Source organism: Opisthocomus hoazin, chromosome 10 (genome assembly GCF_030867145.1).
Source record: "Opisthocomus hoazin isolate bOpiHoa1 chromosome 10, bOpiHoa1.hap1, whole genome shotgun sequence".
NCBI classification, from domain to species: Eukaryota; Metazoa; Chordata; class Aves; order Opisthocomiformes; family Opisthocomidae; genus Opisthocomus; species Opisthocomus hoazin.
The window spans coordinates 16,869,546-16,998,366 of NC_134423.1; the positions used below are offsets into that span (position 1 = coordinate 16,869,546).

Genomic DNA, 128,821 nt, shown 5'->3' on the forward strand with positions numbered 1-128,821 from the left:
TGAGTTTCAGTTTAGGATGGAATTTACCATAGCAGCAATTGACAGTTCTACTGGGCATAAAATGGCCAATACAACAGATAAGAAAACTGAGCTGTTTGACTCATTTTTAGTAAAAATCATGTTAAACTAAGTTTACTTCATTAGCCATTCCTGGATATTCAGTAATAAAAATGGTTGTTCTTGATATCAGCATTTATTTAATATTTTATTTTAAAGATAATGTAGAAATCAGGAAGATAAAAGCAGATTTTCTTCTGTTTCTTTAGAACTTGAAATACATACAGATTAATTCTTAAACAATTGTTAATAAGATTTATAATATTAAGACAGTGAATTCACTGAGATATTTGAAAAACTTCAGAAATAGTATTTTGCAGGATCATAACAGTATTGTGGGTGTTGCTTTATAGATAATATTGCTTGTATGTATAACAGTATTTTTAACTTCTATGTATAAAATATCTTTGTCTGGAGTAAGGACTGATACCACCCTGCACACAATCAAGGGCCATAATTCTTAAGACATTTCAGACACTGAGCCTCTTTCAAATGATCAGTCTTAGAGACATTTGGAGAATTGATTCAATTAACCTAGAGGAAAAAAGTGCTATAATGTGTGATTTATGTTTGCAGATAAATTAAAATACAAGTATCTCCTGAAGAGCATTTGCTGCCGTCACGGTCCATAATGAAAATAGCAGGCAATTAAAATAGGACATCTGAGGCTGAAGCTTTTACTGTATTTATCCGAAATTGAAGTTCAGATTTCATGGAAATCTGAGCTGAAAAATAACTTGGTGGAAGTTTCTTTTTGGTCCCTATTTCTCTTCCAAAATTAATTTCTAAAGCACACAAGAAATAGGAAGAGACGTGTACTGAGGCAGCAGGCAAAGGGTACAGAGGAGTAGGCTCTCCCAATCAATACTGAATTTGTATCAGGAACCAGGGAAATCCTTGCTAAATGGATGGTAGTGGGACAGCTGAGAGAAATATATATAAAAAAGAATTTATGGGTCAGATTTAAATCATTTGGGGGCAGGTTTTGAAGTGGATCTTGAAATGAATCACTGGAAGTGTCTGACAGAATGACGTGGTTCAGTTCCTTTGTGTGTGACAAGGTGCTTAGAGTCTGGAGCTCACTGAGGAGCATAAGAAATATTCACAGATTTGAAGTAGCAAGAACAAAGAGCTCTGTGTTGTTGGAGTTGCTGTAGCCACTCTCCATTTCAGTGGTGTATCAGTGTATGATACAGCTGCTCTGCTCAAAAGAGGTATTTGAGACACAAACAGTTTCACCCAATCCTCTAGTTTTATGCCTTCCTTTGAGCAATGGGGACACAGCGGTATAGAGCAGAAAAATACCAGTACTCTGATGGAGCAACCCAGGAATGCCTTAATTGCATCTGTATTGTCTTCAACATCCCAGCTCTGTCTTTGGCACCCTCTCTAGCTACCAAAGGTCCTGTTTCCATCAGATGGCGTTTGCTTAAGCAATGGCTATGTCCTTGTCTATAAGTAATACTAGTTCCTGGGGTGGGTGGAGAAATTGAGACTTGTAAATGAAACAAAGGTATTTCTTCAAATTATAAATTCAGATGGATCTAAATATAAAAATAAAACTCTTCAGGAATGATTTTGATCTTGGCTATGTAGTAGCCTAAAATCTAACACTGAAGTAAGAAACAGAGTCACTTGGTTGTGCTTAGTTTTTTTTGACAGCCATTTCTTCATGAAGTGTGAAGACAGTAATATCTTTGTCATTGCAGTCTGAAACAGAACATATTTGTTTCCTGATTTGCTGTCTAAGTAGGAGTTTAATTAAAAACCTTTCGCGTGAGAGAAAATAAGCCAGTCTGACTTAATTGCCAGTTGATTTAGTATTGCCAATTCACAAAAAAAAACCCTCAGAAACTACAGGACTGCAAGAAGAACCAGTGGTTTCTCTGCCACATGTAGGTGTTTTGGGACTGCAGAACTCAGTCTGAACCTGGTGTATTGTTTCTGTTCTTCCTCTTCTTGGCAATTGTTGGACTCACTTTTTTTCTCTCACAAATTAATTAGTTCACTTCTATATTCATTGTTATTACTAAGTTATTGTCCTAATGTCCAAGGCAATAAGGTTAGTTAGTAATCCCTTCTACAAAGAAATTGTGCTAAATATTAACTATTCACTTGCATGACTTGAAGTCATGACTCAATTTTCTATCATAAAGTGGCCAGGGTAGTGCTGATTCGTGGAAGCAGCTCACTAAGCTGGATTCATCAGTGTGTCCAGCACAGCGTTACAGACCTTGCTCCTAATTCTGTTCAGCAAAGCTACTGTTGAACTTGACAAGAACCCACTCGTGGTCTTGGCTCTAAGGCCTACAGCACTGTCTTTCCAGATGGCAGAAGAGCAACTGCGGTTGGTCACTCGCTGTCGGGAAGAGCAACAGCCCACGGCCACCGCGTCCTTCTGGGGAGCCCTCTGAGGCTGGCTGTAGACCAGGAGCCTGCAGTGTGGTGAGTGCAGTGCCATCCTCCACTCGGGGAATGCCAGCGAGGTGTAGGTAGCAACTGGTCTAAAGGTGGTCGGCTTCATGCGCTTTTGCAAACTGTATTGCGTTTAGACGAACAAGGAATGTGGTTTGTACAAGTAGTTGATGGAGGTTACTTAAGCAGCTCCAGATTATGTGGGTTTGAACAGCATCTCCACATGTACTGGAATCCCTTCTCACCAAGATCTCCTGAACTTTATTGACCTGATTTAATAATGAAACTGTTCTACAGTTTCCTCATTCCTGAAACCTGTTCAAATGCAGTCCCCTTCCAAAGGAGCACATCCCCTCTCTGATTTATTTTAAAATAGCTTTTAGAAGGTGTCATCCTTGTGATGAAGTGTTAGGTCTGTGTTGCCAGTGTGTCATTAAAAATTGGATTTCTGACATTTAAAAGTCTCACTCATCCCAAGTGTCACAATTTGACAGCTCTGCATGTCACATTACAGCACAGTGTTATGGATCCATTTCCTCTGTTGGGGATAAAAAATGAGAAAGCAAAATCTGCAGTCCCCTTCTTCATTATTGAGCTGGAAATTTACAGAAATATGCATGTTAACCCTGAAATTACTTAAATGGCACTCCGTATCTTGTGCTGCCTGCCTGTGCAGAACCAACCTTTGTCCTGTGCTCCTGTACAAACACTACGGGAATGCTGGGAGTCTTTTCAATTGTGTGCGAACTTGTAAAACACAGAGCAAGGAGTATCTATGGAATCAACAAGCGGATAATGTAACAAAATCAAAACATGGCCAGATCCCCCTGTTTATTCTTGAATAGGTCAATAAAAAAGGTCACGTGCTATACTTCTTGCTGCTTTGTTTTGCCAGCTTCAGACAGCTGTACACTTTGGTATCCTTTCTCTGTTTATCTATCTGCAACGTGATAACTTCAAAGCATGACATCTGAGCGGTTTGAAAATGTTGGGAGCGTTTGCATCAGTAAGCAGAACTTTATTGATTTTGCCTGAAGTAACAAAAACATTCTGGGCTTCATATATTTTCTGCTTAGAAGTTTTGACTGGAGAGGGCGTAAGGCTTTGACCATAAATTTCTGATGTCCACCAGCCCAGCCAGGGCACAGGCTCAAGCCATCTGCTGTTCCACCCAGCCGGCTAGGACAGATGTCCACCGCACACGTGCTGCTTGCGGCACATGTGCTGAGCTGCAGACAGCGAGCAGTGGCACCTGGCTCTGCTTCGCTGCTGCCTCCCCAGCAACCCACTGCACGGCCTGCCCAAACTCTCGCACGACGTGGCCTCCCAGTGAGCGGGCTCCCCAGGAAATGCTAACTGGGAACAGGTGGCTGTTGCCTGAGTGGGCTTGGACGGAACGAGCGAGCCACGGCCGGGCTGCAGGCCTTGCCCTGGCAGCGAGCACCTGCTCCCCGCCGTCGCAGTCCTGCCCCAGAGGGGTCTGGGAGCAGAGGCGCAGCGGGTGCCTTCGCTGTCCGCAGGCCGCAGGGGGGGGGGCTGCAGGGGCAGTGCCCCAGCACTGCAAGATGGGCGACAGCCGGGCAGGGAGGAGGAACCCGCAGCCAGAGGGAGAAGGCAGTAAGACCGGGACCTAGCAAGGGGAAGCGAGGAGCGGCGTGCGGCGCGGCTCGGCGGAGGGAGGAGGAGAAGCCCTGGACAAGCAGGAACCGCACTTTGCGGCCATGGGCGCTCCCGGCCCCGCGGCGGAGCCGCCGGAGGGGAGCAGTGCGAGGGGCGCGCTCAGCACTGCCGGCCGGCAGGAGGGCGGCGACGCTGGCGCCCGGCGGGGACGGTGCTGAGGAGCGCTGCCACGGGGGGAGCGGGGGCGGCAGCCGCCCAGCCCGGAGCTCTCCGCCGGGACGCCGGGGGACGCCGCGGCCGTGTCGCCGGGGGGAGCGGGGGGGGAGTGGCCGTGAGGTGAGGGGCGCGGGGCGGGCGCGCGGCGAGGGGAGCGCGGCGGCCCTGCAAGGCGCGGGGCGGGCGCGAGGCGGCGGTGGCGGGGGGCCCCGTGCAGCGGCGGCGCGGCCGGCAGGGGGCAGCAGGCGGACGGGGACGGCGCGGGCGGTGCGGCAGGTAGGGCCGGTGCGGGGGGGAGGTTCGCCCCGTCCGTCACTGTCGCCGGGGGCGCGCAGCCCCTGCGGTGTCAGCTGCCGCGAAAGGAAAAGGAAAAGCGAGGCGGTGCGGGGAGCGGCGGGCACGCTGCGGGCAAAGCCGGCGGGGACGGGCCCGCCGCACAGCGCCCGGCGGCTGAGGGAGCGCGCGGCGGGAGCGGGATAGGGCGGCAGCGCGGCCGCCAGGTGCTGCGGGCAGCCGCCGGCCGGGAGAGCGGGCGGCAGCAGTGGCCGCGCGGCGGGGTCAGGCGCGCTGCCCCGAGGGCGGAGGCTGCGCCCCGCCAGCCCCGTGCCCTCACCGCGCCTCGGCCTGGGACCCGTGCGGGACCGCCTGCCCTGCCCTGCCCGGCCGCCCCCGCTCCGCCCGCTGCGCGCCGGCCCCGCGTCCGAGGGGGAGCGGGCCGCGCCGTGAGGCGGCGCCGGACCCCGGCCCCGACCCCCCGCCCCGCCAGGGCTTCCGTAGGGGGGCCCAGGCTCCCCCCGGCGCTGCTCCCCGCCGCGGCCGGGGCTCCCCACGGGATGCCCCGGGCGGTGCGGTGCGGGGCCGGGGCTGGCCTCTCCCGAGCGCGGCGCCGGCACGGGGGAGCCGAGGGGGAACACGACAGTTCCAGCGAACCCCGCTCCGCCGCCGGCGCTGACCGGGTTCCCCCGTCCCGCTCCTCGGGCGGGAGGCAGGCGGCGACCCGCTCCCGGCAGCTCCGTGCTCCCGCGGGGTGCCCGGGGAATCCCCGGGACGGGGCGCGGGGGGCTGCGGGGCGCCGCGGCCGCGCTGCTGGAGTGAGCGGGGCTGAGCCGCTATCGGCCTAGGTAGGACGGACCTGCCCCCCTGCCTCTGCCCCCATGTCCAATGAGAAGAGACCCGGCTTGACACCTGCCTATATACAGAGGGCGAGAGCAGCGGCGCCCGCGCTGCTCTGCGGAGGGGGGGGACCCCGGCCCCGAACACTGCGCACCACCAGGTCAGAGCGGGGGGCTCAGCGGTGCCGTAACCCCCCCCCCCCCCCCCCCCCCCCCGAGACTATGACTTCCAGTAAAATTGAGATGCCCGGGGAAGTGAAGGCAGATCCTGCAGCTCTGATGGCATCTCTGCATCTGCTGCCTTCTCCCACTCTCAACCTTGAAATCAAATACACCAAGGTAAGTTGTGTTCGTTTGTTCTGGCAGGGAAATTCGTGACTTTCATTCCGAAGGAGTGATTTTGCTTAAAATCGGTTTCATTCTGCCCTACCCAACTGGAGCGTAGAGATGAAAAACTACTGAAGGACTGCCTTGAATCTGTAATAAAGGAAACAGATTTTTAGCCCTGTAATCATCTGAAAAACCTCAGGGTAATAGAAAAGCAAATTAGATCTGCTGGGACTGGCTTTGCCACTTTACTTCTCTTTAAGCGTATTTTCTACAGGGCTGTTGGGGTTTATTTTCAGTGCAAAATCAGGAGTTCTCAAATATGTTTCAGTTGCTTTTGATGTACTTCAGAGGAAGTTACTATGTATACCTGTACATCTCAATCAAAAAATAAAAATGTTTTCTTTCTTGAATTACCATGTATGCCCAAGGGACTCTTTTACAATTCCTGGAGGACTCTTAATACTACCAGGTCGTTACAGCACTGGAACAGGTCTCTTTGCTAACTGCCACAATACTTGAATACACCCTTGAACAATATTGCAAGCGGGCGTATTTTTTCCCACTAACATTTAAGACTATTTTTCATGAAGAGAGGATTAAGAACAAACCCACTGGGTCAATGTGGAAAAATCTGCTAGTTTTTGTGGTATATTATGGGACTAAATTGTTTTTTGTCGATTAAAATGGGATAATCATTTGTTTGTAGATGCAATTTAAATTTTTAACTTAATTTATATATTTTGAATCTTTGCATCTTTAGTTAAAGCGTGTTTTCATTTCTGTTGGAGAAGTTTCAAATGTATTGTATAAACAGATTACAATGTGTCAGACTTTGTTTCTAATTACCAAGTAACTTAATAGGAAAATAAGCACATCAGCACTAGAAAAAAGGTGGTAACATTTTTATCTGCTGGAAATACAACTTCAGGACTTTTAAAGCTGATAGGAAGCTCATTTTGGCCGATGTAGTGTAATTTTTTCCTCCATATCATCACTTTAAAAGCTTTTCATCTTTTCTCTTTTTTAAGCGGGTGCCAGAACTAATTTGTCCTCTAATTTGTTACAGCTATTTCATGTTCTAGAAGAACATTTCAGAGGAAAGTCAGCTATTCTAGATTTCATTAAATTTTAATGCATACTGCAATATGCAAATTAAAAGATGCATATGGTTTCTTGCATATAACTTCTTTGAAAATAGTTTAAATAAATAAGGAATGTAGTTATTTGATGTTGTGTGGTGTTACACTTTGGGAGCAATCATACTGTGCAAATAGTATTTGGCATGAAATTTGTTTATTGCTGGTTTCAGTGTAAAATATGCTTCAGGAGTGTTCGGTGGATAATACTTCAGAGTAGTACAATGGTCAGTTTGCATAATAAGTGTACTTGTGTTTCTCTGTATTAAAACTAGAGAATTGGTTCTAAAAATCTTTGAAAAAGATGACAGTCATCAGCAATCATATCTTCCTATCTGTGAGAACATAAGCTGGACAGTAGCCTTTAATAATTCAGAATACATAGTGCCATCATTTCAGAAATAATGTAAGATGTTACACATTTTATACTAACGGAACAAGTAAAATAAAGCTATTTTTAATCAATATTAAGCCAAAACCAATGGCAACATGTTTCTTCTAAGCTTGTTTTTGAGATATTAGGTAACTCCTGGTTGCTTCTGAGAGAAATTTGGTTTAGGACAGGTATCAAGTATTCCACTTGGCATGTCCTCTGTCTCTGTTTTTCTGTCTGTCTCACTCTTCCCTCCTTTTTCTCCTTCTCTGCAGCAAATACAATTGATTTATAGATAATTGGAGTCTTCAGCTTCAAGTCTTATCTTGGGCAGGACTTTTATCCAGGATCCACTTTCCCACCTATTACAAAGAAAAACAATCAAAAATGAAATAACGGATCGTAACTTGAGTCTTTCTTTTGGGGGAGTGGCCACTTCATGTCTTAAATGACAAACAACTTCCATAAACAGTAAATAACATTAGACTAAAGCACTTTGGCAAAAAAACCAAAAAAACAAAAAAGCACAACAAAATCAACAACCCCAAACCTTGTAAAATCAGACATCTGTAAGCATTCCTAGCAGCCTCTCTCCTGCTTGTTAGCTGAGAATTTTAAACACATAGCCAGGAAACGGAATTCTTGAAGTCTTTATTACAGCTGTCTCTGAATGTAAAGTCTTAACCATTTGGGAGTTAATTCTTTATGAAAAATAGAAGTACCTATGAACATTTAAACTAAGTGAAGTAATTTTAAAATATGTTTTGCCAATTAAATTCAATTTCTGGAATTTTAAAATTGGAAAATAGAGAGTTTTGTTAGGAGACAACATGTTAAAATTCCAGGAATCCCTAAAGGAGATTTGTTAAATATTTGTAATACGTACCAGAAAAAAGTAAATTTATTATCGTTAATCTTTAAAACACTACATTATGCTTGGAATTACTATGAAAGCTCCTTCCAAGAACATAGATAAAACAAATACTACCCATGTAATTTTCATGTATTCAATTATGTAGGAGAATTACTGAAACTTGCAAAATATTCCTCTGGTAGGTTGACTGAAGTGAGCAGAAAACTGTGTGTTATGTCCTTCCGATCTGTACATCTGATGTAGCACACAGAGGCAATACAGTTTTTCATTGGTCAGAAAAAATATGTTTAGAGATGAAGATTACATGATGCCATGTTTTTAGGTAAGATGTGCAGCATCTTTGTGATTGTGACTTCAGTACTGGGAATCAGCCTATGCTTCTTTAAAAAAACAGCCACTAGAAATGTGTTTCACAGATTTGTAATACCTTGGCACGGTCTTTGTGAAAAATAAAGTGTTTTAGATGGGCTTAATAAGAATTGGTGAACAGGATGTGAACCAGACATGAAGATGAGTGTTCAAGCACACAGGGTTAAGTTTTTCTGTGTAACTGGAAAGTAATAAAACTGCTACATGCAAGATTCTCTCTCTTTTCATTGTGAGAACTCTTTAACTCTCTACTTCTTAACATTAACATTTGAGGAGAGACTGCATCTACAGAACAGGGGCTCTTCCAGTATTGCGTGGAATTAGGTTATTCTACAGCCCAGTGGCACAGCAAGCTCTCCTCAGACTTGTCAGGAGCGTGTTGGCAGTGCCATGCTTCATACCTAAGACAGCACGTAAGCAGGAAGGGGATCCAGCTCTCTCCCTGGCAACAAGTCCTACCTCTACAAATGTCAACTTAATGCCAGAAACCCTCCCAGAATGGGCTGCTCCAGAAATGTCAGATGTGTGAGATAAGCCCTAGCATGACATCCAGTAAAGAGACGTTATTAGCATGTTTGGTACAGGAAGCACACGCTTGAGTTGATGGCTCTGAGAACCTGATAGCTTCTGAGGGTGATCAGAAGGTTCTCAGCTTAGTACTACATTGATGCCTCCCTCTATCCTGCTCTTAGCAAACTCCATTCTCCCTCCTGAGACTTGAGCGTCTCCCAAGTATCTGACAGTAGACGTGGGATCAGTCCAATGGATTGAGCCCGTTGCAGCATTTTCCTTCTGCTATCTCCATTTGCGCGGCTAAAGGTGTTCCTGCATGATGTGGCTATCCTTCCTTTGTTGTAGCATAATCAAATCTGCTTTACAAAGTATTTTCATAGTGGTTTTAGTAAGTCACGTTGACTTTAAAAGACAGCTTGGTATAAAATGAGGACCCTAGGGTTCTGTCCTGTCCTAGCTCTGTCACCGTATCATGTAACTGAGTGAACAAACATTCTCAGTCTGCATCATGTTGGGGATGCTAATCCATCTGGATGTTTTAAGTTTTGTTTCTCATTTGCCAACTGATTTAAGTATGAGAAAGAGTTGAAGAACTTTAGCATGAGGAAAAGTTGAAGAATTGTTGTTTTGGGAGCTTTTTAAAAAGAGGTGCTCTAAAGGGGTGAAGTTACAGCACTGTGGCAGTGGAGAGGTACAGAAATGTTTCTGAGCACTAGCCTGTGAATTGGCTGACAACCATGTATTTTTGTCCTGTGTAAAAGGGTTTGCCTCTATTCTTAGTCCAGAGGCTAAAATCAGGTCAGTTTCTAAACACAGACCAGGTAAACTACCCAGCACTGCAACAGAAAACTGTATACAGCAGTTTGTATTAAGTGTAGTCAAACTGCTTCTGGCTAGACAAGAACTAACAAACACATTTCAAATTCTCATATGATAAGCATTTGGGTTTGAAGTGTTTTGTTGCTGTTTTGTTCCCATTGTGTTTTCTTGGCATTGCCCAGAACTGAATGCTGCAGAATACTATTATAAATTCTTTGCACTGAAATTTCCGGCATGTTTTCCAGATACAATTCTAGACTGACATTAAGATAGGAGGTGGGAAATGTATTTTGTTTAGAATAATACGCAGAATCTTTGTCATTTTTTGCACTGAAGACGAGCTTTGGCAAAACTCAGGTAAGTGATGAATACATGCTATTTCGCACCTGTCTTTCCCTGAATGAGCTCACTACTTGAATGCGTTTTGAAGTCAGATTCAATGTCTGATACTTGAAGAAATCAGCTAGTCTTTTGGGTCAGCTCAGCGAGCACTGTCCAGTTACAGGAGATGGGGCACAGAAAATTAGAGATGTTTGCATGAAGAGCAGACAAATAGAACAGCTACTTTTCCCCTTTGTGGAACACTTCAGTGTCTGATGCTGACACTAGATATGTCCTGCTGTATCATCATACATAACGTTTTAGGGTATATACTGTATTTAGATTTACTGTTATTTAAATGTACAGTTTGAATTCTCTTCTATTGTGTTCATACTTTCTGGTTAGTATTACAATCCATCAATCCATATAGCAATTGCAAACTATTTATGCACTTCTATCCAATTAACAGCCCGAATATAGGATTCTTTTTTTCCTCCCAAACCTTTAAGATCTTCTGCACAAAACCAGTTTACCCAGGTTTTACATGAGGGATCAAGAAACAATTGTAGTCTTATGCATATCCAGTCCTCTGCCTTTGCTTACTCCAATACAGCTGCTATAACCATGTAATTCAAAAGCATTAAAAATACAGAAACTACCAGGCTGAAACTGGCAACAACTAGATAACTGCTGCAAATAACTACTATATTACTGAATAGCTAAGTGGTCTTACTTGTAAGATTGTAGCAGTGAGCTCTTACTGTGCTGAATCTTTAGGGAAAATGCAGACTGGTTTAATGCACCAAGATGTACAATACTACATTGCTGGCTAAGGGGAAATTTTCTTCTCTTTGTCCAGTCTGTAGGGTCAGATGATAAACTGAAAGACAAGAGCTATGCAATTAGTGTTTTTCTTTTCTTTGCCAAAATGTGCTGGAATACTTGAAATCATAAACAAAAGATGCATATATTTATTTGCACACCAAACCCAGAAGGACAGTAATAATCAGAGCACTTGCCCAAGTTGAGACCCCTGCTCTGAAGCAAACAAAGCAGAAACTTGAATATGGATCCCTACTTTCTGATGGTGGATAGGTCCCAATTTTGGACGCTATCCACCTTTGGCTGTCCTTGGAAAGAGTCTCACATTCTCTCCTGTTGGATAATTCACTTGTAAGTATTTATGAGTCTTGAGAGAGATCACCTTGATAACCCAGTGGGCAGGACACTCATGGACGAAAAGTAGGAGTCAGGTCTTTGCTCCAGGAACACTCATGATGCCCATGATCCAAGATCTATGGCTGTCTAGGCGTTGACCCTAACTATTGGAATATTGAGTTGGGATAATGTATCTTGAACACACATTTTCATTCTGACAAAAAAAAAAATTCCTCTCTCATTCTCATTGCATTCTGTCCTTTGGAAACATTTCCTACAGAAGTTCACCAATCCTGGTACACTTCCATATTAAATTTCTGTCTTGATGTATCTGCATTTTCTGATAAATCCCAACAGTCCAAAAATTCTTTATGATCTCTTCTCAGCTTGTCCATCTCCCTGCCCATGCAAAATTGTTCCCTACAGACCTTAATGGGCTCTGCCAGTTTGAAGTTATTCACTGCCATAAATTGCTTTGTTCCTGGGAGCACCATACAATGGAACCACTGTATCTGTTTGTCTTTCCTTCTTTACGATGCACATTAACAGCTGCCTTCAATAAGCTGTCCATAGACATTGCAAGTCATTTGGAACATAGCAGCATCCAAAAGCAATTTGAACCCTTCCTTCCAGCAGGCTTTGCTTTGCATTTACTACCTTTGGCAAATTTCATCTACACTTGAGTTGCCCAAATGCCTTTTAACTTCAGCCCTAGTGATATTTTTTCTTCACTAGTCTGAATATTTTTATCTGCAAACTATGTACGTTACTATTAATGATCTGCAAAAACAGGTTAACCAAGATATCGATTGCTAATGAAGGGGCACCTTGCTATTAACCTCTTTCCAGGGAGAATTATCCATTTATTTCCAGTCTTTTTATCTTATCTCTTAACCACTTTTTAATCCATGGCAGGACTTTATCTTTCACCATATGGTTACTAACTTTCCTTAATAGCCTCTTGCTGAGGACTTTATCATCAAAAGCCTTTTTAAAGTCTAAATAAATTATATCCATTGATTCATCTTGGCTCCTCATTTGACTAACTATCTTCCATGAAATCTCACAGGTTTACAGAGATAAATGACAAAAGATGAGTTCAGTGGTCCATATCATAAATTCTTAGTCAGATCCTGCATAAAGTCGCATTTCTTCTTTTACAGTTTTGCAGCTATCTTTCCTAAGACTGAACTGTGAAATTTTGCTGTTTATTTTTTGCAAATTGTTTACTTCTCTCCACTTCTAAAAAATCACAACTTTTTATCTGTTTTTTTAAAGAGTAGAACTCACTCTCTGAAACGAGTAACCAAAACATCAACTTTAGTTCAGCTGAAAGAAATGAGAGACAAAAAATACATTTTACAGAGACAGCATTATAAGGAAGCTATGTAAATATAATATAAGCACAGATGTGTAAAGGTTTAAAAAAATCTTCAGAAAATTGCGGTTCTATGCCGTCGTCCAGTGACGAAGCCTCAGACAAGTGCTGGCATCCCTACTCAAGCACAAATAAGTGCATAAATAGCTTTGTGAAGCGTTACAACTAAGTATTATATGGAGAAAGATGAAGTCTAAAAAATGATTGCCATCTAAGGGCCAAATCACTCATTACTTTTGTGCTTACTCAAATGAGTAGAGGAATTCCTGTTCAGACTGCATATACCTAATTGTTTTTTCTCCAAAACAAAAGTTCCATATTTCAGAATTTGTCTATAAACGTGTTTCTGCCGACCAGAATTTCTGTCACTTTTACTAGCCATGTACCTTTCTGACATGAATGCAACACATCAATTTTAAGTTACGCAGTGTAACTAAGCTTTAGGAGTACTTCATTACTAAAAGTATGATACGTGAAGCCACATCAAAGCGTTGCTGCGATAGCATTGCTGAAATAGTCTCCAACTGACAAAAGAAAAAAGGACTTCATTCTTGTTCACTTAAAGTCAGTTCCTTTCCCAGAGAGCCTAGTGAACTAGATTTTTACCTTATGACTTGAAACATAATACATTCCAGCTTTGTTGGACTGAAGTGGAAAATACTTGAGAGCAGAGAACCATCCACATCAAATTCTGTGACCCAAATGAAAATGTTTAAGGTCAGCTCAATCTCAGTTGGCCTCAGGTGGAGGTTAAAACACACGGACCGCACTGACCACTAGAGTATATGGACCTTAATCTGCGAGGGATTCATAAGTAATGAAGACTTTGAACTGAACTCGGAATCTAAAGGGATGCCAGTGGGACAGCTGTGGAGAGGCCTACAGCAGGTGTTGTGGTTACAGAAAGGATATACTTTGCTAATTTCCATGTGGATTTCCAGTATGCCCCAATTTAAAATAAGCGAGTTAGAAAAATCTATTTGGAAAGTCAGAAAGACGTAGGAAGTGTTGCACAGAAGAACAGGCTGCAGCCTCTTTGCTGAACTCGGATGGGAAGAGGGTGCCAGGGAGACACTGTCCTTTTACTGTGCTCTGGTCAACTCGAAATTATTACACAAAATCCCTCAGTTTTGACTCAGTTTCTGAGTGCATTTCCCTACAGAAATTCCAAATACACTTATTTACACAAGGCTTCAAATCTAACGTGAAACTGATTGATTTCTAAAGCAGAGCTATTTACTATTTCAGGTAAATACAGATATTATTTAACTGTCATGTAAAAGCTCATCTTATCCTCTTGTGAATAGGTCATCATGCCTTAAATTTGGCCTCAAGTGACTAGAGCTGGTCAGAACCTCAGGTCTACATTTCATCTGAAATGTGATCTCTCCAGTTGGAAGCTCCTTCCAGGTCTGTGCTGTGGCATTGTTCTCTTATGCTTCACTGGGAAAAACACCGCTTAATACATCATCATCATCATCCCCACCACCACCCTCGTATATCCTCAGTGGCTTTTGTGCATTTCCTGATCCCTCAGCTTTTGAAAACTGGAAGAATTGAGATGCATTAGCATTTGGGAATTCTTTCAGGAACTTTATTTCCACTCTTTGCAGCACATTTGGGACTGAAGCATCCTTGTGTTGGACACGGCCTTTAACTGATCTTTGGTGCATTGCTGGTGTTAGATTTTTAGTAAAGATGAGTCCCCAGAACAAGTATTTTACCTGCCATCTGGTTGTATTTGATGATCTTAGAGGTCTTTTCCAACCTATGATTCTATGATTCTCTGCTTTTCTTCCCTTGGCCCTATGACACATAGTAAATTTTGGCCAGACATATCATCTACCTCAGTATAGCAAAATTAAGATCCCAGCCAGATCTTCTGTAAATACCTTCAGCCCCCTTCTATACCTTTCATAGCCAGGCTGGTTTTGGAATCCACGGACTCTCCCACAGCCTATATTTGCTTGTTTATTAAACTTAGGGTTCTCTTGGCTGTTTTATTTGTGTTACCCTTTTGGTATCTTTCTTCAGAGTATTTAGTAGAAATTTTAAATTTATTTTTCTGTTTTGCAGCCTTTTAAAGTTAGGACTTTGTTTCTTTTTTTTGGCCTACCTTTCCTTTTGTATCTTCCTGCTTAGCCACCCCATTTATTTTCTTGCTTGTGCTTCCCATTTTTAGCCTTAGGAATGCAAATCTTCTTTGACTCTTTCACATTCTTAAGCCTCCATGCTGATTCTATGGATTTTAATTTCCTAGCTTCAAGCAGGGATTTTCTAAGTTACTTCCTCTTTAAAAAAAAACCAGCTTCTTGAAGTTTAGTATCCCAGAGAGTAGGGCTTCTTCATGTGTTTCTCTCCTGCAATGAAGGTGAAATTATTTATGTGGTAACCATTTCTCAGGGGTTCAGACACAATTTTTAGTCCTTGACAGGGCTATGTCAAATGTTGTTTAGATTAGGATACATAAAACTGTGTGTTGTCTAGATACTATCTCAATGCAGCTTTCACTGAACTAACGCACAGTTACTTTTGCAGCAGTCTTACTGCCTTCATATTCTTTTTCCACTTCAGTGTCACTTCAGTTGCTCTTATCAAGAAGTCAGTACTTCACTTCTGCTGTTATCCTTCATGATCTACACTGCCTCTATATCCATGGGTCTAGATTATGTGTTATGTTTTTCTTCTAAAAAATATCCACGCAATTCCTTGCACAAAGAGCTACTCCCCCCTCTCTGCAGCCTGACTTGTCCTCCCTATGTAACTTATACTTCGAAATCATGGTATGCCGCTGATAATTCTCATCCCCTTATGCTCAAACAATGCTAGTTTTTTTTTCTCTCTGTCATACAGTCCAGATCACCCATTTTCACACTTAGATTTCTTATTCTGGTTTATAGGCACTTGCACTTTTGTTTCCTAGCTCTAACATGACCTAGATGAAAACTGTGATCTAGTTAGTTGACAAACCCTGTAAAGTCTTTTCAGCTCAACCACTAAAGCACTTCCCATGACACTGCACCTCATTCTCATTTAGCACTCTGCTAGTGCAAGAAGTCCTTAAAATAGAAATTAGATTTCAACTGGCTTTAATACTTTTTTACGCTGCCAACTTGATTCGAGAAGGCATTTATGTAACTGCGAGTTAGATATTTAAATTTTTTTTTTTTAAGGAACCACTTCATTTTGTTGTTTGAAACATAGTTGGAATTTATTTTAAATGTTCTTTGCATCCAGGCATATAAGAGCTGTCCTGATTCCACTAGGTATTTTCAGAACTTACCAGTATACCATAACATACACATTTTACATTTGCTTATGTGGTTTTTTCAGCTGTAACAGAAATAGTTTTAAGTTTATTCTTGAATAGTTAGAAACTACCCAGAAATTACCACCTGCCTTTCCAAATCAAGGGGTTTATTTTATTGTCTCCAATTTCTTCAGTTGTGACATATTGTTGCACCAGTCCTGTATCAGAATGGCCTGCATTGACCTTGAGAAACATGCATGCTTGTTTTCAGGACATCTGGCTAAGCCTTCACCTCCCTTTCCATCAGTGCTTGATGTTTGTTGGTCTTCCTCTTTTTGTCCTTATCACACTTTCTTTACCACAGCTACTTAACAGCCTCTTCTGTGGGATGCTGTTTTCCTGAGAGGTGAGAATCAGTCTGCTTTTTCACTTGTCCATCTGAAATTGTGGTATGAGATGAACACTAAATGGGCTAGCTGTGCTGATGATGACCTAGTCTTGGTGGTCCAGTCCTTTCACAGTGATTTTAAAATCCATTTGTTGCATTACTAAAGACATTTTTAGCTAGCATCACTCAACTGCGAATGTTAATATTCTGCTCCTTCCATCAAAGCTTTTAGAAAGCATTAATTGATTCAGTCTCACTGCAAAACTGGTGACAGGGCTCCTTCACAGATGGAGGAGTTTAGATTTGTGGGAGTGTAACCATGACTAACTCAGACAGTAGGTCAGTGTCAGAGGTAGGATCTTTTGCTAAACCAACCAGACTGCTAGAAGATAAAACCTATTTTTTCTGTACACACTATTCTGGGAAATGGAAATACAGGTTAAGTTAGGGCCAGTGTTTACATATGGATGCACATCTACAATTCTATATGGTATGAATTGCACCCTTTTCTGTGCTCTCACCTATACGTGCCCACATAGTATAGATAAAAAGACCCCTTTCTTTGTGCTCTTTGCTCTCTTTCTGTGACACTTTATCAGGAGTTGTCTCTGTTCGTATTCCCGTGAGTGTTGGCTGGGAGGCAGTGCTCTCCTCGGTGGAAGATCTGCGTACTGAACTTAAAATCAACCTGGAGCTTGTGGTGTTGCTCACCTCTGTGCTTTTCTGCTGGGAGGAGGAGTATTTCCATTGGTGGAATGCAGTGACAGTACTGGAAGTCCAAGGTGTTGTTTCTGGTATTGTTTCTTTTCACTTTTCAAAGGTTTTGTTTTAGTAAGGCACCCCAGCACAGAGGGAGAAGGAAGGCCCTGCTATTTAGATGACAACCGCGAGCCCAGCGCAGAACATGCCCAGCAACAGGTGCAGCACAGCTTTTCTGCCCATCAGCCAAGACAGTTGCTTTTAATGTTTGGATTCTAGCTGAAACACGAATGTGTTTATGCTCTTGCTCTCTGTCTCAGTTAATTTCTCTCCTTGAGGGAGCAACAGGACAAATCCTTGGTAACTAACTTCCTGATTCAGAGCCTTTACCTGCTTTCCTAGAGCAGTTCCCAGTGACTGGGAACCTTTGTGGTCAGGTCTTCCAGCTGTTTGCCTAAATGGTCTTCAGGGAGACTAAAAGCAGTGAACCTGGAATAACAACATTTGACTTCAGCTGGGTCCCATGTGAATTTAGTTATTACTTAATGGATTGAATTGGCGACGTACCTTATACCAGATAACTGCCAAAGGTTGCATGAAATTTATCTTCACAAATGGCGAGTTATTGGTATGCTCCTTGCACAAGGCTGGGCATTGGGTGACATATGTTCGCTGTAATTAATATTGGTTTTCATACCTTTATGTGCCAATAGTATTTGCAATGTCTGGGTGAAAAACTTCTCAGATTAAAGTCTTGATGGTGATTTTAGCCATTTAGTGATCATGTGTCACTGTGTTCACTACACCGAGCATAAATCCTGTCTTGTAAACAGCAGGGAGACTAATGAGGCTTGCCCACACTCTGGTATCATTACAAGGGGTTCCAGCAGAGAAAAAGGGATTTTGGTTAGAAAGGGGAAAAGAAACATGAATTTTAAAGGAAGTGGGGAAAAAAACATCTCAGGACTGCATATATGAACATTTGTTTTTAAGGAAGGCATTTTATTGACAGGACTTATAACCTACTTTGCTCATTTAAGGAAATCTCTGTATAGCTAGGTTTTGGTTTTGCCTTAGTCCATGTTTTTAATGCTGTATGTTTGGCAAAAGCTGAGGGTTGTGTTTTTAATTCACACACTCAAAGTTATTAGTCTGCTTCTATTTAAAGGTAAATAGAGGAGCTCATTTTTCATGCAGGCTTACATCTCTATACAGAATAGCTTGCCAGTCATATATAAAGATGTTAAACTCTATTAAATATTGGCATTATTGTGCTATACTCTGAAGTGTTTTATTTGCTTGGGACTGTAATCAGCTCTTGTTAGAATGCTTCACATCCAATTTCAGTCTTAGCACCACAGTGTACTTTGGGGTGTAAATTTGTCAGGTATCCAAGCACAGCAGGATACTTTAACAGCTTAAGCCTGGTTCTCCCCAATCAGCCTTATGAATAATAAAAAGTAGAATGACCTGTTCCAGTTTCGTATATGTAAAGTCAAAGGCTTATCAACAGAAAGAACTGGAGAAGAAACAAGAACTGAACTCTGAGGAAAAGGAATCTAGCTAAAGGTTTCTTCTCCTCAGAAGAATATTCTAAAGTAAATAAACCAGTATTTCCCAAGACTTTTTCTTGAAAAGAATTTTGAGCCTGAGAGATTTCATTACAGCATTGAATGAGGAAAAGTGTTGGATTCCTCTGCATCTTCTTGAAGAGCAGACAGGGTTTATAAATCTGACTTCTGGGAATTGTTATCTCACAGCATCTTCTAACAAACAAGAATTTGTTTTAAAGGCTTTCACCAAAGATGTCATAAGTGGTAATCCCTATGTTGTAAGTGGGTACTTAATGTGATTTAACTTAATGCTGATGATGCAAAGCTATTCTCCCCCAAAGCCCATTAAGAACATCCAATTTTCTGGTAGACTAACACTCTTGCTTACTACCGTACAGAGAGGTGACTGTTTAACCAGGACAAAAAGGAATAGTTTCAAACCAAGGCTGCAAAACTGAGTGGCCGCAAAACTGGTCTTTGTGAAAGTTCAGACTTTGAATGCCAATGTCACAAGCTGGATTTTTTTTTTTTTTTTTTAAGGAGTAGTTTGCATTTCTGTATGTACAGATATGTACATACAGGCACTTTCAATCACCTTAATGAGTATACTGGTGGATATCATTATTTATGATATCAGTAAGTATGGTCTAGGTAAAAAAGGGCCAGTGCAAGTCATTTATGGAAGTGAAATATAGAAAGTGATAAATACTGAGTTTTATTTCATGTCACCCTAAAATGCAGGTAATTCTAACAGTTTAGCCGAGATAATCCTTCTCATACTGCATGCTTATTTGTTTGTTTGACTTTCTGTGAATTCTGTATGTGCAGAATGACATGAAAGGAAATGTCACCGGCACCATTTAGCAAAGAATGCTAACAGTAATATTTGAAAATATTCAGGATGCAAAGTAGAAGTGAAGGCAAACTTTCCAGCAGCTTATGGCTGCTCACTTGGGTCTAATATAGAGTTAGCACTTTGCAGGTCAGTGGCTCTGCTATTTGTCTCTGACCTAACAGATCTGGAGTTCTTCACATCAAAACCAAGTCTTGCTGAGCTGAGATCAAACGTGTTAAGGTAAGGATCTTGCCAGTGATTTATCGTGCCAGGGAGGGTGATCAGGCCATAAGGGGCCACTGCAAATGAAGTTGACATTCCAGCAATTTCTCATGTGTAGTTATAAGGCAATTTTCTCAGACAGAGCTTTTAAGTCAAAATAAATTTGCCCATTGTATTTTTCTGTGTTGCCTATAGTGTCTAAAATCCTAGCAGAAGTATTTCTTTATGCAGCATAGCTAATTTCTAAGTAAGAACTTGTTCTTTGGTGATGAACATTTAAAATGGCAGTTACCTACAAGTGATGATCTGCTAGATTCTTTTCAATGGCAGAAACACGTTTCCCGTGTACAAATAAATAGATCACGCTGTTCTATGTCACACATAATGAGCACACAAGACTTGCAATGCACAAATGATGGAAAACACAGGAAAACTATACAGACTAGTACTAGTCTTGTTTGTACAAACCCCTCCTCATTCCCACCATTTCAAACGAGTGTGGAAGGGTTTCCAGGATCAAGTTCTTAATAGCCACAACTTCATTAAAGCCCAGTGACAGCCCAATAATTGAGTCTGTAAACAAATACTCCCTCCTCTCCACTCCTGATTTAATGGATTTTTACAAATCTTTCATTATTTAATTTTTTAAGTTGCAGTAAGTGACATCAAGGATCCTACTCCATAAAAAACACTGCCATCCTTACTCAAATCATTCAGTGATGTCTTTTCTTTGTTATTAGTGGAAATGTAGAGCATACTTAATTTTTTAGAGATCCTGGTTTCAGGAACAATGTTTTCTGATGCAGTTAAGCAAGACAGTAAATGTTCTGCTCCAGTAATTAAAGAGAGCCCCACAAGTGAAAGGAAAAGTAAAGCTTAGGAGCTTAGTTTCTCAGGAATACGTGAAATATTACCTGAGCCATGGGAAAGTGTTATTGCTCCTGTATTGTGCTACTAACAGTAGATAAATTCTTCATTAACTGAAAAAAAATTAGAAATTACTTTGGGGAAAGCCTTTATGTGCTGTAAGTAAAGTTTCTTCCCACAGGTTTAATAAGGCAGCCAAAAGGAGTAAAATGTTTGTGGTGGGTATAGTTCAACAGACAATACAATCTGAAGTTTCTTCTCTTTAGATTAATTTTCTTGAACAGCCAGGCACAAAATAATCCATTTAATGAGACTGAATTGAAATAACGGATGCTATATCAGCATGTGGCACAGTGAGAAACTAAAATAGAAAAGGGTATCATCACAGTTTGGCAGCCTAGGTTTTGTGCAGGAAATACTTGGGGGGGAGGAGGAAAGTAAGCATGCTACTGCATGTTGTTAAGACTTATTTAATCTTCTTAACTAATTACTCAAACTTCCTAATTCAAAATCATACAAACAAAAACGTTTAGATAAGCCGGGAGTTTTTTCAAATGGGTGCCCCCTACAGCTTAGAAAATAAACACTACAGGTTTCCCCTGTCTGATGTGCTGCCATTTGCAAAAGAACAGACCCAGCTCCCAGAAAGAGGGAAGACTAATTAAGACAGGAAGACAGGCAGGTCAAACATTTGGTGTGAGGGATTGGGACACAGGGGAGAAAAAAAAAAAAATCACGTTACATTCCACTTTCACAGCAGACTGATGGGAGGCTTCAAGCCCTTTCTCTGACTCCATTTGCTGCACAGAGACCCTGGACTCCCCCAGTTTCTCCTCCCAGTCACACCCATTTCCTAGCGTACAGTACTAGCTGGGGGGCTGGCTCCGCGGGGGACTCGCTGTATCTGCCTTTAAGCACCTAAACAAGGTGCCCAGGCGAGTGGGCCAGCACAGCAGCTGCTGGAGAGACAGGCCCTTATGGGGTGGGGGGGACACAACTGATTGTGCCGGAGGTAGCAGGTACAGCCCTGAGGGACAGCTTTGCCCTCTGCTCCCACCCCACAGGGACTGCTGCGTGAGATGACACCATTAGGTGCCAGGTCATATGAATCCCCCTCCAGCTTATGTCTAACATGCTGAAGTCTGACTTCACTTACACACACTGAAATGCCACTGAGCCCTTGATGTATTCACCTAGTTTCGATCAGAAGCCAAGTATTTAGAGCCCACGGATGTCAAGGACAGTTTTTAATTTTGGGAGGCTTGGAAGTTACATCCAGAGAAGCTGAAGACTCTAGTCTTCTCATCCAGACACAGATCCTTGGCGCAGGACTCCAGTCGCGTAAACATAATCCTGCTAGATTTCGACATACTGCTGCACTGACAGTGAAACCAGAGCAGCCACATCCACTTCTTGTGCATTTTATTTCCAGTGCCACTTTTTTGATCATCCTGCTGTAGTATGTTTGTAAATGTTTAAAATTCTCCCACCCTCTCAGTACACACTGAAGTTTGGACTCTAGATTTCTTGAGTGAAATTTCAAGCTTAGGTTTATGAAGGAAACCTCCATTTATAGTAGACCATGACATAATATTTCTGGCTCTGAGGTCCAAATGAGTTTTTAAAAAAACAAACCCAAACACCCACAGCTTTGGCATAGAGCTCTTCTTCCTTTTCAGATCTTTTTTTTTTTTTTTTTTGGGGGGGGGGGTTGGTGGTGTGAGGGAAGGAGAGGGAAGGAGCCAGGACAACCCAGCAGCCAAAGATGAAAAATAAAAATCAAGATGTTCGGGCTTTGTTTGGCCCTTGCAGACCTCACAGTCTCTAGAGCAGGTGTCAAGTTTCCAGTGAAACAGCTCTGTCTCCTAGTACAAACATCCCTCTGGAGGTAGTTGCCATTGCTTCCTTTTGATCAGCTGGGGCCTCATCCAGCTCCCACTGAAACCAGTTGGATTTTTCCTTTTCTTTTACTGTGGGTGGGATTGGACCTCTAGTGGCTGAAAACCAGCTATGTCCACAGAAGCTTGCTTACCAGAATGAAATTCAGTGCAAAATTCAGTTGTTACTCATGTACAATTCACTATTACTCTTAAAATAATGGCAGTTCCTCCACAGTTGAAAGGCATCTCATTACAAGGACCAAAATCTGGTTAACTTCTGCAGGACTAATATTGCTCTGTGGTAACTGTAATGAATGATACGATAACCATTTCTGTTTGTATCCTCAAGCTAGCCAGCCTGCCCTGATTTATGTAGGTGTATCATTTGAAAGCGATGCAGTTATTGGCACTGCCCAGCGAAAGCCTCATTTGCGGATTGCCTTGAGAAGCGGGATTCTGCCCTGAGAACGGGGAGGTTGGCCTCAAAGTCTGTGGCGCATTACTCGTGATGTGTGAACTGCCAGCACAGAGCAGCGACTTGCTGTTCACCTGAAAAACACCCTTCTTAAAAATAAAGTAGAACGGCACTGCTGATCAATCTCTGGGCAGTCAGCAGTCAGTCTGCTGGGGCTGGCCTTTGCTTTCCTAGTGCCTACTTACAGACCAGGTTTTCACTGGTTCCGTAGCCAGCTGTTGGTTCCCAGTCACTCCCAGGGGTGCCCCATAACACGCTCTGGCTAGAATGTGAGATTTGTTGTATCAAGACAGCCATAAAAGTGAAGGAAAACAAAGTTTAAGAAAATAAACAAGCTGCACCGCTGATTGGCAATCCTTTCTACTTCATTCCCTTAGAATTGTACTAATCGTTAGGACTCCTGAAATGTTTCCAAAGGAGAGGAAATGAAGTTGCTGAGATGGGAAAGGATATGAAATTTCCTGACCAGACTGAGGCACAGGTGCCCGGTATCTGTGATGTTATGCAGTATTTACCAAGGGAAATGCTGCTGCTGGATTTTTTGCATGCCTCTAAAATTGTTGTAAGTTCCCCCACCACCAAAAAAAAGTGCCATTATGTATTTCTTAATGCCTCCAGCTATGAGAAGATGCTGAGGGCCAAACAGCTGTGATTCTTTTAAAAGTACTTTGGCATCTGATGCCTCCTCCCCCATCCTTGCAGATTTAATGTCAAAGGCTCTCTAAGGAGAAAGTCACATATGAAAAAAAGATCTTTGATGGAATGAAACTATAACCAGCTACTAAATCAACTGAGTTAGGAAATTCCCATTCCTTCCTCCATTCATCCAGAACCATATCTCCTGTGGGAAACCATTATTATTTGGATGTTAAAATCCTCTTCCTGTACCAAAAAACATTTCTGGAGCAGCAACAGCACAAAAACATTGTTTATTAAATCCATGGGAAAATAATTCCCCCTCCAAAGAGCTGAATGCTAGGCCACTGTCTGTCCACTGGCTGAAGTTCTTACTTATACAGCTGGGGAGCCTGAAGAAAATGTCTGATGACATCATCACTAAGCAATATCGAATTAAGAATGTAGATCATCATTTCACTCACACATCATTTGAGAACATTTTCAAGAAAGGAAATGAAAAGTTACATTGTTGCCACCTGTGTTGATTACTCTTATGAATTAAAGGAGCCCAAATGACTTTTGTTTCTGTATGTTTTCAGAGAAGACAATACAAAAAAGAGGCAGTGAGCACGCTGGAATCCCCAGTGAATATAAAGATCAGTTTCATTTTCCAAATCCAGGTCTAGCCCCTGGGTGAACATCAAAAGGAATCTGTAGTGCCACAAAACCAAAGCTCATTCAACCAAGAGCTGCAAAGGAGGTATTAGTTCTGTGCTGCATTTTAATCAATTATATTTATACACACACACCCCCCCCCCCCCCCCCCAAGATAGTTGTTTTGTACTTCCTCGGTGGTAAACAGTGATGAAAACACAAAATCGTACCCATTTTCTTCCTGCTCTAAATGTTGCCCCTACTGCATTGCAGATTAGATTGTTCAGCCTGGTTTTGTACACGTCCCTTTCTCTTTGAATACTGATCACTCCAATTACCTGCATGGTTTGAAATTAAGTTGCTAATTATTAGTAAGCCAACTGGGACAGATGGCTACTTAAACAAGATAGTTGTTTATGTGCAAAGCTTAATTTGCTTTGCTTTATGCTAAAAACATTTACTCTTGGCTTGATTTCAACGCTGATGAGCATCCAAAAATGCTATTGAACTCAATGCATAATGCTTTTGAAATGCAGGTCTTACGCAAAATGCAATAAATAATTTCCTTCCAGCTACATGTCAGCAGAGTCTCAAAGTAACTGGAATTTTTACATGATAACTTTGAATTTTACTTCTTCTTTGTATACTTTTTTGTATGATATGGTATCTTAAAGGCTCTGAACAGTCATGTGCCCAGTAGGATGGGTCAGATTCCTTCCTTGATTAGTCCTATGGAATTCCGTCACAGTGGCTGTATGGAATTAACCAAGGGCAGAAACTGAACATAGCAAATACGTGGTGGGACCTTTATCATGCAAAGTTCTATCAAAAGGTCTATGAGAACAGAAGCGTGTGAGGACGAGGTGATTGTCAGTACCAGGAGGGACGTGCCTGTTCTTTTAGGAAAATGCCATGCCCGCTCCATCTTTCATTTGGAAAGGAACAGAAATTATCACGAGACCTTCAGGATGAGATCTCATGAGAATGATGACGCTCCAAGGGCATGTTCACAGGGGCAACCGGGAGCTTCCAACTGCACCTACTGCACTGCAAGGCCTCTTGGAAACTTCCCCATCCCACATACTTGGACACCTCACCCACCCGCTACCGCAGCTGCTGCCCTGCTCTGCATGTTGCCCTGGGCGGCATTGCTGGGGAGCAAGCAGTACTTAGTTTGCTCCTTAGATGACTGTACACCAACTACAGCCAGACTCCTTGCTTACAAGAGGCACTGTCTGTTTTGCCAGTTGGGTTTGTTCTTGGCCAAATCATTGTACTGACAGGGACACCTCAGACAAATGGGAAGGTTTGCCTTTTCTCTTCCTGCTCTGACATTACTGCATTTTTTTGCTCTACTAGGAGTAGGTGGCAAACTAAATGTTCATGTATTCCAAAATTTTTCAAGTGTTTCCTTCTTCCCTTTCGATTTTGGCACAGTTTTGTTGATAGCACCCAACAGGCCAGATTATTTTAAACTACTCACAATACCGCATAGCCAATACATGACATAGTATATACTTTTCCTTACTGCAAATCACAAAAGGTAACACTAGGACTCAAACAAAAACAAATTACCTCAGTAACTCCTGCAAAACTCAAGTGGTTAATCAGTTACCTTTTATTTACATATATATACTTAATGCTGAATTAAGTTGTAAAAACCAAAGGCTGATTTATAGCCCCAGTCAGCCTTAATTAACATTGATTCCAGGGGAATAGTAAATGAGAATAGGCTTCACAATTGAGGTTGAACAATGAACTCACTGGGTGTTGTCCAATTTGTAGCATGATTTACATGGAAGAAAGCCCTTCTTTTTTCTAGGGTTACCCCTTTTTCATCTGGTGTTTAGGATGGGTTATATATAATCCATAGATAGGAACATTTGCTGTCAAATATTCTCCCTGATTTACAGTTAGCCTTCACCATGGTCACTATAAATAAGGCAGAAAAAAACCCAGTTTGAGGCTTTGCAGGGATTCCTTGTTCTTGCAATGTGTCATCGCTTGTCCATTTCATGGCATTTTTACGAAGTGGCCATAATGAAAGTCAGATTAAATGTACAGGATATATACGTTTAATCAACAGCCATTGGAGTCAGTAGTGCTGGAAGAGTTATAAAAGTCCCTGTGAATGCAAATTTATTGCAAAAGAATCTGTGTCTTGGTGGTAGGAATATCTGCTGAATGGTACTACCTGACACAGAACACCTAAAACTTTCAAAAGTGAATTATTTAAGTGTAAGGTTTTGCTTGTAAAGCCGCCAGCTGCTGCATTTCAAGACTTGAAACTCTTCCAAAACATGGGACTAGGTACTTTATTTGTGCACTAGAGTAAATACTCTGATTTTACTGCCAATTTAAATGTGCTCAGTTTACAGTAATGAGCTTGTATAGGCAATACCTTGTTTATAGAAAGTGGAACAGGAAGAAACTAACATTAACCATTAACAGTAGCAATTTCTCTTGCCTTCAACTCTAACTTTTTGCCAAATAGATCCGTCCCATGTCCTATCTGAAATATTTGCTATTACTGTTCTTCTTCTAAATCTGTGGGATAAAGGGAGCATTCGATAAAATAATATACCTTATAGTTCTAGTCAACTTGAACTGCAACACTCTTGCAATTCCAAGGCACTATTTCTTATTCCTATGGTAAAATGTATTTTCAGAACAAATACGTGTCCTGTGTAGTAGCAAACCTGATGATAGGTGTTCAGACCAGCAGAATGTAGTTAACATTTTTTAAATCTTTTTAAAAAAGCACAGACCACTTCTATAAGGGAAGAGTACTGAACTGCAGTTGCCTCCACTTCTCAGGTTCTTGTACTCAACCTGTTTTATTCTTTCAAGACAGATCACACAAGGAATCTACGTGTTTATGTACATACTGTAACCTTAAACAAACATCCTTACATCTCCTTTGGCCATCTGTTCCTGAGGCTGCAAGCTTTTCTCCCTTCCCCTCCCTCCTCAGCACACCCCCACACGCTCTGGGCATGGAGTTAACTCCACCAAACTCAGTGGACAGGATGACAGTAAAATCCTTCTTCCTCGCTGGTCACAGATCTCAGAGCTTCTTTGTTTTGCTTACAGTCTAAAAAGTGACAATGATACACTGGAGGCTTTCAGCTTATGGTGTTAGTCACTAGAGAACATACTGGTGATTCTTTCATTATCTTATTTTGGCTGGGTTAGCTCCAAAATGTCCTAATGGGGCCAATACTTCTGTTTGCAAAGCAGTGTAATCACTGATCAGGAAGACACCACCCACGGTCTGAGGAACTTCTGGTCCAAGAATGTGAACAGGTTCGAGATAAAAGCAGTGTGAAAAGAAAGCGATAGATGGGTCCTGGGTTCAGCTACCTCTGAAACCAAAAAGGGGAAAGTAAAGAAAGGACAGACTCTGAAATGGATGGAAGGGCATGCAGCAAAGTGGCTGAGGCTAGAGGCACAGGGAAGATGAGGAAACACATCCATAAAAGCAAAAGCGCATGTAATTGTGGATTTCTGTGCACACTTGTTACACTGCCCGGGTCTTTTCCAGGCAGACACGGGTTCTTTCTGCCCATGACCCGAGTCAGCCGGACATGAGTCAGCTCTGAACCAGAAGCTATGTCACTGCAGTTAGTGTGGCACTGAGCCTGAGCTAATAAGCCCCGCTGAGAAGAACACAGCAACATGGCTTCCATTTGGCTTGGAGAATAGGTTGAGCAAGCTCATGTCTGGTAACAGAAAACTCTACAGACGCATCTTTGCCTTCATGTGCAAATATGAGTGTCCAATTTCTTTACTTCCTTTAAAATGCACAGGCACAGTGGTGTCTTCACAATGTTCTTTTCTTTTACAGACACTTCATACCCTTTGGTGTTGCAACTGTACATCTTGAGCTTTCTGACTGTATTTTCTCTTGGCTGCTTTTTTTGCTAGAATAGTGGTGTTGTTTTCCCAGCTCAGTTTCTTCTCATCAATCTATGACTAGCTCTCTACTTGACTCCTGCCTTACAAATACGTTAAAGCTTTGGTGATCCTCTTTCCTTAAACACCTAGCATTTTGATGCTGATGCTTTCTTTGCCATCAGACAAGTTGTAAACACTTACGTTAGAGTAAGTTTTAAACTATTTAGTTGGCAGCCTGGTGCAGCTATCATCATTGTACTATTCCAAGCCTAAAAAATCAGCGGCTGATCTATAACCATATCATACTAGTCTTTGACTAGAAAGGACCAGTATTACATTTCATTCATTTCCACATGAAAAACATGTAATATTTTTGTCCTGGTTTTGCCACATCAAATTTTGCTATAAAGAAAGCAATCAAAAAAGGAACCAACCACCTGACACCATTTAAGCAAAGTCCTTACACATGAACTGTCTTCCATCATCTTCCTGAGCTCGTCTGGCTGATCTGAGGCACATACCAGTACAAAGGTAACAGCTTCTCTACTGCGTGGTAGTAAGACAGCACAAAGTGCAAGATTAAAGAGGTGGCGGAGTGCTACTCTGGACAAGTCGTTTGTGATGTTTAGTCTGCCTAACCAGTGGGACAGGTTTTTGTCACAGCGTCTGTGCTGGTTCTGAGAGGAAACTGGACTGATACTTAATGTACCATTCGCTCTTGCTCTGTAGCCATGATCTAAAAAGACAGGCCAGTTTCTACCACCTGGGTATCTCTTACTGGAGTTGAGACTCCTGAATCTTTCAAAAGGGTCCCTTGGCTTTCTACTCATTCATAGTCGTAGGATCTGTATGGGATATGAGGCTTTGCTTTGCTTTGACCAGGGATAGGTCTCTGTCTCTATAAACACAACTTAACCCCTCATGCAAAAAAGGGTGGTGAACATTCTTTCCATCTAGCGGTGAACTCCTGCCGCCAGTGAGGTCAGTGGCAAAATTCCCATTGATTTCAAAGAGGCCAGAACGTTCCCTTACACATTTCAAGTTGTATTTCATGAAATACAATGAAAGCACATTCATACCTGAACTCCAGGGAACCCATATGTTCCCTGGACTCTTTGAACACTTTTGTTGTTATAAAGATTTCAAGGACCGGAAGAGTCTGAACACCTGGAAAACCTTTCACTCAGTCATTTTCCTAGAGTGACTTATTTCATATTTGTTAATAAATAGTTGTGTCCTGTTCTCCAAAGTCATTCAGTAGAAAATAACTGGCATGTACACAGCTACCAGTAAAAATCTACTTTAAATAAACTCATTTGTCATTACCTCTCTCAAGACAGCTATTGTCAGCAACATTAAAATTCAAATTTGGTTTTCCCATGACAATCAAAATGATGTCAACACTGAGACAGTTTAACAATTTCCATTGTTCCAAGCAGATAAGCAAGTTAATTCTGTGCTGCAAGCCATCACTGTAGACATAATCAACTGACTGTGTATTGAAGAACTGTGATGTTCGAGATTATTCAGCCTTGACTGGGTTGTATCAGTGACCACATGTTTACTTACTGACTTGAATGATTACTCCAAATCCTTGTCTTGTCTCCAGCAGTTTCAAGGCTTTTTCTCCAATACAGGTGTTTCTTTTTTTAGTTTAATTGTTAGAGTTTTTGAATCAAATTTAAATGTCAACCACGTTATTTAGAGTTTGATGTTGCTTCTATAGTAGCACTGCCACAGAATACAGAAAGACATCAGGGGCTGACCCTTAGCCCGAACTCTTGAAAAAACTGTGATTTTCACAGGCATAAATAAGTTTCAGTTCTTTTGTATTGAAATCTGCAGCCTCTTCCAGGAGTTTGTTGTTATATACATTACCATTTGTTCATGCAGGAGGACTGATGACTTTTCTTCCTCTTCTAGATTTTCATCAATAATGAGTGGCAAAATTCTGAAAGTGGGAGAATATTCCCAGTATATAATCCAGCAACAGGAGAGCAGATCTGTGATATCCAGGAAGCTGACAAGGTAATGCATCCCGTGAATGGGTAGAAATATATAAATAGATCAAAGAAAGAGGTCCAGAAGAGCACTGTTGGGACAGTTCTTTTATTTATCACAGTTCCAAAATCCATCATGTGATTAAGGTTGTACAACAGCAAATTTCATAAGCCTGGTAATGTCACTTACCTCAGTGCCTTTGATTTTTTTCTTCCTTCTTGGCAGGTTGATACAGACAAAGCAGTGAGGGCAGCTCGCCTTGCTTTTTCTCTGGGTTCAGTGTGGAGGAGAATGGATGCATCGGAAAGAGGCCATCTTTTGGATAAGCTAGCAGACCTGGTCGAAAGAGACAGGGCAGTTCTTGCTGTAAGTGGCATGTGAAAATCAGCAGTCAAATCACCTGTCAGTTTTACATTCTGAGAGCAAGTTAGCTCATAAATCATAAATGTGTTAATATGAATTATGTTTGAAAACTGCAGTCAGCTAGATGGCTAAGATGGCTGACTATCTGCTTAAGACCTGATCCAAAGCTTATAAAAGTCAACAAGAGTCTTCCAGTTGACTCATGAGCTTTAAATTGGACATCAGACAAATGAATGGGTGTGCACACACATGTATGCCTGTTACGCACGCTTGTAACTTTTCTAAAATAAAACATGGAAGACTGAGTGAAGTGATTTGTGTAGATATTAATGAAATGGCAGGTGAAAAGCTTACTAACACTCAAATGGTAACATGAATTCTGGGTATGGCACTATTTTGCTCATGTATGAAGCCGTCTAAACGGTGGCATTGTTAATGTTGTTTTCCGCATGTCAAGTGCTTTGAATTAAGCTGGTGAACATCTTAATTCCAGCTTTGTCAACACTTAAATCATCTTATCACCAGTGTATACTGTATAATCGCCACAGGGAGAAGGAAGTGCACAGCAAATCAAGTTTACTCTGCCTGTCATTTGATTTGTATTTCTAGAGCCAAGTTCTTTACTGAATTGCACTGCAGGCAATGCCATTAATTGCTCTTGGGGATATAAGTCAGTGCAGAATTAGGCCTCCGTTCTTCTCTATAGAAACTCATTTGATAGTTGGTGTGTTATGCATGGGCGTACTTTGCCCATTGTTAACGATTTCTGTTAGACAGCTATTGAGAATGAGTTAAGCTGCTCAACATCTTAAGATATTTTATTGGATTCTTTTTGCTAAATGATCTTAGGAACCCCTAAGAGGATAGCTTATAAGATATTTAAAAATTGGAATATTAACTTAAAAATAAGGACATTAGCTTGTTAATTTATGAGCTTCCCTAGAGGAGCATTTGTTTATTTGATGGCAATAAATACACTGGCTGTACAGTATAGATATCTCAGACCTCAGCAGGAGTCTTGGCAGCCATATAGAGAAATTTTTATATTCACATCAATTATATAAAGAGGAATATGTCCATTCTTCTCTTTATGGATTCAGATCATTAACGTGGGGTTACAAGGAGCCCCCTCTCAGCTGTTATCATTAACATAACAGAACCTAGTTTGACAGGCACTTTTATCTTGGCTCCTGATTAAAGCAATTTAGCATTTATATATCTGGACCAAACACAGTGGCTATCAGGTCCAAAATACACACAGGCACATGTACATGCATGTGGATACACACACAAACCCACAAGACAGACAGACACATAAACACACATGCACGCACATGTTCTTAAAATCATAGTCATTCCAGAATACTCCAGAAGGAACCAGATTTTTTTAAGGAAAATGCTTTTTGTTCGCATTTGCAAAAAAAAATAACAAAGGGGATCAGATAGTTGTTCTAAACCTTCTGGGTTAAGACTACGCCAAGGCATAACTGGTTGGTCTTCGTTAAAATCTGTCATGGCTGAAGAGCCGCTAAGACAGTGAATACTTACGTACAATAGTCTAAAAATGCTCCTGTGTTTATATGTCTTAACTTTTTCTTGTCCTCTAGACTATGGAAACACTGAACAGTGGCAAACCTTTCTTGCAAGCTTTCTATGTAGATCTTCAGGGAGTCATAAAAACCCTGAGGTATTATGCCGGTTGGGCAGACAAAATCCATGGAATGACCATTCCTGTAGGTAAGGGGGATTAAAGCACAGGTACGCACCTAAACCTTTTCATGGCCAAATGGCTTAATAGATCACAGCTTTGTGAGAGGGAGAAGAGAACCTCCTTTTGGTCTTACAGTGTGTAGTATGTTGCTGAACCAGATGTTTAAAAGTCAGCAAGGGCTGGACTAGATGACCTGCTCTTGTTCTGCCCTACATGCACATCACAAAGTGTGTTTTGTTTCCTTTGTGTGTGTCCATCTGAGGAGATAGCTCAATAAATATTTGAACATTTAACTATTGTTACACATCTAAAAATAAATGTGTTATAAGCCTGAGAAATACCTTGGAACACATGAAAATAGTGCTAGCTGCCTGTTTAAGAAACGGTGTGCTTATGTACGTGTCTTGTTCATATATGTCTTGTTACTGCCTATGCAAATCATTTTACTTGGGCTTAACACTGGATCCAAATTCATTTATACTTTTAGAGAGTTTGTAATGTTACTATAGAGAACTGTACATACGTGTCAGATACATTTTGTTACATATACTTTTTCAGATTATTCAGTAGGATGAGTTTTATATTGTATGTATGAGATAAATTTTTATAAGTACTAGGAAATTGGTTATTCTGCTCTTATTTTTTGCTAAAGAGATAGGAAAAGAAAAAATCCTTACCATTATTTTTATTTAACAACTCTCTTCCTCCTGCCCCTCCCTCCTAGCTGTTTAACGAACACAGGTTGCATTTTCTGTTGCGAACATATTCATTTGCAGTCTGGACTAGATGTACCAACTGCTATAATTATGCAAAAGGACACATGATAGCAAAGAATGATTTTATGCAGGTGTGGTCATTAAGATAAATGCACTCATCTTTTACCTGCATAAAATAAATCTTTGGAAAAACAGTAAGGAAAACCAACATTTATTCTATGGATTCTTTTTGGCTTCATGGTGCACACTATTGATTGCACATGCATGTTTACTACACTTTACTGAAGGAGACGAGGAAGTCACACTCACAAGTAAATGAATTTTGCTGTTGCCCATCTACTTCCATAAAATTACATTATGTAACACTGTATCTGCAGTGCACTAGCCTGCCTCTGTAAAACAAAGCACAAAACTATCAAAGGTAGGTAAGCAGATAAATAGAAATGTGGCCCCAAAATTTTCAGGAAGAAAACAGATCATGTAACTCTTTATTGCAGCGTTACTTACCATGGTGTTTCAGCTTATTAAAACTGCAGTGTGGACTGACTGATGTTTTATCATCACCAGTATATTTCACCAAAGAAATTACAATATTTCAGGTGTAGACCCTCCTTTAAGGACTCTTGAAGATTTCCACAGTCATTTAGGCTGAGATTCATAAATCCTGGGTTTGCTGCTTGCAGTTCACATTTAAACATGCAAAAGTGCAGAGCACACCATAAATTCATATATTCAGCAAATTTCCTGTTCCCTAATCCCTTTCCCCCTGGTCAGTGAATGCCTCCTTCTCTCGTTAGCCCCACACGTACACAGAATTTACATCAGTCATCAAAAGGCATTGACAGGTTAAGGAGAACAAATATTCTCTGCTTATTCTTGTCCTCAAGTAGTGTATCTGATGAAAACTCTGTTTTTTTTCAGTCAGGTGGGCTATGCTGGGGGAGAGGAAGGCACATTTTCAGCAGGCCTTCCTAAATGCAAACTTCAGCTAACAAACACAGTTATCAGTAGTTTAGAATCATAAATTCATTCACAGATTTTCAGGGTATCAATTAGTTCTTCCTTTTGGCTTAAACACTCTTGTATGTTCCTCTAGTTTCACACCATAAATTTGTCATTCTCATAAAGCTATTATAGAGCAAGGCCAGTGTGAAACAATGGTGCTCTTTACATTCACTTACCTTCAGCTCATCAAAGGAAACCAAACACGATAACAAAACAAAAATAAAAACCCTATTAAATCTCATTCACTTTCTGTTCAGTGTGCTAATAAATCTGAAACCTCCCAATCTTTCATCTATTTCTGTTGTTCCTCTAAAATAAAAATAGGCAAGAGATAGACAAATAGAAGAACAGTGCGTTTTACAGTCACATTCCTTTTGGTCCCAGAGCTGCTAATACCTTCAGACTGCCTGTTGTTTGCTTCCATGCGTAAAACCTTGATGATTTAAATTAAAACAGAGTAAGTGTAGACTAGAAACTGCTAAACTAATAAACTGAATGCAAGTAAAAATGTTTCTTTAAATCAATGTATGATATGATAAAGCCTAAAGAACTAACTTGGTTCTCCTCACCTACTTGTTTGCTGTGTCCTGCTATGTACGGCGTGTGACTGTATTATGATTGTTATGCAAATAAAATATCCAGGATGGAGACTCCTGATGGAAATCTGAGGAAAGACATCTGTGGAAGGTATTGCTGTCCCAAAGTGAGATCCCTGGATAAATGGGGCTTTCTTTCTGATTAAAAAATAATCTTTGGGCCCGGTGTTAAGCAGTTGCAAATTGATCTGCCTCTATTACTATCAGTAAGGACTGAAGAATGCCAATTTACATCAGCTGAGAATATTAAAAGAAAAAACTTTTAAGACAAATTTTTAGGTTGGATGTGGCATCAGACTGTCAGATCGCTCTCCAGCAATGTTCTTCTGGCTGCCAGCTAGTAGAAGGATATGAGTAACTATCATGAGCAACAGCCTCTTAGAATAAGTGTCATTAGCATGACACTTATACATTAGTATAAACTAATTTTTAAAATCTGAAATGTTTTAAAAATCTGCTATTTAATTTCTGAGCACAGGGGAGCTTTCTACGCTTGCTGTTCAGAAAAAGTGATTCACTTCATCAATCTTGAGTTATTTTGCCATGGTAACAGCTTATTTTACATTATGGACAAGGTGGCTCTTAGATACATCTTTGCCCTGTCCAGAGGCATCTGAAGTTTGAGTAACTTAAAGCCACAAAGATACTGTTAGAAAGCAACCTCAAAAATCCCATCTTAACAGTAAGTCTGCGGATGATGAACATTGGAAGTAGGTGTCAAAAATGGCAGCTGTCTAGAGTCTAGTGGAAGAAAGCAGGGCAAGCAATTTTGCATGGGAGGTATTGCTCTGTGGAAAAAATGTTCTGCCTACATTTGGTAGAACTAACCACCATTCGTCTGACTTGGCAAGCAGGTTCAGGTTATCTATAACTTTATGTTATGAAGCACGGAGACATGTGGCAATGATTATGCAGTGACAATCTAAAGTCAGACAGTGCTAACGTAACTGTGTTAGTGTTATGTTGTCACCATCCTTCTGGCTGAGAATCCACCTCTCACAGTACTACCAAGTACAAGCTGGTATTTTTAGCTGACTCCTCTGTGTGCCCCTTGAGCACTTAGACAGTTTTGCCTGTACATACTTCTCTGTGATTTGACTTCTACTTTACTTCTGTCTTGTCTGATGATTCTTCCTATGGTCTGTAAGCCACTGCTAGCATCTCTGAAAGATAACCTAGAAAATCAAACCGATCATCTCAATTTATGAAACAAATACTCTCATCTCCAGTAGGAAGCTGTTCAGCATCTAGAGATCAAAACGGTGCAATGACTGATCAGCTATTTTCTTCCTCCTTCTCCTGATGTGAATCTCTTTTCTCTCTCTCCCTCCCTCTTCCTTCTGTCCCTTGCCTCCGTTGCAGACTACTGTTACCTCTCTCATAATTATTCTGTATCTGGCCCCCAAATGATGTATTAGGTACTCTAGCTCAGGTTTCTACTGAGCAAATCCTGTAAAGTGGATGTATAGAAATAAGCAGACCTGAAAATAAGTTATTTCTAATCAAACTCAAGTTGAAGCATTTACTTAAACCCAAGCAGCTTTATGGATTAACCCATTTATTGTTACCAGATGTATAGCACAGGACATTGCAGCAGGTTCCCCAAATGTCCTCTCCGCTGTGAGGTTAGGCCTCTCTCCAATACTGAACAAGGCTGGCTGCAGCTCAAGGCCGAACGGGGTAGAGGCCGCAGCTGCCCCCATGCACTCGCACCATGGGAAGGAAAGCACATACCTCTGTGGTGGACAGTGACAACGGGAGCAAAAGCACTGTAATATCCCCTCCTCTTGCTCCCTTCCTCCGTCTGACCACTTCCTGTCCCTGTAAATCATCTCCAGTCATTGAGCCGAGGTAACCTTCACATCATTATCACACACTTAGTTGAAATTATTTTTCTAAGTAAAGAGACTCAAGTTTTTCTAGATGACCAAGCACTACAGGCCAAGGGGCACATTCAGCTCATGCCTTTAGCATAGCTCTTCCCTCAGCTGTAGCCTCACTGAAAAACGTTAGACATAAACTCAGAGGTGGTTTGAGCCTGGGCTAGTTTATACAGCTACAAGACTCAATTTAGGTACAAAGTGCTGTAAAACTGCTTTGCACAGATGCAGGCCAAGCACATTAACAAAGCTGATGGTTAGACAATACCTTAACTGGTCCCCCCACAGAGCAGGTCATTTTCCCGCTCTTTATCAATTGGGAAGAAACTGGCATCGTATCACAGCAGGTACGCCCAGACCACAGGCAAGTGCTGAAGCAACAACAACCGTGCAGCGTCGTGCAAGAGCAGGAATTCCATTAGCCCCCAGCAGTCCCTTATGCCAGCTGTGCACAACGAGCCAGCACAGAGCCCTGCCGCTCTGAGCAGGCCGGGCCACGGGAAAGGGTCCTGCAGACCACAGGCCTGACTCCAAGTCACAGAGCTGTTTGTTGCAAGACCTCACTCAGGCTGCCCTGAGCTCAACAGTGCTTTAGTTAAGAACTGCAGGTCTAGTGTAGCACTCACTTTAATGCTGCCTCTCACCCCTGGAGTTTTTTGCCATTTTTGTTCATCAGGACATTAAAAATAATTACCAGATCAGAGAGTTAATGAAGTAATTCCCTTTAGCTTCATACAATCCACACCTGCTGTTTGTGAACATGCAGTCTGCTTTTCCTGCATCTTTATTGTTAGGATCTTTCTTAGTCCATATTATTATTTCTGTCAAAAGTCCCATGAGAAAAGCCTGTAATTTCCAAGTTTCCAGTGACTTGGTCCCTTTGTTTATTTATTCACCTCCACCTTGCACAAAAGGTTTGTGAAAACTTTTGTTATTCTCTGTTGTTCGGTTTTCTAGCCGCATCCAACTTTTCCCTGTCAACGTAAACTGACTGACTATTTAGCTTGAGGCCATTTCTGATACAGGCCTTGTTCTACAAGTCAGCTATCACAGCATGGCTATATGATGACCACTGTGTCCTCCTTAGCATTTTCTTCTGCAGTAAATTATGCTCAATTACATATCAGTCACAGGATTCCCCTCTTTGTTTCACATCTACAGAGTGTGGTATACCATTCCATTATTTCAAACTGCCTGTGTCTTCAGTGGAAGATGAGATGTATGTTACTCTATTATCCCACGTCTGCTTGTACATGTACCTTTGTACTGCTGTGTTCCAGTCATGCCTTACAGGAAATTGCCTTTGTGACTCTTCCTTCACTTCTCTCACCCTGAAATCAGTATAGGCCAGTAAGAGGCTTCCTTGCTACTGCCCTTTTTTGTGCAGTGCAGCTTGCCCTCTTTCCCAAGGAACAAAGCAGGTTACTTTCTGATAGGATGCCTGCTTCCTTTGTTCTACAGAAAGAACAATTAGGTTGCTCCTAAACCTAGGTTTCCCATGCTGGCTCATGAAAAAACATTGCCATGACTTCTTTATTTCTTTTACTGCCATCAAAGGCTGATCCTTAGAGCTTTTTCCCCCCCCTCTATTTTTTTTTTTTGTTCTGCCAAGTCAAACTGTACTTGAGAGTAACCATGCTCATCTGTTTCAGATGGAGATTATTTTACGTTTACAAGACACGAACCCATCGGAGTGTGTGGACAGATCATCCCTGTGAGTATCTCTACTAGCGCTTTCTATTTATTTTCATTTGAACCAGCTCTCTTTAAAGACACATAAAACATGGTCCTCAGCTATGTGTGTTTTCCATTACGAAAAAAGCTGAGCTCATATTGTTGACATATCTTTAACAGCCTCCCTGCAAATGCTTATTTGAACATGCTAATAGGGTTTAGGCTCTGTTATTAGGAGTTAAGTTCTCAAGTCATAGAATTCTCATGTTTAAACCAAGCAAAGCAAAACACAGTGTTAATATGCTGTCAGTGGTTATGGATGTTCACACAACTTATGGAAAATTGATGCTTTGCTATGGTAGTCTTTTTATTTATTTAGTTTTTACTGTGATTTAACAGGCTCCTCAGTTCCTGGGAGAATGTGATGCATTTTAATTCCATTCTTTCCTGCTATTTCTTTTACAAGGCTGGAAGAGTAAAGGAAACTCCAGGAGACATATCTTTACAATTAGCATCGTGTAGCTAATAAAAGACATGAAATGTTTGTTTAATTTGTTATGACAGAGAAACACAGCATTTCATCAAATCTAGTACTCCCCCTACACCCCAATATACATCCTTAATATACTCTTGCTGAACACTGCATGGGAATTACACTGAGAAGCTAGCTTTTTCAGAACCAGTTAACCAGCTTTGGCAGAAGTGTCAACGGAGGCTCACATATAGCTATTAAAATACTGTGTGGAAGCTTTTTTCTTTGACAAAGCACCGGGGAACTAATCAGGACATTCCCTGAAATTTTTGTTGCTGTTTGTTTTTTATTTTGTTCATTTTAACCACAAAGCCACTAAAGAGCAATATGCAGCAATTCTATGAAAAGACGAGCAGCCGGGCAAGATTACTTCAACAATGTTAAGACCTTTGTCCCTATTTATATTTGTTGTTATTTCATGTCTTTGTTGAGGGGTGGCTATTCTGTTTGGCACTCCGCAGAAACTCAGAGAAACACGCAAATGACTCAGAGAGTTCGTGGTTACACCTGTCCTGCAAACACCTATGTACTCTTCTAACTTGACTCGCGAGCGGTTCTTATGAATGAATGATTCCATGGCTCTGTCCCCATTCTTCAGCCAAGCACACAGATAAGCATTTGCAAAATGACAACCCCAACACCTAATCCCAAAGTTGCTAGACATCTCGTAGGCTTGTCTCATCAAGCTTAACTGACAGATCTGTTGAAGAAGCTTGGCCACAGGCTGAAGATCATGCCAAAAGCAAGATTGATTTAGTTTAGATTTGTAAAACACTTTGTTCAGGGTGCCCAGCCACCTACCGTACTTGTTCATTCTTCCCCCAAGTTTGTCCTCCAAAACTTCAACATGGCTGTTCTACGCAGCTAGTCTAACACTGCTGCTGATCTGTTACATGTTTCTTCCACAGCTACCAGTCACAGAGTACAGCCCCTGGGCCACTGCATGCACTTAGCCATTGTACTAGCAAATATGTTATTACAAAAATAAAATTAAACAGCAAGCCTTACACTAAACTCCTCATCCTCTTTCACATCCTAGCTTCCATCAAAACATATGCTCTTTGGCAGCTCTGTAGCATAAACAGGGATATATACTACCCTATAAAACTCCTCAGAGCTCTCCTTGCAATACCATTAGAAGTGCAGGCTGTCAGCACACTGTTGGCCCTATAACTCCCCGCCCAGGTTTATATACTGGAGATGGAATTAAAACATCACTTTGTCTCCGGAGTTTATAAACAACTGAGGGAGTAAAAAATTGGGTGTTCGGTGAAGGAAAGACAGTTGTGTATTTTTTCAAGCTAGCCAGGGGCTAGAGAGATGTCTGTGAGAGTGGCAGCTGATACACATCAGGCAGTAGCATGTTCTGGCCAGTGGCTGACTCTTTGTGACTGATATTTTCTATATTCTTTCCAAAGGAGATTATTATATGCATTTATAAGAGTGACCGTGCAAACGCAGTTATTTTCTTACTCTGGCATTTCCACCAAAATCAGCGGCACTATCCCCTTAGCCTGTTAGGATCAGGCCTTGATGTGGAAAGGCTTGTTACTCTTATCTTTATCCACAACTTGTTTATGCATCAAACTAATGTAACTCACTACATCTTCTGCTGTAGTTAAATGAAGTTGAAATTAATGATACAAAATTTTGTATCAGTAAAGAGTGTTTCTCAACTTGTTTTCTACTGTTCTTTTAATGTCTTCCATACAAATTGCTCAGAAAGAATTTTTCAAGAAAATAAAATGTTTGACCGAGCATTGACATTTATGGGGTTTTTATTCTAATCTTGTCAATTAAGGATTATATAATTTTAAGTGTAAATTTTATGTCTTAAAATATATTCAGGGATAGGAAATTTACATCCAAAAATGCTTCAGTGTGAACAAACAGTTCTTTCCAAATGTATCACAAGCAAGAATTTGTCATTGGGGAATTAAAAGTACCAATTGCAAAACAGTAAATGAAATGAAAAGTTGTGACTAAAAAAATTAACAGGTAACAGAGATTCTTTTATGAAGACTGTGGGTGGGGGCTGTATTTCTTTGAAGAGGAGACAAAGAACTAAAAGGTCACTGTTGTCTCTTTCTTAATGGCAGTAATTAAAAAAAAAATCCTTGCTTTGTGCTGGGAAAGATTTATGTTGAGGATCAGCCTGAGAAATAAGTGAGGTAGCAGCTTGACATCGTGAAAACAAAACACCACTGCAATATTTTTCCATCTATCAACTTCTATATTTTCCTACAGTGGAACTTCCCCCTGCTGATGTTTGCATGGAAGATTGCTCCAGCTCTCTGCTGTGGCAATACAGTAGTTATTAAACCTGCAGAACAAACACCACTCAGCGCTCTCTATATGGGAGCCCTCATCAAGGAGGTAAGAGTAATTGACAGGAATAATGTCTCTGTCTCTCTTTGTGGGGAAGGAACTACCAGCACATGCCTGGTTTAACATGCTGTCAGTTTTCATAAGTCATGCTTCCCTTCATTCATTGCTGTTTTGACAGGCTGGCTTTCCACCAGGAGTTGTCAATATTTTGCCAGGTTTTGGTCCAATTGTTGGTGCAGCCATAGCATCTCATGTTGGCATTGATAAAATTGCTTTCACTGGATCCACTGAGGTAAGAGGATTCATGGATACATTTCTGTACCATGTGAGTAAATACTTATGGAGACAGTATTAAATCCTTGTGCTACATTTCTCACTGGCACTGAGTAAAAGAGCTACATCTAAGCAACAGTGGTCTGTCCTTCCCAGCTAAACTTACGTACTGCAGTACTTCCAAAGCAGGAATGGCTTCTTTCCTCTGGCCCCTGCTGTGCTCGGCACCTCAGCACAGGAGATATGCCTGGAAAAATATTGCTGGGATTTCCTGTGGGCTTATGAGGATGTGAATCACATGCAAGTAGGCAGAACATCCCATCTATATCACAGCACGCACAAATGCTGCTTTAGCATCCATAATTTGTGTATCTTGGCGTACTTGGGGAAAAGGGGGGAGAAGAGGGGGGCAAACTGGGGCAAATGTAATTCAGCTTTGATGCTGCATTCAAGTATACTGAGCATGAAGCGGAGGTCTCAACAGGAAGGAGCGCACAGAGAAAATGAGATTGTCCAAGGGGTCTGTTCCCAAAATGATGGAAAGAAGCTAGCCAGAAGATAAAGGGAGTCAGTCATCTTCTGGATGCCAAAATGTCCTGCTATGATTCTATAATGTAGATGTTACAGGGAAGGTTCAGTCTGAAGACAAAGGCTGTAAGAAAGAGTAACAAATCCCTCAAAACTCACATCGTGTCTCGCTCCCAAATATGTGCAAAGCCAGCTGTTATCAGGGTTGGGGTGGGGGTGATAGAGGTACTCCAGACTGAAGTCACAGGAGAAGGGGCCTTATCTCATTGTCTGAAGGCAGACAGAAAGGAATCTCAGTGGGAGCTTCAGGGCTGGTTATATTTAGAGAGTGCTAAACCCAGCCCTTTTCAATTCAAAATCTGACAAACTATTGTATGGAGGGAGCTAAACCCCAGGGATCCTGCCTCTCTTTGATAAGTTCGACTCCCACTCGTGGCAGTTGAGTCTTTATGCATCCCAGGGATACTCACTCTTCACAGCAAGTCAATTTGGTTTTGATTTGAGTCGATAAATTCACTGACCAAGCAGCCCTACTAGATATGTGTGGGTATCTCGCTGGTGGGCCCAGGGACTGCAGAGCCCAGCTCAATAATTTAAAATAAATTATTCTGGTGGAATTATCCTGTAATCGAGTTTGGAAGTCACCATACACAAGCCTAAATTACCAGTAAAATGTAGCTGCAGCTGTATGCCTAATTTGCACACATACATTTGTTCTGCAATCACTATATGCCTGTACATGAATTTTTTATGGCAATTATGGATTATAATATACACAGGTTACATTCTAAGTGAATGGCAACATCAGATTTCAGATTATTCTGTGGAATTAGTCTAGTCATTACATCTCCTGTAACCAATTTATATTAGCATCCTGGAATATCGAAAACTTTAATATGAGCTGATTACCCGCCATAAATTAAGTTGAAACAATTGTTTTCATAAAGATATGTGGTCTCCATTTAAGATAAATATTCTATTGTACAGGATGTTGCACTGTTTGGAGGAGGAAAAATACAGATGGGTTAGGTTTCAAAGTTGTCTTTTGTAGCCAAAATAAATTTTTATTGTAGTTCCAGACAGCTTTAGTTTTAATAGGCGTTTAAACTCAAAAGCTGTGGGTTTTATACTAACTCAGTGCCTACCTTTAAAAGCCTTACTAATAGGAAGTGAAAAGCATTACAGAGATGAAAAAGCAATTCTCTAAGAACCTAAAGCAAGAACAGATGGAACGTTTTAATGCAGAGTTAGTGTAAACTATTCCATATTGTTTCTGATTTCCTGTAACACTGAATTTTTGTAACAGCAAGTCAACATTGTAACATTTTAAACACAATGCTGCGATATGAGCTGTACTATAAAGTCTTTGACTTCTCCAAAACAGATTTAAATTTCTAATGAGAAAATAATGGAAGTATTTTGTGTCTCTGGTCTTGTCTGAGGCGTGTCAACTGTACACTCTAGCGATGTGGATTTCCGATAGGCATCAGATATATAAATTCCACGATATTAACTTCCATTCCCCCGTTTCATCCAGGTGTTAGTTAAGGCAGTTAATACTTTAAACGTGAGCAAGTTAATGATAAAACATATCAGTATAAAAACACAGATCTTCAAGTTTAGATGTCTGAAGTACAGGTTTTTCTCAAGTTTCCACCATGAAGTTCTTTTGGAAAAAAATATAAATCCTCTACCTTTGAAGAACATGCTTATGGCTAATGAAAACTCCCCATTTGCCTATAAAAATCACAAAACCCAGGCTATTATTATCTACTTCCTGCAAAGTTTTTTTAAAAGCAGAAAACAGGCTGCTCTTCCTACAAGAAATATTAATGCTAATGTTTTCCAAAATTTCTAGAACCCAATCCATAGAAATACGAGCCAAAAGGCCAAGTTCATGACCTTAACTCAATAAAGCCTGACATAGCCACACCGAAGAGCCATCAAGCCTAGCACCTTATCTTGCAGCACAACCAGTAACAGATGCTTATAGATGAAGAGAGCATGTGTAGAGTGATCCCTTCCTTGCTGTAGCCTCATAGCTTCTGGTAATCTACAGTTTAAAGACTTCCTGAGCCCGAAGGTGCATGTGGACAATTGTATTTAATAGCAACCAATGGTCTTGTCATCTATGCATTAGTCCAGTACTTCTTGAAACTCCTGACTCTTGCGAGGCCTCAAGCCCATGCCTATGCAACGACAACCCATAAGTCTAATTTATGACACTGATTTCTAATTTATGATGCTGGTCCAGTTTGCACTCTCTGTTTCTCTTCTGTGTCTTCAGTTCTCTAGTGCTTTGAAAATTAAGTACTACTGTTTACTTCTCACACACTCCCCCCCAGATAATATGTGAAAAATCATAGAGAGCTCTCTTTCTCTGTGGTACCATCACTATTTGATTCCCCTTCTCACCCCTTTTCCTTCTGACCCCTCCTTTTATGGGTTAGCTCACACACATTAAAATAGTCTGCCAGCTCTTTAACCCCATAGCCTGCCTGCTTCTTACGAAACACCCTCCCATGGATCACCTCCTCTCCCACTCCCCTGGTGCATGGCTCTCAACACTTGTTCCTCTACAGCTCCCTAGGAATGGTTCTGCAGACACCCGGCAGGCTATGAATTTCACTTTGACAACCGTCACACTGAAAGAAAGAAAATCATACTGAGTATGAAAGCAAGCCTAAAAATATGGTGCCTTCTTAGATTCCAGCAGCTTTCTTGGCTTCTCTGCTTGCTTTGGTTCGTACTCTTCAGCAGCTTGTTTGGCATGAGCATTTTAACAAAAGTGTTTATTTTTACTGTGTTGGTTTTAGTGAACCAGGGCTAATCCATGGTCCTCCTTAATTATGGCAATCTTCTCTCAGGCTTCATTGACACGTTTTTTCCTCATCTTCTACAATTAGATGAAACTTCAACTGCCAAAACCAATCTTTCCTCCAGCCAATCTGACCATGTCAACACTTGCTCCTATCCCTTTCCTACCTTCCCTTGAAAGCCCATAATCAATTTAAATATCTCATTACATCTTACTGTATTTCTCCTCCATCCTTCTGGTCCCTAGCTGTAGGGTGAAACTCTCACTCACCAGGACCTTGGGAGTGGTTCTGTAAAGCTCGGCTATCGCCCATACTATCCCAGTTGTTCACTATACATGCCTTTCCCTTTTACTTTGCCCCTCTCTGCCTCAGCTTCTTCACTGTTCCATGTATTCCTGTCTATCTGAGTTCGCTTCAAAAAATTACTAGCAACAACTAATTAAAATAAAACTCAGTCATTAATATTTTCTGAGCTTAAGAACAGATCCAAACTCAGGATGTCTGGCTTACCCACATGTCTGCTGTTGGGCTGCAGAGCTCAGAAGTACAGGGGAGGTTATACAAGTCTCTTCCCCAGTTACATGAACAGTTGACCTTATTTATTTCCAAGACAAGTGGTGATGAGGGACAATTTTTACACACATCAGAAATGCAGAGAGGTTCTTCATATGACCTTCTTGTTTTCTGAAAGAAATTTTGCTAAGTAGCAAAGGTGAGAGACCTTCAAATAGCAGAGAAAAGCAGCCATCAGAAGCTGCTTTACTCTTCATTTGCCTTTATTTCCACTCAGATCTGTGAATTCAGTTACAGGCTTTGCAAATACAGCCATTTTGACTGCTGTGAGCTTCCTGGCCATGTCTGTACGTGTGTGCTCCACTTGAACAGGAACTGCATACCTGTAAGTTCCTGGTGCACTTGGAGTTGTTGGGTGCAGTATGTTCTGGGCTTAAGGTCAGCGGTGATTATGGAGAGCAAGAAGTTACATATATAAAAATATGTGCATTTAAAGGACTGACTGGATTAAAATTTGTATTTTGCTTGTTGCAAAAGTTTAATGAGTTCTAATAACTTCTGTTCAAAACCAAATGTGTTACCTCCAAATCAGAGTGGCTTACAACTCTCTCTAGTTGTTAAACTCTCTCCAGATGAGAATTATAGATAGCACGCAAAACATTTGAAGCCCTGTCCAACCAGAAATATATCCTAAGTGGCTGGTTTCCACTTTGTTCAAAACATGATCCATTAAAATGCAGACAGATTAAAGATAGGATTCAGGTCTGTGTTCATGCAGTTCTGTAGAGTAACCCACATAAATATCCAACAAATTGGTTTGGATGCCTGTGTAAACAAAAGGTCTATAAACAACTGCAATAAACCCCAGCTAAAGAGTCTGCATTCTGCTTGGCAGAATGTTTTCTTTATGCACTTAGATTAACAAACCATGATCTCATCATTAGTCAACAAGATACTAGAGAGACCATCAAAGCAAACTACAGGAGAGTTGAGACTGATTCATGCCAAACAAATGTTTGCAGCTAACAGCTGTATTACCACTGATTCTAATTTACTCAGCAGGATTCTCCTTTCATTTCCGAAGTGAGATGAATGTCACAGTGTATGATGTAGACAGAATGTCTACCTGCTGCAATGAGTTGTGTCAGCTCTCCTTGGTCACACAATCTCTTGCTGGTTTTGGATGTCATGAAGAATTACATCCCGGCATTTTCTACTTTAGCAAGAAGAATCCTAAAGGCGATTTGACCTGTTCGGAGAAGGCTGTTAGATTACCATGCTACACACATGCCCTGTTCAACATAAGGAGGATTTAGGAAGGCTAGCTTATCATTCATTCCTGCTTCTGCTGAATCTTTGTGATCACATCTTGGACAGCTTGTGCCTCCCGAACGAAAAGTAGTTGTTTCCCTTTTCCTTCCTTGGTGTTTTTAGTAGAATTTAGAGAGCTGTTCTTGGACAACTGTTGTGCCTCTTTGCCTGTAAAAGATACATGTCAAAAGGATTTGCCTTCTTAAACGGAAACAAATAGGGTGGTGTATCAGCCCTGTCAAAGTTAACAAGAGTTTAGGCATGGACTTCCACGGGACCAGGATTCAACCCATGGAACAAACGAGCCATTTACAGCTTAGCATTCTATCCAGGAATTTCTGTTTGAGATTGCCTTTTTACTTGTGCAGCACTATTCACTATGCTCTTTTCAGGGCTACTCCTCACACAGGGCACTGCACAGTCAAATAAAGCTGCTCTTCTTCATGTCAGTATTTCAAAATTCACTTGTCTTTGCTGGAGACACACCCTGAATTTGCCATGCAGTCCTAAAATGTTTCTCAGAAAGACTTTGCATAAAATCTGGAATTTTAAAAAAATCAATGTAAGGAGCAGCATGGGTTTGGAGGTTTTGCCAAAACACTGATATCCAGTGCATCAATAGCTGGGGAGAGAAAACTACAATTCCAGAAAACATAGAAAATTTCTGTCTGATGACACAATCTCACCAAAACTTAAGCAATCTCTTGTAACTTAAAACTCTATTCTTCAGATATGCTCTCAATAATTCAAGAAAGGTATAATAGCAAAGATGGGCAGCCCGGCTACTTAAAATGTCCAAGTAACTGAAGATGTATGTCTCCTCTGTCAATTTTTGCACTGTTCATGGAATCTTTTAATCTACATAGCTTCCTGTGCAGTCTTACCTTCACAGTCTTGCTGTGGCAGTGTGCAAGAAAATTACCTGCTGTTCAGGTAGATTGCTGTTCCCTACATTCAGGTGTTCCCAAATGACTGACTTAACGTATATCTGTGATCAAAGGAAGGGTCAGAGCAGAGGAGAAGACAGACATTCTGACAGAGCTGTAGAGGAAGTATCACAAACTATGGAGGTTTGTTTTTGACTGTTGAGACTTCCAGTGCTTTAACAGTAATGGGCAAACACACCTGTACCATTTAGAAACATTGATTTCTGTCTGAAAACAGAAAATTAAGAGAACGTGAAAGGCAACAGACTTTTGAATTTCTGCACAAAGTATTTAAAATGTGACTGCATAAGCTTCCTCTTGAAGGAGACATTAAACTTCCAAACACAGAAGGCAAAAATAAGCAACAATCAAATGTTTTATATCATGATATGCTCTCAATGCCTAATGTCATACAGTTCACAGTCCAGAAACAGATCCTTCCAGGATTATTCTTCAAATAGCTTTTTTGCACAGGGGTGCTGCAAAACGCTTCTTTAACCTTTTTTATTGTTGTTCTTCTGAATAACAGATTGTTTTCTTTGAGATGGGCCAAATTGCATCTGCCTCAGCGTCCATGCAGCTTACAAGGTTATGGTACTTCACAAGCTATCCAGGGATACTCCCGATATCAATCTTGAAGCCTATTCAAAATAAGGATGGGGAGTCAGGGCTTTCTCTGCCAACATTCCTGCTGAATAATCGCACAGCTCCATTATCTGTGGGGGAGTCCTCTCTTCCAGTGTTCCCTCGCAAGGCTGTACTGCCTGTTGGGAGCGCACAGATATAGCTGAGAGACACCACAGGAAGCATGTCCTAAAAGACCATACAGATTGCAATGCTATCACTTATCCCTTTCATGCTGTCTTTCTCCATAAAGAGAGGGTCAGTCACAAAAGGCTGCCTTTGTCACTAAATAATCACAGTGCTGATGCCTTCCCTAAGACTTTTCTCAACCTGTAAGTGAATAAGGCACAATAGGAGCACAGTGAACAAAAATGCTGAGCAGCATGAGCCCTACTATCCTGATGTTTACGCTGATTTCTAACGAGGAGACCACAGTGAAGCTGTCTGTTAAGCTTATACTTGGAAACTTGAAAACAACCTCCCTCTATTAACAATACTTTGGACCATACTTTTCCAAATTAACACTGTTGTCTCCTAGCCCTCTGGATTTTAATTTTTGCCATATACATAATATTTGGACCTCCGTATTTGCCAATCACTTCTTTGCGTAGAAACCTTTCAAAATCTTTTCTTAGATGGATAAAAGAGTTTTGACATTAAAGTGGTAGAATGGAAGGCAAAGAGATGGTGGGCTGGACACATTACTCTGCCTTCCTTCCTCTGTTCAGCTCTGTGAATTTTTGAGGGGAAGTAGGTGGTCATTCTTTGAGAGACGGAGGTTCAAGGTAGTGAGGGTGTGAATGGCCTTGGCTGGCACTGGCTATAAACACAGCACTCTCACTGGTTTCCAGTGTACATTTTCTGCAGTTTAAGAGACTGGAATTTCCAGATGACATGCTCGATGTATGTGGTGGGGGTGGAGGGCAGAAAAGGTCCTTCTTTTTTATGTTCACTTCTGGCTGTCAGTCAAACATAGCAATAAAATCAGCTCCAATTAAGGGGATATGCAAGGAATTTCATGATAATGTCAACACTCCATTCCATCACTATAGGGGTAACGAAAAGAAGATAATTTTAATTTTTTTTTTTTTAAGAAATAACCTCACTCACACTTGATTGTGGTATCACCAGATAAACAGTTAAATCACAAAGCTACATGAAGTGGTTGACAATTGCTTCATTATCCTGTGGGGATTTTGCTTTGTTTTTTCTGTGGGGGCCCTGGTTTCTGTTTCATTTGCTTTCTGATTACTCCAGTGCTGACTTCACTTTCTCCAGCAGACTGCCTTCAGTTCTCTAAAAGTTTCAGCTTCTCGTCCATTAACCCCTTACTGCAGGGAGTCTCACTCACCTGAACTCAGAAATAGAAAACAGCTAGAGAGACCAGAGACTACACGGAGAAAAAAATTCAGCTCTGGACTCACTCCCATCTCACTTCACATCTAACTTTCTGTGCGACCTTAAAACATGCCCCAGTTAAAAAAAAGTGCTTAGCAAGGTTCTTAAACTTCTCAATATTGAATAGATACTTTTAAACATGTGTTTTACCATTTCATACACCTAAATCTACATGTGATTACTTCCTTAGCTGCAAATGGGTGCAGCTACATTGCAACAGTATAAAATCTTATCTATTTTGGATTCATTGATCCAAGGGAGAGGAGAATTTCCAGGGAGCAGAGTGGCCTCTCCAACTGTACTGATGTCGAAATACGTCAAATATGTAGCTGTCAAACTGCTACTCCATTTAATCTACCCTCATGCTTCTTGGCGAGATCTTCAGTTTAAGGCTACTCCAGCCACAGGGCTGCATTCTGCTCCAGCTGACCGCACAATCTACAAAGACATTTTGGAGGTGCACCAAGAGGAGGATCTCCTCAACCCATATTAAGATTATCTGTGGTGCAGCTGAGAGTCAGGTCTGGGATGGTGCTTTTGTAACTTCTTGTCGTACTTGGTATTCTGCTGTGTGCTATTAATCCTGCAGAAAAGGCCAATGATTTCGTCATAATTTGACATATTCTGGATCATGACTTCACAGTCAAATTACTTAAACCTTTGGGCGCTGAAAACTGTATTTTGAGAAGAACAAATGCCCTCCTATAAACATGTTGGCTAGCAGTTTAGTAACTACAAGTAGTAAGAGTGAAATAAATTCTAAAAGCAGTGGTCACCTGGGGTAACTAACACTTGGACTATATAAAGAAGTATGATAGCACTTATTACTAATGAATAGTAATAAGCTTAATACATGCTTCCTACATACTTAGATATCAGATCTAACTTTTTCCACTAAAAATGATGTAACTAAACCCCTTAATAATAGTATCTGAAACCTTGTGAACATGCCACTAGTTTGGATGGAAGTAATTCTAGTTACATCAATTTCAGATTTTTAATTCAGCCCTTCTAAAGCACCCTAAAAGAAAACTCTAAGCCGTTTTAGCATAGATGCAAATGGGTGAAGGGTACGAACACTTTCGTGCTGTGCCTTATCCCCTCGCAATTTCTAGAAAAAAACCTGGAAAGCTGTCCGCTGCTGCTGAGAATCTGTTGGGATTGAAGAACCTGCTGGATTATTTAGAGCTTTGTTCCAGTGATAGCCAACATTGGCTGTTGAAGTGAACTGTATGACTACATTCCCTGTAAAATGTGTCTCCATTTCCTTTCAGGTTGGGAAGCTGATCCAAGAAGCAGCTGGAAGGAGTAATTTGAAGAGAGTTACACTGGAGCTGGGTGGGAAAAGCCCAAACATTATTTTTGCAGATGCTGATTGTAAGGCAGCAGTTCCATATTTTTCTTAAAAACATATTTGTGAGGGGTCTTTTTCTTTTTTTAGAGCATATCTTTAAGAAAAAGTGAAATGGACCAATACAGCTGTATCTAACTGCACCTTTTAATCTTAGAGAAGCAGCCTAAGGTGTGATATTTTTTATAAAAAGACACAATATTTGAACCCACAGATTCATGACAACAAGCATATAGAAGCGGTGTCAGTCACACTCATAGTCCCATACACATTTGTCATCCTAAACTCTGCAGCAAGGTGGTTTAGTGCTTTAAGTCTGGAAATTCTGTGATTCTTTGGCTTCATAGCAATTACAATAAGGGAGGGCAATTTACACTTGAGGGGCTAATCTATACTCCGTGCAGTGTTCCTTTGTTAAGCTGTTTGATAGTAGCTATGAATGGAGATTATTCCATTTTTTAAATTTTCACAACTGAAGAATTGTGTATTGAAATATCCTCATTGCCACTGTCAGCAGGGAGCTAAAGATTTTGTCAGCTGGATGATGTGCAGCTGAGATTTTTGGCACCTGAGAAGGCACAGGACAGTGGTTTAGGATAGGATAAAAACAGAAACTGGAAGTTTCTTCTTAAATGATCAGAAATAGTTAAAAATGTTGATATCTAAATTGTCAGCATGAGGTTTTGAAGTTAACACCCCATTAAGATGAACGGGACAGTTCACACCTTGGTTTGAGCTATTGTTTCAAGCTGTGTGCAGGCACACTGTACTCAATGCATTTTCTGACAACTTTGAAACCCAAATAAATAGACATACAAGGATCTGGTCTTTTAGTTTAAAAGAGGAAAGTGAATAGAAGAATGATTCTGAAGAGCACTAATTACAAGAGTTGGTTACCATCCTATATTTGTTTCAAAACTTACCAATGTTAGAAAGACGAGGGAAAGCTTGAGAACTTTCAGCAGCTTTCCTTCATAGAAATGTTTCGCCAAGTCAGGGGTCTAAATTACAGCCACAGTCATCCTGGTAAGCTAAATAGGCTCCTGTCAGCTGGAGCCAGGTGCAGATGTTACAGCCCTCTACCCCAGTTACTCATCTCCATCTGCCACCAGAACTCACCATATCTCAAATGCCCCTAACCCACTAACTCAGACTAAATCACCAGAACACTTCTAGTAGAGCAATACAGGCTGGGGACAGGTCTGTGTTACGGCCTTCCACAGAGGAAGGACAAATGCTCTAGCTGCCACACAGAGCTGTAGTTCATCTGTGACTTGATGTATCTGCCAAGTTAAGGTTGAGGAACTGGGGAGAAGTTGCAGGCAACAGGGGAGAGCAAAGGTTTCTTCAGGACTGTCTGTTCCACAATATATCATACTAAAGCTCTCCAGTCTTCCCATATTACAGCCACCAGCACTTGACCTGAGATTCAGACTTCAAATCCCTGACTACTTAAGAACAGCAGACAATTTGCTCACCATTCCAAAGGAGCTGTTTGTTCTATTTGAGGAACACTGCGTGCCAGAAGTTAGCAGAAAGCATGACAAAGCTGTTTAAAGTTCAGTGCACCAAAAAGCAGAGCCCCTCATGGTGAAAAACTGTTAGCAACAGAGGAAGAAATCTCAGTTAATCAGTTCTATCCACTAGTGTGTTCAATCTCCATGGAGCTGCCTGGGAAAACTTGAATGTGGTCCAGGGAACACCCTGTACCTTTTTTTTTCAAAACCACACTGAGGGCAGAAAAAGACATTTCTGTTAGATGGAGTTATTCAGGATGTGCTGAAAGTAAAGCACTGTTGGTTTGTTTATTCCATAAATGATTATACTTTAAGCAATGTTCCAAAGTGCTACAGCTGATAACAGAGCTATTACAGAGCGGTAGGGCATCACTGTTTAAGGATGAATTCAATATTCTTGTCTAGTCAGCTGTTACACCCAACAGGAGAATTTAGTGCTCAGTGTCTCAGTATGCCTGGATCCTCTCTCCTGCTTGGATAGTGGATGGGTTAGTTGTACCTCCAGGGAAGTTAGAGTAGAAATCACAGGTTGATTGTTCTATAATTGTCCTATAGTTTTAAAGCCTTTATGGATCACCTGTATAGGCCAAGAAGATATTTCTGTCTTGCAGAAAAATAATCTGTTTTTTTGGAAAGGATAGGTCTTGCCATTATCAAAATTAAATTTTCTCAAGTACATGGCTGGCTGCAATTCTCACATATGCAGTATTAAACCAAGTGCAAACTTGGGATCACAGACAAATTTTTCCCTCCTCTACTGACCCCAGTCAGATAGACTTCTGTAACATGAGGCACAATCCACTTCCCAGGGTCTCTTAGAGTTTTAGTTGATAAATTACATGTTACTGGCATACAAGACGTTGGTGAAGTTGTTCTTGCATACCCTACTCCTATAGACTGCTAAAGCACTGTCTTGATTTAATTTTTGCAGTGGGATATTAAGCACTATTGTGTGGCTTGCGTCATGAGATGGCATGTGGAATGTATTATCTATGGACCCTTCTTTAACTGGATGATGCATGAAGTCCCAAGTGGTCCCTTGCGATCTAGTGTTTCTGAAACAGTTGTAATGGTCCTACTATCCCTCCAGCATAGCTGTGTCCAGGATGGAATAAATGGGGAAAAAATAAACTTTAGACGTGTTAAAAAACTGTATTTTCACAGGGATTATGACACAAAATTAAATGAATCATCTTCATTTATGACCAGACACAACAACAGCATGTTTTGATTTGGTCACTGTTTTGGGTTTTTTTAAACAAATCCTACTTGTGCTTTGAAGTTTTGAGAACATGGCACTATGTAATACGCATGACACTGGTGCAATAGCAGATGCCTAGGATGTTTCAGAGCAACATATGCTGTCTCGGTTTTTTAGTGGACTATGCTGTGGAACAAGCTCACCAAGGGGTCTTCTTCAATCAAGGTCAATGCTGCACTGCAGGCTCACGGATTTATGTGGAAGAATCAATCTATGAAGAGTTTGTTAGAAGAAGCGTAGAACGTGCAAAGAGGAGAGTAGTGGGGAGTCCTTTTGACCCGACTACGGAACAAGGTCCACAGGTAAAGGCCAAAGGGCTTTACAGCCCAGAAGGTGCCTGGAAGCATTTAAACTCTACTAGGACAGAGGTCAGTCAATGCATACTCACTCACAGTCCGGGGTAGCTGATGTGATAAACAATTTAAAGATTAAAATTCTAAATCTGTAGATAATCTGTGCAGCTCAGACGTGTTTCTTGTTGAGTAAAAACTCTCATCTTAAATATCAGTAAGTTTGCCTCTCAGCTTTAACAGCAAGATTCTGATCTTCAGCCCCCAAGATACAGCTGTAAACGGTGAGAAGCTCTCAAAAGTCTCTGTGGGCACTTACTTTGAAGAATTGTCTACAACCATAATTGTGCTTGTAGACCACTAGAGAGACAGAAGTTCTAAGCAAAAGATGGGCAGAATTAGAAACAGGTCTTTAGAAAATGTTCCTGCCACTGATAACCAGCTGGGCTTATACCATTTTCAGGAAGCTAACCAGGACCAAAAAATAATGATCTGCTTTGTTTGTGCTTATAAGCCAGATTGCTTAGCAAGATGTGGGTTAAGCCACATGCATAAGGGGACGTCTTCCTTAAGAAGACTGAGCCCTAGGTTACAGTCAGCAGCTATTTGTAGATCTTTGGCATCTCCAGCTCAATAAGTAGTGAATATAAGCATGAGTCTACTTACTGGGACACGACTTGCCTAAAAAAATAATTTTGACTTGATTGTCAAGTGCACAATCTGCAAGCCAAACAGCTTCTTCTCTCTTTCAGATTGATAAAAAACAGTACAACAAGATCTTGGAACTGATTCAAAGCGGCATTACTGAAGGAGCAAAACTTGAATGTGGGGGTAAAGGGCTAGGAAGAAAGGGCTTCTTCATTGAACCTACGGTGTTTTCCAATGTAACAGATGACATGCGGATTGCCAAGGAGGAGGTATTCACACACATGAGCAAGATCATTTTAGAATGTCTTGAACATGATTTTTTTTGCTTTGTTTATTCCTTGAGACAAAAGCTTTAGAGTGAAAATTACCACTATATTTAAAAAAAAAAAGCAAATTTTTTTCAGAAGTCCTTATGCACATAGCAACTGATGACTTCAGCTGGGTAAAGAAGCTCAATTTTCGTTACTGGTTGTAAAGTCTCAGACCTCAAAGAAAAAATAAGGGAAAAATGGATGAGTTCCACTAAGGCAACTGCTTTGCGAAATTCATGCAGTTTTACAAACATCTATTATCACTATTAAATGCTGCTGTGGGAATTTGTAAAGATTACAACAGGACAGAGAAGACAATTAAAAAAGCAGATTAAAACAGGAATAAAATGCCTCTGAGTGGGTTGGTTTATTAATTAATGATTAAACTTTGTTGCAGATTTTTGGGCCTGTTCAAGAAATACTGAGATTTAAAACCATGGATGAAGTTATAGAGAGAGCCAACAATTCTGATTTTGGGCTGGTAGCTGCTGTCTTCACAAATGATATAAACAAGGCCCTGACAGTCTCTTCAGCAATGCAGGCTGGGACAGTCTGGTAAGGCAGAAGTTATCACACTCCTGCTCTTGGAGATAAAGCATTTGACTCACTATCATTATGGCACCTCAGTTTTGTGCCCTTTGTCTGAAAAATGTTTATCTAGACCATCCTAGCGGTGAATCACTAAGCAAGACATGGAACAGCTGCAGGGAGATGTTGTGACTCTGCTCACTGTGGGTGAATGCTATTGGAAAGTGGAAAGCGCTTTGCTTCCCATCAGCACGGCAGCCACACTGCTGAATGGCATTACTGAAAACAAACACAGCAGAGTATAAACGATCCTTTCTGTGGGGCAGAGAAATCCCGTGAGGTTTCTGCTAAAGGCACAAAGAATCATGTACTTTTTTACAACATTAAGCAACTGAGGGGACACCTCTCTAGTACTTAGGAAAAGGTAATGCCACTTCTAGAGTTCAATAGCTTGCAGTTTGGTGTGTCAAGCCTGGGTAAACTAAAGATCCATGAGAAATCAGGGAGAAAAAGGACAAATTCGAATCTAATAGCTGTGTGTTATAAACCTGCACTGAGGTTTGTCAGCAGATGAGCGGTTCATTACTGAAGCTGCCTCCAAGTGTTCGGTGCCCTCCTTCAGTCCTCACACACCAAATCCCACTCTCCTTACAAGTAAGGAGCAGAACGTTGTTTTTGTGGCATAAATCCCTCATTTCTTTTCAACATGAGACAAGTTTGTTATTCCTAAGAGGTATACAGTGGCCTTAGCTCCACAAGTTTCAGCCTCTCCCTGAGTTAGTTGTCCACAGGTCTCTCTGACAGTGCAGCTCGACTTACTGCCTCTTCATGTTCTAGGATAAATTGCTACAATGCCTTAAATGCCCAAAGTCCTTTTGGAGGATTCAAAATGTCTGGCAATGGGAGAGAGATGTAAGTATTACATTGCTGTCTTCTAAACTGTTTTCAGCTCTACATCTTAATAAACATTAATAAATCTATCCATGCAAATTAAGATCAGGAAATATACCCATCTGAGGGTCAGGGCATAATACAAGATGATTGATAACCACTGTCAGTTCTAAATGCAATTGATTTACATGGTAAGACCATTTTATTTTCTTTTCCTTTTTTTTTTTTTTTTTTTTTTTTGACGTAGCAGAACAAGTCACTGGAACTCCCTTCTTATTCTGAAAGGAACTGAAAAATTTCTGAGTATTTTTTCTGAGCTTTTAACTTCTGTTTTCTCTGAGTTTTTCTTAGCCATGTTAACCAGCACTTTTACAGAAAAAGATTCTGTTTCTGGTATTGCTATGGGCTTGTTGACTGGGTTGGTGCACTTGTTTCAGAGTTGTTTTGCCATATATTTTGCCTCTCTTGTTATATTTTCCTTTCTTTACTTCTTCCTACATCTGTTAATATAGGTGCATCTGAACTTTATTAAAATGTTATCTTTCTCTTCCAGATTTATAAACAATGTTAAATGAAATCAGGCCTAGAGAAGGACAGACAAATGTGTTTACATCCCTTTCAAAAAATCACCTTCCATTACAAAGCTCCCTGTCTTCTCTGATTCCATTTAGAACTAAGTGTCAAATATTTTGAAATGGAGCTCCATGCTCAAACACTGTCCCCTGTACCTAATTTAAAGTCTTACTAGTTTTTAATTCTCATTACAGTCACAAGGACGTTTAGCAATTGCATCAGCCCCAGATTGGTTACACATACAAAGGAGTCAATTAATGTCTGTGCAGGAGGCATGTATACCAGATATGTCTCTCCTAAGCTTTCAAAATAGCTTATGGCTAATGGCAAACTCAGCAGTAAAACTAAAGTAAGGTCAAACTCTTTAAAACTTTAAATATGTGGAAGTATACAACTTGATCTATAAAATAAGCTCTATGTAGTCTGAAATATTTTCCCTCATTAGGGAGTACTTTGAATAACACATTCATACTGTTCTCCACATTCATGAGTTATGAGGTGATCTCACACTGGCATAAATATGTCAGCTCATCTAACTCTTATCATTGTCAAAATATTCTAAGACTACTAAGCTCAACAGAGCGCATGAGTAACCTGACACTCAAGAGTGACCCCCTCCACTTCAGGGAGGTTAAGTGTGCAAGCAAAATATTCACATATTGATATTGTAGAATTTTTGAAAGAGGGGGAAACCAGGCAGCACCCCAGATCCCATGGTAGTTGTACACTTCATTCCCATCTACAGCTTTGAAAATATTCATCATAAACAATAAATGTTTGGAATGGAAATCATCACTATCTCATAAAGATGCCTGAAAACCTACTTATGAGTAATTGTTCTACTCCTTACAGAACCTCTTTGATCAGATATCACGTTCTAATTCACCTCCTCCCTCCCGCATTAATATGTGCATACTTTTTATTAAAATGCCATGGTTTCTTAGATCCCCGTTTTTGAGGGATACATTTTACAGCATAAATAATGTTGAATCAGCAATTAATGAATAAAAAAAAAGAAGAGAAAGTGTCCATACATATGTGTGTCATTGCTAAGCTAATGCTATGTTACAGACAAATCATAATTGTGCCACTGTGCTGTCTGTGCTAGCAGTGTATTATCTCGGACTTGTTTTGTTCCTGCATTTAAATTCACAGATTTTTATTCACAGATTTTTATCACACATGGGGAATAATATGAACACAGAAAGTTGAGATCTGCTATACTCATTTTATACTCCCACAAAATGTAGCAGGGTATGTGTCTACCAGTAGAGAACGAGAACTCACGTACACAATACAACTGATTTCTGCTCTGTAAGACTACTTAAAATATTCTTGTATTCTTAAAGGAGTCTAAAAGAGGGATATTTTTATACATGTACACTTCTTAAAACTCCTTATCACTACCTGATTAGTGTAGAATTTCACTCCTGTAACTAAAAATCAGGTGACATCCCAGATAGCCACATGTGGCTGTTTTATACTAGATAGAGTCTCCCAAAATTCTGGTCTGTCCGAATGCCTTCAAGGGAAGAAGGTGTCATTCTACCTAGAGCTATCCTTTAAAGTCAGAGGAATGATTATTGTCTGGATAGCTCTGAGATACAGCAGTGTATAATTGCATTCCCACAGAGAAGTGCAAGCAGAAGAACAGTTTGGAGTTGTAATTCTTTTCCTTATCTTTTTTCTCTTGAACTGAGAGAAGACAGTATGTAATATTTCTTTTTGAAGAGCAGTTTGTTCCCTTTCCCTCACACCAACACAACCAAGGGATAGTATCATGCAAATTTGACTTGTGGGCTCCTTCCTTTTCATAGACACATCCCTTGTTCTCACCCTGATACCGAACTGCTATCCAAGAAGAAAGTGGCCATACAACAGCATGTTATTACTCCGTACTTCCCTGTATTAGGCTGTGCAGACAAGCAAGCCATTTAATTGAGCACACACTGACTCTTCTGATCTGAATGTCTGGAATAACACATCTTCCTATTCAGCAAGAGCAACTTTCTAACTTTTGAAAAATACTTGCCTTAGAATTCCTCACAGTTGTCCACTTCCAAACTTTCAGCCAGAAAACAAATGCGTAAGGCCCTGAAGCCCTCAGCTGAAGAAACAGATAATATATATATCTAATTTTGTTTGCCAGACCTAGATAAGAAACCAACTGGAATCTGGAACACACATAAAGGCACTGGATACTCTGTTGGCTAGGTTATCTGTTGACTTGCAAAAATGTGTTGAACAGGTGTCTGGGGCCAAGCCGCAGCCCTGATGAATCAAGCAGAAACTTCCACACAGAGACTTACTAGCATTAGTTATTGGGCTCCACGCAGCTCCTGGTGACAGCTTCCACTGAGCTGTAAGAGAATGGTTCTGTGGCTCAGCTGAGTCTGATAAATAGCTCAAGCTTTTTGTCATTCTTTGGAGACAAATCTACCACTTTCTACTGAAAGCTGGGGCTGGGACGGTCCACATCAATGGGAACCTTTCACATGTGAAAATATCTTTACTAATATATTCGCTTGCATGTACTTAGACTCTGGTAAGTCTTAAAATGCTTACTGATTCATCAGTCTGAGTTAAATATCAACCACTACATCACATGTAAGGCTTACCAAGCCAACAGGCATATCAGAAAGTTTTCAAAACTGCAGGTGGAGCGAAATGGGCTGGTAAATACTGGTATTTCTGCCAAAATGAATTAACTTTCCAAGGAAGGTTACAGGAATTCCTCCCCTGATGTTGTATTTTGTGTGAAATTTACAGTGTAGAGGTAGATATGAGGTAGTCTATGGAACACGAGGGGCATACAGAGGTGTTTAATTGCTTTGACCAGTGGCTCCTCACTCCATTCTGAAAGCAACACTTAGTACAAAGCGGTTCTGAGGAACTCCCCTGAAATATTCTTGATGGTGCTGTTGGCATTAAATTCTGTACAGGGGGATCCAGAGGGAAGGCAGTGTCAAATAGTAAACATGCTAACATGATATGCATGTCAGCACTTTTTAGACTTTAATGTAAGTAAGGGAGCAGTATTGTGTGTGTTTTAGGGGTGGGGATAAGAATTTAACCAAGAAACAAATGTCTAAGAGCTGGTGCAAAAGAATCCTCGTATGAGTTCATATAAAAGAGATACTCTGCTTCCAGACTTGGACTGTACCTGTTTTGAGGTGGGGACATGTTTGCTTTACACACACAGCATCTGGCAGACATATTAAATCTTAATGACTAGAACACACTTCTCCATTACAAAAAATATGCACAGCAAAACACAAATACCTATACTTCAGAGAAGATAGGCATGCAACATCCACTCTAAACCTCAGCAGTTGCCTAAAAGAGGAGCCAGGCCAGAGCTGACTACAACAAAATCTGCACAGCCTTCAGAAACACCCATTTCTTAAGCATAATTTACCCAAAGCAGAACACGTACCCCTCAGAGCTACGTGTCCGACGACTGGGACATAGTAAGTGGTGTCTACTTCTACTAGTAAGGTCTTCTACGTAAATCTAGTGGAAATCTGAGCAGGATGAATGCTCTTTTTCACAGGACATGCAAATGCTGATTTCTGCTGCTGGGTATTTTGTCAGGGAAAAAAGATCAGTGGGTTTGGAGTCAAGTTCATCTTTATCCAGGGTTGCGAGTAGTTAATTTTCCATAGTACTCAGATTGGACCTTCTCTTTCTTGAATGCAAATATAAGCAGCAATTTCACTCGCCAGCGGTGTAGGTTTTGGTGTTTGGACATTTTCGAGGTCTGGAAAGAACAGAGGATATCAATTCACTCCCAACAGTTCCATCAACAGACAGTGAGTGTTTCTGGGTTTAATGTCATTCTGTTATCAGAACACTGCAGCTATCCATTGTGCTTTTGACCTGAACTGAAACTTCATCTTCAGGTTTTCTGAAAGATGGCATGAAAGGAAAACCTGTACAAAATCATAGTACAACAGAAACCCCTGCCAAGAATATTAAATTGCATCTTAACTGTATCAAGGAATCACTTTGCACGGTTTTGCTTGATAAAGAATTAATGTCTGGTGCAAGCTGATGCTGAAATTTGTTTTTTAGGGGTGAATGTGGATTGAGAGAATATTCTGAAGTCAAAACTGTGACAATAAAGATCCCTCAGAAGAACTCCTAAAATGACAAAGGACCACAGTGTGCTGAAGAGCACATGATGCCACCCTCTCTATTCCTTAAGGAGACCAGCACTCAGGAACAAAAAGTGTTACACAATATATATTTAAGAAATTAAGTTGCAACATATATACTGAGCACATAACTGCGTATGTAATGCAAACCAAGTCTGCATGTCTTCATAAAACTCTGCTGAGAATTGTTACATCTTTATAAAACAAATCATAACAAGAGATAAAATTGCTATTGGGCATCATTTAATAATGGTTCTAGCTATAAAGCTGTTAAATGAAAATGCATGCACACACACATTTATCTCTTTAAATAAACAAAATAAGTCTTACTGCTTTCAAGTTGCCTTCTCAAACAGACTTGCCTTGTACTGACATTCTACTTTCAGTCAGGGCTTTACAAGCCAGATTTTACCCAAAAATGCTAGCAATGAACAACATAAACAAGGATCACTGATGTTCTTAAAAAATAAAATACTCTGAACAGTAGCGAGCCAAAAACTGGCATATTGTCGACTTTCCAATTAGCATGCTCACATTAAGAGGTCAGACTGAGGAGGGAATTAAACCATTATATGGACAATGAAATCCAAATACTTAATAGTGAGATTTGGCTTTCATGACCCACAGCGATTTGGTTTTCAAAGTTTGTTTTCATAATTACTTTATGTCTTGCTATAAGCAAAATTCCTCCCTCACTTACAGGAACTTGAACGGTTTTACCTGCCTTCCAAAAGAGCATGGCCAGACAGGGTGGGAGGGTGTTAAGGAGGACAGGAACACATCCCAAGGCTTCACAGAATGTTTCAGCTTTCACTGCTTGTCTAGTTCTGCTGTTGTTACTGTTGTTGTTTTCACCTTTTTTGTTTTTTTAAACAAGTATACGCACACACAGACTGCATTGATTTGGCTCCTATTAAACTGCCTGTGATTACACTGGGAGCTGTTAAGTATTCATTACAACAGGAGGAACCCAGCAAAAGCCCACCTGACAAGAAGTATGCTTGACTTTATTTTCTTACTAAATGATGGCTTGCCATCCTCACCATGCTTGTGAGCCTCAGGTGAGCTTACTGGCTAGTACTGACTTTTCAGTTATGCCTGTTCTTTTTTTGGCCCAGGACAAAAATATGAGCAAGTTCTTTTAGAAGTGAGGTGTTTAAAACCTGTCACATTATTACCTGCTGCCTACAGAATCTCTTCCAGCTTGCAACTAACAAATTAAACACTATCTCTTTCTCCCTTCCAGCTGCAGAGCTCACTGATTCCCCAGACTTAAAAAGAGGTTTCATTTTATGTGTTAACCTAGAATTAAGAAGATTTATTTTTAAACTACAGTAAGTCATCTACACTGTGTAGCTACATTATCTGGGGTGTAAGGACAGAATTATGGCCTCAGATGTAACAGTTTTCCTAGCTGCAGAGTCTATACTACGAACTGTTGAAAACTCCAGACCTGATCAGCAAATCATTTCTGCATGTTCTTAACTTCCTTTACTCTCTGAGGAATTCCTCTTAGATTTGAAGTTGTGTGTGTCCTTAAACATACTGCTGGACCAGGACAAGAGTATCCAGCACTTTGTAGTGCGGTGGCCCTTAATATTTTGCATTTCTAACTCATGTCAAACTGCGTATGTGTTTTTAAAGCAATATGTATACATGACATTGTTCAGAAATGACAGTACATTCACAGACATGGAGGTGAATCAAAATATTCCTGAGTTGTTAAATGAAAATGCCATATACTTTACTGTAGTGTATGTCAGAGTGAAGAAAAACAACATACAGCAAACAAGAGATTAGTTATCTTTTAAACTGCAATATAAAATGTGAAAAAGGAGATTTTATTTCTTTCCTCCGATTTACTTAAGAAAGAAACTTCCTGTGCTAACAGCATTTACACTGTGTACTCTTTTGTATTCTTTTTGTGTATTTTGTATGTCTGTGCTTTATTCCCGGTACATTCAGGTAAACAATATAGAGTTGCCATTTTTTTCAACCCTGTCACTGCAGCTCCATTTGATGCACATGGATTTGTGAAATCCTTTAAATGTACCATCTGCATGGATCCAACAAAACATTTTTCCAGTCCCTACAGCTTTTTGTTACAGTTTTTAATCATGTATATAGTTATATGTTATTAAAAAAGTAAAAGGATATTTTCTATGAAGTTTTTTCCATTAAAAAGGTTTAGAGAAAGACTTCGGACTGTGAGACTCCTTCATTGTTGACAGAGCTATAAAAATATTAAAAAAAAATATTTTCTTAGCAAAAGATCTGCTCTCACAGTAGCTTTATTTTCATTTGCAAAAGTGAATGAAGTAAAAGGCCAATTACATTTTCTGGAATATTATTGCAGCTGTATGAAAAACATTTGTGAATTGCAGATCTAGGTCATAGACAAAGTTCATCCTCACCCTCACGGTCATAAAGTTTAGCTATTGGGGAAAGTCTGAAATCATCAGAACCAGTGGGGCACCCTTGCAAACTGCTGCATCACAGCTTGAGTTTCAGATAATGCTTAAAAAAAATCATGATGCCTTTTCTTTCTCTAATAGTCACAGAGATGGTTAAATTAACACTTGGATCTTTTATGGAGCAATATTCTACTTGTCTTTAATTTCAAAATGCTAAAACACGGGAATATGACAGACTGATGGTTATTCGACAGCCAGTAAAATTCGCATGGCCAGGTACTATACAACTCTCCCTCAAGCAATCCCTTTATTCCAGGGTTACTTTCATTGCCAGGAACAGTATTCCCCTTTTGAAATGGTGCCTATTTAGATAACGTGACTACTCAGTTAATAACAGAAAGCTACTTCATTGTATGGCACATCATGGTTATACCTGAGTGTCACAGAATAATACTGTTGGCTTAATCTAACACTCTACAGGCAATCACAATAGATAAAGTAACTTGACCGAAACAGATGGTATGAAAGAGAATAAAATTTAATAATAGGAGTGAAGTTCTCAAAAAGGAGTACTGATCCTGAAAGTCTGGGATATCAGGAATATACTAAGCAGAGTTTCACTTCTACTGATTAGTGGCATGGGCAACACTCTGTCGTGGGACTGTGAGTAGACAATTAACACTGTCCATATTTCCCATCTCTCTGACCTGTCTGCAACCTGTCTCACCACTCCAGCTAGTCACAAAGGCCCACGCAATGGAGTGCTTTTCTGAAAGCAAAATGAAGGAAGGAAGGTTGTTCTGGAACCCATTGAAAACATAGAGTGTTCTCACCTAACGAAACGAGCCAAGTTCAGTCCATAGTAAATAAGCACTCTGTGGAGTCCCAGACAGTGAAAGTAAATGTATGCATAAATAAATACACAGGTGTAGTAAAGGGAGAGTTTGGAAACAATTATGCATTTCCTCTGGGAAAAGGATGTGAAGAAAGGCAAAAAGAATTTCAGTTCTGTGGCCTTCAGATGAAGCGATGGATATTGATGCTACTTGAACAGCATCCACACACTTATTGGTGCTCTGTTACAAAGAATGCTCTTTCTCTTCCTCCCCACAGAGGCCAGGATGAAAAAGCTTACCTTGCATATGCAGAGGCACTGCGTTACAGTGTCCTCTTATTTCTCAGTTCTGACCTGGAAAAAAGAGAACCCATAATAACACTGAATTCATGGCACCAGTTTAGGTAGAGAGGAAGTCAAAGACAAGCAATACGCTGTACTGTTCACTTATGGCTCTCTGCATGGTCACACCTAGAGCTCCAGAGATCTACATTTACAGCCATCTTAGTTTTGCATCTATACACCTCCATTTACTGCATGCTAACTCCATCAACACAGGAAGTTATTTTTCTCGTAACAACTTCATATCACAATGACTGATATTCACAGTGCTGTATCTATCAGGAAGCAGGAAAAGCCTCTGTGGCTATTAGATGCCATCAGCATTCCCAACCCATTCAAATGGACTTCTCTTAGCACATTAAACTACAGCTACATAAAACTCATCTTTCTTCCTCATCCTTGTTAAACACATAGTTGATTAATTCCTTCTGTATCTTCACTGTATCTTCTGTGTCCACTGACAGTGCACCGGTATCAGAGAACTATGTGTGGCTGTGCCAGAAATTTCAGGAACTTCTGAAGCAAAATGGAGGACTTTGGCACGAAGCTGGGCTGTTTACAATGATAGATTAGGCTGATGTGAGAGTCGTGGTATAATTTCACGTAACTAAAGTGTGGCCAGAATATGCTGCTACTAGGGCTTGGGGTCCCACTTTCCTCTTCCACACAGCACAATGTAGAGTGCTGGGATGCTGGTTTCAATAAGCACTTGCCTAATTTTTCTCAGAGGATTGGAACTGACACACTGGAATTCAAGGTTAACACAAGCAACAGATTATTACAGCTGGCTGCAGTGCAAGTTCAGTCATTTTTGTGGTGAAGAGCAGGTTGAGCTGTCTGTGTAGCCACAGCTGCTAGGCTGGGGTAGAGCTCAGCGACAAGTGCTTCACTATCTAATATTGAGGCCTAGAGGCTGCGCACACATGTATGACTGAAAATCCATCCCAAGACAGTGAGCAGAGGCACAAGGGTGACTTGCCTCTTGGCACAACTGGGATAAGTCACCAGAGCTGTTGTATAATGTCCCTAATCCCCTTAACTTACTGTTAGAGGGGGTGAAAAACAACTTCTACATGCCCCTGGTTTGTAAGAATGGTTAATTCTGAAACACTTTAGCCAGATGAGTTTAAATCCTGAACCCTCACTAAAAGTCAGCCTCACACCCCTAGCACAAGTAGTCTAGAGCCCAGTTGCACCATAAAGACCAGAACTATTTTTTCACGATATCAACAAATTTAAATCCACTTAAGCCACTACTGAAAAGAGGGACTGCACCCACGATCCACTGCTTCTCTGTGGTGAGCATTTGCACTGTTACTTTTCCTGGGTTTATAGGATGAATTTCACCAGACAGCAGAGGCTGTCCTGTACTGGGCACAGCACGCACATTTTCGGCTGTGCCTGCAGTGCTAGGAAGCAATCCAGGGAACGCTATTTCACACGATTTCAGGTAACATTTATAAACACATTATGCAGGGCCCTTGCCATCAGCTGTACCGCCCCTAAGTCTCCAGTGCCCAGGAAGGCTGGGACATCTGCTGGAAAAATTTGCCTCAAGGATCAATGAAGTCTGCATTACTGACATGTTCCCCAGTGCATTACTGTAACCATTCCTTGTGTTGTCACTTAATCCTAGCATCTAATGTCAAATCCTGCAATTTCAGCTGGTTTTGAGGTGTTTTATCTGCCTGGAGTCTCTGGACGAGACCTGCTAAATAAACCTGGATTGTGCAACCACGGCAGCAATAGACTGTAAGAAAATCTCCAGCTGCAGAGGTTGCCAAGGAGGCTTTGCACACAGCAGGCTGAAGTAACCCAAAAGGGTGCTTGTGAAATGTTTGTGCTGCTGGCAGGCAGCACATTGCCAGGACAGATCACACATCATGCATTTGCACATCAAATGAAGCTGCACTGGTCTGAGAGCATGGGAAAGGCCTGTCTTGAACGGCATGTGTCCTACTTCCTAAGCATGTATATTTTACACTTTACACTTGGTTGTTGGCCAGATTGAAAGTACCGCAAGTTCCCCAAAGCTTGTCGTTTTGCCTTTGAAGTAGAACTGTTTGGATAATGTTTCCTTTGGCAATTTATCTATGTAGCAAAGCAGAAACCGCACTGGCCTCTCAACAATCCACCACTAGCTTTTGTCGAAGCGTTCAGGCATTTGTGTATATGCATTCACACACAATTTGATCATTTTTCATGACCTTGCTTAGCTCCTTCTCCCTCGTGGTTCCTCATGATGAAATTGGTGTAACTTGTGCTAATATTAACTCGCTTCATTTGGGGGTTTTTCCCTGCTCTTTGTATGCCTGGCTGAGATCCTATTTCCTACAGCAGCTTAATTAGCAAGACGTTTGTGTGCAGCTCGCTCCTACTGCAGAACAAAAAGAAAATGCGTTTGCACTGCTTCCCCTGACAGAAGGGCTCCAGCTCATGGTCTGCTGGTTTTCTCAGACTCTCCTGGGACCACAAGATGGGACGTAGAGCAGGATCTCTTGTAAAGTGTCTGTTGTTTCCTGATTTCTATTGGTCCAAAACCTCTCCCACAGTCTTCTGGCACTTGGCATTCAATCTCAAAGCACAGTCAGTGCCTGGCAAGAGAAGCCTCCTTTTTGTCTTTAATTTTGAACTTCATAAATACTCAGGTTTCTGGGAAGGATGCTGAATGGAAAGGTACTCTTTGCTCCCACCAAGAAACTCCAGATTAGGAATGACAGCTAAAGCATTCCCCTTGCATCTGGTGGTCCTGCCACTAGTCAGAACTCCCAGCTCGTTCATTTAGCATGAGAGTGTGGCTCTGTCTCAGAGCTGGCTAGTGAGATGTCCTATCCCCAGGCTGTACAGCTATGGGGACTAAGCAGACAGCCTTTATTCAAGTCAAGTATTCCAAAAAAACCAGAAAAGTCACCCAATACTCTTCAGCCTTATTCTTCCAGCATCATGTGCACATTCGCTTTTAAATACAACCTGGCTGTGAAACTAAGGATAAAACGACATTGTCTCCAAAGAAACTGGCATTTGTAGAGCTACCAGTCTATGGTTCCTGAATAGCCTGGAGCTCCTGAGCAGTAGAAGGAAAGCTCCTACGCTATGATGTTGCATTGCACAAGGATTGCCTTATCACAGTGGCTGCCACATCCGAGGAGAGGTGAGGAGGCAATCTAGTGAGGCTGCTGAGAGCACTACACCCCTTATGTCCTGGCATGAAACTAAACTGTAGCAACAGACTCTTCCCTGAGAATCTGTCCCCTGCTTCTCCACAGCACATACTGCATGCCTCAAGCCACAGGAAGCTATTGCCAGAGAGCTCCTGGGGACTGACATGTTGGCCGGGCTTCTGATCACATCAACATATACCGAATCACCTGCTCCCATAGCTGAAACTGCAGCAAAACCCAGAGCAGCTCCTGCTGTCTTCGCTGCAGCCCTGCCTCTCCAGCAGTCTTCTTGCAGCATTTGCCTCCCAAGGACAAACACAATTTGCCAGACATGTATGGGAAAAAATGCCCAGGAAATACCACTGGTACAACAGACTTTTACAGGAGTCTCCTTAGTGAATGCAGTGCAGAAAATTTGACCCCTCTAGATTCCTCTTTGGAAACCTCTCTGATGCCACCATTTCAGATTGCTGTAGTGGGAAAACGACTGTAGACTCAAGCTACCCAAACCTTTTCAAAAAGACCCAGAAAGATGCTCTCATCTCCTGCATCTGTAGCAACTTTATAGCCAAAGCTCTGGGACAAATGTTTTAACTTCATATTCCATTATAAAAGATATAAAAAAAATATGATGACAAAATCACTGCAGATACTGTTTCTCAGTGTTTCACATCACCTTGCAGCTCTTTCCTATGAAAATGCCAAACCTGTTTTCTTCCCTGTAGTGCACTGTGCATGTATTATAGCAGAGAGCTGGTGCAAAGCTCTGCTAAAAGACAGGTATGCTGGTTCATTTCTATTTTAAAAACACATAGAACATCCTGAGTTCTTTCTCCGGGTTTTGGCAAAGAGGCTCTTTTAAGTAACTGTGTTCTTAGGTAGAACAGCAACAAATCGCTCAATGATTTGTTTTTATAATGTCCTCTCCGGGAAGACTAATTACCAGCCTTCTAGCATGCAGTTTCAAACATTTGGGGCCCCATTCTTTTTCAGGCAAAATTCATACTACGGACTGCAGAATATGTCTGGGTGGGGGCATTTTGCTGAAAGTGTCTAAAAGCTTTAGGATTATACGCTGGCCAAGAGATTTCATGATGCTTCTAGAATTTTGAAAAATTAAGGCTGAAAAAAACATGCTTTCCTCTGTATTACTATTTGTCTCTTTGGGGTAGTAAGACAGTCACCAAACCAACGTCACTGCAAATGCTCTTCTCCACTATTTTGTACACAAAGCTCAGAACAACAAAGGCAGATTTCATGCATTAGCAGTGAAAGCTGTGTTCAGCAGCAAGAACCACATTGCACAGAGCAGTGCAGTGTGTTGAGCCACCAGCAGATTCTGCCTGGCACAGAAAAACAAACTGATGGGCTTCTTCCAATTTGTCTTCCTTTTAGACAAAGTTTTAGGACAATCAACTTTTCTTCTTTGTTATTCTCCCTAATGGACTTCTTTCCCCCTTCTAATTCCTACTCCTCTTGGAGTAAATGGTGCCTCTCTGTAGGTTCTGGCTGAGGCAAGGCACTGAATGTTTAACTTTACTGTGCATATAGTCTCTGCCAGTATTTTGTAGCTTTGCCATTAAACCCTGGGCAGGCCGGGCAGTAGTTCCTCATCTATACTCCTGGGTGATTTAGACAGCAGAACCAAGGCAACAAATCTAACTGATTTTCCACACTCAGTCACGGCAGCCAGTGTTCAGTAAGTCATTATTAGTTTCATCTGCACCAGCCTATCTTAATCTGTCCATCATGCCTTTTTTCAATTATAGATACCAACCTTCACAGCAAATAATTTTGTAATCTATTTCTATTGGGAAATTAAGCAGTAGCAAAAGCACAATATATTCAGAACTCATTGTTCAAACATGTTTTATAACCCTTAAAATAAAAAATAAACAATCACAAAGACTTGCTGAATTTCTATCCACAGTCGAGTCTTTCCCTGCTTGGAATGTTATTAAAGCTCTGGAAGACATGCTTCCTTACTTTAGCTTGAGTCACAAACCATCTCCTGTTGCAATCACAGGCAAATTATTACCTGAGCAACTGTAGATGCTGCTGAGCAGAAAGAAAAATTGATAAATGAGAAGGAAATTTACAGAAGGGAAGGGGCAGTGGGTGTGGGTGGCTTAAATAGGCTTTCACTTCCCTCACAGTGCTTAGCACACCTCATACAGTTTCGTGCCTTACTCCCAGTCATAGACTTTATCACATCTCCTGCACAGCTCTTCTTCTACAACCTTCCGCAATTGTCCTTTCAGTGGCATTATTTTAGAAATCTAAATGGAAAGGTTCCTCTGCATATAAGAAAGCAAGCTCCGTAAACCTCACACAGTATTCAGAATTTCCAGCCTCCATACAGAATCCAAAGTCATGAATTTGCTTCACCTGCTTATGTATGTCAGGGACTTTTAAGAAGTTCAGACCTGGAAAGACACTTGTCCTCTCTTCGTGAGACTGCAGATACAGGCACTTCCTATGGAATATATTTACAACACAAATAGGCTTTGGATGGTCAACAAACCGAAGTTACAAGAACTGAGGGAGTTACAAGGTAAGCATCGATTTTGAAACTGTTCTAATAAAATCAAGTTATTTCAGCTGTATTGGCCTGCAGGGACAACAATATTTGCTTTCTTTTGCATCATCTTTGTCACTCCTCCTTCATAGCACAAAAAAAAAAGTGTTAATTGGTCACCTGATTATTTGTATACAGTCGATCAAAATCACAGCCCCACTGTCTTCTACAAACATCATAGACTTGGTCTAGGCCTCAAAGGTTTTAGAAGTAAAATGAAAAGCCAGGAAAAAATAAAACAATTATTACCATTTTACAGAGAAGTTGTCTGAGTAGCCAGGGAGCAAGTTAGGAAAGCTAAAGCCCTGACAGAATTAAATCTGGCCAGGGATGTCAACGGGAACAAGAAAGCCTTCTATAGGTATGTCAGCGACAGAAGGAAGACTAGGGAAAATGTGGGCCCTCTGCAGAAGGAGGGTGGATGGATACCCAGGATATGGAGCAGGCTGAGGTCCTCAACAATGTTTTTGCCTCAGTCTTCAACAGCAAGTACCCTAGCCACACTGCCCAAGTTGCAGAAGGCAAAGGCGGGGACTGGGAGAATGAAGCACCACCCACTGTAGGAGAAGACCAGGTTCAAGACCGCCTAAGGAACCTGAAAGTGCACAAGTCCATAGGGCCTGATGAGATGCATCCACGGGTCCTGAGGGAACTGATGGACGAAGTTGCCAAACCACTCTCCATCATATTTGAGATGTCGTGGTGGTCTGGGGAGGTCCCCACTGACTGGAGAAGGGGCAACATCACCCCCATTTTTAAAAAGGAAAAAAGGAAGACCTGGGGAACTATAGGCCAGTCAGCCTCACCTCTGTGCCTGGTAAGATGATGAAGCAGATCCTCCTCGAAATTATGCTAAGGCACATGGATAACAAGGAGGTGACTGGGGACAGCCAACATGGCTGCACCAAGGGCAAATCGTGCCTGACCAACTTGGTATCCTTCTATGACGGGGTTACAGCATTGGTGGACAAAGGGCGGGCAACTGACATCATCTACCTGGACCTGTGCAAGGCATTCGACACTGTCCCGCATGATGTCCTTGTCTCTAAATTGGAAGGACATGGATTTGACAGATGGACCACTCGTTGGGTAAGGAACTGGATCGATGGACGCACTCAAAGAGTTGCAGTCAATGGCTCGATGTCCAGGTGGAGACCAGTGATGAGTGGCGTGCCTCAGGGGTCAGTACTGGGACCGATACTGCTTAATCTCTTTGTCGGCGACATGGACAGTGGGACTGAGTGCACCCTCTGCAAGTTTGCCAAAGACACCAGACTGTGTGGTGCGGTTGACACGCTGGAGGGAAGGGATGCCATTCAGAGGGACCTGGACAGGCTGGAGAGGTGGGCCTGTGTGAACCGCATGAAGTTCAACAAGACCAAGTGCAAGGTCCTGAACGTGGGTCAGGGCAATCCCAAACACAAGTACAGACTGGTCAGAGAGTGGCTCGAGAGCAGCCCTGCTGAGAGGGACTTGGGGGTACTGGTGGATGAGAAGCTCAACATGAGCCAGCAAGTGCGCTTGCAGCCCAGAAAGCCAACCGTATCCTGGGCTGCATCAAGAGAATCGTGGCCAGCAGGTCAAGGGAGGGGATTCTGCCCCTTTACTCCACTCTTGTGAGACCCCACCTGGAGTACTGCATCCCGCTCTGGAGCCCCCAACATAAGAAGGACATGGATGTGTTGGAGCGGGTCCAGAGGAGGGCCACAAAGATCATCAGGGGGCTGGAGCACCTCTCCTACGAGGACAGGCTAAGAAAGTTGGGGCTGTTCAGCCTGGAGAAGACAAGGCTCTGGAGTGACCTTATAGCAGCCTGCCAGTACCTCAAGGAGGCCTACAGGAAGGATGGAGAGGGGCCTTTCCACAAGGGTGTGTAGTGATAGGACAAGGGGGAATGGCTGTAAACTAAAAGAGGGCAGATTTAGATTAGATATAAGGAAGAAATTCTTCACCATGAGGGTGGTGAGGCACTGGAACAGCTTGCCCAGAGAAGCTGTGGCTGCCCCCTCCCTGGCAGTGTTCAAGGGCAGGTTAGATGGAGCTCTGAGCAACCTGGTCTGGTGGAAGATGTCCCTGCTCATGGCAGGGGGGTTGGAACTAGAGGGTCTTTAAGGTTCCTTCCAACCCTTACCATTCTATAATTCTATGATTACAGAGGAAAATCTCCTACAAAGGCTAGGACCGAGCATAGATCTCCTGACTCCCAGCACAGTGCCCTGCTTGGTACTGGCTTTTTACTGAGCCGTGTTTCTTGCATATAAACACTGTAATTATAGCATTGTAAAGGAAAAATTAATACATGCCAACACATACACAGAGAACTGATGAGACTCCTACAGAGGAATTTTGTTTGTCTGAAGATCTGTAGGAGTAGAACTTAATACTTTTCACTTCTGACAAACTGAGCTGGGGAAAGCCCTTGAAATTCTTTGGAACTAAGGATCTTTTAAGACCTTTGGTAGTGGGGTCTGATTTTTCTTGTTACAAATGGCCACATCAGCCATTCATTTCAACATATTTAGACTCAGTGCAGGATCTCTCAGCTAATAAATAATACCATCAACTTTCACCAGGGCTTGACCATAGAAAAAATGAGCTTTTCAGCACTTGTATCAGCTTACTGCGGTTTTGGTGTGTTGTTTCCTGCTTCTCCACAGCCAAGCAGCAAGCTCCATACTTAGATATGCCTGTATGATATTTATTTATTTATTTTTACACATGCACGTGCACACACACACACATGTTCAGGCTGCAGGGTTTTTATTTGGATGCATACCGTTCAACCCCTTGCATTCCTTTTCTCTCCCCATTCCTGCATTTGCTCCCCACAACAGGAGGTGAACTTGCAGAGGACCTAAGGACTGTTCATCCCTTTTGAGTTCACTGGGAACCTCTGAAAACCTAGGATATATGGGTATTTAGGTATCTATGAGGCTTTAACTCGAGGAAGCAGTTAGGCATCGGTTTGTGGCTGGCTGTGCTTAACAGCAATTTGTAGTTGCTTGACTAAAAACCTTTGAAAAGTTCAGCCTAGAAATGGACCACTGTTCTAACAGAGTCTGGCCAGCACAAGCCATGGTATACAGGTTAGAGCCCCAGGCTGAGACAAACTGTTCTCTAGACTCTGTTGACCCTGTTGACTAGATCTTCTAAGGCAGCAACGGGAGATTAGACCCACACAGCAGGTGTCAGCACTTCCAGCATAGACCTATCAACTTAATGTGAGATTCATCTTGCCCAGGCTCCTAATTTTGGAATCTTATTTGAAAACTACATCTTTACCCAGATTAATTCAAATTATATTCAATGCTTCATTTTTTAAACTCATAACTATTGATGATTTGATGGCAAAGTTATATCACTATGTATGCAACATGCTGGATTACCCTCAGGGAACCCCGGTTAAAGCCTCTTACTAATTCTGTTGTTAAATCCTAAGGATTCAAAACATCAAGGTGTCAATATACATCTGCACTGTAGCACAGGCACAACAATGCCTTGACAATGTCAAAACTAAAAAAAACCCAGCAAAATAAAAAATGAATGCTTTTAAGTAAAAAGAAAGCTATAATTTTAGAAAAACATATATATAGAGAAAACACTTAAGCAGAAACAGCAGAAGTTAATTTCAAGTTCCTGATAATCACCATCCCAAACACCAATGATTTTGTAAACTGATCAGATAATTAATGATGATACATTTTTTCCTAAACCATTGCTGCTTATTCTTTTGGTTCCTTATTCACCTAAGCACTTACATAGTGTGATTTATGCAGCCTATATGTTATTTTTCTCTGCTCTTTTACTACTAGCCTTAGTACTTTTTTTTGCTGTCTAATACTGAACAAACTGCATATACTCACACTAGCTGCTTGCTCTTAGCTGCTGGTGTTTTCTTTTTACAATGCAGTTACAGTGCAATAACCTTCTAGAAGGTACCAGGTACTACAGACAATTCAGCTCCCTTCACAACTACAATAATATTCTCGAGCCAGTGCAAACAAGTGATGCAATGCAAGCTGTGTTCTTCCCAAGGGTGGAGAGCATCCCCCAGCCAGACTCTCAACTTGTTTCTTCCCAAGGAGAACAACTTGCAAGGTCACTTTTGAACCCTTATTTCCCATGGGGTGGCCACAGTCCACCCAGCAGAGCAAAGGGAAAAGAAAATTAACCTCTGAACTATCTTTGCTCATATACAGAGTACATGAACTAGCAAACAGCAATACATAACACTAACTAATTGCAGCTTCACTTGCAAGGATTGAAAGATTCTCTGACATGATCTGAAAAGGTACATGACTACTACTGAATTCCTATGATTTTATTTGGAAGCTTAGATTAGATGGTAGCATATCAATGTGTAAGTTGTGTATAATTTCCAAATGCACAAGCCTCAATTATTTTTATAATGTTTCTGTAAGAGTTGCTAGTGATTCCCATCCAGATCTATCAGTCAGAAATTGATTTAACTAGAAGAAAAACAGCACCAGCTGAATAGATTATAACTTCTATACTTTTTCCTTTTTAAAGCACTGCAGAAACAAGATAACCCTAGAATATATTACTTCATGTAACAAAGAATTTGACAGGATTAGTACTGTAACTATTCTCCAGTTAACCGGGTTTCTTTATGTGACCATCACTGTTTGATCATGTAATAGCTACATTTGTTATTCTGATGTATACAAATAGCATTTTTTTAATGATGATTCTGTTCTCTAAGCAGCCAAAATATCTATGGGTTGGCCCCTATAATGTGATTTGGACTTATAGCAGTTTTTTGAATAGCGAGGACTCTAATAATAGATCACACTAACAAAAATCAATCCATATTTCAAATAACTAACTAGACATAAGCAGAAAAGCATTTAAAAGAAGGCATGCAAGTCAGATGCATTAAGAAATAGTTTGAACTGTCGCAAAAGGTTGAACATCTCCGAACTCTTGTCAAGGCTTAATATCCAAATACACCTCTCTTCCTGTTCATTCACCTGCTTCATTCCTGTTCTGAATCTGTTTCACAGTTCAGCACACCAGATAATTTTTCTTGTCATGACTGTCTCAGCCCAGCTGACTCTGGTTAGAAGTCTCTTCTTGCAGCAGCCCAACCCATGATCAACACCAAAGAATGGAGATAAGCAACCAGACTTCTTAAAGGCCAGACCAATGTTCTTGCTGCTCTTTTCAGACATTACTTGCTTGTAACAGAATAAAACACTTTAATACCAGCCTTTTACAATTACATCAAGATTCTTACCTAACAGCCTAAAGAACCTCAATAACCTTCTCATTTTTTGCCTGAAGTGTGTATGCACAAATGTAAAAAAAAAAAAATCCAAACCAGAATACATCACTACACATAGAAATAGTCACGAGAATGCACACGCAACAGATGCTAGTTATTGTTTACTACTGGGAGGTTCTCAACATGGTCTGGAATAGTCTGCAGGGAGACTTTTATACCACCTACCAAACATTGCTGCTGCGAAATTTTCTAGCATCTTTCAAGCAGATATACAGCTTCTACAGTGTTATAAAGGGCCATGCTTGGGGCAACTTGGACTGGATTAGACTGACATTGTGCAATTACTATACACAATAAAAATAACAACAAGTTTTCCTGCACAGTGTAATACAACCTACTTTAAATTTTGTCTTAATGCCCATGGCATTCCATAGCATCTACAGGAATCATGAACCAAAGATCCAACTTTCCAGTAGGTGACACCTGTTGTCCCAGTGATGTGTTCCACAACAAATAAGGGCATAACAGTAAAGAAAACGTGTCATTGATAAAGAAAAACAAACAAACAAACAAAAAACACAGGAGGGAGAAAAGACAAGAAAAGACATTAAATTTTTTTGAGCAGGGCAGAACAAATGTTTGACTGCAAAGCTTCAGGTCCAGCTGGGAGAAGGCCAAGACTAATTTAACCTTTGGTCAAATGGTTGGGAGTTAGCTAGTTTCCTTTTTCCTCTTACATCACTCTCAGAGATTTCGACAAAAATAATATGGCCCCGATTACATGACATTACAGGCTCTCATAATGCACTGGGGAGGACAGTGTTGAAACCCCTTGGAGACAAATTAATCCCGGCAAAGCAACAGCTGTAAGATTGCTATAAACAGGGAAAACAATGACAATGTTTGCATCATGTACTTGTATGATTTTAATATAGCTTATTAAGAGGATTAGATTATCAGATTTTTTTAAGAGGTCTGGCAGCCTTGTATCATCATGAAAATATCAGTTGCCGGGTTGCATGTGCAGTTGCTATTAAGACATTTAACCACTCACTACATTCTTTTAAAAAGCTAAAGCAGACCCAGGTATAAGATGATTTATCTCACTTTCAGAAAACGTATGCAGTCAGATTACACATGATCTACCAGAGTTTTTTTAATGTGCTGGAACGGATCACCACTTCTGTCACCCCCTGTCTCACACAGCCCTGAGACCAATGGGGTGTCGAGTAGGTGCTTGGCCCGCCTGCCTCTGCTGCCCGCGCCCTGGCACACTGCTCAGGAGCGCTGCAAGGACCTCTCCGCGGGCCTGGCGCAGAGAGCTGCTTCAGCCTTTGCTCTTCAGAAAAAAAATCATTCCCTAGTCCAGCAAAACACAACCCTCCCATCCCCTGCCTTCCAGTTATTCTATACACACACCCCTTTTCTAGTACATTTACCAATGCTGACGTGGTATCAAACACGTGCCGTTCTCCTCTGCTGTAGAACCACTCTGGTTGTAGCCCCCACGCTTATTTTGGAAAACGACAAACTGACCTGAAGGCAGATTCCAGTCTAAACCCCGTCTCTGTAATGGCTCCTGTGCCCAGCCCACGCACCCTCCCAGGTTTTGGCAGCCCACGTCCACGTGCTGCCCGCGAGCTGAGGGCGAAGCTCAGCCACCTGCACCTGGTCTCCCAGTGGCCCTCCCGGGCCATGGCGGAGCCACCCTCCAGGCCCACTAACGGGCCTCCGGAGAGCAGCAAAGCGGCGTTTCAGTTGGGCCAGACTGCAGAAGATGGGGGTAACCCTCACCATGTTCCTCACCCACCCACACCTCCTGCTTCCAGAGCAGTGCACTAAATCTCGAGTGTGAGCTCCACACACCGAGGCGATGGCACCGGGGGGGGACGACGCTTCCAGTGCAGGAAGGACACATGATGGGTGGAAGGCAGATTTACCGGGGCCAGTTCTGGATGCAGCCAGCGGATGAAGAGAAGCACTGTGAGGCCATCCTGGCCAACGAGCCGGGGCAACGCTGCCCACAGGCTGGCTGCTACAGCCCTCGCTGCCACAGCGCTCCCCAGAGCCTGCCTGGACTGAGGCCAACCCTTCCCCACAGCTGCACCCAGGGAGCAGCCTGCGGAGGACGAGGGGATTGGGGCGGCCCCGCGGCTGGGCCCCCGCAGCCCCTCGCTGCGGCAGCGGGGAGAACCTTCTGGAACCTTCGGCGCCGCCCCTCGCCGCTAGAGCCCCAGCGGGAAGTGGTGGCTGCGGCCCAGCAGTGTGAGCTCACCAGCCGCAGCCTCATCATCAGCCGCACCGAGAACCCTAACCCACCCTGGCACCCTGCCACAGCCCGGCCCTCCTCGTGTCACTCGTGCCGGCGGCCTGGCCCCAGGCACCTGCTGCACACCAGCTCTCGCCCAAGCAGCCGAACCGTGCCCGTGCGGGAAGGACCTCAGCGAAATACTACGCTTTGCTGTGATAACGCAGCCAAAACTACCTCCCTGAGTTTACAGCAGCCGGTGGAATGCTGTGCAGTTCGAGAAGTGTGGAGACTTCTACATTTGCTATGAGGAGAGTGGGAGATGATTTTTTCCCAAACTGAGACAATATATGGAGAAGTATTTTTAGGTGCTTTGTGTTACTTCTTTGAGAATAGGATCTGCTTGGGTTTTATTTTCCCTTACTCGGTTTGGATTGTGTTTCTGCCTTACGGTTCGGAGAAGTAAATATAGATGTTCATGCTAACTGTGAAATATGACAGTACAGTCGTGTTTTAGAACTATTTTTATATATGGTAACCTTAATTTTATCAGATTAAATTTAACTTATGATTGCAATTTGTAATGCTTCATTTAATAGATTGTAGCTAATAATGTCATGACTACAACAAATAGTATATAGTATCATAAATATTGCTGTGAAATTTAGTGCACATGGCAAGTTAGAAATTTCACAAATGGCATAAAGCAGTTTTACAAAAATTTGCATTGCTTTTGAATAAACACCATTTTTCACTTAAAATTATTCAGGTGAGACAAGACATGACTGGATATGCTGTTATGTTCCCATACGTGTTTACACATTTTATATGTATACTTCAGAAAAATGTATAGATTTCACAACAGATGTTAAGAACGTTACAGGAACTATACCTTGACAAATGCTGTATCATTACATTGTATGTAATCAACAGGGGTTTAAAAACGTAAAAATCCACAGAGGTTTAAAAAACCTACTTTCTTCTTAGCGACATTTTAACATAATATAATAAAATGTGCAAACTTGACAACAAGTAATTAATAAAACCAGTGAAAGTTTGCACACTATGTTGAAAGCTCAGGACTACCCACAAACTTAAAAGCTGCGAATACATATGCCTCTGGCTGCGCAGTCTTCACTTCAGGTCTGGGCTGGGCTGCTGCCCATCCGAGGGCTGTCACGTTGTGCCCGAGACCAGAGCTCTCCCCTGACAGCGGGGGCAGGTTCCACACCCCGCAGCTTCCAATAGCCTCTGCTGTGTTGAAGGGGGCAGAGAAGGCTGCGGGGTGGCACGTGGAGCACGCTGCCCCAGTACCCAAGACGTGTCCAGCTCTCTGCGCAGAGAGGACAAACAGGACTGAAGGAGTATCTGTTGCTGTATATTCCCACTCACACTGTTCACAAAGTCATGGCACTGGTCTAACATGAAACCAGAAAGATGGAGCATGCTTCCAGGCCACATACACTGCCATGCGTGTAGCGAACGTATAGGTGTCTGCCATGCCTTGCTGGGAATGGGACTCTGGCAGTCAGGTGCTGCCCAGGGGCCATCGCTGTGGCCTGGCAGACAGGGCCTTCCTATATTTAGTGAGGGCAGGAGAGTGAGCCTGTTTGGGGGACATCTTTACAGCAGGTCAGATAAGCAGTTATGGGTGTTCTTGCGGAGAGCATAGCTGTCTTTTATTAGGAGATGCAAAGTATGTCTCAAAGCAAGGGTCTCCACTGCTATGCAAGGTATGCTTTGATGTTATTCCTCCGAATGATTTTTCAAGATCTACTGAATTGGAAAGGCATCTCTACATATGGTGGAAGAAACAATAAGATCTGTCACGTAACAAGGCCATAATAGAGCACTTACCTTGAAATGTAATTGTTCTGCATTTATGCAAAAGATATATAAGTCTGCTGGGAAACAAACGAGGTTTTGCAAGGATCATTCCAGTCATAGAAAGAAAGAATGCTCTTGCTTCATGAAGGCCTTATTAACTCTATATATTTTCATGTATTTTCCAAAGAAAGTTTACAGTCTATTTAAAGTGTAAGACCTGTGCTAGGAAAAAAAAAACAGGAGGGGGCAAAAAATTTAAGTATCAGCAATACTCTAGAATATGCATCTAGGAACTACTTGTATGCCTTGCAGAGTTATGCCATCTTTCTAGTCCTACATTATGACAGCTGTAATCTCAAGCAGGCACTAAGTAAATCAGGCAAGCTCACTTAAATGTGGTCCACAGTGCTTTTTTGGCCTTAAACTGACCCTAGTACCATGCTACCATGAAGGACATGATCTTGGCTACCCATAATCATCTAAACAATTAAGTACCATTTGATCAGCTTTACTCTAGAATGGCAAATAAAGAGACTGGCCTGTTTTGGTCAAGGAATAAGGTAGGAATGCAGGATGGTAGCAAGGAGACTGCTAAAATAACCTGCAGCATAACAGGCAGTCTACATGAATGTCAACCCACACTAACATCACTCCAAAAATTCACTGTTTTCAAACAGGATACTAGTATACATGCACTGCCCCACCCACTAGCGTGCAAAAATAATTACTTGAAGAATAACAGGGGTGAGTAGCCCATGGCACTCATGGCTAAAAAAGTCAGCACATGGATGAATTCTGAATGCCATGTAGGAAGGCTAGTGTGTGGCTGAGAGCTGAAAGTTACAAAAGCTGAAGAGAGGTATCCATGGAAAGTAGCAGCTTACAGCTTCCAGTGAGTTTAGCTCCACCTGGAGTCCCCATACCACCCCATCAGATGGCTCCTCTGGAAATCAACAGGAGCTGAAAGTGCTGCCTTGCCAGAAGAACGGTGTTGCATTTAGCTCCAATCTACTCACATATGTCACCTTTAACTTCAGAAGGAAATACCCAGTTTATCACTGGACACCAAAATAGGGTACTGGGCACTCATAAAATGTTGCTGACCAAAGCAGTATAACACGTTGTTAAGCCAGTTCCTCAACCTAATGGAGCAGTTTTGGTAAAGTTCCTTGTTAGAAAAATTGGGACCATACTTCTCTAGTAATTGCATGAAGAAACTCTTAGTGTTGTTTAAAGGACAGCTGGGTAAGAGGAAACTAATCACCATAGTCAATTTAGAGGAGCAATGAGATTTGCGTTTGTGGCTCTGCTGCCTTATTAATGATCACAATATGGGAAAAAATCCCTTCTAGGACTGACTAGTCAAGAACCATTGGGTGAAGGAAGCGGGAGATAGCTGGGGTTGCTCTCCTGAGTCTCTGCAGTAAAATCCCTTTGTATGATCCTGCTTTTAATAGAACATTTAAAAAATTAAAACTAACAGTTTATGAAAGTCAGTATGCAGCCCCATTGCTTATAAATGCACACACAGGTATACATGCATATTACTGAAAGGTACATTTTTACTTAACCTCTGAATGTCTTCCATTTCATGGTACACTTTTATGGTGGGAAGTTATTGACATCAGAAAGGAAGAATAATGAAACTGAGGTCACAGAGTTATTTACACTGGCGGGTGGATCCCACAGCATTCCTGTATGATTCGATTGTTTTGATGACCCTCTTTTTGGGATTCTGTCACACATTACATCTGATATTTGGATCTTGGTAAGTTGAAAGGGACACTGAAAGGTTTGTTTGGTTACCGTTACCAGTGAGTTAACACAAGGTTAAAAAGCCTGTCCCTGTTCAAGACAATGGCACAATTCCCAATGACTTCAGGAAGTTTCCAAACTCCCTGTCCCAAAGTGCTAACAAGCCAAACAGAAGAAGGAGCCCTGTGGATACCAAGCTGAGCAGGGGACCAAGGAACACCCAGAGAAATCTCATTAAATTATTGAGGGAGGGAAGGAGAAGGAATAGTCAGCAGTATACAAGTTCCTTGAAAAGGCAAGCTTTATTTTTAATTCTGCTGTTGAAAGCAAAATTTGGGAATTACTGCCTTCAAGGCTTTTGTTTAGAGTTCGGAACTGACAGTCCACTGCTACATAAACCAATTAAAAAAATAGAGCACAAAAAGCTGTGTTTAGATCATAAGCAGAAATCTCATAAACGCCCCAGTCCTCAGATGAGCCTCCCCTCTGTTTTCAGTCATTACTGTTAAGCTGTTAACCTTCACAGATACTGTACCACAGTCTGGCCAGCACTAAATAAAAACACAGGCCACAGTGATTGGAAAAAACAGACTAGTGACACATTAGCAACAAGGATGTGTAAGTATGGCTGTGAATAACATGGCTCTGATCCTAGTGCAGAAGCTAAGGGCTTCATTACATTTAATTACTTCCGGCTTTAAATCAAGGCCTGCTTCAAAATGAGGGTGGCTTCCATTAAACTAAATTACTTTCCCCTCAAGCTTGTATGGAAAAGTACAGTACCAAAGGAAGACAGCTTCTATTAAAAGCAGTATGGTAAAGGTGCTGCTGCCAGTCTAGAGATGGTTTGTAACTGGGAGCAGCTCATAAATGAAGTTTTATATGGTATCTGTCTTTAATACTTTATGAGGGAGAAACCTTTGTATCTGGCTTGGTTCCTTTCTGCCTGTTTTTTTTTGCTGCTCGTTGTGCTGCTCTGAACTGCTATATGACAAACTTTCCTAACGCAGAAGTTACACATCAGCACCCTGATTCTTTTTCCTGTGGGCTCCCCTCCTCGCTGGGTGGATATAGGGAGTGACGGTATGATATGCAGCAACACGAGACTTCCCAGAAACAGAGTGGACTCTGAGATGCAGGCAGGTTTGGATTACCGTGTGTTTGAGCATAGATTTCAAACATAAACACATTAAGTGATAGAAGAAACTCTCTCCCACAAAGGTCACGACAGTTATATCCTGGACCTACCCAGATGACAGGCCCAATTATTACTGATTAAAAAAGCAGTAAGAAGCAAAACACCAGCAACAGCCCTCGATAAAATAATCTGCTGTGGAATACACCAGATTCCTAGTGGACAAGCTGAAACGAAAATGAGGGATTGGTTACTCAAATCAAACCAAATACGAACTGAACAAGAATTTACCCAAATCTTCTGACAGGTTTTTTTAATCCCTGTTGTGTTTCTGGCTCTCACTCATATTCAGCATCTGCTCTCTATCCTTGATCACTATACGAACATTTGTTCCATGCACTTAATTTCATTCTCTTTCATTTTACAGCCTGCGTGTTTCATTTGTTCATTCTTTGACTTGCCCTCACATTTTCTCAGCTTTTCATCTCTTTCTGCTTCTTTTTTCCTGTCTCCTGGCTTTACTGTCTCTTTCTCTGTCTTTTTTTGCCTTAGCCTATACAGCCCTAAATTTCCCTTCCCTATTTCCCTGTTGCCTTCCTGTCACCATTTGTTTTCTATCACCCTGCTTTTCTGCTGGCTGATGTTGGAAATATTTCAGGAATTCCTAATTCACAGTGCCATGAGAACAGTTATCTTTGCATTTTCACTAGTGAAAGTGCTCTTGCACGGTGAGGATGATGACGGAGCAAGCCTGGGACAGAGAGGCTTCAGATGGACTCTTCCCTGAGCCCACTTTGCCTCCAGAGTGGTACGCTCCAGTGTGGAATGTGTGAGAGGAAGCTAGGTCCATGGGGAGCGTTCAGGCTGGGGGCAGGGAATGTGTATTCAGAAACCTCAAATTCCACACAACAGAAATCAGTACAGGAGAAACTGAAATACAAGAGAGAAGCAGGATGAAGAACCAGCTGGAGAGAGCCGGGGGGGGGGGGGGAAGGAAAAAAAATACACCCACCAACACCACACCCTAGCTTTCAAGTTTTTCTTCCATGCAGGTGCAGATCAGCAGCAGCACCAGCCCTTGCTAATATTCACTTGCTCTGAGTAGTAATACTAAGAAAGACTCAGACCTCAATCTATCCATTATTTCTTTCCCTGAGCAGGGTTAGGGGTCACCTTTAAAATAACAACTGCAAACGAAAGGCAATTACATGGAATAAAAAATGATCAGAGACAGCCAATACATGGACTGCTGGTGACTTGTCATTGTACTATGACAATATGCCAACTCAAAAGTCACCACAGAGAGAAAAACAAATAAATGGGTAAGTATTCCAGTATCTAGATATGTCTCAGGAAAAGACCATCAAAGGTTAAACCACCTACTTTGTTATTGCTTCTGCTGCTCCTGCTATTGTTATTTGTATTCTGGTATCACCCAGAGGCCTCAACCAACATCAAGACCGTTGTGTTAGGCACAAGATAAATATGCACAGGAAGAAAAAGTTCCTGTTTTAAAAACTTAAAGCTTAATGGATAAGATGAGCAAGAAGTTGAGGAGAAACAGAGATAAAGAGCAGTGAAATGACTCAAACTGAGTTACGGCAGGTCAGTCAGAGTGCTCCTGTCCTATGTTTTATAGTTGCAAGGAGTTGAATAGCAAGAAATTCAGAATATTGTGTATACTATTATGTTTATTGTTTAGAAATATAAGAATTCCACAGGTTCTTCCATCTACAGTGATGGAAGCCTCCTCTGTATATGCAGATAAAAATTAGTTCATGTTCACTGCTCTCTAGGTTGGTCCTTCACATGCCCACCATACTGCCCCACCATGATAAACATACATAATATTAATTAGCATTTACAGATCACGTGTAGACGGTGATAAGGTCAGGATATGTTCAGCTAATACAGAGTGTAGTCTTGTCTAGTTCTCTTCCTTCTTCTATTCAATATCTGCACTGGCTTTAATTCAGCTCTCACAGCCTTAAGAGCTGCCAGAACTGTCATGCTGTTACAGAAAAGGTAACCTTAATCACCAGGTAGGACTCTAGAGCTCCTTGGACTCTGAGGTCATCTCTGCTTCAACTTCACATTCTCCAAATATTACTGCAAACAGTTTGCTAAAACGCTACACTCAAGTATGTACAACCTCATTTACTCATCATAGGACTTCCAGCCAAACCTGTGCATGAAAATCTGATTTACACATGCTTGATTAACCACTTTTCAATACAGATGCAAAAAAGTTGCTGTGCAGCTGAAATTCAAACAGTAAATTAAGCTAGTGGCTAGTAAAGGGAAGCCACATGTCTACACAATGCAACAGCAGTCATCGTGCCAAACAGCAGCAGCACAGCATAATGCTCAAAATCAGTGTTTTAAAATCTTCAGAAACATTTTACTGAAGAGCTACAACCTGCTAATGTGAGATAGTGCAGAGATATCCCTAACTACTAGTTGCAGACTACTACCGACATATCAGGATGGGACTCATGGAAGAACACTGCCTATCAACACCATTTACCTTTTTCAGAACTTCAGACCTTAAAAAAATTGCAGAATCACGACAGTGCTAGTCCAGCAACAGCAGCTACTCCCAAGACTTCAGGATGGATGCACTGTGGCTGGTAACACTGCAAGACACTCATAAGATAATTAACCATAAGGTTTGTTTACGCTGGGTCAACAGAACACAGTGGTACCATGTTTGAGAGATGGCTATCCATTAAACTGACAAGTACTGAAATTACTTTCAGCATGATTCACTACTATCAAACATTTTTCCCCTAAATAACAGAGAAGAGTAAGCAAGAGAATGTCTGTAATGATTACCTTTCCCTACTAAAACAGCTTTTCCTTGTCAAGATAACAGAGAAACACCCCTGAGCTGACCAGCTGCCAGTGCCAGTCGCAGTCTTCCAAGCACCATGCAAGCTTCAGGCAGCAGACCTGTGACTATGGCAGAGCACCCATGAGTCTTTGTCCTCATGATTTCCCCTGAAATCCTATTAACTGACAGTTACTGCAGCATTGATTGACTCCTGTCATGAAAGCAAAAACCAAAGTAGCATGTTTTTCGAAAGCTGTTGAACAGTTTAAGATGGCTAACCGGAAAAGAAACAAGGAGTGACAAAACCCTGACATGGGGAATGAGCAGAGTTTTCTGAAACTGTGACAGAAACAAGCAAGGGGAATTAATTCCATCCAGTGTACTTCTGTCAGAATGACGCATTCCTGAGCACCTATTTCAGCATTATTTGGCTCCAACCTATAAAGATCAGAACCCAGTAACACCCAGCAGCGATCAGCTGAGAAAAAATTAGCACAAGACAGAGTAGGTTAATCATTGTGGCCTATTTGAAGCACTTATAAAACAGAGGTGGTCCTTTATTCTCAGTAGTCCTCATGCATGTCACCATAAAATCCCTCAAGGAAACTGATGAAATTCAAGGTACTTAATAAGCCTCTTCTCAGGTTCTGTTCCAAATATTTAAACTTAATTTGTAATTATTAAGCACTGGTGGCCTCAGGATGCAAAAAATAGAGAGGGAAAGTCAGGAAAGAAGTCAGGTACGAATCAAAATATGCCCAACCACAAAAATACTTCATCATTACTTTATAAGCTTTTGAAAAATGAACCCACTTTGTTGTTAAGATCAGAATGGAACTGCTACTTCAGATGGTGTTCAAAATATGGCATGGCTAGAGCAGGTGTGGACACATCAGACAAATAGAAACTTACAGAAAATTATCCGAGGTTTAATGTGGATTGCAAACTGAATGCGAGTCAGCCATACCGTGCTGTTGCAAAAACACTTGAATACAAGAGTGCAGAAGCAGAAGCACAAGCAAGAAGACATGTTTACAGAGTACAGTTACAGGTTGGAGATAGTGAAAATACTGAGGCTGACCAGTGTTTCTGAAAGCACGATCACAGAAAGACTCAATGAACTAGAGGTACACAGCCCAGTGAAAATACTCCAGAAAGTGATGGGGGGTGGGAAGGTTGGGAACAGTAACAACCTCTGAACATGTAAAAGGCTATACAAAAAAGATTGGAAGAGTCTGACGTCCATAAATTTAAACTGTGGCAGTGGAAATTCAGATCAGGCATTAGGAAAAAATCCTTCTACTGTTAAAATATTATACTGGACTAGCTCACCTGAAAAACTGTTGTGTCTTCATCACTGGACATCTTTAAGAATAGTTAAACAAAGACTTCTTGGGAATGACTGAGGCAGACTGCATCACTCCTTTGGGCAAGGAGATAGACTGGATAGTTGTTCAGCACAATTTTTCATATTGTTCATTGTAATACCAATCACCTGGTATGTCTTCTATATAACTCCCTTCTCTGGACAGGGAAACAACACTAGGCTTCTGGTAACACTTATATTCAAATCCCCCAGTTGCCAGACGTTCAAATTAGAGAGTGAGTTTGGAAGAGCAAAAAAGATAGGTTATCAACACATTGTAAATGGTAATCTGGAGTCTAAAAAACAGAAACTCAATTACAACAGTGAAGGACAGATTGCATTTGGAGATGTTCTCAAATCACTTGCCATAATGAGAAATCACAGCCATAATTTTCTGTGCAACTGACACAGTTTTAAAATAGTGTGACCACCGTCATGTTAGCTCAGGTATTCTCTTTTCATGTTGTCTGATGCAAAATTACTCTTGACTTTTCCTGTGGAGAAGAGAGGGAAGTGGCTTTCTCCACAAGGCTTATGGGGAAAACCAAGAAAAAGAGGTTGACAGGATTTTTAAACTAATGCTCTTGATTAGCGCTCATGTTAGGTTCAAAACATTATCTTCCGTGTTCAACATGTCAATCTCTTTTACTTTTGTAACAAAAATATAGTCAGACCTGTGCATATTGCATTTCAGAAAAGTCATTTTTTTTGAAACATCTGTTTGGAAGTGTTAAGGTTCTGCTGAAAAACCTCACACAGATGTGGGCAGCATGCCATATTCTGAACAACAATAGAATCTCCAAACATCCTCCCAGGACATCCTTAAATAAAATTCCCAAAGAAAAATGAACTCAAAGGTTTTTAACCAAAATTTTGTTTTGATAAGCTGCACAAGGTAACATATCTGCACATGGTACCATGTCTGTGCTAAGCCGCACGTGGTAGCATATCTGTCCAGCTGCATGGAAGACCAAGTCAGCTGCCACTTTCTGGCAGTGCGATGTCTTGCACTACTGCATGTAGTTACATTACCATGGTCCCACAGTACGTTTTCAACTACCCCGTGTCTACTGATCCCTCGTCTCTTAGGTGAAGAAGAACAAAAAGGGGGAAAAAACACCACAGAACTCAGAGCAGTATGTTATTCTTATTTCTTCCCTTTCTGCCATCACAGTACCCTGTATGTGCTGAATATTTGCCAGGATTCTCCACCCAAACTTACTGCTCTCAATTCTCCCACATTTTTCAACACTTCTCTCGGGATTCTCGTCCCATTGTTTCTTTCAAATTTCATTTTATTTTCTCTTTTTCTCTCTAGCTTTCTTCACATTCCCCCCTATTTTCCACAGTCCCTCTCACCCCTGCAGGAAAGAAAAAAAAAAAAGGAATGAAATGAACTGCATTTTAACAATCAGAATAACAGTGAAACAATGCTCTTGAGATCCCATCTGTTGCCAACACATCTCCCAAGACAGCAAATGATGGGCATTCCTGGCTAAATAAAGAGAATTTCCCACACCCATTAAAGATCTACACAGCAAAGACTGTTGCTTAAGTATTTACTTTTTATGGCATACAAGAAAACTACCTGGAATTGTAAATACCAATGACATATTGTTCACATCTCTACCAAACATGTGGTCAGTGGCCATATGGATAACTTCTGGGTGTGAAATGTCCTTTCTCTTTTTTACAGTGCTGCAATATCCTTGTGCCAGAAGCTTTTTTAAAAAAGTTTAATTGCATAATTCTGCCCCCAGTGGGTGAAATTAAATTCTATTTACAAACAAAACACACATCCCTTCCTACCCCAAAAATTTACCAGAGCAAACTGTGACTCAGTTCTTACATCTAACCAACAATAAGCTTTTTTTTTTAATTCATTCAAATTTTATCTGATTAAGATATCACAATTCTTGATCTGAAACAGCAACATTTATGCACACCATTTATATCCTGCATCTAATTCACAAAGAACAGCAATGATTTAGAATCTGATTGCCTTGGATTTCTAGGGTGCACTTATCAAAACCATTAACACTGGCATAACACTTCTCAAGGTTATACAGTTTACTAAGGACTTAAATGGGAACGTAGTGAAGCTACAGCAGAGCATCTTTAAAGTGCCATTTCTCATTAACTTGCTAATGAACTTCTCCACTGAAGAAGGAAAAGAGACAGACTTTTTAAGAGATATTGTCAAAGTTCTTAGGAATTTTCTAGGGAGTTGCCTTGACATCCCTACTGTTTCAGCTTTAGGTCTGCACTCTAGAGAAATGGAATTTCCATATGGTTAAGCAAATGTTTCTCACCAGCGTATCTCCAAACCCAAGTTATTTTGTATCTCCTTTTTCATTAGAGTCATATCCCAGATGGTGCTTCACAACAATAGGTGTTACTGTGAAAATACTGAGGCTTCAGAAATGTAAAACCACAAGAGAAAAATTGAGACAAAGATGGAAAGGAAATGGTGTAAATTAATATCACTTTATTTGCATCAGTGCTGAAAGACCTTTTGAAAATGGGTGAAAATCCATGATCCAGTCAAAAGAAATAAGGAAAAGACAAATACTGAAGAGTGTAAGAGCAGATAACAGACCTCTATCAGAAGAACAGAGGAAAGCAGGGAGAAAAAGATGTCCATGCAGAAGGCTGGAATGATCCCAAGACAATTTTTAAATCAAGCAATGTTTTTCTTGAAGCAGCCTGTGAGTCGAGTGGGGAGTCATTTTAGTTGCTTCAGGACGTGGGCGATGTGGTTGTGCTGTCTTGCATATGAGAGAATCTGGACAGTGCTGCTTTGCACAAGCTAGAGTTTGAAGGTGGGGAAGCATGGAAAGCCACATAGAAAGAAACCATATTAGGAAAAGTGGGAAGAGAAAACCAACCGCAGACAGGACTACGGCTAATAGTATGACTATACCCCCTCTTGGTAATGCAGGTTGGCGGGGACGAGATAGTAGAAAGAAGTCCCAAGGCCATCAAAAGGGACTTCAGGGCACTGGGACGACTGGTTGAGGGATTAGGGGCGCAGGTGGTGTTTTCCTCCATCCCATCAGTGGCAGGGAACAATACTGAAAGGGGCAGGAAAACTCACCTGGTTAACAGGAGGCTCAGGGACTGGTGCCATCGGTCAAATTTTGGCTTCTTTGATCACGGGGAGGTGTACACAGCACTGGACCTGCTGGCGACAGGTGCATCGCAGCTATCTCAAACAGGAGGAGCTGGAAGCCATTATACAGCAGGACGGCTACGACTTGGTCGCCATCACAGAAACGTGGTGGGACAACTCGCATGACTGGCATGCTGTCATGGATGGCTACAGACTCTTTAGGAAAGACAGGCCAACAAGGAGAGGTGGGGGAGTTGCTCTATGTGTGAGGGAGCAACTGGAATGCATTGAGCTTGGCCTGGTGGCAAATGAGGAACGAGTTGAGAGCTTGTGGGTTAGAATTAAGGGACAGGCTCACAAGGGTGACATTACTGAAGGTGTGTACTACAGGCCACCTGACCAGGAGGAGGAAATTGATGAGGCCTTCTACAGGCAGCTACAAGCAGCCTCACAATTACAGGCCCTGGTTCTCATGGGGGACTTCAACCACCCTGACATCAGCTGGGAAGACCATACAGCTAGGCAGGCGCAATCCAGGAGGTTCCTACAGAGCATCGATGATAACGTTCTGATGCAAGTGGTGGAGGAACCAACAAGGAAAGGCGCTCTGCTGGACCTTGTATTAACAAACAAGGAGGGACTAGTGGAGGATGTGAAGGTCGGAGGTAGACTCGGCTGCAGTGACCATGAAATGGTCAAGTTCAGGATCCTGCATGGAGGAAGCAGGCCGATAAGCAGGATCAAAACCTTGGACCTCAGGAGGGCTAACTTTGGCCTCTTCAAGGAGCTACTGGGAGGAATCCCATGGGCCAGGGCTCTTGAAGGCAGGGGGGACCAAGAGTGTTGGTCGCTCTTTAAACGTCACTTCCTCCATCGCTTAAGCGATCTGGATGTCCACAAATCCATGGGCCCTGATAGAATGCACCCACGAGTGCTGAGGGAGCTGGCGGATGTCATTGCTGAGCCACTCTCCATCATCTTTGAGAAGTCCTGGAGGACAGAAGTGCCCGAGGACTGGAGAAAAGCCAATGTCACTCCAATCTTCAAAAAGGGCAAGAAGGAGGACTCAGGGAACTACAGGCCGGTCAGCCTCACCTCCATCCCAGGAAAGGTGATGGAGCAGCTTATCCTGGAGGCCATCATCAAGCAAGTGGAGGAAAAGAAGGTTATCAGGAGTAGTCAGCATGGATTCACCAAGGGGAAATCATGCCTGACCAATCTGATACCTTTCTATGATGACATGACTGGCTGGGTAGATGAAGGGAGAGCCGTGGATGTTGTCTACCTCAACTTCAGCAAGGCTTTCGACACAGTCTCCCATAATATCCTCCTAGGGAAGCTCAGGAAGTATGGGCTAGATGAGTGGTCGGTGAAGTGGATTGAGAACTGTCTGAATGGCAGAACTCAGAGGGTTGTCAGCGGCGCTGAGACTAGTTGGAGGCCTGTAACTAGTGATGTCCCTCAGGGGTCAGTACTGGGCCCAGCCTTGTTTAACTTCTTCATCAACGACCTGGATGAAGAGTTGGAATGTACCCTCAGCAAGTTTGCTGATGACACCAAACTGGGAGGAGTGGTAGACACACCGGAAGGCTGTGCTGCCATTCAGCGTGACCTGGATAGACTGGAAAGTTGGGCAGAGAGGAACCTGATGAGGTTCAACAAGGGCAAGTGCAGGGTCCTGCACCTGGGGAGGAACAACCGCATGCATCAGTACAGGCTTGGGGCGGACCTGCTGGAGAGCAGCTCTGTGGAGAGGGACCTGGGTGTCCTGGTGGACGACAGGCTAACCATGAGCCAGCCGTGTGCCCTGGCTGCCAAGAAAGCCAATGGCATCCTGGGGTGCATCAAGAAGAGTGTGGCCAGCAGGTTGAGGGAGGTTCTTCTTCCCCTCTACACTGCCCTGGTGAGGTCTCATCTGGAGTACTGCATCTAGTTCTGGGCTCCCCAGTTCAAGAAAGATGAAGAGCTACTGGAGAGAGTCCAGCGGAGGGCTACAAGGATGGTGAGGGGACTGGAACATCTCTGCTACGAGGAAAGGCTGAGGGAGCTGGGCTTGTTCAGCCTGAGGAAGAGAAGGCTGCGAGGGGACCTAATATATACTTACAAATATCTGAAGGGTGGGTGTCAGGAGGATGGGGCCAAGCTCTTTTCAGTAGTGCCCAGCAACAGGACAAGGGGCAATGGGCACAAACTGAAGCACAGGAAGTCCCACCTGAACATGAGGAAGAACTTCTTCCCTCTGAGGGTGACGGAGCACTGGAACAGGCTGCCCAGGGAGGTTGTAGAGTCTCCTTCTCTGGAGATATTCAAGACCCGCCTGGACAAGGTCCTCTACAGCCTACTGTAGGTGACCCTGCTTCGGCAGGAGTGTTGGACTAGATGACCCACAGAGGTCCCTTCCAACCCCTACCATTCTGTGATTCTGTGATTCTGTAAAGCAAATCTGAACACTGGCATACATGTTTGGTGTGGTAGAGGTATGATAGAATCTGAGAGGAGGAATTCATTGAGAATTCTAACAGAAGACCAAATTTGTAATGAAAGTAATCAGAACATCTGAGTAGAGAAGGGAGACAGATGATACGGAGTCATGTTGAGGAAGCTGCTCTGCTTTTGAGAGATATTTAGCTGCAGAAATTAGCCAAAAGATATTTATTGAAGGCTCTGAACAGATTTACAGTTGAACCTGATTAGGACGAAAACAGTGTCACTAAAGCCATGACAACCTAAGGCACTGTTCATAGGCAAGGGTAGCGTCTTTTATAACATATAACTGATGCAGGTCTCATTGATTTAATTGAAAAATAAACAGTATTCCAAATAGAGAATTCGCCCTTCCCTTTCCATACAAATACAACACAGTCCATGTTTTGGAGTAAGACTAAAGATAAGATACCCAAGAGACAGAAAATAGAGAAAATACAGAGGCTTAGACAGTATAAAGGTATATATCCTAGCAGAGAGCATTATCATCACATACAGAAGAGGAAGGGGAGACAGCTGTCTGGATGATGTACAGGAAACCTTGAAAGGAGGAGGACAGCTGAAACAGTTCAGAAGGGTAAATGTGTTTGAAAACAAAATACATGCACTATCATTATCTTCCATACAATAAAACCCTCAACTGAAAATTATGAAGGATAAAAAGATCGGTACCAAAGTATAATCTGTCTCTCCAGCCTGAGTACAGACATCTCTGGAAGCTCGGGATTTGATCCTTACCTCCAGAAATGTTCTTTCCAGGGACTGTTCTTTGTCTGAAGTGACACAATATCACAGGCAGGTTATTGCTAATCTGATCATCTGGTGTTGTGATAAACTACTTTGGAAATACAGTCTTTCAAGAAGTAATACAGAATCTAGCTTCTGCTCACATATAATAGGCTGGTTTTACTAATCCGTTACTCAGCAAGTGCACAGTTGTATTGCACAAACTGCTTGTGTCTCTTCTGTGTATTTAAATAAACATAGCCAGAAGTAAAAAGTCTGAGTTTCCTCATACAAGGAGGAAACAGGGAGAGCATGTCAAGAGGAAATGGTCACACCTGTTTAGCAATGCCTGACTGATAAAATGGTGTGAACACATTTGAAAACGAGCTAAAATGCCTGAAGGATTTCACATTGTGATTACATTTATGCTTCCTTGTCCATTCTGACAATGTAACAGTCTCTCACATTTCTAAAATACTGCCATAAAGAGGCAGGAAGCATATGCAGTGGGTACAGCTTCATGCTCCTTCCCAGCTGGAATTTGTTAAATCACTTTTGCCTTTTCCATTTTCCATTCCTTGTCCCCTTTCACATATTCGTCTTGTGGTCTGTTCCCTTATCTGGCCATCATTGTGGAACTGATTTGTACCTCGCTGCACATGCAGTCTCATATGCAAATAAAGGACAGTGGACATTTTCCTACTGTTTGTTGGGTGGGGAGAGTAGGAATAGACTCTCTAAACAATTCTGAAGGATGATAAATAGTATCTGCTTCTGCTCTGTGTGAAAGAACTCAAATCAGCATGAACCAGTTAGCCTTATGCCTTCCACCTCTCCTCTCTCTGTGAGATAAAGAAATCCACAACCAATTTGCTACTTGAAAAAAGAAAAGGACATAAAGAGCACACTTCTCTCCCAGATGATGAGGGCTGAATTCATAGCCTTTACTCTTTCGCAACAGTGATTATTAATACTACCTCAATTATGTTTGATGATGATGAAGATATAATTAACATAAAGATCCATTATGTTTTATTGATGTTAAGTGTATGTTGATTATAAATGGGACAGGATGTATTTACTTCAGCTTCACTCTTTGAGGAAGGTTGTGAAATCAGAGTCCAACCCTGTACTGAGAATAAAACCTGCACCTTTTATAATTGTAATAGTATCCAGATGTTCCTCTGTAACATGGATGCAGGTGGTGAAAGCAGTAAACTGGTATGGAGCAGATGTACTCGTAGCACAGGTGGGACTTGCTCCCAGTGCTACAGCGAATTTTGCACTCACTGACGTAATGAAGGAAGAGTCCAGAAGATATAAAAGTGTTGTAAAAAAGAGAGGTAAAAATGTAAAAAACTGTTTTAATTTTTGTGGGACATCTTGATTGTTGGGATTTTAGAAAACAGGGCTTTTTTAAACTGAAACTACAAAAATCCAAAGAGGCCAGGTAACTGACGAAAAGCTATGAGCAACTAAGCATGCTCAGGTAGAGAAATCCTGGAGGGTGTAGTACTTCATACTTTGTGGGTTGTGTGTAATGTGCATCAGGTGCAGAGATTGTTTCTGCCTCATGCCACCACATAAATAATCTCTACTACCATGTTTTGACTGTATATTAATTACCTGACACTTGAGAATTACATTCTTTGCTGTTCTATTGTGGTAGATTAGGGAAGACTGATTTGACTTTATCAGCAAGCTGGGCCAGCCAGCCTGATTCCTATTAACTTTTCAGACTGCATCTAAATAAATCTAACAAGTCTTCACTGTCATGTAGAACAGACTCTTTCTGAAATTTTATATAAAGGCTGAACACTACATGTACTTCTATGTCATTATGTAACACACACTACCAGAATATATACACCAATTAGGCCCTATCTGTGCTAGGTGTCAAACCAGTCTATACCAATCTAAACAAGGACAATCCATGCCCCAAAAGTACATACATTGAAAGACAGTCAATAGGTCTAGATATAGAGAGACAAGATGTACTTGGAAACTGACAATATAATCATCACCTCGACAGCATCCCTATGGGCTACTTGCTGGCATATTTTCTGTAGACATACAAGTAAGAGAAAGTACTAGAGAGGGTGTAGAAGGAAAGGAATGAGAGTGTTGTGGATGTTTGTGGAGTGCCTGCCAAGTGCAGGAGGCAACATCAGAGTATATGCAACAGATGACGTTATTAGGGATCTAGATATTAGAGACAGAATTTGTCCTCTGGATACAAAAGCCTAGGCTGCGAGAGACTGTGAAAGTGAAATCTGAGATAGTTAGAAAGTAGGAACCACTTGAGGGATGTCCTGACCTACCTGGAGGTTAAGAAAGGAGCCCCACAGCCTCACTCTGAGTGGATCTGAATGGTGCAACACTATGGGCGTCAGAAACAGGAGGAAGAAAACATCCCATAGTAAATTAGCATGGTATGCCAGTATGATGACCTTGGCTTGCAAACTCTCCCAATAAGCTACAATGGTTTGGTCACTAATGCACAGATTTGTTGGGTTAGTTTTCATTACCTCCAAATCATTATTTACACTAGATGTTCAGGGACACCACCCAAAATAGGTGCTTTATAGACAAATAATAAAAAGCCTTGTTCCTATCACAGAGAGCTTGCAGTCTAGACAAAAATATCTCCGTTATTCCTAATCATATCAAGCTGAACCTGGCTGTTTACATTTGGAGCCCAGATGAGAACAAGATTTCTGAGGCATGCCCCATGACTACTTCCCCTCTGTGAGTTGAGTAATCAAGTTATAAACCATACCACGATGGGCCTGGCAATTAAATATTCTCTAGCTCATCTGAAGAGATTGCTATGGTAACAATTTCTATACCAGCTCTATTGTTGGTCCCATTTCTTCTACCCTTCTTTATTTAGCAACAGTCATTCTTTATGTTCTCTTTAACCATACAAGGTGATTATCCTGATCGCACCAGATGTACATAGTCTAAGAATACTGCTGTATAAGGAAAATGTTACAGCTATGATACGTCTGGATCAAAGAGATAAAGATACCACATACCTAAATTGTGATATTAATTCCCTGTATGAATGAGAAGATTTATGATGGTATGCTGAAAAAAATTAACAGTGAGACAACACAATACCTTATTAAGTGACCGCCAAACAAGTACTCCAGGGAACAATCACAGGACTGCAGTTGCATAATTATTTTGATGTTGAAAGGACCTAATAGCGTGATGGCTGCAAGATACCTATAATGGCTGCAGTGCACTGTGGCCATATCTGAGTTAGCTTTAAAATAGCTAACAGGAATACCAACTACTAGTCTACAGTAAGGTGCTCTAAAACTTCCAGATTTGGGCCGTACATTGAGATTCACCCTGCTCACAGATGAAGGAAATCATCTAGGGCAGAAGCACAGTTATCACTGACTGCTGTACAGCAACATTGCACAATAAAATCAGGAGAGATAATGATGAATACCGCGTGTATTTGAAATAGCCTGTTGCGTGAACTAGGCTGATTATACACTTGAACAGAAATAACTCCCCTAACAGTTTGGACAATGGACAAAATAATTCTGAAAAGTGGGAAAAATCCTGACATTACATCTCATCCAAAGGACAGGTGGAAAAAATTCTTTTATATCTTGAAGTTTGAAAGACCTCTATTTTCACTTTTTCAACTGTACTCACCTTTACCACGAGCACAAAACACATTTCATGGAATCAATGTTCTTATGTATTTCCATAGTAAGTCAATTTATCACTCTGAGAGGACTAAACATCATAGTCTAAAGGTACTGATTGTAAAATATTCCTATAGTTTCAAACTTCTCCTATCACCAGCGAAGCCAGCCTCACAAGAGGAAAGTCTATGCCAATGTGAACAGTTCGTGGGTTTTTTTAAAGCCTGTTGTGGGGCAAAACTGACAGCTGTAGTGACTTAGCTGTTTCTTCTCTTTCATATTTTTGTGTTAAGGGGAAAGACAGGTAATAAAACAGTTTGGAGTCCCAGAAAAGTGACACAGTCCAAGAAGGAAGAAACAACTGGGAAAAGGCAAAAATTTCTCTGCTTTGAGATCTGTGGATAGGCAGAATTGTGCAGAGATTAAGTATGATGAAGGAACAGAGAAGAGGAAGTGACTGTGTGATAAAAAACTCCCACCTGTTCTAAGCATCAACAAATTCACCCTCCCAAAAGAATCAGTCCCTGAGGAAGGCAAGAAGATTTTCTGCATGTATCTTTGTAGGTAGTATAGCTGATACAGTCTGGATATGATAAGTCACACACCATTGAAGAAAATGGATACTCAAGATTCCATACACTCGTGTAATTCTGTGCAAATTTGTGATAGCAGTGAGCCAGCAACAGCAATGCACTGAGTTGCAAGAACATAAGCACCACTGCTGCATCATAAAAATAAAGGATAGTCAAATCTCAGATGATTCTTTTAACTAGAGCTGACTACAACACCTGAAAAGTCACTGAAATTCTAGCCCAGAAAATCAGTTTCCAGTAGCATAAGCACCTAGGTCCTAATTGTGTGAAAGACTACAGCTAATAACTCTAGTCATGGTTTGGTATTTTCACCTGTAAGGCAGCCACAGAAGGCAGAAGTACATGAAAATCTTAGGATAAAAGCTGTCCGTGGCTTAATAAAGATACAAAGAGTTCTGATACAGGTTTGGTTTAACTTGGAACAATTAATTGTTACGAGCAAAACATGAGACAGTTTGGTTCAAAAATGCTGGACAACAGAGTTGGCATTAGTGAAGTAAGACAGACAGACTTATTTTTCATGATGTAACCATACATATGAAACGGTATATTTACTGGATTATTGTTTCCATCATGGCTAGATATGACCTGTGTTGCAATGCAAGATATTTATTTAAAAACTTTATCACAAGTACGCTCCAAATCCTTTTTTCCCCCTAAACTAAAGCAACAACTGAGCAGTGTAGATCTATTTTTCTACTTGCAGTAAGAAAAGTTCAAAAAGTTCACCTATTTCATTAATTTTTTTGAGGCTGAGTTTCAGCTCAGTGTGAATGTAAACATATACATCATGAGGGAAACTGATAGACCAATGATAATGCAACTTGACATGTGAGCTGATGCCAAAAGAAAATTACAGCATTTCTTACCCTTGTTACTGCACTGACATTGACTGCCTGCCTAAAATAGGCACTACAAGCAGACCACATACACATTGACTCTGTTCTTTCTATCCAGATACATAAAAATTATCTAAAGGATATGAATCTTGCAGGAATTTTATGAGCTTCAGTATTGCCTCATTTCACATCTGTATTCCAGAATGATTTTGGTTACGTTTATACTTTATAGCCAAAGCTTCAGGTACTGTCTACTACCTTCTACAGAGGATGCCTTTGTGCTATTGCACCTGTTGTGAATTTTGCTTTTATGGTTTGGGGGTAAGGGATTGTTTTTAACATTTGATTGGCTCCATGTCAACAATACCCAATGAAGTCTAGGGGAAATGTAGGGAAGACACAGAGAAAAAGACTGTGGTGAAAGTGGAGAATACCTAAAGGGATGCTGTTCAGATGTATGTGATTCCTCCAATTGTTCCACCTCTGGCTCTTTAGTGTTGCCACCTATCCCTCTCCTTATCTTTCACTTTTTGTTTTCCAGTTACAGCTGCTGTTCCTCCCCATAAAACGTACATTAATAAAATGGAAATGCCAAATCCCTGCTGTCTTCTGACTGATGTGCATTTTGCAGAACATAAACAGCTGGAGTTTTAAGCTCTGTGTTCTTGGATTATATGTGACTGGGAGATGAGGGAGTGAGGGGAAAACCATCCTAAATTTACTGTTTAGTTTTATACATAGAAGAATCTAGGGAAACAATTAAAATGGTCTTAGTCATGGTATGTCAGAGCTGATACCCACTGTGCCACATGCAGTTAGTAGTGAGCAAAAGTCACAGTGTCAAATAACACCACATTACCACATTCCTCAATATTATAAGAATGGGTGACATATGGGGCACTATTTGTCAGTATATCTTTATTTAAGCAATTTACACCAGGGATATGTTTCATCAAAAGTGAATTAGCATCAGTTCTGAGGAGTCCTTAGAGTAACTTTTGAAATAATAACCTTTTCTCACAGGTAATTACTTTATATCAAACTCAAATGTAATTGAGATTTAGGCTTCTCTCAGGAGGACCCAGATACTAAAGTAGTCAAATCACTAATAAACAAGTTATTTCCTTACTGCAGCTTACATGGGGTTTCAATTTAAGGAAGAAGTGAATGTTTTTGTATGGATCCTGTCATGCCATTTGATGCTTGTACCATTTGATGCATCTATGATTTTCATAAAAGGATCATGATGTTACTAAGAGCCTCGATGCTACTAAACCTTATAGGGAAATGTCAGTGGGCATCAAAGACAGAACAGGGTTCCTATTCTGCCAGAAACTCCTCTTCTCCCAGTCAACCTTGCCTTCCTAGAAGACTGGACCTTCCCCAGCAGACTTTTCCTGGTAGTGCCCCCAAAGATATTGGCCTGCTCATCTTCTCTCTTGCTATTTCTGTGTGGCATGAACTGCAGATTACCATTCTCCCTTCCTGCCATCAGCTGCCCCCTTGTGAACAGCACCGTATGCCACCCTGAGCCTTTGGTAGGAAGTGGGATGCACAGTATCAGCAGGGAGTAAAGGGGACAGAGTCCACTTCCACCATCTTCCCATTGCCAGAGCATGGCAGCCGTGAAAGGCTGGGCAGAGATAGCAGAGACACAATGGGGCTGTATTTTACCGAGCAGGACCAATCTGGGTGCCACACACAGCATGGCACCTAGCTCGGCACAAAACAAGTATCACAGAATCAGCCTAGTAACTGATTTTTCTTTGGTTCTGCTTCTATTGGGAATCACTGCATTGTCCTATTGGTCCATTTCAGCCATTATTTGTGTGCTAATAGCCAAAAGACAATGCTAAGAATTTGCTTCTCAGAGAAATTATTTACAAGAAGGCATCACTGGCATGGAGCACAAAGCTCTCTAAGTGGGAGAGATGTCAAGCTGAACTGTTGCATTTCTAGTGTATTTACATTGCCATTGTCTGTGTTTTCAAGCAGTAAAAAAGTTTGTGCATTTTATGAGAGCAAGAAGAATTCATCAAAGCACCTCTCCCAAATTAATAAGTGTTATTTGCTTTGAAAATGAAAACATTGGTGTACTCCATTCAAGAGTTTACTCTAAAGCATTTCATATTTTATATCACAATGTTAAGGAAACTAAGAGGTTTCTTGAAGAGTCCTGCTTGGGAGAGGCTCTTCAGGAGCTCTCTTTTTACTACAGTAGAATTGATTGTACACTATTTGGTTTCTTCCTAATAAATGCCACCTCTCCTGTTAGACAGTCTCACCTTCTCATTTCTCCCTGTTTCTTACCACAAGCAACACCAACTACCTCTCCTACTGTCCACTGTCCAAACTGACAAGCCATTGCTTCAGGCTAGAGATCATCAAATCCACTTTCCTCAGAGCCAAAGATATCTTCCCTAGCAAAAATGTAGAAGTACAATGAAATCTCTTGCAAAGCAATTCACAAGTCATCTCTCATTCACATCCATTTTTTATTAAAACACACACCCTAGCATAGTCAAACTTATTTCTAACTCCACAGCCCTACTTCTGGACAAGTCTCAAGTCATTCTTGTCGCTTTGTAGCTAACACTTGTGAAGGAAAAGCACCTGTGTAGCTTTAATTAGAAGTTGCTGACTTCATCCCTTTCCTATAAATATAAGTGAATAAACATGAGAGTTGGCATACTTTCCTAATGCTGTTATAATTCAAAATACCCTCCACTTACCACCCATCTCATGTTTGACAACACTAACTGCTAAAGGTGGTGGTGTTTTTTTCCATTTCTTGTTTATTTTGTAGCTAAACACAGAATTTCACAAACGATCCCTTTTATTGATCTTTTCATCTAAATAGGGCGTCTAAAAATCTATTTTAAAGGTAAACTCCAGTTCCAGAGAGCACCTTAACCTTGTGTAAAATACAATTTACGTGCATACTAAGGTGATTCTATCAAACAACAAGCTCCTTTCTTGGATGGGGGCTAAAATTTGTTAGGCATAACTGAACCACAGTTCTAATATACTTCTGTCATCCAGAGGCCTATTTCATTACTATTATGTACAAAATAGTATTAGAAATTTTATATGAAGAGTTTGGGAATACTTATTAGAACCAGAAACAGTGCATCCTAGAAATTTCTATAGAGAGTACATTTTCTGTAGCACAAGTGATAAAGCTATTACCAACAGCCAAGTTTCCTTCCAACTTTTCATTTCTGAATAATTTCTGCAATGAAGACAGAAGTGTAATAGACATGAAGGAATGTGGCAATCCATTTGTTCTATTTCTATGAAATTATTGCTGATTGCAGGTTTGGAGAATGTGTGGGTGAAGTCTGCTGATTTATTTCAGTTTGGTCAGGAATGCTTTTTTAAAACACCTTTAACCTTTTTCTTCCAAACAGTTAATTTGGGTCACTACTTTTGCACTGAAGCTTTGATTGTTAGAGGAAATACTTCTGCATACTTTTGCTGTGCTGTAAGAGAGGCAATATGTTGTGGGCCATATGCCAACAGATTTTAACCACAAACCTAGGGAATGGAGACAGATTAGATTGTGGTGGTCCTATAATCAGAGTTTCTCAGTATTCTTTTTTGCTAAGAGCAAATATTCACCAGTAAAGTGGTTCTATGTCATACAGATGGCGTATCCATAGTAATAGGGCAAACTAAACCCCCTCAGCTGCATTCCTCTATTCTCTGATAAGCGTTTTATAATTTTATCACAGAAGAACTTCTTTAAAGTGTCCAGCCAAATAATATACTTCAATATCTTCAGTGAGTTCTGAACTATTTTTCAGCTGTCTGCATGCAAGAATTTTGTGCAATAGAAGGAGGTATTAAACAAAGACCTGGAGGTTTATGATGAGGAGGAAGAAGCCTAACTTCTGTTCAAACATTTACAAACGCTGTTCCTTCTAAAAGCTGGTGGTCAAGGAACAAAGAGAAGCAAGATCTATTTAGTCACAGCATCTGTCTGCCTGCCTTTGCACATTTACTTTCAGTAGCAAACTTACTAGTTGTTGGGGCGATCTCGCTTCAACTGTCTGAGACAGAAATCCACAATAGTTTCCTGATACTACCGGTTAAAGTCTTCCCTTTCTGTAAAACAGGCAGCGATTGTGTGCTCTTATGCTGTGTATTCTTTTATTCCATCCCTTATTCCTTAGCAGCTGCTAGTGCCAGAGCAGGATCAGTTAATGTGACTCACCCAGTTAGCATCTGGGCCTGTCCAGATCTGAAAGTGTGTGAATGCCCTGGTCAAGAAAATGTATTAACACAGTGGGTGTTCCAGGAAGCTGTGAAGGAAGAGTGAGCCATGCACCCCATAGGTGGGAACGCAAAGAGTTTTTAAAATACGTAGCAGGCTAGCCAGATGCACATTTTTTGTGATAAAACAGCTGGGGAGGGACATTCCTCTCCTATATTGGCACTGTGACACAAACGTACTACAAAACCTGACTGCTTCCATATTCTGTCTTTATTTGAAACACGAACATGCAAGGGAAAACAGTCTGCTGTCAGACTGCTGCAGTCAAGAGAGCAAAGCAAGTTATTTCTCAGGCAATGCAACAGACAACAGGTAGAGCACAAACCCACAAAATGGTTGATGAATCTTTAGACAGAGAGAGTGTTAGTAACCACTGACTTCCATTTTATATCCTAATGGCTTAAATTTCTAATAAAGATGCTGCTTGTTTCGGTGTTGGTTTTGTTTGTTTGTTTAAAACATGTTTCCAGTTTACGGAGACTTGATTTTGCAATTTTTAATTGCTTAGAGGATCTTAAATTAATGCACAGAAGCAGCAGCACACTACAGGCTTTAATATTTAAATAACTTACTAGATAAACAAAACTTTCGGGTTTATATCCATGTGTTCCCGAAGCCATGTTAGTGAAGCGCTAAGCTCATGCTAAAAATCTCCCTATTAAGCCTGAAACTGACTTTCAGAACAGGAATCCATGCAAAGTGTTTTTTCTCAGATCTCATCATCTCTGCAATGCCTCTGCTGTGTAGAAAAAAACTGGAATTTGTTACTAAGGAATGAGTCTCAGGAACTTGCAGAAGGAACCTCTTTCTCCTGAGATAGAATGAGTAAATGATAGGCACCCACATGAGACAGTAACTCCAGCTTTTGTTTAACACACCCATAACAAATGCATGCAGGACTAACTGAGGAGGCAGCTTGCTGCAGGGGGAGACAGGGAGGGAAATGCAGAGCTAGCAAGACAAGTAACTTACATCATCTTCCCACCTTAAAAAAACCATCAGGTCACAATTTAAGTTTCTACGTAAAAAGTAGCCCTGCGACACTGGCACATGAAAAAAAGATGGTTGGAGAGCTTTGTCCTGCAAATTAAGTTATGTTCTACCAAATTCATAATCTCAAGGGTTACCTGGGGAGCAGAAGTGAAAAGCAATGGCAGTTTCTTGCCCCACTTAAGGGGACCTGAAATACAAACTTCTGACAGTCGCTTAACTTCTCCTTCTCTAATTACTCCTATTCAGACACCCTCATTTGATGATACAAATATATATAATACAGATGATGCACAGATTATATACAAATATATACAATGCAGATGGGTATAGATGTAACAAAGTATGAATAAGCAGTCGCAAACTAATGAACACAATAGCTAATTAGATTATGGTCTCCTCAAGAGGTACTACCACCACTAACGCATTTAGGTTGGCTTTAAGTATATGGAACTCAACTGAACACACTGGATCCCACACTCAAATGGATCCCCAGAGATCAGTTTTCCATCAGATCATACAGACTGCTTCACATTTAACTCCCTCCATCCTGCCCTCATTTACCTCTCCTGAAAGTCACCCTTGCACAGATTTTCTTCAGGAGAATAGACATGATGGAGAGACATCTCATCAAGGATTATAGCGGTATTACTGGTTAGCTTTTAAAAAAGGGAGAGGATAAATCTGTATAGCTACAGATTAGCAAGTTCTTCCATACTGAGGAAGTGATTTGACACTGTGAAAGAAAATAGAATGCATGCACAGATAAAAATGACAGAAGCAAGAGCAAGCTGACTCTTGTAAATCAAAATCAGACCAAGAACTTGTCACAAGACACTAGAAAATACTCTTGAGGACTCTCAGCTGTCATGTAAAAAGAGAAAAGATCCTTTCCTTTAAAAGACAGAAAGCAAAAAAAATAGAGATTACATGGTCATTTTGCACCACAAGTTGCAGCAGAAGTTGGTCCCAACTAGCTGGTACCAGTCACGTTCAACCTATTCCAAATTATGCAGAAAACTGAGAGAATGATAAGAAGGCAGAGACCACTGACAGCACAGAATTCAGGATAAATAAAATTAAAAGTAGCTATGAAGAGCTCAAAAAAGTGTTTGTGACGTGACACTGAATGATTGAGCAAATAAAATAACAGGAGAAATTCAGTGCTGATAAGTGCAAGGAAATGCACAAAAGTTAAAACCAACCTTAATTATACATGTTAATCAATAGGATCTATATTAGCTATTACCTCTCAGTAAAGAGATCTCTCAGTCACTGTTTTTCAAAACCTGTTCATATCAACTGAGTGCTCAAGAAGAATTAAAGAAAATGGATTGGTAACAGTTCTCAGGAACAAAAGTGCGAATAAAAGAAGGATCGTCATACCTCAGAAAGTATTACATGTGCAGCCTAAATGGACAAAGTTGAGAACAGGCCAGCTATCTGTTAATTAGTAACACAGGTTATGGTAGAAACGTGCATTAATTTATCCTTATGAAGAGAACAGATTATGACAGAGAAAGAAATAATTGGTCTGTAATGATGGAAATTATCCATGCTGGCAAAACAACACTTATGACTGTTCCACCACTTTGTAGTTCTAGGCACAGCACTGCAACTTGTGAGAAACAGGGTCCAGGCAAAGTACTGGATATCATTTTTACCCCAAATGAGAGCTACTGCATAAACATGTAGGTTTATTAAGCCATTCAGAGCAAGAAGTGATTATGAAAAAAATAATTTGGTAGGAGCAGTAGATTCATTTTACTTTGTTCCAAAGCAGGATAATTTCAATCACCATTTCAGTGCAAAAATGAAGAACAATTTCTCTAGCCATTCTTGTCTGCTTGCTTTACTGAACTGTAGCAGAGACATCTGAAAGTGTTACTGGGGATGTGCTTTTCTGCAGTCATCACTATTTCGTGTCTTCTACCCCTAAAGAAACGATATAAATACATTTTCAGCTTCTTACTCCTTCAATCTCTTCCACAGATAATTTTTCCCTTGACAAAGCTTTGCTGTGGACAAATGGTGCCTTCCAGACCTCCTCAGAACATCAGTCTAAGTTAGTGTATTTTGCTATCAGTGTTTAGCATATTGATTAACTTGTTCTTAGATAAAAGCTGTGAAGGAGAAGATGCTTCTTTCTTCTGTTCCTCAGCAGGGATCTCAGCAGTTTCTCATCACCTCCAGACTACATGCTGAATAGAGGTGTGGGGCCAAGTTGTCTGCAAACACTAGCAGCTGTGCTTGGTGTAGCCAGCAACCCAAGCACATGTCATCTCAGCACTGCCCTCCAGGTATCTTATTTACTTTTAGTGGGATAAACATCAGAAAGAAAAAGCTTATGGGAGAAGTTCTATACAACACAGTAGGAAACATTATCCTATCAGTTCATCGTTCTTCAGCTATCCTGTAGAGTTGATACTAATAATATTTCACCTAGACTATTTACCAAAAAACATACAAAACCTACGAGGTGAAATGAGGTTTAACTTGTCATTCTCTAGTACATCCAGATTTTCAAGAGTCCTTTTTAGGGAAATGTATGAATTTTACTCCTACCCTATTCTAAAGGCACTTCAGAAAGGAACAGGAAATCCAAGATTCAGAATGATTCAAAATATCATTCAGGAATAACATTTTCTAGTTTAATGTCTCATTTTGGTGATAGGCAAGACCCTGCTTTCCAGTCTTTACCACAGTTACAGTTTTGGTAACCCAATCCATAAGAGTTTTTGAAGGATTAGGCAACTTAACAGCCTTATGAATAGCGACTTGCAGCACCTCATGTTCTTCAGCATCACTGTCAGCATTATTCAAGCACTTTTAACACAAAACCCGAAAAATTATTTTTTTTCTGTGGAAAAAGTCTCTACTCCACTACTCACATGAATCTTTGAAACAATTTTGTCATCTCATTTATTAGCTGTGTCCTGTTTGAGGTCAAAGAGCATGCAGGTATTCATACAGCCACTGTTGGATTTCAAGATCGCTCTGGACCACTTTCCCTACCGACACAGCTGTGATGTGTCTGCCCTGCAACAGTAATGCATGACTGCAGTCCATGGTAAATTGCTAAGACCAGCTCTCTTCAAACTAGTCTGGTACAACAGCAGTGAAACCGTGAGAAGACAGACCATCAACTTGATGCAAGGTCTTAGCCCAGAGCATTATGCAGGCTTTCTCAGGCTTAACTGTAATTTTCATGGAGCTTCAGTTCATGCTGTTGGCTATGACAAGATTGTATCTTGTTGGGGGAAGACTGCAGGAACAGGGGAGGACATACCAGAAAACGAATTAGAGAAGCTGCTGCACCTCACTACATTGTGAAAGCTCTCCTGCCAGCAAGAGTATTCCTCACGGTCAGTAAAGCTGAATGTTTCAGAACCCAACACTCCACTCCTTCCCTGATGTACTGAGATACGATATAATTGGATTATAAGAAGTAAAGCAACAAAGCAAACCCAAGTTGCCTCCTTTGATTCAAAGCCTGGTGTTTGTTTCATAAGAGGATGCAAAACCACAAGCACAATGTGTTCTCTTTAAAAGTTAGGATGCAGCTGAGCAGCACTTTCTGTCAAATTCAGGTACCATGGGAAAATGGCCATGAAGGATGTGATGTAGATCCATATGGTCTAACACCTTCATTTCTTCTCATGAAAGGAGTGATTTTTTTAATGTCATTGGAATAATGAAGAATAGTTGCAATCTCAGGGTTGACAACTTCTCTTCAGTGTCATGCTGCTTTTAAGTTAACATCTTCAGAAGAAATGCAGGCATAGTCATGTCCTCAGCAAGCACATGAAAGAATATCAGCAGAGAACCAGAAGTTCACTAACTAAACACATGGTTCAGAAGCTGGCCATTTGCTTGCAAACATATGTAACATTTGTTTAAATTCCCATGCTATTGAGATGATTAACAAATAGCTTACCCTGTTTTTTTCCCATGTCCTAACAGCTCAGGTAATAAATAATCCTTTACAAAGGTTAAAAAAAAAAATCCACAAACTCTTACAGAAATCTGTTGAATTGCAATAATTGGAGACTACTAATTCGAGAGGCATCACATCAAAATGGGACATGTTGTATCAAGTACAGTTCCTTAAAAGGTGTGAGCCCAGGAACAGCCATTTTGGAAACTAGCCCACATTTTTCTACAGCTTTTTACATCTGGTGTCATAATGAAAATTCAAAAAAATGGACTCCATACTGACAGTCCAGAATGTGTTCAAGCAACATATGAACAAACACACAGAATGTCATCCACTGTTATCACATCACACATTAAAAAAATTTAAAACCAAATGTACTGGGTCTTTTTCTGCTAGGCTAATATTCACTTAATCCAAGTTAACCACTGAAGCATACTGATGTACAATTGTTTCCCTTTATTATTTCATAGAAAACCAAGTATTTTTGGAGTGTAGAGATTTAATCTACTAAAGATTCTTCATCATCTGCCCATCAAAATACTGGCTCCCTGATGTAGCTAAAGTTATCTATTACTATCGCACTTTCTAAAGAAAAAAGAAACCCATGTAAACCACAGCTGGCATATACAATCCAACCCTGCTGCAGGCAAAACATCCGTGTTCACCTACCCTGGATTTGAATTTTGCTTATATATCTCCACCTGCATGAATTCTATTTATATATACACTAAGTGCTTTTCACGAAACTTTTGTTTTTGTTTTGAATTCTCTGTATGATTCAACTCAGATCTATCTGTCCACAAAAATATCTCATGCTATTAATCAGAGGCTGTATCAGGATCTTTGTACTGTGAGCAGGTTTTACAGGCATTAATACTTGTGGAAAGCATGTTGTCTTTGGATCTGCCAGTATTCTGCTAAACCTCAATAACCTTTAATAAAAAAAATCATCAGAGGAAAAAGGCCTGCAAATCGAATTATTGTTTTCCTTTGCAATTTACATGGCTTGTAAGTGGAATGTATGGATTATCTTCAGGCATTTCAAATATACTGAGAAGTAACATCAGTGAACTGTCATAGGAGGAATTGATGCTCTGATCAAAATATTCATATTTTCAGGTCATTTTCAACCACGACCACTGAAACAAATCAGATTCATAGGAAATGTGCATCACACATTTTCTGAAGAGTCACGACCCTACCAGATATTTTGAAATAGTCACACAAGAGCTGAAGCAGAGAAAGTCATAGTAATTTCTGGAAGGCCTGATCATGAGTTATCCCACCTGATGTGAAATGGTAAGACAACGTAGAATAACTTGACACTCATTCTAGTCACTTGGAGCTTGTCAGGGTTTTAAAGGATGATAGGATATGATCCTTTACATATATTTGATATATCTTCATCAAAGGATAAAGATCAGTCTCAGGATGGATTGAAAAACATAAAAACTACTTCAAAGGGATTTTGAACTTTTCAAAACTATTTTTATGTCAAAGCAAATAACTTTTCATTTACTTTTAATCATTTAAAATCTGTATTAAAATTATTCTGACCTTTGGGGTTTATACTCCTATTTCTCTCTTTCCTTTCTCTTTTTGCTTCTGAAAAAAAGGGAAGAGAAAAGCAGGGAAGACAAAATGTGGAAAATGCTTTTGTCTGTTGGTATTGTTCTACAGAAGAGAAAATACCTACATTCAATTCACCGAGAAAGAGAAGAGAGAGAAAGAAATGTGTATGCACACACCTGTCCCAAAAGTTACACTTTGTATGTACAGCTGTCTGAGGATGGAAAATCTCCTAGTCAGATTACTTGTACTTATTTAAACCTTTGAGATTTACATTGGCTGTGCAGATAATTATCCCATGTGATGAATTTATCTATTTGTCTATAGACTGAACCACAACCTTGTCGCTAACTACCCAAAAATCAAAGTTCTGCCTGGGTTTATTTGATTTCATTAGCAATGCAATTAGGGTATGGTACTTTATGAGGGCAACAGCTTAACAGTTTGGCTAGTGTCATATCCAGCTGCCTTGACTTGCCCAGTCTGTGTGAGGAGGTATTCATTTTCATCTGGCTTGGGAGCTTCAGTTTTCAGAACAGACTAATCCTAGACTCAACCAACCTGATTCTTTCTGCTACTTTATGCAATTTACCTTCCTAAACAGCAAACCACTTGGTGCCCACATGCAACTTTAATATTGCTTGAAAAATTTTTATTCCCAAAGTAACTCATACTGCTATCTCACTTCATGTTAGGATTAGAAAGTAAATAAAGCCAATTATGGCTCTATACAACTCACAATGACGAGCATTGCTATGTCACTGCCAAGAGAAATTATATGTTGAGTAATACTTAGACGTTACAAACCCTTCATAGAAATCCTCGTCATAAGACTTCAAGCATTTGAACTGTCCCAGCAGCACTGCTTTGTCCAGCATGATTTTTTTTGTTTAAGAGCAAGTCAGCAATGTGGCTTATGTGCCACAGGAAAATAATTTTATTAAGCTCATTTTTCCCATCAGTAATTTGGATCTAACCTTCCAAAATCTTCCTCATATATATATAAACCAGAATGGATTCCGTCGAGAGAGACACTTGTCAATGGGAATACTTGTGAATAAAGGATCGCAAATCCTTTATTAAAATCATCCAGTTCAACACTAGATACCACACGGCCATCTATTTTAATTTCCTCCATATTTCATATCTAAAAAAAAATCTGAAGGACAGAGGCTTCTCTTTCACAATGCTAACAGACTCTATCATTGGACAGGTCTGGTTTTTGAGAAGAAACTGCAGAACTCAGCTCATGCATTACTGTCTAAACCATTTGTTTTGTTAACTACCTGTCAATGTTGCAAAGTGATAATCTAGCTGAGGTACATAGATTCACAGCCTGCTTGAATAAACACTGTACTTCCCCACCCTGAACTTCTAAAGACAGAGTTCAAAAGAAAAAGCCAAGTTCATTTTCATATGCTGAAACAAGCAGTAATTAGCAACCCTTAGTTAAACGGAAAGGGGTTTATTCCTGACTTGGCAGTTTACTTGTCAATATACTTGAGCAACTAAATAATTCAACTGATGTGTCTGTCCATAATGCCAAACCTGAAACTCCACACTAAAATAGAAGTTACATCTTCAAAAGGGATGTGGTGTGAAACACATTTGACCACCCCTATTAGTATCTTCCAAAATGTTATTCAAAAAGGGAAAGGCATATCTACATACCAAAGCAGCTAAGTCATTACAATGGAGAACACAACTGATGAATTCACTGTTCTGCTGCATCTTTAATAAATTTTATCATTTTATGCAGTACTGTGGCACATTTATTACATCAAACAGCAAAGACTTCCCCTTCTTACGAGGTGTTGCAAAAGCAACAGCGTAACATTCTTGCATCTTTAAATTTAATCCCAGAGGTAACAACGCATGTATCAAGCCTTTCATCATCCTAATGGCAGACTACTGGGAATTAGGATAATTTCTAAATTATTTGCTTTGTAAACAATCACCATTTCTCTGATGTGTTTGCCCAAGAACTAACACAAATTATTTGCAAAGTACTTTTTTTGAGGGGTAGTATCTATTGGAATACTTCATCTAGCATTGGAGAAGATCCTACAACCCTGTCAAAGTAGACGTATCTCAAGCTGTAGCAGAAACGATGCTGTTAACTGTGGTGAGCAAAGCAGCACTCCTGGAATGAAGTTATACCCTTTATCAGATGAAATGATAGAGCTGGGAAGGACAGACAAGATTTCAAGTATGTTGGCCAATCTATTGATGTGATACCTGACCGCTTCACTGATCTTTTTCAGCTGAGTGCCACTGGAAATAAACATCCCTTTTAGCTACAAAAACGATGACTGAAGAAATTTGCTGTTTTACCAAATAGGTGTGTCTAAGGCAAATCTTTCAAGTAAGAAAGCTTTCACTCCTCCGTAGAGAGTGTGTGTCATTTCGGCTCCTTATCTGTCAGATGTGCTGCAGTTCTCGTATTTCACCACACTTTCCATTTGATTAACCCTTCTTTGCTTCATTTTTCCATTAATTTTTTCCACATATCTTAAGTGATTTTTGTGTTCTAAAGAAACTATTATTGCATCTTCTTAGCATGAATGGCATTCCTCATGGAGCCCTTTAAGAAGAAGAACTCTAGGTAATAACATTGCTAGCTGCTTTCAGAGAGGCAATGCAATGGGTCCAGAGGAGGGCCACAAAGATCATCAGGGGGCTGGAGCACCTCTCCTACGAGGACAGGCTAAGAAAGTTGGGGCTGTTCAGCCTGGAGAAGACAAGGCTCTGGGGTGACCTTATAGCAGCCTGCCAGTACCTCAAGGAGGCCTACAGGAAGGATGGAGAGGGGCCTTTCCACAAGGGTGTGTAGTGATAGGACAAGGGGGAATGGCTGTAAACTAAAAGAGGGCAGATTTAGATTAGAGATAAGAAATAAATTCTTCACCATGAGGGTGGTGAGGCACTGGCACAGCTTGCCCAGAGAAGCTGTGGCTGCCCCCTCCCTGGCAGTGTTCAAGGCCAGGTTAGATAGAGCTCTGAGCAACCTGGTCTGGTGGAAGATGTCCCTGCTCATGGCAGGGGGGTTGGAATCAGATGATCTTTAAGGCCCCTTCCAACCCTCACCATTCTATGATTCTATGAAATGTAGTTTTAGAATTGAGAATGCCAGTTCTTTACTCAAATGGCCTTGAAGGACATTTTATGTCTGATCTCACAGACATGATGAACAGGATGATAGTTCAAGGGTGCAAAAAGTCAACCTGAGTGCTGTTACTCCAGTGCCAAGAGATACAGAAGTCAGCAGTCTTGTTCTGGCTGCAGCTGACTCAAGTGAAGAGGTTACTTACTGGTCCCAGCTGCTTCCCAGCATATCCAAGATCACTGCCCCATTACTTGCTTCCTAATCTAACTCAACTAAAATGACTAGGTTAGCTTAAACACTTTAAAAATACATGCATAACTTTTTTCCCGGATAGTCTAGAGAGCATTTACACACAAAGTTATCATGGCAGACCTCTAGGGAGTGGGAAAAGAAACCGAAGAGAGCCCCTGGGCAGTAACCTGTTCACCCTGCAAAGCTGCAATCAGAACAGAATGTGTGGCTTTATTGTATCTTCACATTATGGTTCCCAAGACAGTACTGAGCATTGTTTCCTTTGTCCATAGAAACAATGGCATGTATCACTCCACATGAAAAAGTTATTTGCAGAAGTTACTTGACAGTATTGTACTAATCTGACAGAGTTGGGAGTAGCAATTGAATTGTTGAATCAACAGAAAAGCACAATGAATGCATGCAATGTACGTAATGAAGGAAGTGTATATGACAAACAAGCTAAGGGAAGGTAAAGTTGTAATAGGTTAATAGGTACCAAAGGACACCAGAGGGATTGTAATGGAGATTCTCCAGAGGGAATTGAGCTGGCATGAGACTGAGAACAACTGATAATTCCCTAAGAGAAGAACCTTATGCAAGTCTGCAAAGCTGGTAGGTCCTCAGGAGAGATGGACTTCTTGTAATCAGAGTATTCACCACAGGAAATACTTGGTCAATGCCACCAACATCTGAATGCCTGGACTAGAGGGAAGATGTTGAGAGAGAAGGAAGATACTTGTAGAAAGCACAGTCTCTTATTTAAAGAAATGTAGGAATAAAGAAACTGCAAAGCCTGAACAGGTAAATATCGCTAAGGAAGAATTCAGGGACCAGTTTTAATTTTTTATCAGTTCAACAGTTCAACAAGCATCGAAGATTGTGTATCATTAGTACTGCATAAGTAATGTCATTCATCCACATGCCAAGGGATGACAGCATCTGTGCTAGAAAAGGGCAGTGCTGTCATTCTGCCAAAATATTTGTTTCTGCAGTTATAGCTAGAAGTTTGAAGAGACCTTAGATTAAGTCCCTCTGTGTAGTCAAGATGTGAAGTAAAACTTTGAAGCCCAAAAGACCGCCTGGTGGGCAGTGCAGGATAGGCCTGCTGGAGGAGCGCTGGAGCAGGGTTGTATAGCACAAGATCCTTTACGGGATCATCCTGGTCAGCACAACCTGTATTAGCCCAGAAAATGAGATGCTCTGGAGGAAAGCTCACAGCCCCAAATGTGCTTCCAGCTGATTACAGAATCCATGAAGGTGACTGATTTGAGCCTTTTTTCACTGTCCCCACTAGTTTTTTGCCTTCAAAATTAACAAGTACTTATTTTCCCCCCTTTTAAATTAAGTACAAAATAAAACAGCATAATCAATCTAGAAATAAATTCTGACTTAATCTGTGACTTCAACCATACCAACCTTCTGCAGGATATTGAGTTACACAATAGCCTCAACTAACAAAAATAACTTACAGGCATTACATCACCCGATCAGACCCAGAGGCAACAGCATTGTTACCTAACAACTTCAGACAGCTGATTAATCACGTTTTGTAGGGTGTCAATTACACCACACCCTGCTTGGTCATAACAATGTTGTTGATGGCACAACACAGCAAGAGAAAAGCATACTACCCCCCACATACACACCCCATGTACACAGGCTAATGCTACTGCCAGAATTATGTGTTTAATTTGCCACTAACTCAGCTAGAAGTACTTAGAAACCTTCAGTAAATAAATAAAATAAACAAGCACAGCAACACAATGGCACATCTGGGCTTGTTAGGAGATGGTATAGTGGTATTTTACATTTCCTCATGTTGTATCACTTGTTTGGGGAAACAGAGGGTTTTAGGAGGAGCAATGAAGACTTTTATGAAGGCAGCCATTCACTCTTGACAATGCCACTTTGAGATCCAAGAATAGCACTATGGAACAGGGTCTTTTCTTAAAAAAAAATCTGGGTTTATTCAATTTCCTTCATATTCCTTCTACTCATCTTTAAGGTACATTTCATCATTCCGTAAATTTCTGGTGCTGAGGTATTTAAAGCGATATTTTCAGTTTGACGCAGAACTGATAATGCATACTTTCCTTACAATCTCTCCTTTCCATGTGCCTGCTGGAAATTGTTTTTCATTGTTCATAAATCCAAGGCGTGTTTACACTGGAATACAGGAAAAGCTAAAGGAGAATGCTAGTGTGTAAGACACAGTGGCTTTTTTTGGCTTTTGCTGTGAAGTGATAAATGATTCTTGGTCCCCCATGGGTTAGAGGGCACCAAACTTCAAATAACTACAACATCCGATAACAAAGTTTTTCTCCATCATTTGCAATCAAAACACCAAGAACACAGCCCTCTGGACCTCTCATCCTTCATGTTCAATTGTAAATCCTGATTAAATAGCTTGCAGGTGTCAGGATTAGAGTATATTCATTGGGAGCCTAAACATAGCACCAGCTGGGTTCCTCATTTGCCAGTTGTAGTTGCTTCTTTGTTTTGAAACTGTTGACAGTACAACTAAAAATATTCCTTTGGGTAGAGACGGAGTTAAATAACAAGCAGGATGAGTAAGAGAACAGCTGTAGATATTTTTCTGTGTTTAACATACCTGCCTTGTTGATTTATAGTAAGCCCTCCATACAATGTACATTCTGTATAATCCAAAACATTTAACCTTTCGAGAGAGGGCTGTGATAAAGCTATCAAACACAGGAAAGGGTCTTGACAAGTCCTGTATTACCAGCCTTTTTCTCAAAGGAAAATGAAATATAGTTTCACCTCACTTTTAGTATACAACAACAAGCAGTATTATGCCTTATCAGTTGCTACCAACTAAACTGTATGCCAGACATCTACATAAACAGCAGCATGGAGATGGAGAAGAAAAGACATAACTTTGGCAAGTTCTCAAAATCTTGCTCTAGTAAGCGTCCAAGTTGGTTTGAGCATGGCTTTCTTGAAGGGAAGAGTTCAGCTCTTCTTTTAAAAAAAGAACCAAAGTAAGTAAGTGCTTAAAGAACAGAGAGGCCATTTTCACAATTAGTCCTTTGCACAAAAGCAAGCAGTATCTGCCAGCATGCAAGACCAGCAGTTCAAATTCAAATCCCTTTTATTATGATTTTGTAGTCCAAGGGTACTCCACTGCCAGTACCGTTGTCTTAAGATGTAGCACCACGGTTGCAACTCATTTGTATCATTAAAGAACTTCTATTGTTTTTGCTATTTTGTCCAAAGCCATGTTCTCTTTGGAATTCAGTTCTGGCTACTTAAAAATCCCTAAAGTTTTCAAATAGTTATTCATTTTGACTTCCTGTCCCAAACTCCAGAGTAAAACATTACTATGCTGTAATCCCAAAGGCCACTTCATTTCAGTGGGCAGTGAACCAAGTCATACAGAATAGTTGTAAAGAGAGAGACATACGTGTACAAAAGACATTACTATTTTCCCTATAAAAGAGCAGAGGGAAAAATCTGAAAAATTTAATAGACTTTTTATTACATGGCACTGAAACAAAAAAGAAATTTTGAGGATTTCAGATAATCAGTCCAAGATAAGATTAAACTAAATATTGACTACTTTACACATCTATATTGGGGGGGGAGGATCATGAGTAGACATGGGCCAAATGGTCCCAAAGCAATTTGCACAGTAGTGAGGCACTCACCTCACTCATGACTAATTGAACTCACTTTTCCCAACATCAGGTCTCAGGAGACATTCAAAGCACACTATAGCGTCTATCTTTAATACTAAGATTTTAACAAGTTAGCTTGCAATGCTGCTAGAGTTTTAAAGGCAAGTTCTTCCCAGTAAATAATATAATGAGAAAATATCAACACTTAAGAGGATGCCACAGGGTTAATGCCAGGTTTTAAAAGACTTCAAAATGGATTTTACCCAGTTCACATGTCAGGAGGCACAGCACGGAATCAATTTACAGCAGAAGCCAAAGATCACAAATTTTAGGGGAGCCTGGGGACTGATTCCCCCAATCTGTGCCGTGGGGTGCACAGATGAAAGAGCAAACTTGTTTTTTTTCTTTAATGGTGACAGCGTATTCTGAAATTACACACAGCAGGCAGGAGAAACCTGCATAGATTTCAAAAGATACTGCAGGTTTGTGTGCTGAAGCACACATTTAAGGTCCTAGTTAATGTGCTAGCCTTTCACCTCTGGAGGCCTGGGCTCAAATTTATCTAAGGTAAAATGAAGGAGAATTCGGGACTTCTATCTTCTTAACCCTTATTGGCCTTTAGTCCACATCACAGAACTACAAACAAGTTATCACACTTCAGTTCAAACTCTACTTACTTTTACTATTCTGAAGTCAACCTGAAGTAATCTGTCTAAACACTAATAACACAGTTCTGGGATTCCACTGATTTAAACTGGACTTGCTGAATGAAAAGCCAAATTCTGTTCTTGATTATACCAATGGAAACCCAGACCTCTACCAGTATTCGGGAAAAACATGCAGAGAAATTAAGTATAAGACATGAGAGAACAAGACATGTACACAGACTAGAAAAACAGACCTTTTTCAGGTCCAGAATACCTGCTCAGAGCCTGCTTGGAAGATGCCATATTCTCTATTTTTCTTGTCACGCACAAACGCTGTGTAAGTATACCTTTTAAAACATATGCATACATTTGGCTTTTACTAATGCTGTTCTAGATAGAGTTCAAGATGTGCCAGGCAATTTCAAACACACCAAGATAATCCTTCTTCCTGAAAGTGTAGAGCATTACAAAGAAAACAACTTTCAAAAAAAAAAACCTAAAAAGTAGCTATTTGCATGGAGACTGTCCTGACAGACTGTTAATCTACCATCCGTCCATTGAAGAAATGCGTTCTTAAAACAGGGAAAGAGAGATCAGAAGACCTACAGGATTATCCAGATCTATAGTTTTTAGGGCTTCTATAGGATTGTTCCTACATAGTCCTATTTTCAAGTGTGTTTCTTTCAAGTGACAAAGTACTCATCACTTCTGCAGCCCAGTTTCTCTCACTTTGAAGAACTCTCTTCTCCATGAATTCATTCTCTCTAATTTTCCTTCTACTCTTGTGAATCAAATAATTTACATGAAAACTTTCCTTTCTAGACCTACTAACTACAAACCCAAGGTTATATCTAACTTTGTGTATTTTTTCTTACTGTGTGTGAGATCTATGTTTCAAAGATTTGCACTGCACAGGGTGTATCACGAGAGGGTGTATTACACAGTACTTTTTATCTAGAAGAGCCATTTCTCTTGCAGCATGCTCTGAGGATAATGATGATATCTTTAGCCTTATGTGCAACGGAAAGCTGATCTGCATTCATAAGTCCCATACGCAGAGGTTTCTCTCTCTCATCCTCTGTGCTGTCAGATCTGTCAGCTGAAGCAACGACACCTATCCTGTAGGCTGACCAATCTGTACCCTATATCAAAGCCAAATGAATCCTTATTACGCTCAGGCACTTAATACAGAAAGGTACGGTACGGAGTTCAGTTCCATGCTGATGCAGGTGAGGCTACGTACAAAACCACTGGTCTCATATATAAATTCAGTCCTTAACAAAGTCATTCTGAATCTTCATCATCCTCCCTGGCGACAGTATGCCCATTATTTCCTGCTAGTATAGACAGTATTTGTTGCAAGCTAACAATTTTTCTATTAGCAAGCTTTCTAAGGACAGGCATAACTTCTTGTAGGATATAACATTCCTGAAAAGACATATAGCTTTTGTTTGTTCATTTTAAAACACAAACTCATCTTAGGCAGAAGTTTATCCTTCCATTTGTCTCATTTTCGTTATGATAACCATAACTACCACAGTAACTCATATTCACTGCTGCATTTATATATGAAAATGTACTCTCTTCTCTGTGCATCTGGCTGCAGTTTACCCTCCAAAACAAAGTTAACCACCAAATTCTGTCTAAAAAGATTTGTCTAAAAATTTACACTTAACAGCCTTAAAGTCTTCATTGTCTTCAGAGTGGCAGACAGAGCTATGAATTATTAATTTTAAATACTATCTAAATAGCTGTGCTTAAGCTGATTTGGGGCAGGGGGGTGGGAAATCTGAATTTCTTCTGCAACCATTACTTTTTAAGTCCCTCTGAAATTTAACTTTAAATAATCCATATAGTGCTAAGCCTAAAAATACCTCAACAATATTATTTCCACCTTGGTTGCAGAAATATTTTGTAGGAAAACATGATAAACACCATTTCTGTTAGGAATGTTCCTCTTTTCCATGAGGGACCTTTGAGTAAATTCTATTGGTAATGAACTTATGAAGCCCTGAGCAGGCTGAGAGACTGTTATTAGAGTCATTTTTATAACCTCCAAGACAAAAAACTTGCCACATATATTCACCGGAGTCTCCCTTCCCCCTACTCACTCTTTCCAATTTAATTTAGTAATCATGGGTATAAAGAAGCCTAGCATACACAGCTGTTTCATTATTGCTGGCTAAGAAGCCTGACAGAACATACAAGTTTGAAGTTTGGCAGTCGTTTTGTGTTTCACATGTTGAACAATGTTTTGTCTGTACTTCAAGTGACAAACTGGTTTCAGAAACAGGTTTAACATGACAACATAAATAAAAATGAAAAGGGCCACTTATGTAAAGTAAGTGTCACACACACATCAGAGTTCACACACACAGAGAAATATGTCAAAACAGAATAATTAGACAACAGAAAGGAGTCAGTTATGCCCAATCACTTCTGCTAACTGGGACGATACATTATACAATCCCATACAAAGGAAAATTTTAACTGGGCAAAATACGACATACTACAATCTGATACAATAGACAAGCCTCTAATACACAGAAACACGTAGAAACAAATACACTAGCCTGAAGGACAGAACACAAAATGACAAACTACACCTTTGCACTGGGAGAGGCAGTAATAAAAGATATATTTTGCTAAAACTCTTTCTTGCTCTCGCTCATTTTCTTTGTTTCAAAAAAGAAAAAAAAATCTGCATTAGTTCATTTCAGATCTTCAAGTTTTTTCTAAATGGGACAGGTGATTGAAGCAAGAAAAACAGTGCAAGCTTACTGAGCTACAGCTTACAAGACACCAACCTGAGCCACAGCAAGCGGTCTGGTCAGAATGTACAGAAAACAGAAGCTTTCTCTTTATAGGTTTCCTGCAGGTATGAACAGCCAAATAACTCGAATGTGATCTCCTATGATCAGATACAATATATGTTCATTCATTCACAGAAAGCTTAAGAGATGTATGTGAGATGTTACTCTGTAACCAGAGTAACATAACCTGAAGATTTTCTTAAATACAGTCCTATGACTATATATGAAGAAATATATTTCCCCAAATAGCAATGTCTTTATTCTGTTCTAATTCAATAACTGAGGATAGAAACTATGTGAAAAATATTCGTGAATTTTAGTTTAATTGGTGTTTTGACTTCATTTTCTTATTGACATGAATTAAGCGTATTGCATATTATTTCCTGGAAAGACAAGTAATCTGATCTGTTCTTGCATGCATATAATATATGCAAGTTGTGTGTGTATGTACGTAAACTGGGAGAAAGAAAAAACCCTGCATGTCTTACATAAGCAGTTGGTTGAACAAATCACTTGCTGATTTGAAATTCAGATTTCATGAGCCAGCAGTGTGCCCAGGTGGCCAAAAAGGCCAACGGCATCCTGGCTTCTATCAGGAATAGTGTGGCCAGCAGGAGTAGGGAGGTGGTCATGCCCCTGTACTCAGCACTGGTGAGGCCGCACCTGGAGTACTGTGTTCAGTTTTGGGCCCCTCACTGCAAGACAGACATTGAGGTGCTGAAGCATGTCCAGAGAAGGGCAACAAGGCTGGTGAAGGGCCTGGAGAACAAGTCTTATGAGGAGCAGCTGAGGGAGCTGGGGCTGTTTAGTCTGCAGTAGAGGAGGCTGAGGGGAGACCTTATTGCCCTCAACAACTACCTGAAAGGAGGCTGTAGTGAGGTGGGTGTTGGTCTCTTCTCCCAGGTAACTAGAGATAGGACGAGAGGAGATGGCCTCAAGTTGCATCAGGGGAGGTTTAGATTGGATATTAGAAAAAATTTCTTTACGGAAAGAGGGGTCAGACATTGGAATAGGCTGCCCAGGGGGATGGTTGAGTCCCCATCCCTGGAGGTGTTCAAAAAACATGTAGATCACAGAATCATGGGGGGAGGTTGGAAGTGACCTCTGTGGGTCATCTAGTCCAACACTCCTGCTGAAGCAGGGTCACCTACAGTAGGCTGTAGAGGACCTTGTCCAGGCGGGTCTTGAATATCTCCAGAGAAGGAGACTCTACAACCTCCCTGGGCAGCCTGTTCCAGTGCTCCGTCACCCTCAGAGGGAAGAAATTCTTCCTCATGTTCAGGTGGAACTTCCTGTGCTTCAGTTTGTGCCCGTTGCCCCTTGTCCTGTCGCTGGGCACTACTGAAAAGAGTCTGGCCCCATCCTCCTGACACCCACCCTTGAGATATTTGTAAGTATATATTAGGTCCCCTCTCAGCCTTCTCTTCTCCAGGCTGAACAAGCCCAGCTCCCTCAGCCTCTCCTCGTAGCAGAGATGTTCCAGTCCCCTCACCATCCTCGTAGCCCTCCACTGGAGTCTCTCCAGTAGCTCCTCATCTTTCTTGAACTGGGGAGCCCAGAACTGGACAGAGTACTCCAGATGGGGCCTCACTAGGGCAGTGTAGAGGGGAAGGAGAACCTCCCTCGACCTGCTGGCCACGCTCTTCTTGATATGGGACTTCAGGACATGGTTTAGCAGGCCTGGTGGTGTTGCGTTGACGGTTGGACTTGATGATCTTAGAGGTCTTTTCCAACCTTAACGATTCTATGATTCTATTCTATTCTATGATTTCATCATGAAAATACTGTCAATGCCATGAAAATAATTTCAGGCAGTGAAATATGATAGACAGTCTTCTGCCCAGAGCTGTGTGGATTTTGTTTGTCAAAAATTACTTGGAATAAATCTTGATCTATCCATAGAGGCTAGAACAACGGTGTTGCAAGATAAATTATGGAACAACCTTCAACTCAACTTATTTTAAAGCAGACTTGCTTGGTTTCTAGTAAATAGAGAGATTAGCCTGAAGCATGGTCACCACAAGCAAAGCATAAAGGCATTAATTTAACTTTAAACACTTGAATGGTTTTTGAGATTCCTAATCAACCTGTTGTTCCTGTTCTATCATTCATTTTGAATGCACATTCATTTTTTTAACTTAACACCACCTGTGACAGTATTTTAGCTCTACCATATGCAGATGTTAAATCTACGTAAGACTCCTAGCAATATGCACCCTGAGTTCCACGCCTCACAATTTCCACCCCACATTTGTACCCAAACCACAACAGAGTTGTTAGTTGAAACTAAAATATGCTAGCAGGAAACAGCATCAGTTAAAAGATGCATCATTAAAAAAAAAAAAAAGGTGGCCTATAAGTGATACTGCCTGTAACTGTCAGGTTATCACTGATTTCTTATGCCAGCTAAAGCAAGAAAACTGGAAAGCTACCAGAAATGCCAATTTATACATTTTTAGAAAGTATTTGGCATGGTACAAACTGTAGTTTAATACTGACAAAAACACCACCTTGCATAAAAAAGGATGATTTTCATAGAGCAAATGAATGAACGTTTATGGAATTCAATAAATAAAATAAATTAGAGATCAAGACATACAGCCTGAAATTCATACATCTGTCTTGGTGACATATGTCAATTTAGGTTTTTTTCATAAATAGGCAAATTATTGCCAACCAATACAGGTAATTATTTTCTGAATGAGTTGCTACCATATGTTCTACAAATTCTTCTTCAGTACTCCTAAATGTTTGCTAAAAGATGATGGGACTCCTGCAAATTCTTCTTAGTCATAAAAAACAACCCTCCTATACAATCTCAAATATTTATATCAGCAAGAACTAATTACGAAGTGATGTTTCACAGAAACTTATGCCGGATCTACCATTAAGTATTTTCATCAAATATGATGGCTAATTTTACTCTAAGTAATAAAAAGCTCTTTCATGTAGTGTAATTTAAAATGACCACATTTTTCAGCAAATGAAATGACATGTTGACAATGAAATTTAAGCAACCTCAAGAGTACCATAGAGGTTTGACTAAATAATGATCAGATGAAAAATTAGTTGGGTAAGTCTTACCAAGGATGTCCACACATTACAGTTAAGTCTGCACTGAAATACTGCATAAACATATACTTCTTCAGGGCTTTTTTTTTTTTTTTTTTAAATGAGTGTTTTTCATTTGGAGATTGTATCACGAACAGATGTAGGATAATGTTAATAGTCCCTTCTGGAAACATTAATCACAAGGTTTTACTTATTATTTGGTGTCAGCATTTAAAAGTTAAAGCATTTCCAGAACTGTCACCATTGAAATATTCCTTTTGCTTAAAGCTAAGTTACAAAACAGTAATTTATTTTACAGTCCCAGCATCTTTTTTAAGGCATATATAGGAAGGAAAATGGTAGGCAATGCCCAGTTCACATGGCAAGAGTGTAGACTGACAGTAGTAAGCCTGTTTCTACTTTAGGAAGTACTCTACTGAACTTTTAAAATGTTTGAGCAAATTTAAGTCTCCACAAAAGAGATTTTGCTTGTCAGGATGATACTAACACAATGCTTTCAAAGGTGGACTTTGCATTCCCAGCTCACTGAGCAAACATTAACCAGAATCAAAACAAAAGCAGGCTTGGGCCTTGTTACCAAAGAGACCTCACCCTCTCTTCCAAATATACTCCCACATCTAGAACATTGTGCAGGTGAAGCAGACTGCTACTACTTCAAAACACTTGTCAATGTATGTGCAGAAATGTCCCACTAACTATATTCAAAACACCTAAGAAAGTAACAAAACCAAGTCCGTATCCTTCTATTCTCAGGTAATGACTTTGCTGGTTACTTTAGTGTCCTGGAAGTCAGGAACTCTGCATTATTCTTCCAGTTCAAGATTTGCTACTTTTTACTATGCACTTTTGTATTTGGGTTATTGGGAAAAAAACCGCAAGCCTGTCCTTTAAGCGTCAATGAAATGTAATCAAACATGGCAGCACAGTCTCAACATCCCCAAAATCATTCTCCACTCACATTTGACCAAGGTGGAAGTTATTAACTGCTTCACATGAGATTTACCTTAGGTTTTAACGCAAGCAGATAAGAGAAAGACTATTCACTTGTTTAAAAAATTCTATATTTGTCAGCATTTAAAGGCCAAGAACTTTTTCTATAACATCCTCCATCATCTCTTCCCTTTTAGAATATACATGATGAACATCAAATAAACTCCTCCCAGAGACGCCTGTATCTCTCCACTGGCTCTAGAAATGAACCAGCTTCAACTAAGCAACAAGTTTTTAGAGCTCTCAAGGGATGTGAAACTAATCCTAAAGACCATTTAGTTCTGAAATTTCAGCCTTAATCCTCCTCTGCCTAACTCTATAACTGGCCCTTTAGATCTTGCTTGGCACTTCTGGAGAACAATAGCAAAGGGCTAAAGTAAACAAGGAGGTGCTTTCTCTTCCATGTTTAGTAAAAGGGACCACATCGTCCAGTCTGTACAGAAAACTGGCTTAAGCCTGCTCCTTGGCAAACTGATTCTCTATTTAGTTTCCACAGTATAATTTTCAAAAATGTCCATGTGAAAATGCAAGCACGTGCACCAAGGATTATTTTGACACATGGCATCCATCATCTGGATTTACTAATTTTCCAAAATAAACTGTTTTGTCAGTTTCCCTGTGCATGTGAATTTTTGAGTAAAGGCAATGTGTAACATTACAAGACACATTCATGTGCTGACCTTTCACAAAACCGAAATTGTTAGTAAAGCCAGGGTAGTGGGAAGCACTCCGTTTTCATTTTGGTCACAAGACCAAGACACCCAGATCTGAAAAGAGAAGCTGACTAGCACTAGCTTGTGGCCTAATTCTGCTTGGTCACATGAATGATCTGACTGAGGATTCAGCATTAACAAAAATTACTTGCACCACAAAATGTTTATATAAGTAGATCTTTTCAGAACATTTATCTGCATATGACGTGCACAAACTAGGCCTATAGAAGTAACAGTAACTAACTGCAGCTTATTTCCAGATCTAATTCCAGAGGCTCTATGTTTCTTTAGTTTGGCACAGGTATTTCCGCAGCACGTGCAGAGCCGAGTTTTGTGTATTCCTTCCTACTCCTATAATCACAGCCTAATCCCTACTTTTACAGAATATCCCTTATTACTTCCCATTCACAGGGTATTTACACACTTTCAGTTTATTGACAGACTGATTTCTTCCTTACTTGACAAGGCGTACTTTTTTTTTGTATTTCCAGGTAAATACTACACTGGATTTGAATATATTTAGAAACCAAAATTCCAACCTTTGTATATAAGCACCCACCATGGAAAGAGGAGTTACCAACACCAGTCACTTAAAGATGCAGCATGCTCCCCTATCAGGCCACAGAGCAATGTAGCTACAGTTCCTCCCTTCGCTCCAGTCTGCCTTCTGGAACGAGTTTATATTACTTCACAGTTTTTCAAGACAATTTGCATAAGATCAGTTTATACACATTCTCTTTGACCAAATCATGGCTCACATTTTTACACCAAAGCTTTTTCAGCACTCATACATGCTGTCTCATAAAATTGACCTCTACTTGAAAGAGGTCACAGTAATACAGGTTTTTAAGCTTCATAATCTAAATTTTAAATACACTGAGTTAAAACCAACTTTTCTTCAGTTTGGGTGGGTTCCTAGGGGAAGGAAGCTTACACAATCACATGTTCTATCGTTCTTTCCATCTGTCATTAAATTTTGAACCGATCCACTCATTTCAACTAAATGCAATGCAGGTAAAACAACTATAATTCCAAGACCTGTTTTTTTACAGCAAACCCTTAAGAAGCCAGCCTTGCTCCTTCTCCTTTCACTTCCACCAAAGACAGGAAGAAACTTCAAAGAAGCAACAGCAGTCACCATCCTCAAAGCGCTAGAAAACCGCAAATCTGTTTCATCAGGTCTCTGTTCCTCAGATCAACCTTAACTTCCATTCCTAGCTCAAATACAGTCCAGGTCCTGTCCTCCTACTCCTCAAGGCAGTGAAATCTAGTTTTGCCTTTAACTGGCAGTGGGTACCCCTCTCCATGAATTACATTAGCAGAGTAAAAAATCCTGCTTTGGGGACTCTTAGCTTCCACTTTTCTACAGCTGCAGTGTTCAGAACAATCAAAAACTCTGAGGGTCTGAAAACACATCTCATTTGTCTCAGCTTCTGGGTACCCAGCTCCGGACAACAACACTGGAACTGTCCAGGATCAACATCAATTTAAGTCTATGTTTAGAAAGTACTTCTGAAAATACAGTTACAGACAAAATTGTAACACTGAGCAGCTTTTAGCTAAGAATCTTTCACAGACCTAAATGAAACCCTTACACAGTCCTTGTGGCGTGGTCTGGAGCTGCACTCACCCCCTCTTAGAAACTGCTATGCCTGCATGACCTGAGCTGTGCACAGCCATTACTGCTGGAGATCTTCACTAATCCCATACCTCATCACAGCTGCCAACTCCAATTCTTTCGGAAGATGTAAAGGAATACTTCTCTGCTCCATCTCCCTCTTCTCCCATCCCCACCCCATGGATAAAAATCCACATATTCAAAAAATCCAGACATAAAAAAAATAACAAAACTTTTCTTCCCCTTCAAGCACTGCTCCTGCCTTAAACAATATCAAGTAAAAGCACTTCTGTAAGGGTGAATAATCAATTTATCTTCTTACAAGTATCTGTATATATAAATAATGCAATGATCCTTAAAGTGTATAATCTGCCTTTGTAGCAGAAGGAAATTTATTCTGCAAGGACACAGAACTTCCCACCCACACAGCCCCAGAGTGTGCCCATCAGGGACATCTGACTTAGTACCTATTGTATTACATGACTCGGTAATAGGGGTTAGTGTTTTCAGTTTGCAGTTTCTGGCAGGATCCCCAAAGTAATTCTCAGTTAAAAGGTTAAATGTTGGTACTTGTCAAATGTGAAGACATACAGTGCCGTAACAATATGAAATCGCTTCCTTACAATTAAATTAATTTCAGCAGGTATTTAAATAGGGGTTGCAAATATTATGCCTTTGGGTAACCTGAAGAAATACCTACATGAAGTGCAATCATTTTCTGTCACTACTGTGTCTCAAGTGGAATACACGCCTGGCCTCCAACCAAACGATTCAAATACATGCAGGTCCAACAAACATTTGAATACTTTTGTTTCCATTAATAACCTGGTTTTGTTAAATTAGCGATGCTGTTTAAAAAATGACATTTTTGTTTCCAGTGTTAGTCTGTTTTCACACCCAAATATGTAAGCTAGCTGTAAATGAAGAAATAGTGATGCTTCCTGAAAATCACACAAAGAATCAACATCATCGACTACGAAGAGGCAATACTGAATAAATTGAACTCCCCTTCAAGGTTAACATTCCTCTAATCAAACTGTTAAATAATAGAATTACTCCTCTTTTATAGAGCCATAGAAAAAGGCTTGGGAAATAGAACACACCTGAAACAAGGAAAACACAATAAATGATAGATAACTTCTGGGAACTGAAAGCTAACTCTTACCCCCAGCGAACTCAAGAATAATACTTAAATAATCTTCAAGACATATATGACTGGGCCTCAGCAGAGGCCAGTAGATTCTTGTGTCTAATTTGATTGAGGAGTGAGAATTATGAAAACATATTAAAGTATATTTATTGAGAATTTTGAAGCAGTCTGGACGCGTGGCTAAGGCTCTGGCCTGGATTCAGAGGATGAACTAACAAGACTTTCATAAGTTTCACTGGTTCTAATACTCTTGCAAGCACTTAACTTCTACATGTTTCAGTCTCCTTGGGTGTAAAGGGACAATAACAATGCATACCCTAATTTGAAATGTACTTAGACATCTGTCGATGAAAAACATTTCATAGTTATTTTTAATTAAATTAATTTTCAAATCTGTTAAGTAAAATACTAGTCTCAAATGCGGCTCCTGTTACATTAGGAGGTCAATGCAAAAATCCTATGCCTAGATCATTTTTGAAGTGTTGCAGGATTTAAAAAAAATCTGTGCAATTAAAACTTGGACTTGGCAAAGTCTTACAATTGAACTCAATGTTAGTGATGGGATTACCCTTGTATTTAAAGTTAAGCATATACACAACTTTTGTGTTTAAACGCAGAAGTTCAGCTTGTCTGCAAGAAACATACTGCACAGAGAAACAAAGCAAGAATAAATCTTAATTTTCCTGTGCAGATGTGACACACACACACATCCCCACCTTGTAACTTGTCCTCCATTCATCAGCTGGTGTGTTTATTTTTGCTATACGTGATGTGACTAGCAGAACTTAGGCAATGAAAACTTTTTAATCAAGTGAAGATCTTTTGAAAAAAAAAAATGAGGACCTGCTCCACTTCTCAGAATGCAAGGTCAAGAGTTATATACACACATCTAGAGCTCAATTTCATTTAGTTAAGTTTACAGCTAAGAAAAGGAAACATTTCTTCATACAACCTGTGAAACCCACCGGCACATAGAGTTACTGAAATAAATAATGTTTTGGCAGTAACAGAGACAGAATTGGGTAAGCATATTACCATTAATAATCTATGTACTTATGCAGATTATAACACTGTAGCAGATCACAAAGCCCACATGAGTAAATCAGAGAGAAGTTACTTGCATCTGATGCACAAAACTACTCTTACCCCCAGACAAAGCACTACAGAAATGTTTTCATGCACTCACCTACCACTAGAGTATCAGGGTTTTCAACCAGTAGATATATGAGTAGTCTTGTATTTCAGTGCCTAGAACACAGAATCAGAAATTAGCATCTTACTATCAGTAGTTGTTTGTCCAGCCTCACATTGTAAGATAGGAGTGCAGTAAAAACTAACAATAACTTGGAGTGAAACACATACATTGCTATGGAGTATGAGGTGGAAAAGTTTTAGACATTTTTGAATGATTAACTCAGCTCACCTCAACTTTATCAACTTCAGTGAAGGGCATTTTCTTATACTTCTCGCAAAACAAAGACACAAGACTGAAAACAGTTCTACCTCTGCTAAACATTTCCCGAGAGACATGGCCCTCTGAGCTCTTTCTTTGTACTCCTGGGAAACGCCCTGGGGAACTATGGGATATGTGGTCTTGACTTTAAAGTGCTAGCACCATTAGTCACGGAAATTAGAAATGAGTTATTCCTACACTCCAAGAAATGAATAGGAATATAGGGAGAAAACAGAAACTACGTATTTGTTCCTGATTTCTTATTTATTTTCCTTTTTTCCCTTCATTCTATCTCTATAGAGGCAGAATATGCGCATTTCTTTTTTCGCTTTCCAGGCTTGGTTAGAGAAATACGGTCAGGTTACATGAGGCTTAGAAGACAAACAAGTCATGGCAAAAGGAAGGAATGAAGCATACATCAGCAGAGAAGATGATATATGAAACTTAAAGGAGATGGGGCAGTGAAGGCACCCGCATGGCTTCATTGCTGCAAAGCACAGCTGTAGACCAAACATTGCACTGTCTTTAAAATGATGAAAGGAAACAAGTCAAAACTATAGGGAGCCTTTTCCATTCTGTATCTATTACTTCCTATGTATGCCCAAGACTACCTTTTATTTTTTTTAAGCAAAACCAAAAATCACCGCTAGGTTTCTTTCTCCCTTCCAGTGGAACAACGAGCTTGCTTTGTTCACAGCCT

General features: G+C 40.8%; 1 protein-coding gene across 3 annotated transcripts; it reads left to right on the forward strand.

Annotated features, from left to right (window-relative positions):
* The first annotated feature begins 2,482 nt into the window (after positions 1 to 2,482).
* Positions 2,483 to 62,952, forward strand: ALDH1A2 (aldehyde dehydrogenase 1 family member A2). Of its 3 annotated transcripts, none has more exons than XM_075431852.1 (13): positions 2,483 to 2,502; positions 29,953 to 30,057; positions 30,256 to 30,396; positions 32,001 to 32,130; positions 37,954 to 38,015; positions 40,755 to 40,883; positions 41,014 to 41,127; positions 50,502 to 50,604; positions 53,474 to 53,658; positions 54,399 to 54,563; positions 55,003 to 55,160; positions 55,971 to 56,045; positions 60,672 to 62,952. In XM_075431852.1, the coding sequence occupies exons 3-13, from the start codon at positions 30,322 to 30,324 to the stop codon at positions 60,742 to 60,744; spliced, it is 1,269 nt and encodes a 422-aa protein (XP_075287967.1). In that variant the 5' UTR covers positions 2,483 to 2,502; positions 29,953 to 30,057; positions 30,256 to 30,321; the 3' UTR covers positions 60,745 to 62,952. The 3 variants fall into 3 exon arrangements, with proteins under 3 accessions (XP_075287967.1, XP_075287968.1, XP_009933986.1); XM_075431853.1 differs by lacking the exon at positions 2,483 to 2,502 and adding an exon at positions 4,565 to 4,584; XM_009935684.2 differs by lacking the exon at positions 2,483 to 2,502 and adding an exon at positions 5,619 to 5,759.
* Positions 62,953 to 128,821: the final 65,869 nt, after the last annotated feature.

Coding starts and splice junctions, on each gene's coding strand:
- ALDH1A2 (XM_009935684.2), top strand. CDS start 5,643: ATGACTTCCAGTAAAATTGAGATGCCCGGGGAAGTGAAGGCAGATCCT. Junction 30,058..30,255: donor ATATCCAGGAAGCTGACAAG/GTAATGCATCCC, acceptor CCTTCTTGGCAG/GTTGATACAGACAAAGCAGT. Junction 55,161..55,970: donor ATGCAGGCTGGGACAGTCTG/GTAAGGCAGAAG, acceptor TTCATGTTCTAG/GATAAATTGCTACAATGCCT.